This window comes from Lissotriton helveticus, chromosome 3_1 (genome assembly GCF_964261635.1).
Source record: "Lissotriton helveticus chromosome 3_1, aLisHel1.1, whole genome shotgun sequence".
NCBI lineage: Eukaryota > Metazoa > Chordata > Amphibia > Caudata > Salamandridae > Lissotriton > Lissotriton helveticus.
In genome coordinates, this window is record NC_136061.1 from 108,958,670 (window position 1) to 109,102,848 (window position 144,179).

Sequence of the window (144,179 nt, forward strand, 5' to 3'; positions counted from 1 at the left end):
CCAATCATTGGAATGAAGCGAAACACCAAATTTCTCAATTACGATATATGGTTTTGGAGACAATCCCGCAATGCCGCGACAGGGATCCTGTCAAACAAAGATTAAGAGCTGAGTACTTTTGGATAAAGAAATTGAACTCTACCCCTCCCATGGGTTTAAATGATCGGATTGAGTATTCATGTTTTCTGTAACTTCAGGAATTTATCATTGTCTCAGATCGTACACTGTGTCCCCTCATTATCTGCTGCATTAATTTTCATATTAATTTTCATATTGATTTATACATCTTTCACTTTGATAATGTTTATGTGTCTAATGTCATCGAAAAAATGTTTTTTGGTTCACCTATTGTCCACATAGTCGGTGCCACTGTATATTAGCACACAACAACATTGTTCGTTTTGAACACTTTATTGACAACGTACCCATTGCCATTTCTCGAGTGAAGCCATAGACCCCTATCACATGACACATACGTTTTTTGCGTAGTGCAGCGCGATTGGTAGATATTCCGGTCAGGTGACCTCCACCAGCTCAATGTTTACGGTTTTGCATTTGGCGCGTAAATTCAGTTTCCGAGCACCAGCTGCCCGTTGAGGAGTTGGGACTGAGCCTTTCCCAGTCCTTCGTAAGTTCACGCTGCTGCGTAACATTATGAGCTTGAGAGTATTTGCTTATAGCGTGCTCGAGTGATTGTTTTCAATTCAACATTCATGTGTAATGGCAATATTGATGGAACTTTTCGTGTTCTTTTCCGATGTGTTACACGTTAGGCACCTTGTATGCGTTTTATCATTTCTTGAATCATTTTTTGAATCAAAACTATAGTGCACGTTATTCCAACTGGTTTATGATATTTGTATATCAAATGCATGTGTATGACATAGCACATTATTCATTGTATCTGTTGTTGTTTACATGTCACATATTCTTGATTGAGTTAAGTGGAGCGTATATTCAGGTCCTGTCTCATTTCATTTTTTACAGACCCCTGATGAAGGGTCCTTCTTTAATGACCCGAAATGCATTGGGTATCGTTGGAAAATTGTGAAAGACTGTGAATTGTTTGCATCATAAGAAGACTATTATGCTTGCATATAACATTGAAGTTGAATGACAATTTGAAACTCATAATTCAAATGGAATTTACATGAAGAATTGAATAAATCCAAATTTCGCTAAGAAACCAGAGAGTTTCATGGTTTATTGTGCGCACATTTTTGTGGATAGGTGACCCTCTCCACATCATCATTAGTTTTCTAAAGGCACGGAGGGAGGACGTGCGACAAATGAAGCGCCAACTCAAACATTATTTATCTTAAACTACAGAATTTGTATCATATAGAGTGCACGGGGATAATATTAATTTCTCTTAACATCAGATTTTAAGTCACAGTTCTGAAAATGTCACTTTAAAAAAGTTGTAATTTTGCTGTCCTAAGTATTTGTGCCTTCTGTCATTATCCTTGGTCACATGACTGTGAATGACCTTGCTGTTGGGGTTTGTGTATTCCTTCCAGACAGGAACATTAAAGGGGATTAGGTGTGGTCATGATGGGCCAACCTAGCAGGATAGTTGGGGCAGAGCTGGACCCAGCCCCACTTACATTTCAAAGGGATTTCCCACCATGACACACAAATGAACCTGACACTAGTCGTTTGTTACCTCAGACATCTTGAAAACTTGACAATAGTATGGAAGAGCTTTTTAGAACAAGATGGGGGCTGTATAGGGAATACCGCCTATTCAAAGTCTGGCATCAGGTAAAAATACTGGACCTCCAGAGCCACTCTTCGGTACACTCCTGTACCTGTGGACATTACAAAAGATTGACTGCCTTGTTCCACAGAGTTCTGCCCTGCTACTTGATGCCTACCTTGATCCCCAAAGGATTGCTTTGCTTCTTGAGGCCTACCTGGTTCCCCAGAGGCGTACCCTGCTGCCTGCCTTGTTCCAGAGAGGACTACGAAGCTGATTGTGGCCTCACTTGACTCAAAAAGGGCTGCCCTGCTGAATGAGGTCTGCCCTGCTCTCCTAGAAGGAACACTGAACCTGCACCCTTCACCCCAGGCTACATGAGTGACACCAAGGATCAGTTGGCTGACATCTTGTCTGACCTACAGGAACACAACAAGCTCCAGCGTTCCCCCTACAGAGGGACCGGCCAGAACCTGGAACGGAACCGGTCTGAGCCCTGCTGGTCTCTGCTACAGTGATCCCCAGGAGGTGCCTCCTCAGGCCCCTTGGCTGAAATCAGAGTGCACTACTCTACAAGAAAAGATGAAATCCCGAAGTTTTGGGCTCTTTGCAACCGCAAAGTGGACTGTTCACATCAAGACTTTGCCGTCTGTGATGACCACCAATGCGAAGCTACGGTAAACCCAACTCTTTGTGCTACAGCGACCACCAGCGAAGACCAGTGAACCCAAGATCTGCACTTTGCGCTACACCAATGAAAGCCTGTGGTGACCACAATGAAAATCTCCAACAATAACCATCTGCGATGCCCAACTAGATATTCACATTACAGCAATGATCTATCCACAACGCCAGGCCTGCTCTTCACGCTACAGCAATGACCTTCCGCAACGCTTTTCTTTCTCCTTGCAGCCTCCGCAATGTGAATGGAAGTCTTCATGTCAGACTTTAAGAAAAGAACCTTTACAGCTGGACTAACCTGGTCCGTGTATCTGGCCCACACTTTTGCGGTCGGCCTGAACATGTGACTTTCCTTCTGTCTAGCTCAACCATATGACCATGATTGGCACTTTTTGCTTTTTGACACCATATCTACCTACAACTTTGAAAAGGCATATCTTCGGTTGCACAGATTGGATTCTTGTCATTCTTGTAGCATTGTATTTATTAGAATGTACTCTATTTGTCTAAATTGGTTTTGGATTGTTGGTGCTTTGTTTTCACTTATTGCTGGTTGTATTCTATAAAAATTCATTACACTTTGCCTCTAAGTTAAGCCTGACTACTTCATGCCAAACTACTAGAGGGTTAAGCACAGTTTAATTTAGGGACTTCTTGTGGTTCACGTTGTCAAGGATTGTGGTTGTTACCTGGGTGCGGCTTTCAACCCCTCAACCAATAACCCAATTTCTTACAATATTCTATCACGTGAGGTATCTATTGAAATCTCAGCAGTGACAGGGGCATCCCAACCCCCACAAAACCACAAATTGTGCAGACACACTTACTAATAAAACGATGATAAGCATGTGCCGTCTTCTAAGAAGGCTGGATGTGAAACAAACTTGGGTAAAATCAAGTAATGTTTCAGCCAGAGTTTTTATTTGGTACAGATATAGCAATCAAGCAAACATCTCTTTAGCTAACATTTATTCATCATAAGTCAGCTTTAAATTTAGTGAATTCAGATTTGCTGCAAGAGTCACTGCATGCAATAAGCATTCTTCAAACTCTGTAAGAGCTAGCACATGGGTGGGCAAAGCTGACCTTAGTTTCCTACCCTGCTAAGTGGATTTAATTATGCCTCATATCTTGTAATCCAATTGAACAGGAGATCCCTACCTGAACCCAGAACTATCTAATGTGTGGAATGTCAGGTTGGATGTAATACCAGTGGTTGTCGGAATTGATTTGTATTTGGTAGGGTGAGTTTAGAACCCAAGAAGTTGGTTTAGGGTTTGGGAAGTTGTCTTCTGAATGGAGGTCTTCTGGTATTTCACATTTCTCATGGTAGAAACTATATGAGATCACCTCTGCCAAAGGTCACCCTTCCAGAGAAAGAAATGAATTCATTCTTTGAAGGAATAACTATGGGAGTTAGTTTAGTATTTGTTTTTAGGTCTCGCCTATGCAGCGCGCATGAGCTGCTTAGGGAAAAAGACAGTTTGAAATCGCTTTGGCTTTTCAGCAAAAAACGTGCATGCGTTCCATTGCCATCAATGGCAACTAGTGCACGTGAGGCGTTCTACTTGCGGGAGCGCGCAACGGCATCGCTCCCGCAAGTAAATCGCGCAGCCCCCATCCCCCCCCTGCTGGCCAATGCTTGTGGCGTCACCTCTCACATTTTATTTTCATGGCCAATGCTTGTTTTTTATTCCACCCACCGATTGGTTCCATCTTCTAATAATTTGACCTGCTGCAACTAAACTGCAGTGCATTCATGGAGTGGTTTACCTGAGAACACCTCATTGGAAGTATTAAGTGCTATTCAATTGCAATTACAAAACCTTCATGAAAGTTCCAGTTCCAGTTTCACGGTGTCCGTCAGACCAGGGCCCCCTCCCCCTCTATCTGTTGCAGATGCGCCTTATTAGATCTGCCGCCTCATGCACACCCCTTCACTCTCACTCCACACCTCATTTCCAGACTCCGCGCCAAGCAGCATGTTGTTCCCTTGCTCTCTGCTTCGAGCATCCTCTGGGTAATTTCCTTGTCAAAACTTCCTGCAGATTGTGAGTTTCAGCGCTTTTCCAGCTCCCCTTCCCGCAAGATCACATCGCACAAAAAAACACTGAGTACATGCCAGCTTGCACTACCAGTACTGCCGCCCGACCCTCAGAAGATGCGGCAGAGCTCACGCTCTCCCTGCTGCGCAACCCCAGCTTCAACCTGCCGACACCTCACAGCCGCCGCCCTGTACCAGCACCCAGGACGCCCTGTGCCAGCGCCCAGGCTGTGCCCTGATTGGCAGCTAGCAGTACCGCATCCTAGGACCCAGAGGGGAACTGCCCAAGAGGGGAGCAGGATGGAAAAGAAATGGGTAGGTTGTAGTGGGAGACATCTATCGGATGCCATCCCAGTTGGTAAAGGCACAAGACAGGGTCTGCCCTTGCAGACATGCCAGCGTACAGTGGCAGAGGAGCAGCGGGCAAAGCATTAGGGTGTCTTATTACTGTTATCGAGCAAGGAAGCTGTCCTAGTAGAGGTGGCAAAAGAAGCTTGGCACAGAAGGACTGGCACACTATGCAGGAATCAAAACTGCACTGGGCAGAAACTGTACTTAACTGCAGCCTCCGTAGGTTACACAAGTGCTTCCTCCCAATCAAATACACTCATTAGGACTACGTCTCCCTGTGCATTATTTAGCAGTATCTTTAATATTCTATATTTTACTTTATTCTTCAGTAGGGCACTGAAAAGTTTATATCCCAGGAAGATTCTTGCAGGATGTCACCTGTAGAATGCCCTCTGCTCATATCACAGATTGGAAAACACCCATATACAACTCACTTGCAATTTACATTACTCGCACACCTCTAGAACCTTGATGGACACTCATGAAATCTCTGGAACTTGTTCACTGTGCTGGATTCTATTCAGAAAGCATAACAATTCAAATGTTGAGACAATTGAGGAATATTCAAACTACAATCACTATACTGCTTCCAGTGGATAAATGAAAAGGGAATACAAAATGTAGTTCCTCTAAAGCACAGTATGAATGCAATGTGAATACTGATGGCCCTAAACACAGTTGCCATTTAACCCAGACAGCACAGCTGTGGGCTTATATCCCTTATTGCTTCCGCTCAGAACCCTACTGTTGCTTCTACTACTGCTCTCAGTGACATCACCGGCTCTAACGGTGCTGTCTGCACCTGGAAAGGTTCAGAATAGATGTGATCCAGGTGGCTGCATCACTTTCAAACAGATGCAGAACAGAAACTTTTGTTTTCTGGCTTGAAAATCTGTACATAAGCATGTAGATCTTGCTTTTGTCGCTAACAAAAAACACTTTCCCGCTATCCCGGGGGGCAATAAATTAATAGAATGATCTGAACGGGTGCAAAGGTCACTGCATCAGATGGAAGATTCCATTCCTCACTGCATGTTATTTGAAGTTTGGGGATAGACCATGCTTTTAAAAGGACTCAGTCAAACTACAGTCTGTATTGTGTTAAAGCTCAGAATATGGCATATGCCAACAGGTCTCTCATTTGGGACCATATAAGTATTTAGTTATGCAGCACAATATCCTTACTGCAACAACATTAACTGTTGCATGGCTAAACACTTATAAGGTACAAGGTTTAGCCATGCAACAGTTGTTGTTGCACCAAGGATATTGTGCTGCATAACTAAATACTTATAAGGTCCCAAAAGCGAGATATATTGGCTATGCCAATGCTTGTTTAGGGTTCCTAATGATGGCAATCAAGTTCATAATTTAGGTGCCAGATCAGAGACCCCTGAGCCTTCTGAACAAGTCTGGAACTAAAAGAAATAGCTGACAGCTAGAGCAGTGTGAGGAAACAGACACAACATAATGTAAACTGTCTTGCTGCATATTATCCAAGTTTTTTAATGTGGTAGTTTCAACGTTTTCTGCAAAGTGAAAACTAGACTTGAACTTCCAGCAGACTCTCTTTGTCAAAGCTTATGTTCAGATGGTTAAATAAATGTAAATGTCGGAATTTGTAAAGCGCACAGCTACCTCCACCGGTGGTGTCCCGGTGCTGTCCGTATACCGCTTAGGAACCCTTCCTGGCTTTCCTGGGAAATGTCCACTCCTGGGCACCCCCCAGGTGCAGCCAGGCATCCCAGCGCTTTTGGGGCTGTTGTGGAGACTAAGCAAGCTATTGCCCAGAGTTGCAGCGTGGGACCCATGATCAGAACAGACACTGAGGCTAGAATATCCAGTCAGGGGAATTAATGAGCCGGAGACGAACCCTGGTCCCTGGCCAGAGCTCTGCATCAAGGTCTGCCTGCTCTAACCATTGAGCCACACTTCTCCACAAGTATGTTCAGATGGTTGGGAGTATATTTCTTCACTGCTTTCCCGAGCTAGGCTAAAATTGATACATATCTAAAATTGGACAGTAAGTTAGTTCTTTGGATATGACTTTTGAAATTACGCATATTTTTAGCAAATTATCTAATTTGCTTTGGTCTACTCTAGACGTGCATTGCTTGTCAAAAAAAATTATCTATCATGTGGTCTAGGTAATAATTAATCATAGTCAGTTGTTTGATGCTGGAGGATGGATCATCACTGCCAATAGGTGTGAAGAAGTCCCATGTGAGAGTAGTGTTGGGGGAAAGATAGTCACTAGAATTGACTCAGACTTGATGTTTCCTGTGAATGAGCTGATCATGGAAGTCAAATGGATAAGGTTGCTCACTTTTGGAGCATTACAGTTGGGATTGAGACGGTTGTTTATGCTGAAATATAGTATAGTGGAATGACATCTAGGAACAAGATAGGCATCAACTTTTTTAAGGAACATATCCAAATCTAGGATTTGACCCGGTTGGTAGGAGTATTTGATTGGTAGTAATAGTTGATTGGATGACCAGAATGTCAACATTTATGAAAAGTTATTAGAGAAAGTTGATTTCTATTGGACGGAAGAACTTAAAATCTAAAGGATCTGGTATAAAGAGGTCCTATTTTCTACCTTTGATGTGGGCCAGCAATAAGGTTTTTCTGATGTATCATGTGTAGTTGTATGAGTGTAGAACAATTTGAATGTGCCATTGCTCATCAAATGTTTCAAAGTCAGTGATTAGAACAGTTTTGCAGTTGTGTCATTGATGTCAGCACTGAAGATTGTGTATCCTTGATAAACAAAAGGCTGCACTGGGAATAAGCCAGTCTTCCATGATGCTGAGTAAATTGTGATCATGGGTAAGAACAAGGCTGACCATCTTAAGAGGAGGATGATGACAGGGGAACTTGACGTTATTTGGCATATACTTCCTTGGCGAATGTCTGCATGATTGATTTTAACCTGAGTTGGAAGTGCAGTGGATTTGAATATGATTGTGAGTATTGGAAAACATGGTGGAGGAATATTTGGTATGGGGACGTGAATGTTTAACCGCATCGCTGCGGCAGCTTTTCCCGCTGTACGCGGTAATTTTAAAAATACCGCGTTACATGATGAGCTCAGCTCGTCATGAGCGCACGGCAGGTTACGCTCACGACGAGCTGAGCTCGTCATCAGCCTGGAAGGGGTTAATGGCAAGAACAGGAAAACAAGGTTGAATGTAGATAAAAACATTGACAAATGGCTAGAAAGTGATGAGTAATGAGAAGGATTGTCGATTCTCAGAGGTTTCACTGAATAAAGAATCATGATTTTATTAACCCTTTGGCTGCGGGGGTTAATCCCCCGCTGTGCTGGGGGGCGCCCACAGCACCCCAGTGCTGATGACGAGCTCAGCCACGGTGCTCATGTGCCACACCTGTTTCCTTAGAACGCTCAGCACAGCGGGGGAATTATCCCCGTGTGTGAGCGTTCTAACGGCCATGCACACGAGCACCATGGCTGATGACGAGCTGAGCTCGTCATCCGCATGGGGGGGTCAATACAGAGAAGCTAGCATTAAGCATAAACCTGCACTTGCCACTTCCCAGCAGCAACTTTAAAGAAACTCAAATAGAACACTAACACCAAAATAATGGATTAGAACACTACAATCCAACATAAGCCTCCTCTCCGCTATCTTATTCGTTTTTTGCTCTGATGCATACCGACAATCCTCTTCTTATCCTTTAATTCCGACCTTGACCTTGACCTCTAATTCTCTGAATAAACTGCAAAACACATCACAATCCTAGTATTGCTGTAGACCTTAAAAACCTTTTCTTTTAACAAACAAGTATTTTTTTAAACAAAACATTAATTTCCTCAATCCTCCACACCTGGATATGTGGGAGGGATAATGCTAGCCTCCTTGTCTTTAATAAAATAACAATTCTCTATGCAGTGAAATGTCTGAGAATCTACATTTTAAGGTAAGACAGGAGGCTCACATTATGCATGCTCAAAGCTTTGGAACACCTTGTAAGAAACATGTTCCACAGGTCTAAAATAAAATTTCCTGAACACCTCTGTAAATTACTCCAAATGAGGATGATGGGTTAATAAGTATTTTATTCTGAAATTACACCAGCCGCAGGCAACAACGTCCAGCTCTATGCGGTATGTTGCAGCAGCTGTCTAGAAGCAGAGGTTGCATTCCAATCTGGAATGCAAAATGAACCATGACAGCCTGCATGATCCACTTACACATGAGCCATAAATATAATACATCGTCCCTCCCTTTTTTATTACACAAAAAAAACATTTAATACAAGATAGTACAATACAAGAAGAAAGAACATGGAAACAATCTTAGTTAAATGTATATATAAAGTAGCAAAAGGCCAAAAGAAAAACAACCAAAACAAAAGCAAAAAAATTAAACTGCATGGTTTGACATCCATGCAGGCTTTCTTCTGAATCTTTTGCCCTTCTCATCTCAAATTCTCACAATTGTCTTCCACACAACTGCTACCTACATCCTCATTCGAATCACCCAGTGTAGCATCCATGAGTATTTTCTTGCCCTTCTTATCCTCAAGGAGAGATAAAGTGTCACTCCAAATGTTATCATTAACACAAATAAGAGGTTTGACATGACTACTTTTATCCCCTATGAGGATATCAATGCGTTTGAGGTTCCAAACTTTACTATCGCTTAACTTTACAGTTTTTTTTCTAAACATTCATCACTTCAAAAGATTATAAAAAATTAATAGCTCCATGGTTTCTTGACCTTGACCAACATACCAACCTCAATTTTGGTGTCTACTTTAGAACCTCTCCCATGACCGTATATGGACTTGTACAAGTCATGAGTGTCCTTAATCTTGCATCTCACAGATTCCAAATTCATGTTCATACAAGAACTTTCCACCAACCATGCAGGATTCATTTTTGTCTCAGATACTTTGCCCATCATAATTTCAAAAGGGGTACATTCAGTCACATAATTAATAGTATTGTGATACATCCACACCGTTTTGTGTCTTTCTAATCACAATCATAATTATTCACCCGAGCAGATTGAACAGACCATTGAGTACCCTGTTAAAGCGCTCAATCATGCCATTCGCACTGGAATTATATAAGGACGTGGTGCGATGTTTCAAACCCAATCTATTAAAGTAATTATTTGCTTTGGGAGATAAAAACTGTACGCTGTTGTCTGTGATGATTTGGGTGGGAATCCCTTCCTCTGTGAAAATACTGTCTACAAAAAACAACACAGCATCAGTATCTACTTTGTCCACAATCTTGACAGCAGACAATCCAGAAAAAACATCGATGATTTAAATAAAATACTTAGACTCATTGCCACGAGGGCCCATAATATCTACAGTAATATATTCCCAGGCATTATTTGGAATACCAGGCACACTCATATTGGGTCTAAGTATCTTAAGGGACTTGTCTGCATTTGCACAAACAACAACATTTCCAAGAATACATTCAAACAGTATGTCCAAACCTTGCTACCAAAAAACATTTTCCACAAACTGCTTAGTCCTAACGATACATCCATGACCTTCATGACAGTGCATGATGATAGACTTCCTATCAGGGGCACAGCTTTATCACCTCTCCACAAAATGCCATTGATCAATGATAATTCATTTTGCACCTCCCCCAAACACTTTAAATCAGAACTTAACAAGCTGGTCCATCTATCTTCAATATAAGCAAGGACTTTTTCCACCATCTCTTCTTTAGTGTATGCTGCCAATCAAACTTGTTTCTTAATGAAAGGGAATGCCTACATCATACACTAAAGCAATATGAACATCCCAAATATTACCCTTATTCTCCTTCATATGAAGGGGAAGCCTTGATAAAAAAATCTGCATTCTCCTTACCAAGAACATAATATATTTTATAAATGAAGTCTTGCCATCTCATCGACGTTCTAGCTTTAATCATTCTGTCCATGGTGAGAAGTATAACTAAGGGCTTGTGATCGCTTTTCAAATCACACTGCTTACCCCAAATAAATTCCCTGAAGTGTTCTAGTGCCCACACGCAAGCTAATGTCTGTCTTTCTGTTACAGAAAATCTTTCCTCTGCCTCAGTATGTGCTCTGAAAGCATAGGCAATGATAGCCTTGCCACACCCTGCCTGCTTTTGGGATAAAACAGCCCCTAAACCTTTTGAACTTGTTTCTGTGGTGATCACACTATGAAGATTGGGATCAAATCCAGACAAAGTTGTGACTTCAGCAGTGGCACATTTGACATCCTCAAACTCTCTCCCACACTCTCTGCACCCATATAATCGCTCTTATTCTGAAGAAGTTGTCTAATTTGGAAGACTCTACAAGAAAAATTCTTATTGTACTTGCCGTCAAATTCTGTAAGCCCAAGAAATGATTTCACATCATCTTTACTTTTAGGAGCAGGTGCAAAGAGTATAGGATCAACTAATTCTGGTTTTGGTTTCATATCATCCACACACAACACATGACCCAAGTATGTTGCAGAATCTTAGCAAACTTGCATTTAGAACATTTCATGGTTAAACCCCCTGTGTCCACTATTTCCAAAACTTTTTCAAGAATCAGGTCATTTTCTTCCTTATCTTTCCTATAGATAAGTGTGTAGTCTTACCAAATAATGAATGCATTAGTCTTTGAAAGACAGCAGCAGGTGACGCGAGTCCGAAAGGCATTCTTATGTATTGGTAGCACCCTACAGGAGTGATAAATGCTGTATACTTTTTGCAATCCTCCTGTAGCACAATTTAGTGATACACTGCAGAGAGGTCTAAGGTTGAAAAATACGCCCTTTGCAGAAGAAAGCATCTCTGATGTGCAGGGTAATTGGAAACTGATCAATGAGGTTATTTTTATTAAGATATCTCAAGTCTTTGCATAATTGAATATTACCATTGGAGTGTCTGGCAATGACCAAAGGAGAAACCCAATTTAGAAAACTCTATTTTTTGGATGATGTCTCCTGCAACCAAAAGTTCACTGACAGAATATCATCCCAAAAATGATCGATGTACAAATCATCGAGTCAAAAATATTGGATACATAAATATTGACAGCCTATACTTAAAAAGGTAAGTAAAAAAATATCCCGCAAAAATATGTACAATAATATATTTGTATCAAATATTGATTTATAAATATATATAATTTAAAATATTGAAACAAACATATATTTAACACTAACAATAATTTATAAAAAATAAAATATATTTAAATGTATATTTTAACAAATACAACAAATAAACTTACTTTAAAAAATGTACACACATATATATGTAAACATACATATATTTAAAAATATAAATACATTTATATTTTAAATAATAATATATTTATGAAAATCGTAATTAATATATTATCAAAAATATATATGTACACATTTTAATATACCAAAAATATAAAATGTTAAAAAAGGAATGCAATCTCATTTAAATCAAAAATTAAACAACACACATTTTAAAAAAAGGAAAGCAATGTAATTTAAAATAAAAATTAAATAACACACATTTATTAATATGATTATTAATACAAAACATAATTACAATATAAAAATGTATTTCAAATTAAAATATATACATATATATTACCGACTACAATAAAATAAAACATGTTATACTAAATAAATATACAAATAATTACACCCCCTAAAACAACACAATAACAAAAATGTTGACACCACACAAAAATAAGATTTATTACTCTAACTACAATAAGGGGTCGATTACGATGCTGTCCAGAAAGGATCTGAATGGGATTCGGTATCTCAGAATCCGATTCAGAAACCTTTTTTCTCGACCGAATCGTACACACTTTCCAACGATTACGATGCCCGGAAACTGTTTGGGCAATTTCGGGTCTGCCTGACACTTAACGGCTGTCAGAGTTTGTCTTTTGGACCCATTACAGGCCCCCCTTCACCCGGAGGTGTCCGATTGGGGCCCGAGTGGGTACACAATGGACCCCTCTTTCCGACCTTTCACAATGTGGCAGGCACCATGAAGTCAATAAGAGTCCGACTGAATCGTATCTGGGAGCATCCTGATGCATCGTAACCGGTTGGTCGTACTTGCAGGACCCGATTCGTTCCGAAACAATTTCAAAACCGATTAAGTCTGAAGAGTTTCCTTACGAGATCATAATCAGCCCCTAAACGTAAAATTACATAAAATATAACATTACAGAAAACTACAATTTATTATTCCCACTACAATTAATAAAACAATACAAATTATATTTTACTAAAAAGAAATATTTAATATTCCCACTCCATTCACTGCAACAGTAGTGAAAGTGTTGGATTGCGAAGGGGTCAAATTTACTATTCCCACTCTAGTAGGTGCAAAAGTGGGGAATATGTTGGATTATGTTGGATTACAGAGGGGTAAAATTTACTATTCCCATTCCAATCACTTCAACAGTAGGATTGGGGAGGTGTTTTCCCAGTAATCCCACCCTCTTCTAAAACCATGACAGGTTCAGGGCTATTAGGATCAATTAATATACCAAGTTCACCTTTATCAAACCACCCTAAAACCGAGTGTTCTTTCTTAGTAATATGCAGTTCACCTACACTCTCACGGTACTTAAACCTAAAAACCAAATTGCGAAAACCAAACAAGTCTATCCTTTCTCCAGAATATCCTTCGGAAGAAATATCAGGTTCCTCAAGTTCAGAACCTAACTTTTCTGTGAATGTTGTTCTCCAAACACTCTCATTAGTAATGGAGTAAGGAGAATCTGCATAGATTTTTATGTCCACCCCAATAATGGCTATGCCACATATGTTTTTTTTTTTTACTACAGCATTATCAAGATTAGGGATGTTATTCTCTTCACTGTCTTTAATATTGAGAAAACGAATTTCATTAACCAATGTGTGAGAATCGCATGAATCCTCATCACTAAAACCACCGTCTTCAACACACTTCACTGTTTGTTTCAAGTTCCTCCTGCATATCTTCCCAAAATGTCATAACATGCCACATTTCGAACATTTCTGGTCCAAAGCATCAAAGCAGGGCATATCTTATTATTGGCAAAATGTGACCTACTATCACACCTAAAACATTTCAGACCCTCTTGTGTACGATCTTTATGTCTTTCTTTAGATTTTTCTTGTTGGTTGTTTTATGAACTGCTCCTTTACTAGTACCAACAATAACTTTGCATACACGTTCTTCATGCTTAGCTTCTAACTCAGATTGTAAGACTTTGGCACTCCAACTAGACATTTCTGCCTTTTTAACTAATGCCAAAATGTGCTGTAATTTGGAATCACCATTTATTCACAACGTCTGTTGGATAGAAGCATCTTTGATATGCATAACAATTTGATCTCTGATCAAAACTTCTTACAACAATCCAAACTCACAGTCTTGAGGTAAGGTTCTAAGAGCTGCTACATGATCATCAATGCTTTCCTAATGCTCCGGTTTCCAGTGATCATGTGTACCTCACTATACCAATGCAAATATTGGGAGAGAAAGGTCTGCCGAAATCTGCTATGGCACAATCAAAAGCATTCCCATAACCTCCCCCTCCAATTTCTTCAGTCATTTGTATAAAAGCTTTTAAACCTTCTGGATCAACACAATGCAGGAAAATGCGTTTTTTCTGCTACACTGAGATATTCCCTTGATCACCCATATCATTTAAGAAAAATGCTTTTCAATCAACCCACTTCATGCACGGCACTCATTCAGCCAGCTAAAAAGATTGAAGGGGTTTTAATGAGAAATTTTGAGCACACACGTTGAAGGTTTAGCTATAAAATAAAAAAGGTGGTTTACTGTGTGAGTAAGTCAAACAAAACAAAAAGAAAATGTAGAGAAACAGAAAGGAACTCAGCAATAGTGAGCAAAACAACTTGAAACAGAGGCACCATTAAGAGGGACTAGTTCACTGAGAGAATATAGCAATGCATGTGAGATAAGAAAAACACAGCAGAAGAGGTAAATTGAAGTTAAAACACTCTGCAGCCAGTGTCCACTCTTCACCTCCGTGTGACCAAACAGAAGCAGGACCTCCCTGAAAGGGAAAGGAAATTCAGCAATAGTTTGAAAAAAACGGAACTACAGGCACCATAAAGAGGGACTAGTACACTGAGAGAAAACAAGCAATGCATGTGAGACAACCCAAAAAAATGCAGCAGAAGTGGCAAACTGAAGTTAAAACACTTTGCAGTCGGTGTCCACTCTTCACCCTCTTGTGGCCAAACAGGAATTGGACTTCCCTGAAAAGTCCACAAATCACTTGTAGAGAAATCTACAAAAATCTACACAGCACGAAGACCTTACCAGAAATCCATCTTCACAGACAACTAAGTGTGTGTCCGCAAATAGTCCGTGTCACGATGTTGTCGGCAATTAGGTTGATGTACATGATGAAAATTAAATGGCGGCATGTAGGCGTGCATACACTAGGCCTTTATTCAGCAACTAAATTAATTGAACAAAGTCGGGATCCAAGATGGTGCCACTTAATGTGCGTATGCTGGGACGCTGACTCAACTTTGGTAAAGACTCACTAAAAATGAAGACACATAGCATGCCAGGGTAATGAGCATGTAAAGTAAGAGCGTCACACGAAGATCCTAACAAGCACAAGAAGCTGAAAAAGATAGAACGACAGCACAAAATGCGTAGGATAACCTACTGCCATCAGTGAATAAATAACAAACAAAACAAAATTGCCCAAAGGACACAACTCACGTCCAGAGAAAATCCAGTGAGCAGGGTGAACTGCCAAGAAGCTTCAGTATAAAGCCCTACAAATAAGCTACCTTTAACACCTCCAGCAGAAAGCGTGACTTGAAAAATACACATGCATAGTAGGGTCCATCGGGTGGTGTAACAGTTCTAATGTACTCCACTCGAGAATGATGGGGGATAAGTACTTTATTCTGAAATTACACCACCTGCAGGAAGCAACGTCCAACGTTATGTGGCTTGTCGCAGCAACTGTCTGGAAGGAGAGGTTGCATTCCAGTCTGGAATGCAAAATGCAACCATGACAGCCTGCACAAGCCACTAACATACAAGCCATAAACCTCTGCATTACTCCAGTAAGCCACCTTCAACATTTCTTCCAAACTTCCTCCAAACATAAATGCTTCGCTAACCATCAAACCTCTTACCGATTACGGTTTAAACTGTGATAAATTCACTCTAGCCTCCTTCATGACTTCTTTCACCCATCTTACTATAGTAGCTGTAGCCACTTCACTATGTAGTCTCTCATAACAAATCAATAACTGATTCGTACCATGACTCATATATACACTCATTCTAGATTTGTACTCTCTCAGACAGCGTACAAAATATAAATGTGAATTGCCAACAAAACTGGGAAAGAAATTCCAACATTGTGTTTGTTCTTTTCCAAATTTCAAAATAGCACTCCTACAGGTTGATAAAACCGTCTACTTACCTCCAAAGCCTTCACATCCAAAACCCTTTTGAAAGAGATCAACCCTAATAAATTTATGAGCTTCCAAGTTAGCACTTTCAGACTTAGTGGCCGATTCCGATCTCGTTAGAAAACTCTTCCGACCAAATCCGTTTAGAAATAGTTTCCGAACGAATCAGGTTCTGCAAGTATGACCGATCGATTACGATGCATCCTGGTGCTTCCGGATACGATTCGTTTGGACTCCGATTTACTTCAATTGGAGCCTTTGTTCCCAACGAGAACACAGGCTCCCATTAAAATAAAGTGGTGGTTGGGGAAAATATTGCACCCTGTGGTGGGAACCCCAAGGTGCCTGCCACATTTTGCATGGTTGGAAAGAGGAGCAGGGATGTGGTATTCCTATAGCCAGACACATTGATTGGGGTCAAGGGCAACAAGTTTTCATGTCTATTTTGTCCTTGGGACAAGTAGGCCTAACCCCCTGCCGTACAAACCCTTTGTCTGCCAGGTTGCAGTACCATGTTATAGATCAGGGAAGGGCACTTGTTAGAAATTGGGTCTTCTAGTTGGCAGAGGTAGGTACCCTTGTCCAAATAGGGACCATTGCTTCTAGTCAGGGTAAGGGAGATACACACTTTAGATAACCCCTGCTCACCCTCTGAGTAGCTTGGCATGAGCAGACCGACTTATCTCAAGGTAATGTGTAAAGTATTTATACTCAAAACACACAGTGATAACCCCACAAATGGACACCACAACCTTCTAGAAAAATAAAGTATCTTTATCTAAACTCAACAAGACCAAAACAACAAAAATCCAACATACATGTAATAAAAATGACTTTAAAAAGGTTTCAAATAACTTGGCCCTTAGAAAACTGTGAATGCGTGATTTCTCTCAAAGTACCTGTAGTTGCTACACAAAATTCACAAAACTCAACAGCTGCATAGATGGGAAGCATCAAAAAACAAAGAAATACTGAGACCATGGGAGGAGATGAAATAGTTCTGCTGCACACAGGAGAAGCGATGTGTTGAATCCTTTCAGTAAGGGGTCCGAGACAATTCTGCGGGTGATGTCTCGGGAAAACTTGCTGCACAGGTATGATACATGGAAATCCAGGATGCGGCAGCGATCAATGCGGCGCCGATGAGCTGCGCTGCATCAGTTTCTTCATCTGCAATACCTCGATTTATCAGTTCTTGCAGCTGCAACAGGTGCTACAACAGTTTCGGCAGCAGTGTGGTGATGCATGGAGTTTCTTCTTGCACAGCGGTGCTGCAAGAAGAGCGGTGCGTTGATTATCTTGTAGTTGCATTGTCTTTCCAGCTCTCAACAGCAGGAACAAACTCCAGAGGTCCACCACAAACACAGGCACCTCTTGGTAGGTCTGAACTCCCAGCAAGAAAGTTCTGTGGAGCTGGGGGTGAAGCCTGTGTGTCCCTGAGACTCCAGAACAGGAGTCAAGCTCTACTCAAGCCCTTGGAGATCCTACACAAGCAAGGGGACATAGCACACATCAAAGTCCTTGTCCTTTCCTTGGCCAAAACAGCTACTGCAGGCCAACCCCAAACAGCACACACCATAAAGACAGTACTCCTCCTCCAGTTTTTCCAGCTCTTCTCCTTGGCAAAGATTCCTCTTGATTCCAGAAGTAGTCTAAAGTTCAGGCGTTTTAGGTCTTATACGTATACCCCAAATTGTCTTTGTTCTCTTTGTGCAAGGGTCTCTGAGACCATTCCAAACCAGTTCTGTCTTCACTAGTGCAGCATGACCTCAGGGGTTGGAGACAGTATTGTGCAAGGGAGACAGGGCCTATTCAGGTGCCAGGAAATCTCCTCCCACTACTCGAAATTCAGCCAAGGTCTATTCAGCTCAGCTCTGAGTCATCCAGGAAGGGCCAGGCACACCTCAACCCCCTCAGTGGCTGTCTACAGTGAATGCACATCCCCATCCCCTGTCACTCCAAAACTAGACAGTCAATACACAAACAGGCAGAGGCACACAGAATGGTTAAACAAGAAAATGCAGACTTTCTAAAAGTAAAAATAACAACTGATGGACAGAATGCAGAAAAATGTCATACATTCACCTCAGTACAGAGCTCTGGGCCTAAATCCATTGTTTTTTTGCTCACCATGCCATTCCAGTTTGGACCCAGTCATATGCAAATCAGTCTTGACTCTGCACCCAATGGTAACAGTCCAGCCCAAACTGCCAGCCCAGGTCCTTCCTGGACTGGAAACAAGCATTCTAGGACCGGTTTTGGGCTTTCAGCCCTCATCAGACAGGATAGCTTGACTCCAGTAGCATGGAGAGCACGGGACCCACATCTGGGCATACTCCTCCCACTCGGGGAAACAAATGCAAAAAGAACAATTGATGCACAGAATGCAGAACAATGTCCTACATTCACCCCAGTACAGAGATCTGCTTCTAATTACATCGTTTTTTTGCTCAACGTGCCATTCCAGTTGGACCCAGCCGTATGCAAATCAGTCTTGACCCGGCGCCCAATGGGAACAGTCCAGCCCGAACTGCCAGGCCAGGTCCTCCCTGGATTGGAAGCATGCATTCTAGGACAGGTGTCGGGCTATCAGCCCTCATCAGCCACGATAGATTGACTCCAGTGGCATGGAGAGACGGGACCCATGTCTGAGCATACTCGTCCCACTCAGGTTGACAAATGCAAAAAGAACAATTGATGGACAGAATGCAGAACTATGTCATACATTCACCCCAGTACAGAGATCTGGGCCTAAATCCATCGTTTTATTGCTCACCATGCCATTCCAGTTTGGACCCTGCCATATGTATGTCAGTCTTGACCCTGCGCCAATGGTAAAAGTCCTGCCCAAACTGCCAAGCCATGTCCTCCCTGGACTGGAAACAGCATCCTAGTACCAGTGTCCGTCTTTCAGCCCTCATCAGCCAGGATAGCTTGACTCCTGTGGTATGGAGAGCTCGGGACCCAAATCTGGGCATACTCGTCCCACTCGGGGTGACAAATGCAAAAACAACAATTGATGGACAGAATGCGTAACTATGTCATACATTCACCCCAGTACAGAAATCTGGGCCTAAATCCATAGTTGTTTTGCTCACCATGCCATTCCAATTTGAACCCAGCCATCTGCAAATCAGTCTTGAACCTGAGAACAATGGGAACAGTCCAGCCTGAACTTCCAGACCAGGTCTTCCCTGGACTGGAAACAAGAATCCTAGGACGGGTTTCAGGCTTTCAGCCCTCATCAGCTAGGATAGCTTAACTCCAGTGGCATGGAGAGCAAGGAACCCACGTCTGGGCGTACCCGTCCATCTCAGGGTGACAACTGCAAAAAGAACAATTGATGGACAGAATGCAGAACAATGTCATACATTCACCCCAGTACAGAGATCTGGTCCTAATTACATCATTTTGTTGCTCACCTTGCCGTTCCAGTTCGGACCCAGTCATATGCAGATCAGTCTTGACCCTGCGCCCAATGGGAACAGTCCAGCCGGAACTGCCAGGCCAGGTCCTTCCTGGATTGGAAACACGCATCCTAGGACCGGTTTTGGGCTTTCAGCCCTCATCAGCCAGCACAGCTTGATTCCAGTGGCATGGAGACCACAGGACTCATGTCTGGTCATACTCGTCCCACTCAGGGTGACAAATGCAAAAACAGCAGTTGATGGACAGAATGCCGAACAATGTCATACATTCACCCCAGGCCTAAATCTATCGTTTTTTTGCTTACAATGACATTCTTGTTTGAACTCAGCCATACGCACATCAGTCTTGGCCCTGTGCTGGTTTGAAACCGGTCCCAGGATGCTTGTTTCCGGTCGAGGGAGGACCTGGACTGGCAGTTCGGTCTGGATTGTTTCCATGGGGCACAGGGTCAAGACTGATTTGCATATCGCTCGGTCCAAACTGGGGTGGTGTAGTTCGCAAAAGAACAATGGATTTAACCCAGATCTTTTGACTCAGGTAGAATGTTTGCATTGTCAGCATTCCTTCCATCATTTGTTTGCTGTAACACTTTTCGCCCTAAGTGAGATGAGTATGTCCAGACGTGGGATCTTTGCTCACTGTGCCACTGGATTCAAACTAGCCTGGCTGAAGAAGGGTGAAATACCCTGAAACCGGTCCCAGGATGCTTGTTTCTGGTCCACGGAAGACCTGGCCTGGCAGTTTGGTCTGGACTGTTCCCATAGGGATTTAAAAAGAATGAGAGAGACCCATTAAACCAACTAGGGGAGTAGGATACTACTAATAGGTAGAGATAGAGTTTTCCCTTGGTGAACAATTTATGCAAATACTCAATTATGAGGTTGTCAATACATGGGAAACATCACACAATACGTTGAGTCTTGCCTAGTTCTAAGTATCACCAGACAACATATAAAATGTAATATACCTTTATTTAAAAATACAATGGTGTATTGCAATTAAAAATTATGGACATAAAATTCATAACAACCTATCATCATATCTTAAAAACATGTATACTACCAATACATAGAAAAAAACAAATTGCCCTATGCAACTGAACATAAAGCAGTATACCAAATGTTATACCAAAGGACACACGTTTGTCCTGACCCTAAATGTAACAAAAACAGTAAACACAGAGAGACATAAAACATATAGTGCAATTTAGTCATCAAGTAACACATCAGGGTTTAGAAATTACAACCAGTCCTAGTAGCACATTCTTAGCTTTTCTACAGGATTAGTTTTGTCCCATTGATTGTGTTGAGTATAGTGTCAACGCTTTTCGATGGTTTAGGATTATTGTTCCATCTTTTTCAAGACAAAGATTCATCTCTCTTTGTAGGCACTGGTTGGTTGCCATGGGGCACAGGGTCAAGACTGATTTGCATATGGCCGGGTCCAAACTGGGGTGGCGTAGGGGGCAAAAGAACCATGGATTTATTCCAGACCTTTTGACTGGGGGAGAATGTTTGCATTGTCAGCATTCCATCCATCATTTGTTTGCTGTAACACTTTTCATCCTAAGTGGGATGGGAATGCCCAGACGTGGTTCCTTGCTCACTGTGCCACTGGATTCAAGCTAGCCTAGCTGAAGAAGGGTGACATACCTTGAAACCGGTCCCAGGATGTTTGTTTCCATTCCAGGGAGGATCTGGCCTGGCAGTTCGGTGTGGACTGATCCCATGGGGCACAGGGCCAAGATTGATTTGCATATGGCTGGGTCCAAACAGTGGTGGCATGGGCAAAAGTGTGATGGATTTAACCCTGATCTTTTGACTGGGGGAGAATGTTTGCATTGTCAGCATTCCGTCCATCATTTGTTTGTTGTAACACGTTTCGCCCTAAGTGGGATGGGTATGCCCAGATTTGGGTCCCTTGCTCACAGCGCCACTGGATTCAAGCTATCCTGGCTGAAGAAGGGCGACATACCCTAAAACCGGTCCCAGGATGCTTGTTTCTGTTGTAGGGAGGACCTGCCCTGGCAGTTCGGTCTGGACTGTTCCCATGGGACACAGGGTCAAGACTGATGTGCATATGGCTGGGTCCAAACTGGGGTGGCGTAGTGGGCAAAAGAACAAAGGATATAACCAAGATCTTTTGACTGGGAGAGAATGTTTGGATTGTCAGCATTCCGTCCATCATTTGTTTGCTGTAACACTTTTTGCGCTAAGCGGGATGGGTATGCCCAGACGTGTGTCCCTTGCTCACGGTGCCACTGGATTCAAGCTAGCCAGGCTGAAGAAGCGTGACATACCCTGAAACCGGTCCCATAATGCTTGTTTCCGGTCCAGGGAGCACCTGGCCTGGCAGGTCGATCTGGACTGTTCCCATGGGACACAGGGTCAAGACTGATGTGCATATGGGGGTCCAAACTGTGGTGGCGTAGTGGGTAAAAGAACGATGGATGCAGTGGATTTAAACAAGATCTTTTGACTGGAGTGAATGTTTGCATTGTCAGCACTCTGTTCATCATTTGTTTGCTGTAACACGAGGGGGGGCGAGAGCAAGCCGGAGGGGGAGAGAAACCATCTCAGGAATGATGTAGGTCAGCAGCCGTCAGGATTATTCATGCGTGAAGGCATCTGTTCCAAGGCGCAGAGAGACCTGTGCCTCTCATCCAGGAACTGATCTAAGAACTAAGAGTATGTGGCGGGAGCAAATTCTGTCATGCGGCAGAGTCAGATTTTTTTGCCAAACCCCATGCTCCCAGAGGAGCACGGACATAGCCCGCAAAATCTGCTGGCAGAGCAGAGTTCACCGCCCACCCCTAGTTTTAGGCTTGTGTCCTCTTAGCCAGTTATCTTCCTAGTCCTGCTCAAGTTCCACCCAGTAGGTTGAACTGTAGACAGTGCGGCTCTGATGCTATCTACGAATTTCTTACGCGTCTCAGAGTTGCGGTTCGGAAGGCTCTTCAGCGAGACAGGGTGACCGGAGGATAACGGGGTAGGTTGTGACAAGTCCGGACCTACTGATAGAGCGCGCAGGTCTACCGACTCGGTTTACCATACTCACCTGGGCCTATAAAACTACATAACTTGCATGTGAGTCTAACCAGGTAACCTGTGCGCTTTTACACTAATCAGTGATTTATGAATTTCATTTAGGACCTATAACCATTGACTTACCAATCCTTGTAGTCGGTACCTAAAGTCCTAAGGGATCAAGGGTGTTAGAATAATAGGAAAATAACATTTGCACTCATATTAATAACCACAAAATCGGGAAGTGTTTAAACTCTTTATCTAAAATTCTTTAAATGTCTTAATCCAAGCATTAGTCCTTACGCATTTGGCATTAGGGTGGGAAGAGAGAAAGAATCAGAACAATGACATACGCACATTGAATATTTACCTAGAATGGTGTGAAGAACTAACCCTGGCCACGGGTCAGTTTAAAGGACAGAACCTTGAAAGTGCAGGTACCATAAAGGCAGGCAGGTACAGATCAGAATCAGGACAGGTGAAGCCAAATTGGATCAGGACAGGAACATCAGAGGCTAAGACTAGCACCCGCAGTTAAAGTTGCAACGCCTGCGTTACTCCCTCTCTGCAGCTAACAGCCAGAACCCGGTAAGAGTTATCGATCTCTCCGACAAAGTGCTTCGCCAGCACTTCAGCTCTCAAACCCCGATCTGGGTTTCGAACCTTCTGACAGAGTGCTCTGCCAGCACCTCTGCTCTCGATCCCTATTGAGTGCGTTGGGTCAGTGACAGGTCAGCTATTCGGACAAGTCGGACAAATTAACTAGCTAAGCCTACCCTAGTTATACTATTTTCCAGGTCAGTGTACCACCCTCCAATGTTGCAAGTGTAAGGATCCTCAATTTTGATTCGACAAAAGAATGAGGAGAGGTCATCATACCATACCAAAATGAAACTTTTTGGAATGAATATTAATGTTTGCGTTCCCGCCCATCAATTTATTTTCCCATGTATGTTTTATTCCACCCGGCAATGAATGTTCCAAAAGTGGTTACATTTTAGTTCATTTGAGATTTTCTAGCTTCCTCCGTAGGGCCAAGAGGTAAGTTTCCCACAAGCATCTTCTAGCAAGTTGGCTCTTTGGCAGCATTTCAAAGGTCATTCTGCTTCATGGACTTTGTGATTCGTGCGCAGTCGCAATTTCTCCAAGATGAAGTTCAGCAATAGGCATCAGGCCCAAATTGATTTACATGCAAAAATAGAAAAGAAACAGTTTGAGAACCTGGAATAAATGAATGCACTGTATACCACTTATCTTTACTCTATTCCCATTATTTTATTTTAACTATTGCATTAGAAATTAGGCAGAACAAACAGCTTAGCAAAAGCAGCAATGCAAGCTTAATGCATGCTATAACACAGAGCAACCATCTTAGTTTCTAGTGCGCAGAAGCAAACTGCAGCAGCAAGACTGATGTGCATATGGGGGGTCCAAACTGTGGTGGCGTAGTGGGTAAAAGAACGATGGATGCGATGGATTTAAACAAGATCTTTTGACTGGTGTGAATGTTTGCATTGTCAGCACTCCGTCCATCATTTGTTTGCTATAACACGAGGAGGGGTGGCGAGAGCAAGCCGGAGGGGGAGGGAAACCATCTCAGGAATAATGTAGGTCCGCTGCCGTCAGGATTATTCGTGCGTGAAGGCATCTGCTCCAAGGCGCAGAGAGACCTGTGCCTCTCATCCAGGAACTGATCTAAGAACTAAGAGTGTGTAGCGGACCAAATTCTGTCATGCGGTAGAGACAGATTTTTTTGCCAAACTCCATGCTCCCAGAGGAGCACGGACATGGTAAAACTCCGCGAACTCTGCTGGCAGAGCAGAGTTCACCGCCCACCCCTAGTTTTAGGCTTGTGTCCTCTTAGCCAGTTATCTTCCTAGTCCTGCTCAAGTTCCATCCAGTAGGTTGAACTGTAGACAGTGCGGCTCTGATGCTATTTACGTATTTCTTACGCTTCTCAGAGTTGCCGTCCGGAAGGCTCTTCAGCGTGAGACAGGGTGACCGGAGGAGAACGGGGTAGGTTGTGACAGGTCCGGACCTTCTGATAGACCGCGCAGGAATCCTGACTCGGTTTACCATACTCACCTGGGCCTATAAAACAACATAACTTGCATGTGAGTCTAACCAGGTAACCTTTGCGCTTTTACTCTAATCAGTGATTTATGAATTTCATTTAGGACCTATAACCATTGACTTACCAATCCTTGTAGTCGGTACCTAAAGTCCTAAGGAATCAAGGGTGTTAGAATAATAGGAAAATAACATTTGCACTCATATTAATAACCACAAAATCGGGAAGTGTTTAAACTCTTTATCTAAAATTCTTTAAATGTCTTAATCCAAGCATTAAACAATAGACAGTTCTTAATTAGGAAGATAACGATTAGAATAAAATTATGTATAGATTTGATAGGGCAGTCTTTACGCCTTTGGCATTAGGGTGGGAAGAGAGAAAGAATCAGAACAATGACATACGCACATTGAATATTTACTTAGAATGGTGTGAAGAACTAACCCTGGCCACGGGTCAGTTTAAAGGACAGAACCCCGAAAGTGCAGGTACCATAAAGGCAGGACGGTACAGATCAGAATCAGGACAGGTGAAGCCAAATTGGATCAGGATAGGAACATCAGAGGCTAAGACTAGCACCCGCAGTTAAAGTTGCAACGCCTGCGTTACTCCCTCTCTGCAGCTAACAGCCAGAACCCGGTAAGAGTTATCGATCTCTCCGACAAAGTGCTTCGCCAGCACTTCAGGTCTCAAACCCCGATCTGGGTTTCGAACCATCTGACAGAGTGCTCCGCCAGCACCTCTGCTCTCGATCCCTATTGAGTGCGTTGGGTCAGTGACAGGTCAGCTATTCGGACAAGTCGGACAAATTAACTAGCTAAGCCTACCCTAGTTATACTATTTTCCAGGTCAGTGTACCACCCCCCACTGTTGCAAGTGTAAGAATCCCCAATTTTGATTCGACAAAAGAATGAGGAGAGGTAAATGTAAATGTAAATGTAAATGTATAGGCATTTATATAGCGCACTACTTACCCGTAGGGTCCCAAGGCGCTTCGACCGCTGCGAAACCCTTCCTGGCTTCCCTGAGAGATGGTCCCTTAATGGGTATCTCCAGGGTGAGACCAGGCATCCCCGGCGGTCTGGTGGGGCCGTTAGTGAAGATGAGGCAAGCTAATGCCCAGAGTTGCCGAGTGTGAACGCTGATCAGAGTGGGCACCGAGGCGAGAGAATTATCGAGTCCGCTGACCCTGGTCCAGAAACCTGCCGCGCCGGGAATCGAACCCTGGTCCCGGGCCGTCCTCTGCTCTCGGGTCTGCCGCCTCTAACCAGTGAGCCACACTACTTCACCAGAGGTCATCATACCATACTAAAATGAAACTTTTTGGAACGAATATTAATGTTTGCGTTCCCGCCCATCAATTTATTTTCCCATGTATGTTTTATTCCACCCAGCAATGAATGTTCCAAAATTGGTTACATTTTAGTCCATTTGAGATGTTCTAGCTTCCTCCGTAGGGTCAAGAGGTAAGTTTCCCACAAGCATCTTCCAGCAAGTTGGCTCTTTGGCAGCATTTCAAAGGTCATTCTGCTTCATGGACTTTGTGATTCGTGCGCAATCGCAATTTCTCCAAGATGAAGTTCAGCAATAGGCGTCATGCCCAAATTGATTTACATGTAAAAATAGAAAAGAAATAGTTTGGGAACACGGAATAAATGAATGCACTGTATACCACTTATCTCTACTCTATTCCCATTATTTTATTTTAACTATTGCATTAGAAATTAGGCAGAACAAACAGCTTAGCAAAAGCAGCAATGCAAGCTTCATGCATGCTGTATCACAGACCATCCATCTTAGTTTCTAGTGCGCAGAAGCAAAAGATTCCCTCCAAAGCAAAGAGTACGTCATGTCATGTGAGTTTCACAGACGCATGCACAGTAAGAAATCCCGCGTAGCAGCAGTCATATTATTGCAAGCGGATTAACATTAGTAAAAGCACATATGCAAGCTACACTTTGATGTCATGTAATGCAATATTAATAGGACAAACATGTTGATTAGTACATTAACGTTAAGCAAGTCGCATTACGTGCGAATCCTTGCTCCATCACTACTAGACCCAACTCCAGCCTCATCGTGGCCCTCCTTACATAGCGGGGATAGCTGGAGATTTATTTTTGTAGGCCATTGTTTGGAAGTTCATGAAGCAGGAGTTGTGCTTACCAGGGAAGGCTAAGTGGCCATAGTTCAGGGCAGGTACAAGCTTAGCTCAAAGGACATTTAATATTGGGTCAGCTGTTGGACATTGTAACTGGTAATTTAACTGTTTTAGACTGTGGATAACCCCAGACCCCTTGGTGCAAAGATGTTTGAGGTGTGTCCCTGGTTTGGCCCTTTCATTGAACCAGACCCCCAAGTAATTATAACTTATACAGGTGGATACTTTCTGGTCTCCTAATTGCCATTGTGCAAGTGTCTTATGGGGCTAGTTGCTAAACACCATCATTTGGTCTTTGCCTGATTCACCAACAGTTTATTGTCTAGCTTAAAGTGGTGGAGAGCATTAAGGGCACTCTGCAGGACGTTTTAAGTATGTTCATTGATGGCGATGTTGTCTGCATATTGCAAGGTGTGCAGCTGTGTTCTCCCCAATCTGGGGATGATTAAACTGGTACCTTCAAAAGATTTGGATAGATCGGTGGTATGCAGAATAACAAGTAACAGGGAAAGCTGGCAACGTTGTTTCAGGCCATTATTAGATGGAATTCTTTCCATGGTGGGCTAGTTTGTATCCTAACCCATGTGCCCTGATGCTGGGACATCACAGCTTTGAGGAGTTGAGTCAGGATCCCCAAGAATTTAATTTGTGCCATAATGAACCCGGTCGGGGAACAACCTTTGCAACGCAACTTTTAAAACGCACTACCATTACAACAAAACTTTTACAATGCAACATCCATTACAACGCATGCATTTACAACGCAACAATTACAACGCTACAACGCATACCATTACAACGCATAGCATTACAACACATAGTAACCCTACACTATCCAACACTTACCCTACTGTTGCACCCCCTGGAGTTAGAATAGTAATTTTTACCAGTACACTATCCAACACGTACCCTACTGTTGCACCCCCTGGAGTTAGAATAGTAATTTTTACCCCTACACTATCCAACACTTACCCTACTGTTGCACCCCCTGTAGTTGGAATAGTAATTATTACCCCTACACTATCCAATACTTACCTTACATGCAAAGTAATATTATGCGTTGTAATGGTATGCGTTGTAAAGGTAGTATGCGATGTAAGGGAATGCGTTGTAAAGGTAGTTTTTAAAAGTTTGTTGTAAATGCATGCATTGTAATGGAATGTGTTGTAAAGGATGTTGCGTTTTAAAAAATGCGTTGTAAAAGTATGCGTTGTAACGTCATACATCCACCCCGAGCTGCCGCCATCGCAGGCGTGCACCCTGGCCACGCCCTTCGAGGCCACGCCCCCTCCCGCCCAGTTAAAAGGCTGCTGAATATTAGCGCCTAACCTAGGAAAGGCTCACTCCTGAGGCTGGAAGCCGGGAGTCATAGCGTATTGCTTGTTTTTAAAAATTGAAATTTGAAATTGTCACTTGATTTATCTGTTTTTAAAGCGCACTTCACTGCAAGCACTTGGGGCAGAAGCCCGCAATTGTACTTACTCGCACAGCCAATCTGAACGCTGTTGCGAGCCGCCGAAAGCAAAAAACAAACCCGAGCTGCCGCCATCGCAGGCGTGCACCCTGGCCACGCCCCTTCGAGGCCACGCCCCCTCCCGCCCAGTTAAAAGGCTGCTGAATATTAGCGCCTAACCTAGGAAAGGCTCACTCCTGAGGCTGGAAGCCGGGAGTCATAGCGTATTGCTTGTTTTTAAAAATTGAAATTTGAAATTGTCACTTGATTTATCTGTTTTTAAAGCGCACTTCACTGCAAGCACTTGGGGCAGAAGCCCGCAATTGTACTTACTCGCACAGCCGATCTGAACGCTGTTGCGAGCCGCCGAAAGCAAAAAACAAACCCGAGCTGCCGCCATCGCAGGCGTGCACCCTGGCCACGCCCCTTCGAGGCCACGCCCCCTCCCGCCCAGTTAAAAGGCTGCTGAATATTAGCGCCTAACCTAGGAAAGGCTCACTCCTGAGGCTGCAAGCCGGGAGTCATAGCGTAATGCTTGTTTTTAAAAATTGAAATTTGAAATTGTCACTTGATTTATCTGTTTTTAAAGCGCACTTCACTGCAAGCACTTGGGGCGGAAGCCCGCAATTGTACTCACTCGCACACCCGATCTGAACGCTGTTGCGAGCTGCCGAAAGCAAAAAACAAACCCGAGCTGCCGCCATCGCAGGCGTGCACTCTGACCACGCCCCTTCGAGGGCACGCCCCCTCCCGCCCATTTAAAAGGCTGCTGAATATTAGCGCCTAACCTAGGAAAGGCTCACTCCTGAAGCTGGAAGCCGGGAGTCATAGCGTATTGCTTGTTTTTAAAAATTGAAATTTGAAATTGTCACTTGATTTATCTGTTTTTAACGCGCACTTCACTGCAAGCACTTGGGGCAGAAGCCCGCAATTGTACTTACTCACACAGCCGATCTGAACGCTGTTGCGAGCCGCCGAAAGCAAAAAACAAACCCGAGCTGCCGCCATCGCAGGCGTGCACCCTGGCCACGCCCCTTCGAGGCCACGCCCCTCCCGCCCTCGATAAAATGTGCATCTACCGGAAGCGCAGCGGACGAGCGCAGCGGGAGCGCCGTTTGCGCGCCAAAGGCGCACCTAAGGCAAGCCCGTCTGCGCCCGTCCGCGTCCGGCCGGGGACAGGGGCCACCCCCCTTGACCCTCCCCACAGAACACAATATAACTCTGCCACCCTTCTCACTTTGAGACCCCCCATTAAGGATACCTGCCTCCATCAATATCATCCCCTTAACCTTCCCACCCTCTGCCAATACTGTAATGCTGACCTAAAAACGACGCAACCCAAGCAGTCACAGTAAAACTTCACCCTATTGCTTTTAAACTGCAGGTCTATGCCGAAGCATAAAACAGAAATCTCACTCCTTCTAGAGGAAGGATCCCCTGATGTCCTCTTTTTAACCGAAACCTGGTTAACCCCCGACTGTGACCCAGACATAATTCAAGCCTTGCCATCGGGTTATCACATAGAACGCCGGGACCTCACTTGCGGGAAAGGAGGAGGCCTCGCCATAATTTACAAATCTATCTATCAATGCCATTGCACCTGCAATCCCATCCCGTATTGTGAAAGCTTGTCCTTCTGCCTCAAGCTCACTCCTAACGACTGCCTAACAGGCGAGCTAATTTACCGCCCTCCAGGCCCACTGAATACTTTTTCCTCTGCCTTACCTTCGCTCGCTGCAGATACTGCCATGTCTTCCTCGAATTTCACGCTGTTGGGCGACCTCAATATTCATTTTGATGTCAGCACCGGCTGCACCGCCAGTGAGCTTACCTCCAGTCTAGCCGCAATTCAACTACTACAACTGGTAAAAGGGCCTACCCACGACAAAGGTCACCTGCTCGATCCAGTTTTCACCAACTGTCCCACTCTAACAGTCAAATCCATCACTCCCTTACCTTGGACAGATCACTATTTAATCCTTCTTAACTGGGCCAAAAAAAACGCCACCCCGCCGCCCCCCCTACAACTCGGAAAATGAGAAATTGGTCAAAACTTCCGTCAGAAGCATGGTCTAGCCTTCTCCTTAACTCCAAACCTATCCTCTCCAAAAACCCGGAACAAAATAGTACTACCTTTAACAAATGGTTAGAGAGCTCCATCGATACCATTCTCCCCGCAAGGAAAACTAATTTAAAAAGAGCCAGAGAAACCGCTCCTTGGTACTCGGATAAACTCAGGGAGTCAAAACGACAGTGTAGGAAAATGGAGAGAAAGTGGCGCCTGGGATACGCCCTAACCGACAAAGAAAGGTATAGAGAAAGTATCAGAACCTACAAACTGGAAATAAAAGTCGCTCAATCTACCTACTACAATGAGAAAATCATGGCAGCCAGGTCTAAACCTAAAGAAATTTACCAGGTAGTAAAAACTCTTTCCAAAATTCCCCCACCTACAATCACAACCCCTGATTCCACATCCCGTTGTAATGAATTAGCCAAATTTTTCTTTCAAAAAATAAACAAAATATACTCTTCATTTACAAACCCCAACCCTGAAACTGTCCTACCACAATGCACAGACGCGACTGAACATCCTGTGCAAACTCACCTGAATAATTTCCCATTATTAGACCTGGAATCACTCAGACGCCTGACACTTCAGGTAAAATCTGGTTCCCCCCTTGACCCTGCACCCCCGAAGATGATGAATATGGTCAACCCTATTATTCTTCCCACTCTTCTGGATGTTCTTAATAGTTCAATCGCCTCAGGGGTGGTCCCCCCCCGCCTGGAAACAAGCCATGGTGAAAGCACTATTAAAAAAGCCGAATCTCAACCCAGCAGATCCTAATAACTACCGCCCTATTTCCCTGCTGCCATGGGCAGGAAAAATCCTGGCGAAGCATGTCAACCTCCATCTCACTAACTACCTTGAGGAGAACCTCCTATTGGACGTCTCCCAAACAGGGTTCCGCCCTAGACACGGCACCGAGACGGCGCTGCTGGCCGTCACAGAGGAAGTCAGGAAGATCTTGGATCGAGGAGGGACAGTGGCAGTGGTCCTCCTCGATCTAAGCGCAGCATTCGACATGGTATGCCACAAAACCCTACTAGCTCGACTCTCAGATCTCGGCATATCAGGAATCGCCCTAGACTGGCTGAGCTCGTTTCTCAGCAACAGATCTTTCCAGGTCTTTGATGGCGATTCTCACTCCAAAAACCTACCCCTAGACTGCGGGGTGCCTCAGGGCTCCTCCCTGAGCCCCACGCTGTTTAACGTGTACATGAGGCCACTGGCGGGTGTCGTCCAAAAATACGGGATCAAGATCATATCGTACGCAGACGACACCCAGCTGGTGGTCTCCCTGACACAGAAAGGCAGCATGCTCCCCCAACCCAATCTGGCAGCATGCATGGAGGAAGTCAAACGATGGATGACAAGGTCATCCTTAAAACTCAACGGTGATAAAACCGAAATTATGATCCTCGGCCCCTCTCCTCCTACCACCTATCACCAGCTGTGGCCCTCAAGCTTGGGACCAATGCCAATTCCCAAGGAAAACATAAAAAGCCTAGGAGTTTGGCTAGATAACCAACTCACACTAAACACTCAAGCAACCAAAACAGCTGCAACCTGTTTCGGGATTATCCGAATGCTGAAGAAAATCCTATCGCTACTACCCTTCGAGGCCAGGCAAGTGGTCATTCAGGGTCTAGTGCAATCCAGGCTGGACTTCAACAATGCTCTATACTTAGGAGCCCCAGAGTATGTGTTGGAAAAACTGCAAAGAACTCAGAACTGCGCCGCCCGCACTCTTCTACAGATCCCTCGGAGAGAGTCAGCCAAGGCAGGGATTAGATCTCTTCACTGGCTCCCAGTTAGAGAGAGAATAAAGTTCAAGGCGCTCTGCATATCACATCAAGCATTTTACAGAGCAAGCCCGGAAATCAACCATTCTCTTCTCTCCCCCTACTGCCCTGGAAAAATCCTGCGCTCCACGAACGCACTTCTTGCTGTAGTCCCAAGAATAAAAAGAGCCAGAGCAGGAGGCAGATCCTTTTCTCTGAACGCTGCCAAACTCTGGAATTCGCTCCCCTTCTCACTTAGAGCCACCCCCACCCTTCTACACTTCCGCAAAGAACTTAAAACACTCCTATTCAGAAACTAATTCCACCCTTGCCCCTCCCTTCCTCAGAATCTGTCCCTTTCCACTACCAGCGCTTGGACGCCTTCGGGCAGCAGACACGCTCTACAAAACCCCTTCACTTCACTTCACTTCACTTCACCTTCACCCCGGTCCACTCTATCAAATGCTGCACTATATTCATAAAACAACAGAATAAGGGGGTTGTTTGGCCTGTGTTGCTCGACTGGATAAGTAGGCCAAAGCTAGGATGTTATCAGTAGTTGAGCAGTCTGGTCTGAATCCTGTCTGGGAAAAGGTGAGGATGCTATTTGCAGCTGCCCAGGCTTCCAGTCCCCGCAGTAAGATTTGAGCAAAGGGTTTAGCATTGAGACACAGCAAAGCTATCAGTCGACAGTTGGCCGGGTTGGTGCGATCTCCTTTTTTGTACATTGGGTGGAGAATTCATCCTTTCCATGACAGCCGGTTTGAGGCTGTGAGAAGGGCATGATTGAAGAGAGGTGTGAATATCCCTGCCAAAAAAGTTTGGGCGGATTTAAAAGTAACTGTAGGAATCCCGTAGCGTCCTGTTGCCCCATTGTTTCTCATTTGCTTGACGGTGGGAATAACTGAGGCCTCTGATATGTAGGAGACTTGTATGACCGGGCGGGGAAGGGGCCCCGATAGGCTCAGTGTTCTTATTTCCCACAAGTCTGGGAAGTAGAGCTGCTTAACGTATTTGGCCCATAGACAGTCTGCTACACCAATCTGCCAATACACTGCCGTCAAGTCAAAGGCACTGAAGAACTTGGCATCCCCCAATGATTAATGAGCTCATCAGCTCTGCGCATAGCATGAACATACATCTTGGAGACTCAGTTGAGGCTCCTGTAATCCGCACAGAACCTAACTTCTGGGGCACTGCGCAGCAGGGCAGACTTGGGTACCAATACTGTGAGAAGTTGGCCTGATATATGATGCTCACTAGTTCTAGTGATCACCTTGTATCATGCCAAGCAACCGTTATGGTGGAGGTTGTAAAGTCAACCTTATAGACAAGCTATCCTAGAGGTAGCATGGACTAAGCAGTCTTAGGCTAAACTCTGTAAAGGCATGTGAAGCAAGCTGTTTTACCATACACAATCCCCTTGAATACCAAATGAAAGGACAGCACACAGATATATATTGAAAATATATATAGATTTATTTCTACAAATATCCCCTATACTCTTTATGAGCACAGAAGCAAATGCGTTAAAACAAAACACAGTTTAAATATACAAAAGTTGCACAAATATGGATGAGCCCTCGGGGCCACCTAAACCATATACTAAAATAATGGTATAAGAGCCACTATGGGGAAAGTGAAGAGGCCTAGGGCCTGGGGAATCGCTGGAGCTGTTCAGGACTAACAGTGATGAAGTCGGGAAAGGCCCGCGGGACTCGGGTGCAGTGCTCAAAGTGCACGCATACACCAATGCAATGTCAATGGTGCGTAAAAGTTACAAAGTTAGTGTTTAAGGAACCTTCCGATGGACCTACAAAGATAAAACTTTAGACACAGGCACTAGAGGTGTACACCAGTGTGGGAACACCGGCGTTGCTGAGTTACCTCACCCACAGGAAGCGGGTGCACAGGTGCGAAGTAGTGTCGGGCTTCGTCTCGCAGGTCGATGGTGCTTGGAGCTGAAGATGCTGCAGGCGGGTCGTCGTGAAGAGTTCCGGTGGATACAAGGGTGGATCTGAAGAGGTGAAGACCTGAAAGCAGAGCGGACAATGTTCAAAGTCACTAGCCAGTGACTACCGTGGAACCAGGATGGAACCAGGCGATGTCGGGTGCAAACAGGTGATGAAGTGAAGATTGTCTCTGCAGCCACGTGGACACGAAGAGGTCAAGGACGTCCAGGAGTCGATCACGTGCTCTCCCACAATGGCTCTCGCTGATGGCGGTGTTGGCAACTTGATTGAAGCAAACAGGCCTTGGCAAAAGCAAGTCACGCAGGAATCGATTCAAGTTTATCACTCGGACCAGCAAGGTCAGAGCGGGTGCTCCTTTTCAGGGGAGCAAGGGCCAGTCTGGAGCAACCAGACCAGGGGTGTAAGTCATGGTTTTCGTCGCCAAGGTGGCCACTAGCCGCGTGGCAATTGACCGGGATGGCGCGTCAAGTGGCAAAGTGCAAAAGGGCCCCACGCAGATTGTGGAGAAGCTGGGGGGCTGATCTTAGGTGCAAATGTTGCTCGGTGTTGGGGCTTCTCAAACCCCAAAGCACAGCATCGAGGGTGCCTTGGGTGCTGCGCAGTCAGCTCTTCGGGGGTCTTCCAAGATGTCCGGTCCCACGTCTCTCGGTGCCTCCACGGGTCTCTTCTTTTCAGGGACTGTGGATCGGGCTCTGAGATGTCTGGGAGTCTGGGTCTTGTCAGGCTCTGGGCTCGGGCTCCGGCAGGAGGTGGCGGCAAAGCAGACATTGAGTTGCTGGTTGGTGCCTGTATTCACAGGGTGGTCACTCCTTGGCCACAAGGGATATTCTCTTCAGTCTTCTGTGCAGCAGAATGTCGAAGTCCAAGTTTCTTCTGTATTTCAAGTCGAGTTCAGGATGATCTGCAGTCTAAGGACACAGCTCCTACTCTTATTCCAAATCTGGGGGCCGGATCACCTACTAGGTCCCTCCTCTGGGTGGGACCAGGAAGGGGGGTGGTTTTGTCCAGCTTCGCGCCAAGACTGGGGCTGGAAAACCCCAGCGCCAGTTTGAACTGGCATATGCACAGGGACATCTTGTGTGCCCCAGACATGTCTGATTCTATTCAGCCCTGTCCTATCCAATACACAAAATCCTGTCTGGGGTGGTGCTAGCACCTCCCAAGGCAGGAAACCCTTTGTCCAAGCTGCCCTCGCTGGAAGGACTCCCAGCAGCAGGAGGTCAGACTTGTGTCTGTGGTGGCAGCATCCATTTTGTGATGCTGAGGCTCTGTTTAACTTTAACCGGGGTTCAGGTTAGGTAGATGTCGTATCCCTCTAGAAGGGTGGAATGCTACCCCCGTCACTAGAACTGGCGAGGGGGTAGTATTCCAATTCGTATGACACCTTACTCGACATGTTTTGATAAAGCCAAACCGAAGATAGCATTTAACCGCGAGGATTATAATGCACTTGAGAGTATATGGTATGGCAGTATCATGGAACAGCTAAAGGACATGGTTCCAAAAGCTGCAGACAGGCTCAGCTCATGCCAGAGCACCATCTCACATATTTCCAAGCACTCTGCCTCCAGGATTGATGAGGCCTTCCATAGGAGTGGCTGATAGGAACATATGTGTCCATTTTAGGTTAGGCATAGGCATACTACACCTAGGTAAGGGGTGGTTACACCGACTTACCCCAGCTGAGTGATCAGCCAGTTGTGCCAAATATGGAGGCCAGGCCAGGGGTGGCACAATACGTGCTGCAGCCCCTGGTAGGCCTTGGAAGCACCTATGCCCTGGGTACCTGGGTACACTGTTACAGGGGCCAATAAGGTGAACCAGTTCCAATTTCGTAATGCACCTAAAGTACATTGGCAATAATTTAGAGAGAGAACAGCAGGCTGTGGGTCTGATTAGCAGGCCCACAGCCACATTAAGTCATAAACCAGTGAAGCAAAAAGCAAAAATTTGGGGTGACCATAGGATAGCAGACCCTACTCTCCTACAAATACCACTGGCCTAGACTCGGGACTACAGGAGGGCTCAACCACCCCCAAATCCAACATCTTGATACCTCAATCTTGCTTTCCTTGTTGTCCCATGTCTATCTCCTGGCTATACCAATCAGTGAACCCTGGAGTAAGTGAGAAAAGAGAGGCACACTTCCCCAACAAGAGGCAAACGTTTCTCATGTAGGGGAGAGTACAAGTTCTTCCACTTACCCATCTTCCTTCATGGAAGACACTTGGAGGCACTTCTGAAGCACAGGAATGTGACATATTTACAATAATATGTCTCATTCCTGTGCACTCCCCTGCACTGGCGTACAAACTGCAGCCATGCACTGGCGCAGGCATCCTTGCACCAGGATGCAAGGATGCCTGTATCATGGCACCTTCCTGCACAAAAATAATCACTACAAGCATTTCCTCTTTCAACGCATGCAGTAGAATGCTATGAAAGTGGAAAAAACGAGGAGAAATGAAAACATTTCTCCTCATTTCTCCTCATTGCGCCTCGCTCCGCCTCCCCTGGGGAGGCGGAGTATTGACACGCATTTCCAGATTTACGATTCTGGAAATGTGTCTCGTTTCATGGGTGTTGCGTGGGAACACCCACAGAAACACCCATGGAAGGCCCCTTCCACGCAAAGTGCTGGGTGTGAAGGGGCCATATTTACAAGGAGAGAAAAAGTCACGCAGGGTGGCTTTTCCTCTCCTTTTAAATATGGAGAAGTGAAATGCACCTCTAGTACGTTACAAAATGTGATGTACTGGTGGTGCAGGAGGCTTGTAAATCTGCCCCTAGGTCTGGGAGGGGTTCACTCTCCTCCTCCTCACCATCATCTGCCAACAAGAGCATAGTCACTTCAGACCTCTCAAAGTTGCACTTGAGGCAGGTTACATACAGGATCCTCAGGGATTCCTGGATGTCTTCAGCTACACCAGGTAGGTGACCATCACTTTCCATTCCTTAACCTCATAGGGCCCGGCACACTGTCTTTGAAGCTCCTGGTTTCGACTGTCACTAACTCAAGTATTTGATAAAATGTCAAAATCCTTCAAGAACACTAAAAATATTTGAGCGTCATTCTCCACCAAGGTATTAAACATTTTGTTTGCTTTTTTATAATTTGACTGTTACAATCTCGTTCTGATTTTCTGATTTCTAAGGAATTAATGGCTAGGCAGCTTTTTTGAGAATCTGAAGCTCCAATTTCTTTTTTTTTCTGGTTTTTCTGATTGTTAATAAATCAGTTACTGCAGACTTTACATCTAGCCAATGCCAGAACTTGGGAACACCAGCGCTTTGTGAAAACATTAACCTAAGGAAAGGTCCGTTGTCTGAAAATCCTCTAAGAAAAACCACCCTCAGAAATACCTGTGAGGTAGTCTTTTCACTGGAAAAACATTTATTCTACTTTTGTGGCGCATCATCCTGCATCAGTTACCTTCACTCTACATCTAGATGCATTCAATTGGTGTTAGGGACCTGCCTAAAATGAAGTGGGTAATAATCATTCTTGAGCTGCAAAATGTTTGGTAGGATAAATTAAGGTGAAAGTAATATAGAGAAACAAAAGTGTGAGTGAGGAGGGAAAAGAGTCTGAAAATTGATGGCCTTAAGACCATTCAATGCTCTTGAATTAAGTTATGGAGAATAGTTAATTATCCTTAACTTTTTCATAAAACTACTCAAGGGATTTTGTGGCAGGTTTATGCCACAATTCATCACTACATTCAATCATCTTGAACCTTCCCTTCATTAATGTTGAATGCAGTTTAAAATCCCTCATGAAATTATTGAGGAAATCCAGATTTGTTGCTGAGACTGTGGTCAATGGAGCACTACTGTCCAGTGTATGTGCTCTAATCCATACAACATGTAGGAACTGCAAATCCCTGGTTGGTTTATTTACCTCTTCTATATAGTCACAGTTATTGGTGCAGCCGTAAACCAACTGCATGAACAGTTAAATGTCACCTGTAAACTGCAACACATATTGTGCCATCCACTAGTGTGACAAAATAAAACATGGAATCAGGTCTACGCATGTATCCTGATGGGTGCAGTGTAAAACTTACAGTGTGATCTGTAAAACTAACCATTTTTAACTGAAAGAAATACCCCTTTAAATATTAGTAAGTCAACCCTAAGTAAGTCTTGTATCACACAAGGTAATGCCCATGGGGCCTCATTTATGAAAAGTGACGCATCGCTGCGTGAAAATAGCGATGCGTCACTTTTCACTGCGCTCTCCTTGCGACACCAATGATGCGTCATATTTACAGTATGACGCATCATTGCGCAAGAAGTTACAGATACGTCAGTATTTCTGACGTATCTGTATGGCACAAAAGTGACGCATTGCTGGAGTGTGTCACAAAAGTGACGCAACTCCATCAATGTATCCTTTCACATGGGGCAAGCCCCATGTGAAAGGGCCTGTGTCAGTCTTACGCCTGCTGTGAGGCAGGCGTAAGAAATTGACGCATTTGTGTCCTAGAAGTGGCGCAGTGAAATCTCGTAGATTTCACTGCGTCATTTCTACGACCCTTTCTTGCGTCAAAGCGCCCCCTTGCATACATTATACCTGGTGCAGGTATAATGTGGCGCAGGGGGTTACAAAGTGACGCATCTACCTAGATGCGTCACTTTGTGAATATAGTGCAACAAGGCACATTTTTTACGCTGCTGGTGTGTCACAAAAAGTGACGCACCAGCGGCGTAAAAGTGACGCAAGGGCTCATAAATGAGCCCCATGGTATTTAAAAGTGATACATATAGACTATTAATGTTTCCATGCGACTACCATGCAAAAGCCATTCAAGCTATTTTCACTGTAGCAGGCCTAACAATCATAAGTAGAAAACCAGAGTGCAGATTTAAATACTAATACGGCATTCTGGGAATGGGATAATCTATTCTAGACAAATAAATAAACAACTATTTTTACTAGTTATTAAGAATCCAATTCAGTGATGAAGTCCAATTTTGATCATATAGTAAGGAAAAGTATATTTTAGAAATGTTACCTTTATTTGCCTAAAGTGCCAAACAGGTAAATAATGAGTATAAGCCTCGGCTGAACACATTGAAAAGTTAAAGTTAATCCAGCAGTCGATCCCAACTGAAGAAATCCAACCTAAGGTAGGAATCCCTTGGTTCGAATTAACCATAGGTAAGCTGGCGGACTCCCTAAAAAAGGTATTCAAGACAAAAAAGAAAGGATTGGGTAGCGACGTTGTTTAATAAAAATAGGAAGCCCTGGTTTGACGAAGAGTGCAGGGTAGCCAAGGCACAGATAAGACAGAAGGAGAGAAGACTAAGGGCCACGTTTAAGGTGGACCTATATCAGGCACTTCAGCAACTAAGATTAAAATATAAAATATTAACTCGAAACAAAAGAAGGATGTATAAAGATAAGTGTTGGGAAAATATGCCGGTAATAATTGAATCTAAAGATATGAGAGGGTTTTGGAAATTACTACAAGAAAGTATGGATAGAAATACAGGACCCTTCGTGTGTATGGTCCATGAAGATGACTGGGTAGGCTACTTGGGAGAAATCTATGGAAAATGGCAGGTACAAGTAGAGCAAATAACCCAAAACTGGCCACAGGTAAGGGATGACATAAAGGAATACTTTACCTCAAGATATATAACTGAAATTATAGCTAGTATGAAGCTTACCCGTGCTGCAGGCCCAGATAACCTCCCGGCAGTGATAATTAAAACGAGACCGGAATGGTGGGCGGAGCTATTTGCTAAAATGTTCCTAGTTATTTTGGAAACAGGAATTGTACCTGAAAGCTGGAAGGGTGCAATTATAAGGCCAATATATAAAAAAGGTGATCACAAAATCCCCACAAATTATAGGCTGATAAACCTTTTAGATATAGGGGAAAAAGTATTCGCAAAAAGTATATTGAATGCCTTAAAAGACTGGGCAGAAAATCAGATTATCCTCTCGGAACAGGGAGGGTTTAAAGCTGGCCATTCCTCAATCGATCATTGCTTTGCCCTTTGGGCTATAGCACGGAAGTCGATGGAAAGGCGGGGAAGACTATTCTGTTGTTTTGTAGACTTCCGTGCGGCCTTTGACCTGGTGGATAGAGAGCTGTTGTGGGAGGCCTTAATTAGTTATGGAATTCTAAATGACCTACTGCGGCTGATACAATTGCACCACACTAAAAACTGGGCCCAGATAATGTTAGATATAGATGGCAGTCTATCCGGGAAAATAGAAATTGGAAATGGGCTATGGCAGGGATGTGTATTGGCCCCCCTGCTGTTTTCCTTGATTTTAGCAGACCTGCCATTAATCTTGGGTAATGCCATTGGGGCAAGCGCGAAATTAAATGGCAAGCAGATCGAATGCTTACTTTATGCGGACGATCTGGTGATCATGAATCAGACTGAGGCGGGCCTGCAAAGGAAATTGAATTTATTTAATGTCTATTGTTCCAGGAAAAAATATGGACAAGACCAAAACCCTGAGCAAAAAACTGGGTTCTCTTGGAGGATAGGGGCAGAGAAAGTGGAATCAGTTACTGAGTATAGATACTTGGGGCTATGGTTCGACAAAAGTCTGAAATGGAATACCCACCTAGAGGCGTCAAAAGTAAGAACCTCTGAATCGATCAGCGGCCTGAAATTGTTTAACAAAGCTTATGGTGCAATGACCGACTGACCAGTGCTAAAAGCATATTCGGCTATTATACCCCCGCAATTTTTGTATGGCGTTGAACTGTTATTTTTAAGTGGCAAGAAAAACTGGGATGTCGAGGAAGGTAAAAACCTAAAAAAGCAATTTAGTCTCCCCATGTCAGCAATAGTTCCGGCCATAAGACTGGAATTTGGCTTGACTTCATGGTGTATTCAAGTCGGTATGGCCCTATTATGCTTCTGGCAACGCTTAGATATAGGTGTAAACACTAAAATATCTCAACCGTGTAAAAATGAAATACAGAACAGCAAACTAAAATGGGCAAGGGAGATCAGGGGGATAATAATAAAGCTATGTAATAAGATGGGAGTTAATATATGCCCCACTGTTCAGGTGGCTAATACAGACAAGAAGACACTCAGCTTGATGGGGATGGAGTTATCCAATGCTCAGGATCAAAATTACCTTGTAAATAAAATCTTGATACGTTTTATGGCTGCTACATGGAAAAATAATCAATGCTTCCCATATATTGATAAGATACCGGACTGTCAATTACGAAAGGAAGTTCTGAGGGTAAGAATTAGGGTAAACCCTTGTTATATGAACAATCTGGTAAAGTGTGTTATGATAAATAAGATGGGAGGCTGTACTTACTCCGTGGGTACTCAATGTGATCTGCCGCATATTTTATTCGATTGCCTGAAGTTCCTGGACTTACGTATTATGTTTTTAAAACCAATATTTATGAAATATAAGATTAAAACTAGGACCCAGGCTGTGATACTGATGACCGAAATGGCCTATTTAGATATTGCTGTGGCTATGGGGGAAATTTATGCAAATAGTGAAGGCTGTTTTATACCTTTTTAATGAATTTTAGCCAATTCTCAAGCAATTTGGGTAATAGTGGGGATTTTAGGTTGAATCTGTGTTTAGGATGTATTTATCTGTGCTAATGAAATGTTCTTTTAAGACAAATTTTTATCAATGATATGTATTGTTTGTGGATCAATGGTCTGAATAAACATGAAATGAACTGAAACTGAGTATAAGCCTCTGACGGTAAAAAACGTTTACCAAAAAACTTTTTCCCCGCAGGGAATCACAACGCTGTTGTTACAACGACCGCGTTGTGATTCTACATATCATTACTCCGCAAGTCGGAACAACGACTTGCGGAGGGGGGGAGGTGTTGGATTTAAAATCCAACACCTTGGGGGGCGTGGCTAGGTCGCAAGGCGGAATGGCTGCTTAATCTTGCAGCTCCGCTGGCCGAGCCGTAATAGCTGATAAATATCCGTGATCTGCACGCTGCTACTTGGGCCTACCAGTTGGAGGAGATAGCTGGGGCACCCCGCTCTGGTCCGTGACCAAAAACCGAGCTGCGAGACGAGAGTAAGAGGAGTGGCGGCATCGGACGTCCCGACATCGCGGTGCGGCCTGCACCTCCGGACGAGACCGGGGCCTTGCGTAGCGGCCCTGGCGGCGCCTAACATCTTGGGCACGGAGCTGCGCGACATTGTGGATGCCGGAGCTGTGGTGGTTGTTGCCCGCAGGGACACACTGTCGACTGGCTGCAGAGGGGATCCCCACTCGAAGGCGACGAGACACAGCAGTGCGGAGGAATAGCGACGGCAGTGTGGGTTGCCGTGAGGAAGCTGTGCTGTGCGGTGAGGAGCCGCCTGGATTGTGCCAGATAAGTGCTGCGAAGCTGGCTGCTCTTATTTAGGTCAAATAACGACGAGGGAAGTAGCGTTTGGGACTAATAGTCGAGGGCCCTGCACGTAAAAATATTGGTGAGTGCGGCTGTATGCGGGGGAGCTCCCTCGTCTGACTCTGAGAGAGCGATCGGCAGTCGCCATTTTGCATCACCGACAACACTGTGAGATGCTTGGGCATATGTCGCAGGAATTTGTGACATGTGCAGACTGGAAGAACACTGAATTGGAGGAATGCTGATGGTGGCAGTTACACAGGAAGGTCCATATGCCCGTGGTTCCGCACTGGTCTAATCGCGCAGTCCTGGATTGGCTCACCGGGGTCTATCACAGCAACTTTACATGCGCTGTCAGGGCGGCAGGCATGGTAGCAGATCTGGAATGAGAATCCCACGACAGATATTGGTGTGAACTGCGGGTGTGAGGCAGCCTCCCCTGCTGGGTCATTTATATGTATGGCTAGGCACGCAGGTTCTGGGATTGTGGTCATCCTCTCCTGTGTTCGAGGTGTGTGCTGGACTGATATCGCACTGCTGGAAGCTGCATATCTACTTTTATAGCGGCGGACTGTATAACTAACAAGCTGCTCAACGCACAGTCCGCTCCTCGGGTGGTTAGCCCGGGGAGACCTCTTGATATAGGGGTAGTGTATGCGGCCAGGCTGGAGAGAGCAAATTTACTGTCACGACGGACCTTTGGAGCTACAGACTGGTGGGTCAAGAGCGACGGGTGTATCTCCTCAGTGGTGAGGTGCCCCACTGGTCGTGGCTGAAGATACTTGGGGCACACACGAGGCAGAACTAGTCTAGTAGGACGGAGCCACGACAGACCGCAGTGCCTCAGGGTGCGGTGCACTCACAAATCAAGGCTCATCGCGACAGCGCACTGGAGTGAATGATCGCTGGCAGCCCAAGGCTGATGCATACCTGAGGTTTCCTGTGGCGGCCGTACTGTGATTATAATCGAACGGCTGAACCCGTGTGGGGAGCCTCGAAGGATTGTAGTTGGGCCTGCCTACCGGGAGTGCGACATTTGGTGGTGCAGAGATGGGGAAACCGGAAACGAGACATCCAAAAATCACGTTCGACAAGAAAAGAAACAAAACACATGAATCAGACGCGGTGGAAAGCGGAATGCTGGACGAAAGGGCCCAGAGTCTGTCCGGCGGCGGATATCAAAGCCATGTTCCAGGAGCTGAAAACAAGCCTGCAGGGCATTGACTCCAAGATGGATACTTTAGCTGATCGGATGGACAGAATCACTGAACGGATGGACAAGCAGGAAGGCAGAGTAAGTGTACTGGAAACGAGGGTGACGGAGACAGAGGAAGGCCAAACTGACATTGAGAAGAAAGTGAAAGGCATGGACAAAGTGTTGGCCCTGATTCAACAGAAGAATGAGGATTTGGAGGTGAGATCGAGTTGCAATAACATATATAATATGGAACAATACATAGAGGCTATGTTGAAAGAATTGTTCAGGCCAGCCTTTCTCCTATGTTCCTTATTGAGCGAGCTCACAGGACACTGTTGCCCAGGCCCAAGCCTTGTGCTCCTGCGAGACCAATTCTGGCGCGAGTGCTTAACTATAGGGATCGAGATACGATATTGCGCCTCGCAAGAGAAAAGGCAACCATACAATATCGAGGCAATGATATCGCTCTGTATACGGACTTTACCCTGCAGGTGCAGGCTGCCCGAACAGGATTCATCCCAGCGAAAAAGATATTCCAGCAAACTGGTACAAAATATGCCTTAATATATCCAGCCAAGTTGCAGGTTCAGGGTCCTGATAGGCCTACCTTCTTTGTAGATGCTAAGGCAGCGTTAAACTAGGCAAAACAGTTGGTAAAGGAGTAGCGGCAACAGAAAGCTTCCGAGGAAGAACGAACGGCGGACAGATTAAGTGACTTTAAATGATGTGCAGGCTATGGCGCAGATTGGTAAAGTACCCGGTCGAAGGAGGTGGAGGTGGATGGCATGACCCGACAGATATAGGTAAGATGTGCAACATGTCCGTGTGTCGGGGTGCCCATAATATTCTGGATCTTTGGGGACAGGAAGCGATTCCATAGATCAGATGATTAACCGGAGGGCCCTTGAGGGGCAAGTGGCATTTTTAGCTCGGCCACCCTGTCACAAGTACAGGCCAGTATAGCGGCCACCCTGCACGCCTCAAGGGATGATTCCCACGGTATTGGCGTTGTTTTTGCTGTATGTTTTGAGGTGTGTAGCAGGAGGGGGTATACACAATCAGTTGGGGGGGTTGGTGTGGGGGGGACGGGTGTTGATGTTCTTCTTGCACTTGTAAACAGGAATGGGGGTTGGGAAGGGTATACACAACCTGATTGGGGGGTTGGAGCGGGTGGGGGGAGATTTCGTAAATTATTGTAGAGTTTATGCCTATTATGTTCTAAACTAGAATCGCTGACGATTCACTGTTCAAGTGTGCTAGCGCGTCCTGATACTCTGGGTCGGTTAGCTATGTGCTCTGACAATGTCCAACTTATTGTATTTATGAGAGATCGACAGTTTTTGACTGCAGACGCTAGACTGTTTGTGGTTGAATATGTATTAATATGAAGGCCATTGTGAAGACCATTACATGTCTCTCCTGGAATATTAGGGTGTTGAATGACTGCAGAAAGGCAAGGTTGGTTCACTCATATCTGTTGCGTAAGGGGGTGGATATATGTTTGCTACAAGAAACGCATTTAGCGGCCGCAAATACGAATATGCTTAAACATAACAGATGGGGTGTGGTGGTAGAAGCTCCATACTCAAACTATGCTAGAGGTGTGGCTGTACTAATCCGTAGAGGTTTGCAGTGGAAAACGCATACCTCGGTTATAGACCCGGAGGGTAGATTTATATTATTATTAGGCACACTGTGTAACGCCCAGGTGTTGATTGTGATTGTTTATGGTCCGAATGTGGATTGCCCCTCCTTTTTTCAGAATGTATGGCATAAAATTCAGTCGAGTGGCTATGCGGCGGTGTTGTGGGGTGGAGATTTTAATGTGATATTATCTCCATCAGTTGACAGGCAGGGTGTGACTCGTGATCACCACCCTAGAGCAGCAGAGGTTTTGGGAGATGTTATATCGGAAGTTGGTGGAGTCGTGGAGAGCCCTGCATCCAGAGGCGCGGGTGGGCACTTGTGTGACAGCTCATAGAAATGCATGGTCAAGGATTGATTATTGGTTACTGTCTAAGGATTTGCACTCCCAGGTGGTAGATTCGGATCATCTCCCACGGTCGTTCTCCGACCACTCACCTGTGCGAATCCTGCTCTCCATACCACCGCAATATGTGCAGCCCTTCAGCTGGAGGTTCCCCTCTAGGGCATTACTTGGATCGGGTATTCAGGGAAGAACTTCAGGAGAACCTAGTCGAGTTCTTTGAATTGAATGAAGGGTCAGTGGACTCGCCTGGCATGCTATGGGAAGCCTTTAAAGTAGTGACAAGGGGCAGCTGTATGGCGCTCAAAACGGTTGTGCTCAGGTCCATAAGGGACACTCTAGACAACATTGAGAAGGATCTTAGAAGATTGGAGAATGCGTGTGTTGAGCTTCCCTCTCCTTCCACACAGGCTGAGTTCAGAGCAAAGCTCACATATTTCAGGAGGAAGCGGAGAGAGAGACTGCCTTTCTTAATAAATATGCGCAGGCTAGGCGATATGGGGAGGGAGATCGTGCTGGGAAAACACTGGTGGCACTATTGCGCGCGCCCAGAGGAGCGGATTACATTACTGAACTACAAGGGAAGGACGGAGTGACAGCCAGAACACCGCAGGACATACTTCACACAATGACTGACTTCTGTAGCTCACTCTACACGTCTCAGGCGACACCGGGGGAGGCAGATATAACAGACTATTTGGACACCATCGCCTTGGCATGGTTTAATGATGGTGCGAGGCAATATATGGACCTTCCGATTACAGTGGAGGATGTCAGGGGTGTCATAGCAGGCATGCCGGCTGATAAGGCCCCTGGGTGGGACGGCCTCACAGCGGCCTTTTATAAAGAATACGTCGATATAGTCGCACTGCGACTGCACCGAGTATATCTAGAGGCAATGGAGACAGGAATCTTACCGCCCACACTCAGGGAGGCCATGATTATAACCCTCTTAAAGCCTAATAAAGATCTGACTAGCCCCGAATCCTACCGCCCACTGTCATTAATTAATCTGGATGCCAAGATTTATGCGAAGCTCTTGGCAGATAGACTGAAGCCCATGTTGCCACAAATAGCATTGTCGGATCAATCTGGTTTTGTACCAGGGTGGTCCACGTCTCACAATCTCAGAGTGTTATTCGGCCTGTTGCACTATTTAGATCCACGGGTGCACACTGTTGCTGCGTTATAGGACGCCACTAAGGCTTTTGATTCTCTCGAGTGGAAGTTTTTATTCGCCTTATTCACTCGTATGGGATTTAGCCCCTTATTTATACAACAAATTCGACTGTTGTATACTGCCCCTACGGCACGGGTGATGGATATGGACAGATATCGAGACCAATTAATATTACGAGGGGATACGAGGGGACCAAGGCAGGGATGCCCTCTATCGCCGCGATCACAAAAATGGTAATTTTGCCTAAGTTACTATATCTGTTTGTTAACATCCCTTTACCACTAAATGGTCACTTTTTTAAACGTTTGTGGACTGCAATCTTGGAATTGGTCTGGGTGGGTAGGCAGCCCAGGGTGTCGTGGAACCTTCTGACGCTTCCATTTAGTCAGGGTGGACTTGCGGCACCTGACTTAGAGCTTTACGCCTCTAGTGCACAGGCTCAATACTTGCACTATTGGCACCATCCAATCCCTTTCCAGCCGCATGTGGCCATTGAAATAGACGTAGCTGCACCCACCCCGCTCAATGTCACGGTTTATCACCCGTATAAAAGATCACCATCGTATATAAACATGGTTGAAGCTGTACGATGGGCGTGGTTGAAACTAGCTAAAAGATCTGCTCTATCGGAGCTCTTTGCACCGTCGATGCCTCTAGGGGGGAACCACTATTGGGACCACTCACAGACAGAGCGGTGACGGGAAGAGCACACAAAAGAGGCCTAAAGACGGCTGGCGACATTTACCCGGACAATAGTTTTTTGACATTGCAAAAGATGTGTGACCCGGATACCTCTTCTGCCTCTGACATGTTAATATATTATCAATTGAGAGCGGCATGTAAGGCTCGATATTCAGAATTTCAGGGGGCACCGGCCGCAATGCCTGCATTGGAGGTGCTATTGTCTAATGAATCTCCTCGTAAACTGATTACGCGTATCTATAGCATTACGCAGAACACTTCACCGGTAATAACGAGTTCGTCCAGGTCTGAGTGGGAAAGAGAAGCCAATATAGTAATCATTGATAAGCAATGGACGTTTTGCTGCTCACAGCTCGAAAACCTTTCACCAAACTACAGGTTGAGGTTATTACACTTTAACTATTTGCATAGAACTGATCGCACACCTAAACAACTTTGTCGAATGGGACTCCAGAATGACGCAAATTGTTGGAGATGTGGGGAAATGGAAGCAACCTTTTTTCATTTGACTTGGGAATGTGAGCAGATAGAGAAGTATTGGGTGGAGGTGATACGACACATAGGGCACATTATTGAATCAGAATTGCAGGTAGATCCGCTTATGGCATTATTGTTATGGGAATACCTAGCGGTTCATGTAAACTGGCAGCTCTCTTGCTGCTGCTGGCCAAGCGTCAGATTGCGTTGCACTGGAAAAGGGTGGCCCCACCAACGGTTGCCGGTTGGATACATTCGGCTGTTTATTGTAAAGACCAATTGACATCTTATTGGGAACTTATGCCTAGTGAGTCCAGACCTGTGGATATCTGGGAACCCTTGGTGGGTTGGCTGGGGCGAGCTGGCTTGGAGCTGTGTGGATGCTGAATGGTGGTAAGGGTTGGAGGACGGTGAGAGAGTTGCAGATATTTATGGGGCAGGGGCATGCTTAGAGGTAGGTTTGAACACAAGGTAGTATGTGTGGGGGAGGATATGGTGTGCGCTAGCAGAGACTGGGACATGCTGGACATTTCATCATGAGTCAAAGTCACACGGGTAAGGTGCCTGGTAGGCTAGTTGGGGGGATTGGGGTTGTAGATAATGTTATAGAATTGTATAGGATCAATATTATTTTATAAAAATATGTGTATCACACAAAGCATTGGTACAACTGTCGTAACTTACATGCTCGCCGCCGGAACGATTGTGTTGTAGGCACTATGGCTGTGTAATAACAAACTAAATAAGTATAGATTTAAATTGCTGCCGGCCTCCGGGTTGTAGGCTTAAAGCAGTATACATTGTGTGACCAACAATAAAGGTTTTTAAAAATTCAAAAAAAAAAATCCAACACCTTCCCTAGTGTCTGCACAGACTAGAGTTGGAATAATAAATTATACTATTCCAACATCCAGCGCCCCCCCACCCCCTACCTCCGCAAGTCGTTGTTCCGACTTGCGGTGTAATGGTATGCAGAATCACAACGCGGTCTTTTTCACAACCGCGTAGTAATTCCATGCGGGGAAAAAGACTGCGGGATAACGACTTACATTTTCCTTTGATAGATCCCAACCTGTGCTCACACTGGGGAATAGGAGTAGAAGAGTTGTGAAATACCTCCTAGGAGCATAATATAGGCTGACCTTAATGGGAAGAGAAGATTCCAGTGAACATCGCAGAATATTGACAATGCAGGCTTTGTCATCCTGTTGACACCACACTGTCAGATTCTGCTTGACAGGTCTGTTGAGCCACATGTAACAATTGGGGCACACTTGAAAAGTAGAAAATAGGATGTCAAGATCTTTCTTGCATATCTTCTCTCTGGTTGCTAGAGGACCCTGCGTTGTCCTAATAGATGTCTGTCTCCAAGTTTGTGATGGGCCTCTCCAGTCAGATGTAGTTTGGTTCTAGTGGCACAGTGAGCAAGGGACCCATTTTTTGGCATACTCTTAGCCACTTAAGACATTACATCAAATACACAAAAGGTGGCAGGAGGAATGTTTACAAAAAGGCTAACCACCGGCAATCAATTGGGGCAGCATTCCAACTCGTGAATTCTTTTGCCCACCATGCCGCCTCAGATTGGACGGAGCCACTTGCTCCAGTAGGAACTGCTCCAGTAGGAACAGTACAGCCTGTAATGCCAAACCAGGCTCTCTCTGAACCAGAACACAAGCAACCCAAGCCCTGGTTGAGCATGATTTGACCTCTTTATTTTTATTTATTTATATGATTTGGAACGTGCATGGCTACATAAAAAACATATGCCAGCACCTACCTCCTCACTAAACCAAAAACAGCTAGCATTTCCAAAGAGTCAAAGGTTAGCTGTTATTAGAGGTGGGAGCATCCATATTTTAAGCAATTTGCAAAAAACTGTGACCAATTTAAAAACTCTCAGTGTTTGTGGCAAGATGTTTCACATCTTTGGTCCCAGATACGCAAATGCCTGGCTACCATGTTGGGTTCTCTTTATTCTAGGAAACACTGCCAGCTCCTGATGGCTAGAGTGGAGTGAGTGTTTGGGAGTATACCAAGACATGAGAAGTCTCAGATACATGGGCTCTGTGTTGGATAAGCACTTATGAATACAATATAAGACCTTGAATTTAACCCAATGTTCTATTGGCAGCCAGTAAAGAGTATGTAACATGCTGGCCGAAGAGGTGAATCTGGGTAGGTGAAGGAGAAAATATGCTGCTGCATTTTGTATGGTCTGTAGCCATGTGAGCAGAGATTTTGCAACATGACCCTAGTCCATAGTCCAGTCTGGAGATTACCAGAGCCTGAGCTACAGTTCTTCGAGCAGGGAGCGGGAGGCATACCAAACTTTTCCTTATCCATTGAAGCATACAAAAGAATTTGCAGCCACTTAAAAAATCTGTTGGTTCATATACAACTTGTCATCAAGCCATACCCCTGATTTTTTACCACATGAACTGGAAAGGGGTTGATACCCATAGTTGATCCCCATAGATGAGGACACTATAGGTGGGGGGTTTTGCCCACAAGCAGAACCTCTGCCTTGTCCCCATTAAGTTTCAGTGAGATCATATTCATCCATGATGAAACTTGGCAAGAAAGGTGTTGAGGGATTTGTTGCAAACAGAAGTTTGATAGAGTCGAGGGAATTTCTAGACAGATATCAGAGTTTAATCACAGCACAGAAAATGAGTGGACAAGCCACCATCTCACCAAGCTCCAACTGTCTGACCCAGAACGCTGCACAGAACATCAGAACATAATACATAGTTAGAATTCCAAGTAAGAGACACAAAGGAAAGACCAACTCATAAATGAGATAAACATATCTACAACACATCTCCCTCCCTTGAGTCCCAAAGGTAAATACAAAGATAAATAAATTGTTTAGCAAACATAATCACCCAAATAGGCAGGTGGATGTCGGGAGCAAGAACTCCTCACACTTGACCTCACATTTGTAGTAATAGCATAGTCATTGCTGGTAACATTTTCATGGGTAGGGAAGGAAATAGCTTGGGGATTCTCACAACCATAACTAGAAGCATCACCACTACCCACCTCCCTCCTTGCACCAGACTGTAAACATTCATTAGAGGCAATTTGAGTTGAGAGCATATAACCATTATTGCTCAAATTGGGTTTAGGAATTGAGTTTCCAGAAACATCGGAATGTCTTCGATATAAAGCAACCCTGCGGAAGTTCCATTTCTCCCCATTTTCAAGAACAACAAAGTCGGGAAACACTTGTTTGACACAAAAAGGACCCCGAAACTTCTTGAGACCTTTAGAAAATCTACCGGCTTTAACTTTGACAAGATCCCCCACACCAATTGGCAAAGAAACATCATTACAGGGAGCTTGAGAGGACGGTTTCACACCAAGATTAGTTAACCACGAAGGGATCAATTTCGTGACAGGTGGACGTCCTCGCATCAACTCAAAAGGGGATTTATCACCCTGTTTGTGAGGAGTAGACCGATAGGCCCATACGAGTTCTTGAACTCTCTCATCCGAAAAACATCCAAACTCACAAGACATCTGAATAACACTCTTCACAAGCCTATTTCTCTTTCTTTTTTTTTTTTTTTCCCGCTGTGAATTTCGATCAGCTTGGTAGATACTCCATAGGTTCCTCTTCGCCAAAATGTTGCAAACAGAAGTTTGATAGGGTCGAGGGAATTTCTAGACAGATATCAGAGTTTAATCACAGCACAGAAAACGAGTGGACAAGCCACCATCTCACCAAGCTCCAACTGTCTGACCCAGAACGCTGCACAGAACATCAGAACATAATACATAGTTAGAATTCCAAGTAGGAGACACAAAGGAAAGACCAACTCATAAATGAGATAAACATATCTACAACAGGATTCTGCCTTGTGGTTATCGTTAGATAATAGGGATACCACGTTTTGAGTATCATCTGCATACGAAAACAATGTAAGCCCATGAAATTCTAGAATCTTAGCTAAAAGTCTTTAATAGAGATTGAAGAGTATTGAGCTTAGAGTGCAGCCCTGCGGCACCCTGGAAACGAAATGGTGTGATTTGGACTTGTATTGGGTGTGTGCATCTGGAAGGTGAGGTCCTGTAGGAAGGAGCACAGCCAAGCCAAAGCTGTGCCCTACAGATCCATTTATCCAAGTCTGGAAATTGGAATGTAGTAGGTCAGTGTATGAAATGAGGTACTGAGATGCAGAAGGATCAGTGCCATAGCACCACCCATATCTACCTGACAAGGCAGGTATTTAGTGACACCAAGGAGGGCTGATTCAGTACTGTGACTAGTCCTGAAGCCTGATTGCGAAGGGTGCAATAAACCATTTTGTTTGGTGTAAGATAAGAGCTGCAAGTTGACGTGTTTCTCCAACGCCTTGGCCAATGTAGGCAGGAGCTAAATAGGCCTATATTTTGACCATATAAGAGGGCGAAGATGTGTTTTTTTTAATAAAGGTGTGACTAAGAATAGCTTTCATGCTAAGGGAATAGTGCCTTCTATCAAAGAAACACACAAAAGTTGAATCAGTTGTTCCATTACTGGCATTGCAAGCTTACCCAATATGGAGGAGCGTAGGGGTCAAGCAAAAAACCTGATGTAGTAGCTGCAAGCAGAGAGATAAATGATTTCACATCTAGAGGGTAGAAAATAGTCAAGGCACATGTTGTGCTTGAAGAACCTCAGAAGGACCAACCAAAAAAGTGCCAGAAAGAGTGGTCTGGACTTCTTTTTTTCTTTTACCTGCAATTTCATTGCATTGAGCTAGTGAAAGAGGAGTAGTTGGGGCAGTGATAGCCTGGTCAGAGATATTCTTAACTATCCTCAAAAAAGTTTTAGGGCAGTTTTTGGCCGCAGTCATTTTATCTGAGTAAAATGTGGCTCTAACAGTACTACATTTTTTTCTGATAATCGTTTAGAGCAAGCCTGTTTCCTAGCTTATCCTCGTTGCTGTAAGTTTTCCGCCATTCTGTTTCCATGCCTTACACAATTTCTTGGTGCAGTGAGTCATTGCACCTTGGAGCAGGGGGAAGAATTTGATGATCTTTCTTAGTAATAGTGAGAACTAACACATCGAGTGAGGTTCTGAGCTGGAAGTCTAAGGTGTGCAGGTCAGATTCTACTAAATGACTCAGTTTGGGACTATTAACTTCAAGTAGAGAGTTAAGAACAGGGGGGCATATTATCAAGGTATTTATCTCCGCTTTTTTGGCTTTAAAAGCCAAGAAAGCGGAGATAAAACTATCTCCCTATTACCTAGCTGTCGCTAACACCAGTTAGCGACAGCTAGTAAGAGATAGCGACCATCTTGGGCCCCGCTTTGCATGTCAGAGATATTTATCACTAATGACATGCAAAGTGGGCGTGCCAGGATGTTAGCAACTGGAAACAGTCGCTAACATCGCTATCTCCTATTACCAACTTTTGGAGATATTCGCGCTAAGCGCGAATATCTCCAAAAGCTAACACCTGCCCTGAGCAGTTCTTAGCCATGTTATCCAATGGGAGGTGGATAACATGGCTAAGAGCATTAGCTCGGTAATGCATGAATATCGCTGACTTTACAGCGATATTTATGCATTTCGGCCGATTTTTATCGCGTAGGAGATAATCCTTGATAATAGCAAGGCTCCTAAGCGATAAAAATCGCCGCAACACGGCAATAAAATTATTGCCGCTAAGCCAACATAGCGATAATTATCGCTAGTTGTTGGTAATATGCCCCAGGGTCCTTAAGTCTCCACCAGCTCCTACCAGAAGATGTAATCTGAGTCTCTCTCTCATTCGGACCCCTGGTTGAACGGATGGAAGAATGGGAGTGCGAAATGATCATACAATGACATAGGAATATGCTGGTCAGTCTATATACTACTAATGTTGGTGAATATTGGATCCAATATATGGGCAGCCACATGAGTGGGGGATTTTGTGATGAGTTGGACATTAACATCGGCAAAGTCCTCTATAACAGAGTAAGCCATACTGCCACCTTGTCAAAAGGGATGTTAAGGTCAACCAGAATGGTGAAATTAAAAAAAATATAAGGATAGGCGATGTGAGAGCTTCCAAATGTCGCTTGATATCAGGGACACAGTGGCCCATCTCTGGCCATAACCTTGGCCACTTCGGGCATTACATCAAACATGGGAGGAACAATGTTAATACTTCTTACTACCGGTAATCACACAGGGGAGCATTCCAAACCATTATCTTCCCTCCACCATGCCACCTCAGATTAGTCCAAGCTTTATGCAAATCATTCTTGGATCTGTCAACAAGCACAAGGTACAGTCCAGCCCGAACTGCCTAGCCCGGTCCTCTCTGAATTGGCACACAAGCAACCCAAGATTGGTTTCAACCTGGTTGGTCCGCTTCAGTCTATTGTCACTTGGCTTCAGTGGCATCGTGTGCAAAGGACACATGACTGGAGATGCCCTTTGCCAGTTAATGCCTTACATCAAATACATAAAAGTTAACGGGAGGAATGCTAGAAATATGGCAATCCCTTAGGGTAACTTTGCAAGCCAACATTCTTTTGCCCACTATGCCACTACAGATTAGATCTAGCCATATGCAATGAAATGCTTCGCCTCTAGTGGTCAAGGGTATGCCCAGACGTGGGTCATTTAGAGAGCAAGAAAGGATGTGGCGTAACATAACTTAAGAGGCCCTCCTGCAAAGTACAAGATCCCCCCCCCCAGACAAATCCAGTCTGGGTCTCTGATGCCAGTGGCCCGCCACCCGTGCACAGTGCTGGAAGGTGCTCCATGGAGCTCGAGGTCCTACCACCCGCACAGTGGGCTAATGTTACGCCACTGTGAGTGGCGACCAAGCTTGCAATTTACCCAATACAGAACATGTAGTGGGAGATTTGCAAGAAAGTGACTCATCTGTACAGATGTATCACTTTCCCTGCGCCACACTGAGAAACCCTTGCACCACCATGGATGCACTGTATTTACAATACAGCGTACCATGGTGCAAGGATTGACAGATGTGTCCGAAATTCTGATGCATCTGTTGGGGCAAAAGCCATGCATTGCTGGAGTCGTGCCACAAGCATGACACAACTCCAGCAATGTATATTGAGGCCTATACCCACTACACTGCGTCACTCCTTATGCCTGCTTTAAGCAGGCATAAGGTTTTGAAACAGTGGCGTCCTAGAAGTGACGCAGTGAAATCTTGTAGATTTCACTGTGTCACTTTTACGAGGCTTTCCTGCATGTGAACACCCACCTTGCATACATTATACCTGACGCAGGGTTTTACAACGTGACGCATCTCCATATATGTGTCACGTATTAATTGGACGCTTTTTTAACGCTGCTGCGGTGGCGCAAATGTGTCTAAAGGGGCTTGTAAATCTGCCACGTAATATTTTGCATAGTTAGAAAGCTGACTTATTTCACTCTGCAGGCAGTCTAGGCTCTCGCTTCATTCAGATGCCAAAGTGAAGCATTAGGTTTAACACTGTAAAACATTTGTTAAACCCGTATTGAGACACATGAGGTTAGCGTGCTATGCATATAAAAAATGCATGCTATTTAAACAGCTTTTTTTAATACTGCCTTTTTAAAACCAACTCTTCCCGCGATGGTGAGGGCTGCTGCTTTTTATTGTCAGGAACACGTGGTTTAGAACTTTAGGGATTTTGTGTCTTTGCTCTATAATGACGCTAAACTAATGTATTTGTAAGTTAACATGACAAACGACGGTATTCGTTAGAGGAGACATGCGCCAGAATGTGTTTATCGCTCGAGGGCAGAAGGACACTTCATTGCAGCGCGAACAATTCCCAGCAACAAGTGTGAGGTAAAGTGGCGCGTGGGTGTCTGTGAAAGATGACATATGATTCTAAGGGGCATATTATCAAAGGGGTTTATCTCCGCTTTTTTGGCTTTAAAAGCCAAGAAAGCGGAGATAAAATTATCTCCCTATTACCTAGCTGTCGCTAACACCAGTTAACGACAGCTAGTAGGAGATAGCGACCATCTTGGGCCCCACTTTGCATGTCAGTGATATTTATAATTAATGACATGCAAAGTGGGCGTGCCAAGATGTTAGCGACTGGAAACAGTCGCTAACATCGCTATCTCCTATTACCAACTTTTGGAGATATTCGCGCTTAGCGCGAATATCTCCAAAAGCTAACACCTGCCCTGAGCAGTTCTTAGCCATGTTATTCAATGGGACGTGGATAACATGGCTAAGAGCATTAGCTCGGTAATGCATGAATATCGCTGACTTTTCAGCGATATTCATGCATTGCGGCCTTTTTTTATCGCATTTGCGATAAACCTTGGTAATACCAAGGTTTATCTGCTATAAAAATCGCCGCAGCTCAGCAGTAAAATTTTGTCTCTAACCAAGCAATAGCGATAATTATCGCTTTTGCTTGGTAATGTGCCCCTAAATTCTTTAAATCGTTTACCATTTTCCAGTAGGTGACGTTCACTCTGCTATCTCTGCAGGGTGGATTTTGATGAGACCATTTGAAACGTATTTAACAAATCTTTGAGCAAAACAAGCCAAAAAGCCTAGCTTTCATTCTGAGACATGACTAAAATGTTAAAAAGTGTGCTGCAATGTTAAAATAAACCAAAAAAGCATCACTTTGGTTATGCAACGCATTTATGTTACAGGTCAATTGTACGAAGTAATCAGGCTGTTAGAAAACATAGGGGCATATTACCAAGCAATAGCGATAATTATCGCTATTGCTTGGTTAGAGATAAAAATTTACCGCAAAGCTGCGGCGATTTTTATCGAAAATAAACCTTGGTATTACCAAGGTTTATCGCAAATGCGATAAAAACCGCCGCAAAGCATGAATATCGCTGAAAAGTCAGCGATATTCATGCATTACCGAGCTAATGCTCTTAGCCATGTTATCCACCTCCCATTGGATAACATGGCTAAGAACTGCTCAGGGCAGGTGTTAGCTTTTGGAGATATTCTCGCTTAGCGCGAATATCTCCATAGGTTGGTAATAGGAGATAGCGATGTTAGCGACTCTTTCCAGTCGCTAACATCTTGGCACGCCCACTTTGCATGTCATTAGTGATAAATATCACTGACATGCAAAGTGGTGCCCAAGATGGTCCCTATCTCCTACTAGCTGTCGCTAACTGGTGTTAGCGACAGCTAGGTAATAGGGAGATAATTTTATCTCCGCTTTCTTGGCTTTTTCTTAAGGCCAAAAAAGCGGAGATAAACCCCCTTGATAATATGCCCCATAATTCGATGCACTAATTCTGCAACTTGGAAGAATCACCGACGACTTTAAATTTTACGACATAAACTTGCACAAGGTAGATTTTTGAACATCTGCGGTGCGCTGTTGAACCGGAATTTTGGCTCTTTGAATTTTGGGTGTTCTTTCCCGCATTATGTTTACTAACAGACTGATTACTCGTACAATTGACCTGTAACAGTGTCATTTCAGCTATCGCACAGAACACTGGTAAGCGCGACATTTGCTTCAAGCCATCCTTGGCCTAGTGCACTGTAACAGTGAACAATATTTTTGGGTGACAACGAAACTCCACATATTCCTTTTTTATCTTTTTTAGACATTCCCGATTTTCTCACGTTACCTGCTTTAGCCCGGCCGGGTAGGAATTATCACCGGCTGAGCAGTGAGATTCTAAGTGCTTCTAGAGTTTTTTTTATCATTTCGCTCTTTTTCTTTTCAGATACAATGGGACTTACTCACCCTTTTGTCCTTTGTGCTCTCTTACACTTTATCTACACTCATCTCTTTGCTATATAATCTTCCCTATCATCGATTACTTCTTCAAATCTTCTATTCTATCCTCAATTGTTTAATAGTGGTATTACACTTCACGGCCATATCCTCTTTTTTACCCTTGCGCTCAATATGCTCTCTTATCTCTTTGTTTTCCTCACAGAAAATACGGATACATTCACTGTTCTACAGGTACTATCTTATTCCCACTGTCTGATCCCCTGATATTCTCCATTTCTGGAGTGCTATCTGTTCACTAACCACACTATTCACTACCTAAAATCTTTATCCTTATGACTTAGTTATGATTGAATTCCGGAGTACCCTTAATTATAACATCATCCTTTTAAATATCCTCCCCGTTTGAATTGAACACTCGATTTCACTTTCTAGAGAGATCACTCTCGCACTCATGCGATGTTGCATGTTTCACGTGAGGTTGGTTGGGTTTCCACGTGTGCAATAATCACCCTAACCAGCGATGCACAGGGCTCATGTTGTAAAGCCCATTTCATCCATTGCTTAATACTACAATATTTATATCATGTGTATTCATTGTATCAATTCCCCAAACCTGAAGAAGTCGCGGAGCAAAACTCCTTAGTGCGACGAAACACGTGTCGGCTGGCTTGTTCTACTTGCATTTATTGTTGAAAAAAAGAATTAAAGAAGCAAACTACATACTTACATTACTTCAAGATTATTCCTTCCATCTGGACAATATTTTTGTTTCTCCCAACAACTGTATTTACATTGAATTGATTCTCTCTTATGTGTGCCTAGGCGTTTGCTTTTTGTTTGTTCTGTGTTGGGTTTCCCACACTAATTTAAGGGGTTATAGGGCTTATCCCCTTGCCTAGCTTGCACCTTACTAATTTTGTTTTGTAAGTCTATAATATTTAGCGTATAATAGCTGAGCGCCTTAACTAATCCCTGACTGAAAACCCTCCTTTAAGTGGACTTGGTCATCAATATAGCTGCACTGTCAAGCCAGACCTGAAAATGGATGTGAAAAGAAATCTGCATTTTGACAAATGGTTTATATTCACCCATCTTCGTCCTGCAGGTCTAAGAATGTTTATAGGCCTGTGCTAATGCTTAGTTAAAAAAAAAACATTAATGTGTTTCTTACGAGTCAACCGGTGGCATGCCAAAGCCAATGCTACCTAAACTTTATTCCGCCACTCTGCCGGTCTTTTTATCTCATACTTGAAGAATCTTTCTCATAACTGCTTTTTTCCTTTGTTGTTGTGTCCTGCTGAACACGTTCTAGTGTCTCAGCAGGCACTGGTCTTTCCAGCCACTCACTCGAGGTCTGGACACACATGCACCTGACACCCATCCATCACAGGCGTCACGAGTGACGTGAGTCTGTTAATAAAAGGGCCCGGGTGCACATGTTCATGGCCAGTTCCAGTACCTAAGTATGCTGTGTCTGAGTGGTCATTTACACAGCATGTGGGCCTAAGGCCCAAGACATAACAATGGCGACGAGGCAGGTCTGCCCTGCGTGCCCAGAGCAAGGCATTCCATCTTCCCTCATGGGGAGGATCGGGCTCGGCACCACGATGCAGCCATCTATCTTCAAAGAAGGACGAACGGAGAATGGCCGTCTCCTACTCCATGGGCTCCAGTCGAATCAGGAGGGGAAAGCACTCCCCACGAGAGCACCTTTCCCCCTGCTATGCCTGCAATATGCCCCCGAAGCTGCGCCAAGGTGGTCACTTTCGCAACCAAGAGGCACTGTGACCCGTAACAGGCGGCGTAATTATGTCGGCATCTAGGTGTGATTCTGCCTCCCCGAAAACTGATGTCATGAATGGCGTTGAGCTGCGCAGAAATACGGTTTCAATAACTGGTTAACTATGTATTGGTTGTTGCTGCCAAAGTTTGTACTTCCGGCGATCAGCGGACCCTCTCCGCAGCAGGATCGGGCACAAAAGCAGAAGACATGCCGAGTGGCGCTTGGAAAGAGAAGAAAGACAGCTGTGCAGACTCGAGCCTTTTCGGATGTCCGAAGTTCCGTTACTGTGCTGCAGCTTTGGAGCGGGACAGTCTAATATCGCCAGAGGAAACCGTATTTTTAAAGGAAAATAGCAAACTTCAACATCGTCCCAAGTGTTCTGTTAAATTCCAGTTGCATCTTGAAGGGCTTACATGTATACACAAGAAATGCAACTTTGTTTTCATCACCCGAGTGTATTCCTTTTCTTGCTCTGAGGTTAGTTTTTGTGATTGCACTGCGACCACCAGCAGGCGGCCATCGTACCATTGTAGAGAAGTAACAGAGGGAGCAGCCGACACTCAAGAGGGACTAATCTGCGAGCACCGGCAGGCGGCCATCTTACCACTACAGAGGTAACAGTGAACTGAGGGAGCAGCCGACACTAAAGAGGGACTGCATTGCAACCACCGGCAGGCAGCCATCTTACCACTACAGAGAGGTAACAGAGAACAGAGGGAGCAGCCGACACTGAAGAGGGACTAATCTGCGAACCACGTCAGGCGGCCATCTTACCACTACAGAGACGAGGGAGCAGCCGACACTAAAGAGGGACAAATAACATTAATCCTCGGGAAGAAAATACATTGACAATGAGTAATTTCCTAGTTAGCACGAAGGAAAGTTTAAATTCTGTTAAGGACGGATAGGTGAGGACTATGCATATCCTTTCTTCATTTATTAAACAGCAGGCCCAGGACCTGGATGCCTGATCCTAAGATGGCGGCCTTTGCCACCAGGCAGTGCATAGAACAGAAAGAGGAATGCTCCTTCAAATCTTTGATGGCCATCTTTGATTGGTGCTTCCTCTTCCTCTTTTAGAAACTGAAGAGGTATGCACTCATGATTCAATGCTGCTTCTCCCTTGTACCTTTCTTCCTGTTTCTTGCCGTGCTGGGTATCTACCTTTGCTCCTGCTTTAACCTCACTCCTATTGGTTTTATTCTCACTGACTTCCGGAATTTGCGCACACCCTCTTATTTTACCTCTTTGCGCCTTCACTACCCTAGTGGCACCCCTTTTTCTGTCCACCACACCACGTCTTCACCTCATCTCCTTATCATGGCTTCTAGTCGAATTAAGTCTGGAATCAACTGCTTCAAAGTAATTTATCCCCCTCATATGTCCAAAGTAATAGGTAAACAGTTCAAACATAACACCATTGAACAATTTCCAGATTCCCTCTTTGTTGACCAATTCCATAATGGGCGCCTAGGGAAGATTAAAAATGACTTCCTTTTGTTCACTAATGACATCCCTTCCTGGTCCTCCAGCTTCTCCAATTCCCTCAACGTATCCTCCTCCTCTTCTTTCCTGCATGGGAAGCGGTTAAAAATTTCTCCCTCCGCTAGCTTTAATGGCTTTCTCACGATTACACTCTATAACAATGGCACTGTCATGATCCAAGCTTCTGACTCCTCTCTCTCTCTCTTCGACCACATCTTCCACTCCCTTCGCCCCACCCCTGCGACTACTATCTCTCTAGATTCTTCCTCTTCTTCTTCCTCTAACTTGTCTCCGTTCTCCCTTTCTCCCCCCTTAACCCCCACACATTCATTCAGACCGCTCTCCCAGGAGTCACAGGTCGACCCTTTTTCCCCCCTTCTCTCGTTTCCTCCCCTCCCATTCTGCCACCTTCCCAACTGGACCTCCCCCGTACCTCAACTGCTTACACCCCACTTCACCTCTACATCCTGCATATCCCCACTATTCCACTGCCTTCTCCCACCCCCCAACACCCCTATTCCTTCCCATTTCCCCCCTTTTTAATCCACCTTCCGTACAATCTGAATTACCGATCAACTCGCCTTACCCTCCCCCTCCCTCCCCTCTGCTCCTCACCCCTCTCCGCTATTCCCCTTTCCTCATACCCCCAATTCTGTCCTCACTTCCCCCATCTCTCTACAACCTTCTCTCTCCCTTCCCATGCCACACATCCCTGCCTCCCCTATTGGTAACCCCATCTTCTTCCCTCCCACCGTTCTCACACCCCATCCCTCCTCATCCTACATTCCCCCCTATGCTTCCCAACCCTGTTTCCCCACTTGGTAATTCCTCCCTCTTCCCTCCCTTTGACTTCTCAGTCCTTCACTCCTCCCAAAACTTTCATTTTGCTCGACCCCCCCTACTCGGCCTGGTGCCTTCACCCCTACATTACCCATGATACCTGGCCTGCACCCTCTCTTTTCTCCCCACTCATGTGGCTTCCCATTGACCTCCCTCCCTCCTCTCCCTGTTCGTCCCCTTCTCCTCTCACCTCACCGTATCCATGGCCTTCCCATTACCCCACTCCTTCTCACCTTCTCCTTCAGCCTTCCATGTCTACTTCTCAACTTTCTCCTCCTAGGTAAGATCTCTATTCTTCACCTCTGCTCAACACCAGTAAAAATATCTCAGTAACTCCATTTACTCCTTTCCACCCCCTTCTTTCCCCCCTCAGACCCGTACAGCACATATCTCTCCCCAGTCCCCCACAGCCCACTGCCTTTCTTTGCATACTTTACTACCTCCTCCACCTTTGACCCTCACACCCCAACACTCTCCCCGGTCCCCCACTTCCTCCTATCCTCCTTTGCCTAGGCCACTCTCTCCCTTAACCATTGAGCCACCCTTCACTCCGTGCTCAGCACACCTGTCGCTGGAAACTAAACTTGATTACCTCATCTCATCCATTTCCCATCTTGACGCGTCCATTTCACTCCTATGTGCTAAGATATCCCCCTCCCCGAACAACCTCCCGAGGAGTTCCTTGCTCCCATGCCCCAATAGAGCCAACCAAAATCTGTCCTCCTCAGACATTACCAACCTGTTGGCTGCATTCAAGACCATCAATGTCAATTCCCCTACACTCGCCTCTCCTAACAACTCTACTCAATTTGCCATTCAGACCATCTCTTCTGTCAGAACTTACCAGCCTCCCCCTCAAGGGGCACCTTCATTCAAGAATCTAATACCTATCCCCCTCATCAGTCCAGACTCTCACATCACCAAAACAGTTGCGTCAGAGCTACACTGTATGCTCCATAACTGCAGATCTGCTACCAAACACAAACTGGAAATCTCCGACACCATCACTCACCACAATCTCGACATGCTCTTTCTCACTGAGACCTGGTTTAACACCTTGGGAGCTTGTAAACATACCTCCCCAGTGCTGCGCTGTCCATTATCCAGTGCTGAACTGGACGTCCAGCGGTCGCACGCAGCACTGGGGAGGTAGTGCCCGTGACGACCGTTGGCCGACGGCAGCACCTAAAGGGTTAATGACTCCTGTCACACTTCATTTGATATTTTGTTACCTACTGACTACTCTATTCTCAGAAACGACAGACCAGTCAAGATCGGAGGAGGTGTCGCGATCATCTTCAGAAACACCCTCTAAATTCCAAATCAAAGCCTTGCCCACCACCCTCTTTCGCATCTTTGAATGCCTCTCCCTAGAATTCCAAGTTCATCATGGCACACCCTTCAGGTTCCATACCATCTACCACCCGCCTGGTAAATGCTCCTCCTTCATTGAGGAATTCTTCGACTTCATTAGTGACCAATATTCACAGAGTGAGAAGCAGGTCTTCCTAGGTGATCTCAATCTCCACTGGGGCTCTGTGGAAGAGGCCAACAAGCTTGCAACCTTTCTCTAAGCTAAAGATCTTGTACAACACTGCTCGGAAATTACACATGCCAAGGGCTCAATTCTAGACCTTGTGATTTCCAAATCAGACCAGATTACCACTGCTTCACCCATCCGTGTTGACTGGTCTGACCATTTCCTCATTCCCTTCTGTTTTCACCTCTCTCACATTTTAACTCTTGGCCAACCCAAAAGAGCCTCTACGTGGTTCCGCAACACAAAAAACATTGATCTTGAGACTCTATGTGATTCTGCTATGCAGTCTCTTCCTAGTCTAGACCCCAATACGGATGTCAACGATCTCACTCCCCTTTGCCTCTCAATCCTTGCAGTTGAAATCGACAAGGTTGCTCCACTCCAAAGCAAAAGGAAAAGACCCACCCCATCAGCTCCTTGGTTCAACAAAGCTCTCTATGACGAAAGGAAAAACCTTAGAATCTTGGAGAAGCGCTGGAGACAATCTCCATCCACCCCAAACCTCTCTCTTTTATGTTCAGCAAGATCCATATACCACAAGCACATCTTCCAGGAAAAAACATCACATTTCAGATCCCTCCTCCATTCAGCTAAAAACAGACCAAAAAAACTTTTCGACCTCATCAAAAACCCTAAATGTTCTTCCCAAACCATCAAGCCTGAGGAAGCTTCTAAGAAAGCAACTGAGTTCGCTATATTCTTCGATCAAAAGGTAAAATCTCTGGTGGAACAGGTCAACCACCCCACCCCCATCGAGGAGCGAAAATCCGTAGTCATTTGGCAGAACTTTGCCGCCATCTCAGAGGTTGATCTCCTCAAATGCATCCGCAAAACTAAAAACCCTCCGACCCCATTTCCAGTGGCATCGCCATTGATTTCTATACTAACACTCTCTCCTACTGGACCAGGCTAGTCAATCTCTTCCTCAGTCAAGGATCCCTCCCAATTGTCCTCAAAACAGGACAGGTTACCCCCCTTCTAAAAAAACCTCTGCAGATGCAAATGACCTCAATAACTTCCGCCCCATCACTAATCTACCTTTTCTTTCAAGGATCACAGAAAAATGTGTTGCAAACCAACTCTCCCAACACATTATGCACAATATTCTCCTCAACATGTTCCAGTGGGGCTTTATTCAAAACTGCAGCACAGAAACAACCCTGCTGCAAGTGATCGATGATGCGCTGCATATTCTCGACTCGGGGGAATCGTGCCTTCTGATTCTTCTTGACCTCTCTGCAGCTTTTGACACTGTTAATCACAACACCCTCCTTAACATTCTTCAACAGAGAATGGACGTGGAAGGCACAGTACTCAAATGGTTTGCCTCTTTCCTCTCGGAATTGCAAACAGTCTCTCGTCTCCACTGGTGGTTGGTCAAGGTGTCCCTCAAGGTTCTATCCTTGCTCCCACTCTGTTCAATCTCTATCTGGAACCATTAGGGAACCTTTTAAGCAAATTTAGAATCCTCTACCATCTCTATGCGGATGACACCTAAATCTACCTCAAGGTGTCTTCCTCTCATGATCTCTCACTACTCAGCTCTACTCTCAATACTATTCACAACTGGATGTTAGTTCACCAACTCATTCTCAATCCCTCCAAAACAGAATTCCTCCTCTTATCTAGCTCTCTCTCTCCGCCTCCTGTTCAATCCTGGATGGATCAATCGAATCTACTCAACAGTAAACCCATCATTGTGGACTGCGCTAAATCCTTAGGTGTCATACTTGACAAAAGGCTCAACCTAATCTCACACATCAACTCCATGGCCAAGAGTGCATGTTATCAACTGCACCTTTTATGGGGTATTCGTCGGTTCTTCCCGGAGAAGGACCTAAAAACCTTGGTCCAATCACCAGTTCTCTCTAGACTGGATTATTGTAATTCTCTTCTGACTGGCCTTCCCAAATCTCACCTCTCCCCCCTCAAATCCATCCTCCATTCAGCAGCTCGCTTCATTACAGGGCCCAAACGTAGTGACCACATCACTCCTATCCTGTCTTCTCTCCGATGGCTTCCCATCGAGGCTAGAGCTATCTACAAAACAGCGCGCATCACTCACAAAGCTTTACACTGTTCATCCCCTCGCTATCTGGCGAATAAACTCAAACTGTCTGAAGGCTCAAGACCTTCTCGGAATGCGTAAAAGTTACTTCTTGAACCCTCCTCCTTCAAAAGGGAAAAATTGTTGGCACAATCGTTCTCAGGTAATGCGGTGAGAATCTGGAACTCGCTTCCTCCTTCGCTCCGTGCCATCACCTCCATCCAGATCTTCAAAGCGGACCTCAAATCTCTTTTATTCCAAAAACACTTTCAGAACTAATTCCCTCCTTCTCAGACCCCACCAGGAAGTTCTTTAGTCATTGTAAATTTGTCACAAATATTTTTATTTTTGTTTGTACATATTGTGCTTCTGCGTTTGATATTGTGTTCCTTTTGTCTGCGTTGTTTTGATTCTATGGCCTGCTATTGTTCGCCAGGAAGTTCTTTAGTCATTGTATAATTTGTCATATTTATTCTTATTTTTGCTTGTACAATTCATGCTGTGCTTGAGATTGTGTGCCTTTTGCCTGCATTGCTCCAATTCTATGGCCTGCTATTTTTGTTTGTTTTATTCCTACAACAGTTCTCTCATGTAACGTAACTGGTTCTATTGTACAGTGCTCTGACACCTTCGGGTAAAGTCCGAGCTTTATAAAAATGCATTAAATAAAATAAATTTTTTAAAAAACGCTGAACTACTCCGACTCACTCCCTCTTACCCTTTGCAGCCTGAGGCGTCGACCGGTTGACGAAGTGCCATAGCCTGTGAACACTCCGTCGGACCATGTTCACTGGTCTGGCTCCTGCAGCACTCGTGCTGGTGTGAAGAGAGGGACTCACCCTGTGGTAGCCCAGAAGAGTGCAGGAAAGAAGAGCCTTAGTGAGCCCCGCTGCCTGATAATGCTTGTGGTCCCCCGAGCTCGAGACTGGAACCGCGCACCACAGCACCTACCTTATGAGCCCCTGAGGGTGAAGTGATAGCGACGCACCAGCAATGTGGTGAGCAGGTCCTCACCCCCTCATACCGGTTGTCGAGAGGCTGCCTTGCTCACCGCCTGCTGCCCGAGGTGCCACTAAAGAAACCCAGCACCAGGTTCTCCCAACAGCCCTCAAGGCCTGAAAGTGCAGGAGAGACTGCGGCGGTCTGGGGTGAGAAGATCCCAGTGCAGCGCCACCTAGCACTGCCATGCCTGAACTGCACCCTGAGCAACAAGGACACGGACGTCCGAGCAAACTGCCTGGCTGTCGTGAAGCAGCTAAGGCTACCCAATCGGGTTCCATACTGCACTGCCCGCAATAGCCTGCCAGAGAGAGGAGTGTGGGTCAGCCTGGACCCGCAGCTAAAAAGGTCTGCCACGGCATGAGCAGAAGCGTGCCCCCTGAAGCCCGCAATTATTGTGGGCCTGCAGCACTAGCAAAGGCTGTTGTGGCCGCATTAAAGACTGAGGTGCCACCTTGTGGTCAATGGGCCCCACTGCTTAATGCCCAGTAGGAGCAGCAGCAGTAGGTGGGCAGGTTAGGAGCGTCACCTCAAGAAGGCCAGCAGTGCCTGCGACCACGCCTCCAGTTTTGCACTACTCCCTATGAACTCAGCTGCAACCCGGGGCATCTCTACACCACTACCCCTTGCTCAATGAGAACTAAGGCTGTGAAGCACAGTCAAGATAGGTGCTAACTGCACCCTGTGCCCCATGGAAGAATTGGCCCTTATGTAGACAGATATCTGTTACTGTCTCTTCTTGCACTGTTCTATTTTTTAATTAGGAGGCGTGTCTGGTCCGCAGAATAAAGTATTTAGAAGGAGGACATTCCATCCTATTTTAAATCACTTCTTGTCTGTTGCACTATTTTTCTTTACTTTACCATCAAAAGATCAGTCATCATGGACGGTTCGTGCATCTGGTGGACCAAATCCTGAAACAACAATAAGGTGCGAAGCTGAGTGTCCCACTGATCAGGGGACCAGCCTCATTTGCACATGGGTTTGGCCAAATGATAGGACTGATCATTGAGTCTAATTTGATGGAAACCCTTTACAATTTGCTGTGGATTAATCAGCCATTTACGAATAATCGATGATGTATCGGTCTCCTCTATGCATGCAGTGTGAGCCTTTTTTACTCGTTTATTCTTATTAATACGTTATGTGTGTGTGATAAAGATATTTTGAGATCTTGTTGACTCAGTATCGACAGTGTAGCCTCGTAATTTGGCTGTTAGACCCCCTGTATTTCGTGTGTTATACATTCAGTTGTTGCTGGGGATAAAATCAGGTGTGGGTCTTTAAAATATATATCCCTTGGACCCTATTTTAATGGTTTTGTTTAACCCCATGGAAGAAGGCCAACCCAGCAGGAATCCGATCCTCAACTAGTAAGGGGTGTACCTGGAAAGGAGTGGAAGAGCCCAACGCCACTGACCCATAGACAAAAGAAACCAAGGATGTAACTTAGCACCCAGCTGCTTTATAAACACTGCCTCCAGTTGCACAATTGACAAAGAAGAGAAATGCTGTGCTGCACCTCACCCACCGCCTGCTGCAGCAGCACTACACACCAACTTGGGTCTACTGACACTGTGCCCCTACCTGTACTGTGCTGCTTTTAGGCCACCCAGTAAGAGACTGCCAAGAAAGCACTACCCACCCCCTGTGGGCTGGCCACCCTTTTGAGTGGCAGAAACTGTGATTCCCCCCACAGGTTGAGGACCCCCAGGAAACAAGGTGCCGCCAGGTTGAAACCCCCCATCAAGGAACCCGCAGGAAGTTCAAAGCTGCCCAGCCAAGAGATGTCTGTCAAAGTAATGGACCTTAAGACAGCCAATTTCGAAGCAGCAAAGCCCAAGGAGGCCGCGAACCCACAGGAAGTCTGTGAAGACCGTGAACATGGTGTGCAGACCCCAGTAGCTGTCTGGGGCCACCACAAGCGAAGAAACTGCACCACACGCCCCTGGTGGTGAACTGCCACCACCGCAAGAAAGACGAGAAAGCACGGCGAGCACCAGAAGAGGTCACCGCTAAGGACCAAGAGCGCACAATCCGAGGTGCGCCGACGCAGGCACCCAAAAGCTGACAACACGGACAAGCGCCCAGGAGAGAGAGACATCTCCACAAACAAGCACTGCTGAAGACAGAAGGGAGATCATGCGCATCTCCACCATGCCAACGAAGCCCTACAGTGGGCCAAAGACAGCACAGAGTCTCCACCCTCACACTGCCTCAAGACAGAGTCGGCAGTGGGCCAGACAGGCAAACGGAGAGTTGCACACTCCACGTGGCGAACTGCCACCGCAACATGTGCTCCAGCGACAGGCAACATGTGGCCAGACGCCACATCACGCAGCAAGGAAAGAGTATGTCACTCGAAGTGACTAAGCATGCCTGGGCAGGGACAGGCAAAATGATAGTGCAGGTTCAAGGCACAAACGCTATGCCCTCAAGCGAAGAAGGTAACTGCCATCCTGACACCACAAAAAGAAGAAGAAGAGAGAAGAGCAACTGGAGGTCTCACCTGCAAAGCCCAGAGAACATTGAAGTTTCTAGGCCCTGTTGGTGCATGCTACCTCACCAGGAGGAAGAGTCGAAAAGAAGAGTGACAATCCTATCACCATGAAGAACTAAACGAACACAGGTGCGCCAGGGAGAACAATAGTATACGCACAAGGGCTCGTAGCACCACAAGCCTAGAGCACACTCGGAGACACCAGACAGCCACCAATGAGGACCGACGTCCCTGGAGACAGCCTCATGGGAGAACCAAACATAAGCTGCAGCAAGCACGAACTGCGTCTCTCCCCAATGATTCCCAGTGCGACCATCCATCCCCGAGTGTCGACAGTCTAACTCGGACAGCATCCCTGCTCTTGACTGCAGATCCCAGAGGTGAAGTAACAGCCTCAGCAAGGCAGAGACATGTAGCTGCAAAGTCCCTCCAGAAACCTCCTCTCCTGGAAGATTGTCATCATCTGTCGTCTAGGTCCAATGGCAATCACATCATCATTGCCATGTGCATGACACCGCACTCAGCAGGAAACGTGGAAGTGTGACCGGAGGGTCTACGCTAAGAATCGGACAACCAACCAAGTTCAGGAGGGGAAGTCATGAGTTGCCGGGCCGGACATAGAAAAGAACCCGAGCTGCTAATGGAGCGCATCCCAACACACCAACAGCAAGTGAAGGGGGTGACAACCAGAGAATGACCTGACAACCACCCAGCGGGAGACCGAAAGTAAGCCACAAGCATGCACATACAGAGTCTCATGCCTCTCGTTTCTCAGCGTGTGCATCACGCCACTGTCACCAACATACTAGTAGCCCAGGACGTTCAAGTGCACGGATGTAACTGCCTCCCCAAAGGAAATGGAGGCCCCTGTTCACCCCCACTTTAGGTGACTGACTCAAGAACAAAGGCCTGCAACCATCACGGCAAGTAGTCACCAAGGGTTGTCAAGCTTCACCACATGATTAGCAATGCCATCACGCCAGTCCTAGTCCAATGGACTGGAGTCTTACACTGTTGCCACACCAGCCGAAAAGAAGAACCAGATGCTACCTGCTAACCTGGCTTACACCTGAACTGCGGCTGCAAGAGCATGTCTTGACCAAGACTCATCCACCCCTGAGGTTTGTGCGAGTGACTGGGTGCTGGCTCCTCGGTGGTCTTGCAGCTGCTCCATGTCAGCACACACAGCCCCAGCGCAACCCACAAGCAGTCCTGTGGCAAACGACAAAGGGCCTCCCCAGGCTGGAGAGCTGGTTGAGACATTGCCCCACTGATGGGTTACCGGATACAGCAAAGTAGTCTACCAGATAATTCAGTCGATCCAGCAAAACACCTGCATGAACATTCACCATGGACTCCAACCATGCTCTTGACACACCCTGTTTTAATGAACTGTTAGACCCCTACCACAGACCATCCTCAACTTCAGCAGAGTGGAGCAACGCCGGACCTAAAGACATGTTCTCACCGGTATGCTTCTGGGATGCAGCTGAGGTCTCCAAGCAAGCGTTCGTGTCCTGAACCATTCAGGTTAAATTATGAGTGCCAGTAGAGATCGTCCTGCTGCAGTCAGAGTCACCAGCCCCTGTCTGCTGTCTTCCTGCTGCCTGACACGAGAAGCTGATGGGCCCTGTGGTGAATAGTTAATTGTTGTTTACCCGTACAGGTTGGACTAGTGTTTGTTTTGACTTCTTTAAAATTTGAGAGCAATGTTGTGTCTTGCTGGACATGTTCTAGTGTCTCAGCAGGCACTGGTCTTTACAGCCAGTCCCTTGAGGGCTGGAAACACATGCACCTGACACCCATCCATCACAGGCGTCACAAGTGATGTGAGCCTGTTGATAAAAGGGCCCGGCTGCACGTGCTCGTGGTCAGTTCCAGTACCCAAGTATGCCGTGTCTGTGTGGTCATTTACACAGCATGTGGGCCTAAGGCCCAAGACACAACATTTGTCACTATTTTCTAATAGTTCTCATGTATATTTTTTCCGCATTGTCTGTCTTTTTCACTGTTCTGTGTCAAAGCTTATGATGAAAATATGTTCTGGTCCTCAAAAGTGAGCATCAGTACTTGCAACTACTTCCACACTCTCTGTAGTAACATTTGTTGCAAAAGTCCTCAAACATGCCCTCAGCATTGTCTTGGTATTTACACCATGGGGAATATTTACATGATCATTCCGCCACAGGAGCATCACTTTTTGCGACACTCCAGTGGTGCAATGCCCTGCTCCATATTTACACAGTAGCGTTAAGCCACTTTCCGTCGCTTAACGCCACTTTGTAAATAGCGTACTATTTCATGCAGGTATCTGCATGAAAGGCCCATGCAATAGATGTTGCAGTGAGCGCTCCACCGCAACACCCATTTCTTTTTGATGCTGCCCCTGATTTACAAGGAAGTGTAAATCTGAGGCAGCGACAAAAACTAACCACAATGAAAAGCAGGCAATAGAGTGGCGCCACAAGAAGAAATACTTATATTTCTCCTCATTTTTGCTGTTTCTATGTGTCCTGCTATCTGCAGCACATATAGAAGGAGCAAATCACCTTTAGTGATTGTTTTTGTGCAGGAAGGTGTCCCTTCAAACAATCAAGCAGTCCCTTCCTGCACATAAACAATCATACTTACAACGCAGGCACCTTTGCACCACAGCATGAGGGTGTCTGTGTTGGAAATAGGCAGCTTATTTTAGCACCAGCACAAGGGAAAACACAGGGGTGCGCAGTATTATTATGAATATGACGCATCCTTGAATATTTTAAATGATGCAGCGTGGCGCTACTAAATTATTTGCTGTGCAGCACTGCACGATTTCTTTGTAATTATGCCCTCATATTAGGGGATTATCGCTAAAAATGGGGACTCATATGGTTAGACTTTTTTGAATTTATTTGCATGAATTATGGTTTGGTTTGCAATCGTGATTACTAATCACACTTGGCTAATTGTAGTTGCTAGTGCTGTTCCAAGAGCGAGTGCTGTTTGCAGTCGTAGATCATGGGATGGTACTGAAAGCAGAAGTAAAAAAAAAAATATATATATATATATATGTATATATATATATCCGTACAAAAGCCCCCAAGCTTTTAGAGACGCACTCCACAAGGAAAGCTTCACTAAGCTCTTTATTCACCAGGTAGCGTTTTCAACTTGATAGTTCCATGTCCCTGACGCGTTTCAAATATACTAATATAATAAAGAGAGAGCCCAAACCTTTGAGCCGGGTAATCTCAGGAACCACAGCACCAATCACAACACCCAATACAGCGTTGGAAAGGGCAGTTGCAGCAAAAGGACATAGGCTATGCAGACGCCAACCATAAACATTAAAAAGGTAAAAGAACTGTGCCAGCAAAGTAGTCACTTGTGGGCGTGTCTGCGTTGTGCTGTGGGCGTGTGCTGGGGGCGCGACAAACGCTGGGGGCGTGTGGTACGTTCCGCCCTTCATGCCATGTCTCATATCGTGTGCTGTGGGAGTGTGCTGGGGGCGTGGGCGTGTGCGGGACGCGGGATTACGGAAAAAAAGAGAGCGTTGTACCCAATATTTCATAGTTTTTTCTTCGCAGGTTCGCGGTACAGTCCAGCTCCGGGGGTCCACCCTACTCCCTTTAAATACCCCTGCACCCCATAATCATAACCCACCCTTACTCCTTAAAATACCCCAACACTCTTAAACACTAACCCATCTTAACCCTATAAATATACCCTGTACCCCAAAACCCAAACCTATCCCTAAACCCTAAAAATACCCCTGTACCCCAAAACCCAAACCTAGCCCTGAACCCTTTAAATACCCCTGTAACTCAAAACCCAAACCTACCGCTGAACCCTAAAAATACCCCTGTACCCCAAAACTCAAACCTAGCCCTGAACCCTAAAAATACCCCTGTACCCCAAAACCCAAACCTACCCCTGAACCCTAAAATACCCCTGTAACCCAAAACCCAAACCTAGCCCTGAACCCTCAAAATACCCCTGTACCCCATAATCATAACCCACCCTTACACCTTAAAATACCCCAACACCCTTAAACACTAACCTATCTTAACCCTATAAATATACCATGTACCCCAAAACCCAAACCTATCCCTAAACCCTAAAAATACGCCTGCACCCCAAAACCAAAACCCAAACCTAGCCCTGAACCCTATAAATACCCCTGTACCCCAAAACCCAAACCTACCCCTGAACCCTAAAATACCCCTGTACCCCAAAACCCAAACCTACCCTGAACCCTCAAAATACCCATGTACCCCAAATCCCAAACCTACCCTGAACCCTAAAAATACCCCTGTACCCCAAAAACCCAAACCTAGCCCTGAACCATAAAAATAACCCTGTACCCCAAAACCCAAACCTACCCCTGAACACTAAAATAATCCTGTACCCCAAAACCCAAACCTAGCCCTGAAACCTAAAAATACCCCTTTACCCCAAAACCCAAACTTAGCCCTGAACCCTTAAAATACCCCTGTGCCCCAAAACCCAAACCTACCCCAGATCCCTAAAAATACCCCTATACCCCAAAACCCAAACCTAGCCCTGAACCCTAAAAATACCCCTGTACCCCAAACCCATACCTATCCCTAAACCCTAAAACTACCCCTGTACCCCATAACCCAAAACTATATCTGAACCCTTAAAATACCCAAACACCCCAAAACATATACCTCAGTACCCCAAAACATATACCCCTATACCCATTGTGTGTATATTCTTATTCATTACTATCTCTTTAAGTAAAATACTGTAGTCGCATGCCGGTACATGAGACATGTTTACCTTTGAGAATGTTCTATATTCCAAAGCTGGTTAGCTAGTGTTTTAACTGTTATAGCAGAGTACAGCATGGACTAAGATACTGATGGATGTCATTCGTGCTGCTAATAAACTACAACTTAATTTATCCTGATTTTGACTGGATTATTGCAACAAAATTGGCGACGAAGGAAATCACCACTTGCAGCACGGATTTATTTAAGTGGTGTTGAGAACCCATTGTGCAATTTTCTTCAATTTTTCTTCTAACTGAGAAAACCTTCTGGTATGTACTATATATTTTATAAGCAATTTTATTGTGCCAGCGGCTGTATCTAATTTAAGTGCTTTGATAGCACCTGCGGAAGTAATTTTTCTTCATTTTAACAGTTTTCTTTCAATTCATCAAAAACTTAACTTCAGAGAAAACGGAGTACTTCATTCATTTATAATTGCTATTGTTATTATTCCTGATTTTTCCTGTTTTACAGATACGTTAATTCAAAATTAGAAACATTTATCGATATTCAATGCCATCTTGTTTTGTTTTAAAAGATCGAGGCTCGCGTCTTACGTGATCCTGGAATCCTTGTGCGCAGCTCGTGAAATCCTTGCGCGCAGCTCTCAGTGATGTCAGCAAAGCTAAAAATAATGCGCATGCGTTAAAACGTCCATCACGCACTACGCAAAACGTAAGGCGGCCATTTTACTGTTACTATAGTTACACAGCAAAACTTCACGAAAACACGGAGACATCGTTTTGAACTACGAAACTTCACGGAAACACATAAACACCTTTGTAAACTTCGTTAATCTCATTTATTTTCCACATATTACTCCAGTATCCAACAGAAGTAAGCATTTTATTTAATTTTCAACATTTATGTCCATCAAACATTACTTGTTATTTCTCTGTTTCACATTGATATTACTGTCATAATTTTTATTCAAACAAAAACGAAAACGCATTTATTGTTGATTTTGGAATTGACAATTCATCGTATTTACAAGCAAGATGCAATTTGATCCTCCCACTAAATTTTTACAAACAAAAGGTGATCCACCCATGCCTTGGTCAAGGTGGAAAGAAGAGCTCATAAATTACATGAAAGCCATTGATGGTGAGAGGATGGGTGCGGAAAGAAAAAAAAGTGTACTTCTTCATTGTCTGGGCTCAGAAGGACAAGAAATTTTCAGATCTTTGCCTCAAATTACTTCTTCACATAATGGGGGTGGAGATAATTTAAATCCTTACACTGAGGCTCTTGCTAGACTTGAAAAAAGATTTAAACCTAATATCAGTATTGCACTCAAACGTTTCAATTTCTATACCAGAAAACAAAAAGAAGATGAATCTTTTGAAGATTTTTTGACTTCCTTTAGATCATTAAGTCTTCATTGTAACTTTGGAACCATCACAGATGAAATGATACGAGATCAGATCATTGTTCATACCAAGTGTAAAAAAACTCAGGATAAACTATGGGTTATGGGTGATCCGAATTTAACCGAAACCATTGCTGTAGCTAAAGCACAAGAACAATCTCATTTATGGATGAATACAGTAAAAAGCAACACCGAGAAGAAACAAATTGATGAAGAAGTTTGTGTTGTGAAACATAAACAAGGGATTAAACAAGATTCTTCCTTCAATAAGACAAAACAAATTTTCCCTCAGAGATCTTTCAATCAGAATTTTCAAGAAATGTGTTTCAGATGTCGCAATAAATCTCACATTGCTTCCTTTTCAGGTTGTCCAGCTTTAAAAAGAGAATGCAATGTTTGCAAAAGAATTGGGCATTTTAGTAATATGTGCAGGGACAGACGTACTCCAATACAAAATAAACAACCTGTATCTATTATTTCTGAACAATCTGTAAGTAACTGTAGGAATGGTGAATCTATTAATGAATCTAGCTGTGAATCTGGTTTTGTGGTTTCAATTTTAAATAACCAATTAGATTTACAACGTAATTCACCAAAATGTGTTTTTACAATTTGTGAAGTTGATTTATTACTCATGGTAGATTCAGGATCACCATGGACCATAATCACTCAAGAATATTACAAAAGTACGTTTTCTTATTCTACAAAGTTAGGCAAGATTAATGAGTCTGATATTGCTGCTGTAAATTTTTCTGGTACCAAAATGGATATGATTGGATTTTTCAATGTTGAAATTCAGTTTAAGCACAGGAAAGCTTCTATTAAGTTATACATTTCTGTTAAAGGCATACATATTTTAGGATGGTTTGACCAATGGAAGTTAGGTATTATATTGAATCCCAGGGCAAAAGAACCAGTGTCTTTGTGTGATGATAGCCTTATGAACACAATTTCTGTAGTGGAACTATCCGACAAACCCATATTAAACAGTAAGGGATATGACCTTATCAAGCACTTTAACACGGTGTTTTGTGAAAAACTAGGGAAACTCAAGAATTTTTCACATAATATTGTTTTAAAGAGAGATCATACACCGATTATTCAAAAACTTAGAGGAGTTCCCATCAATGTAAGAGAAGAACTCAAGACCATGTTAGATGATTTATTGAAAGAGGGAATTATTGAACCGATAGAATCATCAGAGTGGGTTTCTCCTATAGTTTTAGTAAGAAAACCGGACCAAAAGTTAAGATTGTGTGTGGACCTAAGAGCGTTAAATTCCAACATTGTTATTGATTGCCATCCTTTACCGAATATAAATGAGTTAGTATCAATTTTTGATGGTGCAAAAATGTTCTCTACATTAGACTTAAGATCTGCTTACCATCAGATCGAATTAACAAAAGAATCTAGAATCTTACGGCATTCATAACACCTCAGGGTCTTTTTCAATATGTACGCATGCCTTTTGGACTTGCGTCTGCTGCATCTGTTTTTCAGAGAGTCATGTTTCATATATTCAGAGATGTAGATACATATGTAAAAAAATTTCAGGACGATATATTGGTGTTCTCAAAAAATACTAATGAACATGAACATCATTTACAAGAAGTATGTAAGAGACTACAGAATAATGGTCTAACAGTGAAAGCACATAAGTGCAAACTATTTCAAGAATCAGTAGAATACTTGGGGCATACCTTATCAGGTAAAGGAGTTTTTCCCAAAAAATCCAATGTGGAAGCTATCTCTAAAGCTCCAGCTCCAGAAAACAAGGATCAATTGTTATCTTTTGCTGGTATGTGCGAATACTACAGCAAGTTTGTAGAAAATTTTGGCAATAAGATGGAACCTTTAAGAAAATTATTAAGACAAGGTGTAGAATACATTTGGTCTGACATACAACAACAAGCATTTGATGAAGTTAAAAGAGACATTGTTAGGGCTCCCAACTTAAAACCTTTTAGAATTAACAAAGAGTGTATCATCACCGTTGATGCCAGCCTATATGGTTTGGGTGGAGTATTATCTCAAAGAGAAGGCAACGAAGAATGGAATGTAGTATTTGTGTCAAGAACACTGAATGAGTGTGAGTGTAAGTATTCCGTGATAGAAAATGAATTGTTAGCGTGCGTTTGGGCCATTGAACACTATAGACTTTATATTTGGGGATCCAAATTTACCCTAAGAACGGATCACAAGCCTTTAGTCAATATTTTATCAGTGGGAGGGGGGTGGAATTCCACAGCCAGAATTGCAAGACTAACTTCTAGGTTACAAGAAAATAATTTTGTCACGGTATATGTACCCGGAAAGAAGAATGTCACGGCAGATTGTTTGTCACGTTTGCCATGCAAGGTGGAAGATGTCAATGTAGTTAAGGAGTGTAATTTTGTTTTAGCTACTCAGGATGTGTTACAAGGGAAATTCAAAAACATTAATGAAACTGATTGGCATGAATGTGTTAGGAAAGATTCTAGGTGGGAAGATTTAGTGAATTATATTCAGAATGGTTGGCCAAATAGAAACATTATCAAGTCAGAATTGATACCATTTTACAATGTGTTGGATGAATTGGAATTAGATTGTGGTTTCATCTTCAAATCTGGCAAATGTATACCACCAGAAGGCATGCAGGACATCATTTTACGAATTGCACATGACACACATCCTGGTATTTCATCCATGAAACGGTTGGTACGATCTGTGTTTTGGTGGCCAGGTATTGACAGGTTTGTTGATAGGACGGTTAGGGAATGTCAAGAGTGTGTGTGTGAAGAAAGGATGCTAAAAGTATATACTCCACCACTCAAAATAGTTAAATGGCCTTCAGAGCCGTGGCAAAAAATTGCTTTTGATATATCGGGTCCTTTCAATATATTACCTGAGTCTTCGCGTTACGCCTTAGTGATAGTAGATTATCATTCCAAGTGGCCTGAGGTGAAGTTTGTTCCTAAGGCCACCACTGAGGCTGTCATTAATTTCTTCAAAGAAGTATTTACTAGAGAAGGGTGTCCTTCTGTTATGGTGTCAGACAATGGTGTTCAATTGACATCTAGTGAAATGGCCAATTTCCTTAAGAATTGTAACATTGTTCACAGATTAACTTCATTATACGAACCGCATGAGAATGGCCAAGTTGAGAGGTTTAATCGTGTTTGAAGAATTTTGTGGTGGAATCAGTCAAATATGGAACATATTGGATAAGTTCTCTGAGAGAGAAGTTGTGGACTTATCGCATCACACCTCACACTGTCACAGAAGTAAGTCCTTTGAAGTTGTTCAAAGGTCGTGATCCAGCATCTAGAATACTACCATGGTGGTTGAAGGAGAAATGCAATCAGTTGGCAGTAGACAAGGTTAATATAGAGGATGTTGCCAGACGTGTAGAGAATAAACAAGTTAGGACTAAGGAGTGGTATGGCAGGAAATGGAACACAAGATCTCAAGATTTTCAAGTGGGAGAGTGGGTGGGAATATGTAAACCAGGTTTGTTATCCAAAGGTTCCAATAAGTTTAGTGGCCCCATTCAAGTCAAAAAAGTATTCTTTAATAGTGTCATGACACAGGATGGCAAATTTTGGAATATCAAAAAATTAGCAAAATGTACTGTCATGAGTGATAAGAGAAACCAATTCAACAAACGTAGTGAATTATTTGGAGATGATTCCATTGCTCATAGAGTGAAAGATACCAAACGTGTAATCAATATTCCTAAAAGATATGTCAATTAATTTTACGTGTCAAAACTTTATTTCATGTTTTAAGATATATCACTTAAATTTTGCTTAAGTTTCATTTACCTATTTGTGTTTATTTTGTAATAAGGGAGATGTGTTATATTCTTATTCATTACTATCTCTTTAAGTAAAATACTGTAGTCGCATGCCGGTGCATGAGACATGTTTACCTTTGAGAATGTTCTATATTCCAAAGCTGGTTAGCTAGTGTTTTAACTGTTATAGCAGAGTACAGCATGGACTAAGATACTGATGGATGTCATTCGTGCTGCTAATAAACTACAACTTTATTTATCCTGATTTTGACTGGATTATTGCAACACCATACCTATCCCTAAACCCTAAAACTACCCCTGTACCCCATAAACCAAAACTATATCTGAACCCTTAAAATACCCAAACACCCCAAAACATATACCTCAGTACCCCAAAACATATACCCCTATACCAATACTTACCTTATCCAAACATTTAAAAAAAAACATGCTTTTACCATTCATGCATTGACAACGAATTTCGTTGTAAATGTATGTGTGGTAAAGCATATAAAATGTAATGCCATGCGTTATAATGGCATTGCGGAGTCATGGTACTTTCATATTGAAAGTATGCGGAGTGATGGTATGCGGAAAGAAAGTTGCGGAATAATGGGTGTTTACTTTAGAGCTGGGGAACCATGTTCGAATCTCGGCATTAGCTCAACATCCTGTGATTCCAGGCAAATCGCTTTGTCTCCCCGTGCCTACCACAAATGAATGTGTTCTTCTGTAATGTAAATTGTGCTCATGCCATTTTGTCGAGTTCGCGCTATATAATATTGCAAGGAAAAATAAAGTAGGGAAACTCGAGTTCACACACTACTGAACGTGCACTCTTAAGTGCATCAGCAGTGCACTGTGAATCGGAGCATTTCACCTGCCTGTCACAGCTAAGAAATGCTATCAAACGGAATCCTACAAAACAATATACTACTGGCCGGCAGCAATTCATACCCGGACAACGTCGGGACGGGCTGCTAGTATATTACCTACTGGCGGTCGCCAGTAGGTATATATAGTTAGGATTTTTTTCCTATGGGATTTTTGAAAATTCTATGTTGAATAACTTTGGCGTTTGAGGACAGAATTGGCTGAAATTTTCTGGAAAATGGAACATTTTGTTTCTGAGCAGCCCCTGAAAATTTGGGGGGTTTCGTCAAGCGAGGGCCAAGAAAAAAGGGGGGTCCCAAAACGTGTTTTTAACATTGAGTTTTCCATAGGGCGGTTGGACTCACTTTTAGCTCGATCGGCTGAATGGATTTCCACGAAACTTGGCAAAATTGTAGGGACTGGTAGCCCGATGTGCCTTTGCTATGTCTCAAGATATATGCTCCAGTGGTTTTTACGAAAATTAACTTTGAAAAATATATATTGGGCTACATTGGGCTATATATATGTTGGAGCCCAAATGTAGCCCAATGTAGCCCAATGAAGCCCAATGAAGCCCAATGTAGCCCAAAGATGGCCGCCAGAGACAAAAAAAAACAAATGTAGCCAAATATCAGCCAGATGTAGCCCAACTATAGCCCAGTGACAGAATGTCCCAGAGTGTTTTAAAGAACAACTAGAACGCTAACAGTCTTACTTATGACAAAAGTATGGCACACCTGAAGTCATCTTGATTGGAATAAAGTGGTAACACTTAATACATTTAATTTGAAAAGGAACAAAGTAAGGGGTTTCATTTTGCCATAGAAATGTTATATATATATATATATATATATATATATATATTCACTGAAAAAACCATAGGTTATAGACCATATATAGTTAGGAATTAGCATTTACAAAACCTTGAAAATTCACTGAAAAAACCATAGGTTATAGACCATATATAGTTAGGGATTAGCATTTACAAAACCTTATTTTACTCACACAAAACCATTGAAATTCCATATATAGTTAGTTGTACTAACTATATATCGCGCACCCGCAATCCACTGCTGATCATGTCACATATTACATCATTCATGACATGGTCAGTGACATCACTGATGACATCACTGATGACATCTCAAATGACATCACTGATGACATCACTGATGACATCTCAATGACATGACTGATGACATCACTGATGACATCTCAAATGACATCACTGATGACATCTCAAATGTCTTACATATTGAAGAATGAGTGGATGTATAAGTGTCTGGATGAAGGATTTAGTAGGTGTGTGACTGACTGTATGAGTGAGTGATTAAATGTGTGTCACTGAGTGCATGGGTTAGTGAGTAAACTGTCTTAATTTGTGCATCATTATGTCTGTTGTTCTGTAAACTGCTGCATGTGTTGATCAGTAGCTATATGAGTAAGTATATGGGTTATTGATTGGTTGCCCAAGTATTTGTATGGGAGACTGAGTGTGTGTGTGGGTGGCTGGGAGGTGTATGACTCTGTGCATAGATGTGTAAGCAGTTGATTCACTAGATATATGGATTCAAAAGTGCATGTGGAAACAGGTGTATGGGCGGTTGACTGAGTGCATTGGTGAGTGAATGGATATCTGAGTGCTACATGTCAAAGTAAGAACATATGTAAAACACAGTACATGTGAGAGTTGACATATATAAATAACTGTGCATAAGAGCCCGTGAATGTGTGAGTGGCTGTATTGATCATTGTGAACTTGTATCAGGGATTGTAAAAGAGAGTAAATATGTGTTAGTATATGTTTGAATAAGTAAGGTATGTATAACTGTATAGTTGAGGAAATGGAGGTGTAATTGATTCTTTGCATGACTGAGTAGGTGTGTGAGTAACTCCATGGATGAGTGACAGTCTGTGAGTGTCTGTTTACACTGAGTGTATCTAAGGTTATTTTAGAGTCTGAAGAAGTTCATCGTATTATCACATGAATGATGTCATCAGTGATGTCATCAGTAATGTCAAATGAGATGTCATCAGTGATGTCATCAGTCATGTCATTGAGATGTCATCAGTGATGTCATCAGTGATGTCATTTGAGATGTCATCAGTGATGTCATCAGTGATGTCACTGACCATGTCATGAATGATGTAATATGTGACATGATCAGCAGTGGATTGCGGGTGCGCGATATATAGTTAGTACAACTAACTATATATGGAATTTCAATGGTTTTGTGTGAGTAAAATAAGGTTTTGTAAATGCTAATCCCTAACTATATATGGTCTATAACCTATGGTTTTTTCAGTGAATTTTCAAGGTTTTGTAAATGCTAATTCCTAACTATATATGGTCTATAACCTATGGTTTTTTCAGTGAATTTCAATGGTTTTTTAATAGCAAATATCAAAACCTTTACAATGTATTCTTCTTTAAATCGAAAAATATTTTTTACATGTTTTTAATACAATTTTTTTAAAATTATTTTTATGTTTCGCTCCCGGTACGCGAACCGGTTAGCTTCCCGTTAGCTCAATTCGGAGCCGCGACCCGGTCCGCGAACCGGTAAACGTTCCGTTTGCGCAACTGTCGCGTTAGAAAACAACATCGTGACGCGTCGCGTCAGCATGACGTTTCGCGTTCTCGCGTGATACGTCATATGACGTGCTACGTTAGCGTACCCGGAAGCGCAGCGGTACGCGAACCGGAAGCGATCCGCGGCGCGGCGCCGACCGCGTAACGTAAACACAGCAGGTCATGTGACTCGGTAATAACACTTTTCATTGGTTCATTTCACTTTTGGTTTCCTAATGATGTAATACTAGGTCATGTGATCTAAAATGAACACTTTTCATTGGTTTAGAACTTTTGCTTTTCCCAAATGATGAAAACCCCTCCTTCTTTCCTCACTCTGACTTTCATCTTGGTGAGAGAAAGACCCTTTATTTACATTGTGACATGGCTTCATTAGTAGCTTCAGCTGGTTCTAACCCACCACCTCCACCAAATCCAAAGAAGAGAGGACCACCTGCTGAAGTAATTTTACAACAAGAAGAGGAAGAACAGGAAGAGGAGGAAGAGCCAAGGTTTTTGCCAGAGGAGCCCAGGAGGTATAATCGAAAAGAGAACTACATTTGGCAATTCTATAAATTTCCTGAGGGGCAAAAAAAAGTAAATGCACGCTACGTGTTTTGCCGTATATGCGGTGATACACTGTCAAGGGGAACTGAAAAAAAGTACAGTTACGGCAATTACACTATGCATCGGCATATGAGTAGGTGGCATCCTAATAATTATAGTGCTGCCCAGCTACGTGATGAGCAACAAAATCCCCTTCCGATGGCAAGAAGATCGGTTGTTCCAGAGGTGTCGGGACCAGAGGCGAGGGAGATGATCCCAAACATTCAAATGTTGTTTGGGCACGTGAAGCAAGTGTGCGTGCACTGCGGCGATTTCATTTGCTACAGGGAAAGTAGCATCATTTTGATTATGAGAGCTATTCAGAATCATGTTAATGTTTGTCCGAAATGCCCCAAAAAATAAATTCTTTTTTTTTTGTTGCTCCTGTTGAGCCCTTTACAATGGATCGTTTTTGTTTCCCCCCCCCAAAAAAACCAAAAAATATATAAAAACGTTCAGAAAATACAAAAAAAGTAAAAAAAAATTCAAAAAATACAAAAAAAAATATAAAACAACAAAAACATTAAAAAAAAAGTTCTTTTCAGAACTACCTCCCCGTTATAAAAAAATTGGTAGAATATTTGGAACTCTGCCAACCTCTATTTCTCTTAGTTCGCTCCCCGGAGCGCTACCCGGTACGCGAACCGGAAGCTAACCAAAAAAATTATTTTTTTAAAAAAAGAACAGTAAGTATAAGGGAAGGAAACAGACAGTTATGTGAAAAGAAAGACAGCTCTAGGGAGTAAACAAGAGATACTGTTACCCACAATCCACTGCTGATGATGTCACATATTACATCATTCATGACATGGTCAGTAACATCATCAGCAGTGGATTGCGGGTAACAGTATCCTTAGTTTACTCCCTTTAGCTGTCTTTCTTTTAACATAACTGTCTGTTTCCTTCCCTTATAGTTACTGTTCTTTTTTAAAAAAAAATTTTTTGATCAGTCAGAAACAGTGACATTAATAGAAACAGAGAGAGTGAACAAGAGTGAAGAACTATGGTCCTCCTCAGCCACCCTCAGAAAACCAAGGGGGTCAAGATACATCTACCGTGCCCCCTTCTACCCATTCTGAACATTATTTGCCCTCCATCTTGTATCTTGATTCGACCGAAACACAAAATGGTGGACTCCCGTAACGCTGCTGGTTTGCGAACCGGGCCACTTCCCGGGAAGCGGTCCAAAAAAAAAGGTGGGAAAGTAATTCACAGACACTAAGAGTAATAGAGACGGAGTGAGTGAACAAGACTGAGGAACTATGAGAAGAGAGGGACTGAGAAAAAGAGTGGAAGGAGTTGAGTAAGTAGGTAATAGAGAAAGGAATGAGGAAAGTAGCAAAGGCAGGAAACTGAGGGTTAAAGAAGTGAAGCAGTGGAACTAATAGTAGGTGAATGTGATAGAAATGTAACGAAAAGAGTACAAAATATTTACCTTATAATTGCCGTTAAATTACTCACTTTTTGTTTTTATACTTTCAATCTGTGAAAGAGAGAACCAACATTTGAAAAATATTAAAACATGTATTTAAAAATTACAAAAGACAAGGGAAAAGATTGAAGGACAAATAGTTTTTCAACAACTTTGACACTGACAGAAGCTTCTGCTTCTCCAGGCCCCCTACACAGTCCTAAAGATATACATTTTAAACTAACAGTATCTTGATACAGATGAAGTGAGGCCTATCTTAAAACATGGTGCATCTTTTGCATTGCTCTTGTTTCAGAAAAGTGTCGCTTCAGGATGCCAATAACATGTCTCCTATCCAGAGGTTTGTTTGAGGTGAGGCCTACTCAGAGTTCAAGATGAGATTTACACTTGTTGAAGTGTACAGAGGAGATAATATCTGTGAAAGTCTACCAATGAAGTGAGTCATGTCCACTGCACTCTTCAACAAAGTACAAACCTCCTATGTTTCCCTGGACAGACCTAAACTTGATCTGCACTATGTGATTCGTAATGATAGGAAACACAGGTGATGTAATTGAAATACGTACAATTTATTTTGCTCATTTCTCAATCACATCACTTGCGTTTCCTTTGCTTAGGTATCTCATTGTGCAGATGTAGTCTAGCATATGAAAGAATACGCAGAAGTGCAGCACTGTATGCAACACCTTTGACACTTACAGAAGCCTCACCTTCTCCATGCCTCCTACACAGTTCTACATGTACATCATAAATGCAAACAGTACAGAATTAATTATACATGTTAAATGGTTTATTTTTGCTGTTCTCAGAATGTATCAAAATTCACTAAAAACAGTGACTTAAAGGTATTCATCATATAACAGCGGGGAAAAAAACACAATCAAAATGATTGTGTTTAAAAAACCCATACAACATCAGAAATCAGAATTCAGAACTCCTTAAAGTTAACTTACTTTCCATGACGTCCAAGGATGTCCTATGAACAGCTTACACTCTTTTGTGCTGTTATTACTTTCAGCCCGCCACTTTCTGAAAGAAAATCTCCATCGTTTTTAAAAACACGTTACATCGAATAAATGACTTCTTGCTCTCTACCACAAGTTTCCTCAAGGCCAAATCTGGTCAGAGCCATTTATAACTCTTGGATTTCTTGTAAGCCAATCCCGTCATTTGGAATTTCCGCAACTTTCAGAATTAAAATGTTGAAGATCATTTTCACAATCCTGGAATAGTAATATCTTCCCCTTCTTGCTCAGTCATGTTCTACATTTCCTATGACACTGATACTGCTTACTATGAAGCAGACTTACACTACCTCTATGACTACTACAATTATTTAATTCTCTACATCACTTTTAATCACAAAGCAATGTAAAACAGTAGACAGCATTGCAGACTTACATTCCCTCTACTCCATGTTTTGATTGGCTGCTTCAATTAGCTTATAAAAAGAAACAGTTTTTCTGAACTCATTCAAAGTGCACATATTTCTCCATGACGTCCAGTCCTATGGTTAGAAGTTATGTCTCTGAACTACACTTATCCTCAAGGCCAAATTGTGTAGGAGCCATTAGAACTTCTTGAAATTCCACAGAGCACATCCCGAGATTATTTCCCTAAAATTTTGGTTTTAAAAACACCAGGTAAGAGTTTTTAAGGTCATACGGCACTTTTTTTTTGAAAATTAAAACAGAATCATTGCAGAATGACCAGCCATTTCTAGACTTTAAATAAGCTGTGTAATGTCCTGATGTTATTGAAGGGCCGTCATGATATATAATTGCTGCAGTTACAAAAGTCCTTCCTGATATTGACAACTGCGAAGCTACAAAATTTTTAATTAAAGTTGTCAATTTTGTTCCATCAGGCCTACATCGTTGGAACATTAAAATGACGTACTGGCCATATGTTCGTATAAATAATGTGGACATCATTTCAGATTTACATTGGCTACACTCCATGTTGTGATCAGCTGCTTTTACTAGCTTATTAAAGGAGACTGATTTACTGTCTGGCAAAGTTAAATATATAAATCTTTCTGAGTCTACACTAGTAGTACTTGATACCATACAGTTCTCGCAGTCATGCTGCCATTGATAAGAAAGCCCAAACAGCTGATCTACATCTACACCTTCAGCATGTAATACATCAAGCATGTACATTAAAAACTCCTGACAATCTTGCTGAATATTTTGAGAGAATTGTGTTTGGCCTGAACATCTGTCTAACAGATTTCGAATTTCAGACACACTTTCTATGTTTCTTCTATCAGTGCTACATTTCTCTAACACAGAATTTAACAAACTGCAAAATCTTTGATCAGAATTGACCACAATCTCTTCTTTTACATTTTCTAGAGAAAACAAAACATTAACCACTACATTAGCATAGCAGTTGACACCAGAACTGTTTTCAAACTGAAAACCAACAACATCTTCAACAGAATCCTTTTTGTTTCTGCTTGTAATTTTAGGTTCATTGACTTTTTGTCTTTTTGCTACAACCTCCCCAGTATTGTTCTCATTTCTTCGTTTCCGGCCTACCACACGTTTCTCAAACAAAGGATACTGAGGCAAATGTGGCGCATACTCTCTTCTTAACCTATTGTATTCCTTAACACAATCTAGATCCGCACAAATGTTTGTGACATCACACTCAATCAAGTACAATCCTGATAAAGTTCTAACTCGTGACAATGCCACATATGCCATACCCTCCTTGAACACAGAACTGCCAATATTCACCAATGCACTGTCTACACTTAAACCTTGTGATTTATGGATTGTCACCGCATATGCCAAGCAAACAGGAAACTGCTTACGGCGAACATATAAGTCTTTTACAAGCAAAAATCTAGCAGAACAACGACCAATTAGCTGTACTTCCTCAATGCCATCAAATTTAATTTTTAAAAATTCAATTCCATCTCTATTTCTGTATTTCACAAAATCAACAACATTACCCATTGATCCATTTACCAGACCTCTTTCAACATGTAAATTCCTTCTTAAAATTATACGGCAGTTCAAGCACACATTCAGAGTCTTTTCAAAACCTGCAGTTTTAGATATACTCTTCTCTAATGAATCCAATTTTGTTTTCAGATTCTCATACAAAATAATTGTTGATCCTATATGCTCTACTCTATCAATAGCTTCCAGTTTCACAATCTCTTGCTTTTCTAAATGCAACATTTTGTTGTTAAATTTGGCACATTCTGCAAGAGTTGGCATCAAACATATTCCAGATTTCTTCTCAGTAATTTCTGAAAAATATTCTCAGGCACAACATCTTGTTCTGGATATAAATTTGACAGTAATCGTGCATGTAAAGCTTCTTTCCAATGCTCGGTCACTTTTCCAATTCTAACATCTTGTAGAATAGTCTTGTAAACTTCATCCTTCGCCTGACGCATATTTTCATGCAGTTCAGCATAATTGAAGTTTAACCATATATTGACGTTGCCAATGCTGCCTAGGCACTTCCTGGTATCTTCATGCGTGAGCATTTTGAACACAGGTTGCCCTTTCACTGGTGTCAGCTGCAAAAGATCTCCGAAAACAATGATGTGTTTGCCACCAAATAACACATCATACTCTGTTTTGAGAACTTCTTGCATCCTCAAATGCACAAAGGCAAGCATGACATTGGAAACCATGCTTACTTCGTCAATGATAAGAAGTTTCATTTTCCTCAAGATTCTTGAAACTTCAAAACAAGCATCTCCAGATAGCTTGTGATATTGTAATTTGTTGTCATGCTCCACTGGCAGCATCAGTAAACGATGTAAAGTAATCCCTTTAATATTATGTGCTGCCAGTCCAGTTGGAGCAGTGACAACACAAGACAGCGATGACTCTGTCCTTTCCTGCAAATAGCATGAAATTGCTTTAATGAGGAAACTTTTTCCAGTTCCCGCTTCTCCACTCACGTACAGTCGGACAGGCTTCAACGACGTACATGAGCACTCTTTCTTATCATGACTTAATCCATGATCAATTTGCATGGTAACTTCGTCATATATTTTCCTCTGCTCAACGTTGAGTTGTCTTTCCAACTCTTCTAAGTTAACCGCATCCTCCTGAGCATGTGCCATGGCTCTTTCCACTTCATTCATAGCAGTGGCAGCTTCATTTTCGATAACAGGTCCTCCTAGTGGATCCTGACTCAATGAAGCAGAACTCTGACTGTCCTGAGAACTGTCTCTGGCAATCTCGGCTGCAATTGTTGCTTCCTGCTCAATTTCCGCATTCAACATTTCTACATATTTGGGAAAAGCAGGACATTCTATGGTCTCCTTGGCGGCATTGAAAGAGTCTTCGTAACAGAGGAAATCTCCAAGCAGTTCCTCTTCTGCACGCCAAGGCTTGAAAAGTTGCAAAAGTGCTAAATAGAAAAACTCCTTTTTTTCAGGAGATTCGCCACTCAATTTTCGATGGTTTACCAAGTGGCATTTTCTTTGCTTGACCAGACATCCCTCACTTCCTATTACAGCATACACTCCTTTCTCAGTATCTTCTTTGATGTTCCTCTTGAATATGTAATTTTGCAGAACCTCATACAGACAAACATTCTCGAGGTCACTGCTTCGATTTGGATAATATGTATCCAACATGTTTGTCTTCAAAATGTCGGTACTGTTTGGCTCCTTTTCCGCCAAATACTCAATTTCCCGCACAGGTTTGAGAACTCGATTACGCGTTGCAGCAAGACCAAGACTCGCCCAAACGATACTCCTGGACTTGGCATAGAGACTTGCTGAAGACAACCGGTCAGAACATTCGTACGCTCCGATTTCTCGATGCGACAACATCTTCAGACTGAAACTGTACAACTTCTTGCTGAGGCTCTTTTCATGGGAAATGTCCTCCCACATATCCTTCAATTCTGTCTTCTCTTTTTTGGTGATGTAAGACGTCACATACCGAGCCACAGCCATACAGTTATCAGCCACAAACTGTATATCCATGTTAGCATTCCACATGGACAAAATCACCGGGTTGTAGTCGTTGATGTACTTGGACTCTTCGTTCCTCTTCAAATTGTAAGTGTTTTTAGGTGATTTCTTCATGACATTGTGTCGCAGCGAAGACATCAAACTGTTTACTCTTCCTTTAGAAATCACCGGTCGTGGAAAGCCGAAACGACATTTAGTGTAGAACTTGTCTTTGTTTCGGAATTTACGACGGCAGTACTTTCCACATCGATGGCTTTGGAAACGCAGAACTTTTTCTCTTAGGCTTTTCTTCTCCTTTGCGTTTGGAACAGCACACGTAGAATACTGTTGGATGAAACTCATCACTGAGTCTTCTGGATCCGTTCCAAATTTAGGTGCATCCTTGATCCACAGCAACATATGTATATGAGGAGCACCTCTTGCTTGGTACTCTTTTCTCCAGAAGAAATCCAACACCTCTCCAAGAGGTGGATTCTTCTTATTCATGATGAAAGACATCATAGCTTCAAATCTATGATTGAAGTACCTACATACATTGACTGGATCCAAAGAGCACAGTTCTCCGGGTGTCTTGAATTCGATGTTATCTACGTTAGCATTTGCCTCTCGTAGAAATTCAAGTAAGTCTTCCCAGCCATACTCGGCACAGCTCAGAGTGAGAAACCATGTGGGAGTACCTAAGTTCCTCAGCATACATTTTAAATCACCATGACGACGGTACCAGTACTCATTAGTACCACGCTGACACGCCATGAGATTAATCAGGTGAGAATCCAAAATACTATCTTGGACATTGACTTTATCCATAAAGTCACTTGCCGAGATGTTTTGCATGTGTATACCACTTTTCAAGATGTGGTTCACTGCATATGACAGTCCAGACAGATCGCTTTCAAACAGGAGATGAAACAAATAAGGAATGCATTGTCGAAGCCTAGCATCTCCTGCATACAATCGCAAAGTCCGGTATTCAGAAGCAGGAATTTGATGAGGTCGCTCATCATATCTTCCTCCCTGACCTGTTGGAAAAAGCTGTGGGAAACACCGAGCTTCCAAACTTTCCTCCCAAACACTAATGGGACTCCCTTTGGCTTGTTTCATTTGAAACAACTCAATAGCATTCCCCATGACTTCCTTGGAATGCAAAGGATGAACACTATAATGTTCATATATTTCTTCACTAGTAGAGGGTTCTACTTTCTCAATTTGACCAGCACACAAATCGCTATCCTCTTCCTCACTTACTTCCTCTTCTGCAACATATACATTCTTATAGTATTTATTATTTTTTTTCAAATACAATGTTGCCTTTTTAACTTTCCTAACATCTACTAAATCTTGCCATATTTTCTTATTCTTTGTCGGAAACCCATTAACTAAGATAACCAGAGGTTCCTCTTCCACTTTTTCTACTCCAATTGTGTTAATGTTTTTCTTCAAATCTAGAGGCAAATAAACAACTCTTCCCTTTAATCCTCTCTGTAAATCTGATGGAGGCAATTTCCCTGTCTTTGGCTCCATTCTTACAATAGCCTGAAAGGGATGGATACTTTGAATCAAAATAGATTCATAAGTATTTAAATCCTTCAATTCAGAAGGAATCTCAACCAATTCCAGATTATTATGAACTGCTCTAGCAGGCATCTGGTTTTGATTTAATTTGCAAGAACAATAAGTACACACACGTTGATCCAATCCCAAATCAAAACAATTTTCTCCCATCAAGTATGTTGCAAAATCCTTCCATTCACTATTATTTTCCCTTTCACTTTTTGCATATAAATCCACTAACTTAGTCTGATTCTTATAATAAGTGCGTCGACAACACACACAAGTGAAATTAGGCCTCTCACTTGATTTCACCTCAAACGTCGCAATTTCCCTCTGGAAATTATCTGTACTGGAAACCTGTACACTATCTTCCACATGACCCTCTTCTTCTTGCTCAATTTCAACATTCTCCTCTTTACTTCCAAAGTAACAAAACTCAATTTCTTCACATATATTCTTCACATCTATTTCAGAACCATGCAAAAGAGCAGCGCATAATTGTTTAAGCATAATTGCTGGACTCTTAGCATAATACAACATTCTAACTAATTTCCTCACTTTGTTATGATGCACTGCTAGCATCCTGAAATGATGAAAAACACTCTGGCATACTCTCCTGGAAAGACAAGCCAGTGAATGACCATGCAAACCTGTCACTTCTCTTACTCTGCAAGGATCTAATTCTTGCAACAACATCATTTTCTGCTTCAAACTTTTCTTATTAAATGACCGTACAAAATCACAAAGCAAATTGATGGAATCCTGTCGCACACTGCAAATACTACTACACTTCCAGGTGTACACAGGACCCTTAGCACGTCTTCCTAAAACCTCATTACCTAACACCTCTTCTGCCTCTGTTGTCACAAGTTTTTCTTTTTCAACTGGACAACCATCTTTCACTTCATAAGCACGACCACTGGTGTCAACTGCATGCACCAAATCATTATCCTGGAAATAACTCTCCTCATTAAAAAATGCCTCACAGCTTGAACTATGCATCCATTCTCCAGAAAAAACTTCACAAAAATTACTACGATTAACTATTCTCTTCCATCTACTATTTCTTTTGAAATCAAAAATTGCCTTGTTTAGCTTCCTAATTCTATTGATTATCAAAATAAATAACTTACGTTTAATTTCAAATGCCTGATCAATAATTTTCTCAACTTTTTTTTTTTGTCTTATAAAAAACCAGTTTCTGTTGACCTTTCTTAATATTTTTTAACAAATTGCCAATTATCCTGTTCCGGAACATTCGTTTACGAATCTCCCTAAACTGTTGTTTCCTTCTACTATCATGCACAGAGTTATCTCTTGCTCTAGCAGTAACATTTTTCATTGGCCTTTCCTTTCCATTTGATTTCCTTCTCGTTTTATGGACTGAAACATTTTCTGTAGTAATATTTTTTTTACTACACATATTTCTTATAAATTGTTTTGTGCTCTTACCCGGTGCTTTCTTCGTGACTTGACAAATCTTTTTGTTAGAGGACTGCTGCGTATTTTTTTTCACCTGCTGTCTTTGACGTTTTGCAGCCTTTATCTGTCTTTCTATTGTAGGCATGGTGAAATCTTGAAATGATCTGCAGTTGAATCTGTGGAAAAATATAATAAAAAATGTTATTAACCATTATTACCAAACAGTAAATCAGTAACAGTGATCAAAAACTTAACACACTACTTGACATTTTAATTAGAAGATTTTTTAGTCGTTGGCAAATTTACAATACAGAAATACCAGAAAAGAAATGACATTTATATTTATGTTACCTATGCTATTTTATATGTGAATCTGATCTAATTTTATGAGCATATTTTAATATTTTATTGAAGACACTACACATAACCTGCTTTTGAAGGTGTCTTTATTTTTAAATTAAACGGTTTACCTTTTTACTTTTTATTAATTATACATTTTAAAAATAAATGTTTATATTTCCAAAGGCTCAAGCAGGTCAGCTTCCCATCCTATATCATATAATTCGGACAAATCTGCATCCTCATCACGCTCTTCTTCATCCTCAGGATTTAAATCATTCAAGGGATCAACATCCACTGATGTTTCAATTACAAGTTCAATGATGAGGTCAAAATCAACTGATTGCAGATTGTCGCTCATGTTGAGGTTGTCTTTATCTTTAAAGAAAGATAACAACAATGAGATGTTGCAGAGTAAGAGACAAATCTCACAGATTATAATAGTAAAATTGTTTAACAAGAGTAACATTTTGCAGCTATTATTTAGCCATGTCCAGCGATGCTGAGCAGGTGAAGCCTATGTCTAATTTTTCACTGAACAGGACTCATCTCTTCTTAACCTTGGATAAGCCTCACCGACTCTGTGTCCCCTGCACATACTTAAATGTAAAGGGGCAGATTTATGTTAAATGGCACATCCCCAGGCATGCACCAGTTAACGTGCACCACTGCTCTGCCACCCATGGTGTGCCGCATTTACAATCAGATAGGAGAAACCTGCGTCAAAACCCTGCGCCTGCTTGAAGCAGGCATAGGTCTTGACGCAACATTGTGGAGATGGTGCACCCCTGAGCCTTGCTGGAGCTGCATCGCACTTGCGATACAACTCCAGCAATGCGCCACCTTAACGGCACAGATGCGTCAAGCATCTGTGCCGTTTTTGCCCCATGCTGCGCCGCATTGTAAATGCAGCACACCATGGGTGGCGGAACAGCGGCGCAAGATGACTGGCACATCCCTGGTGATGCGCCAGTCATCATAAATCTATCCCTAAGCTTCTTATCTTGTTAGAGATGAACTGCCATATGTATCATCAAAATATTTTGCATTTCCTAAATAGCGAATTTTAAGGAATAAATAGCGATTCTTTACCATTCCTAATTTGCGATGAGCAAATTGCTAATTGCAAGTTACCCATTCATTTCCATGGGCTAGGAGGCTCATAGGAATGAAGGTTTAATTTGCGATTAGCAATTTGCTCATCACAAATTAGGAATTTTTCCAAGGGTGCAGGGGTGTCTCAAGAACACCCTGCTGCACCCCTGAAAAAGAAATTTGGGGGCATATGGCACACATACATGCCCTAAGGGCATGTGTTGGCGTCATATGGGACCTTTTGTTTTTTTTAAAAAAAGCTTTTTGAAAAGAATTCACAAATTACCACCAATTTACCACAATAGTTTCCAAATCCTTAATGTCATTTTTTACATATTTTTTGTTTGATACATTGCATTTAAGTAGTCACAAAATTTGCAAATCCTTCAGTGCAATTGCAAAATAAGGAATAGCAAATTTTGCTACTCCTTATTTTGCATCAAACTTGTTTGATACATACCATTTGTCTAATTAACATTCACAAAGGCCAAAATTCGTAGAATTTTGATCTTTGCGAATGCTAATTAGCTTGATACATATGGCCCCAAGTGAGGCCTGTCTTACGACATGGTGCATCTTTTGCATCACTGCTGCATCGGTTTCATGTGGTACGTTTTTTTTACACCATGACATATCTGCCTAAATGCATCAATTTGTAATGTTGTCGCCTCATAGCAAATCTTTTGCACCACCGCTGCATCATAAAAGTGACGCACAGTGGCACAAAAGAGGCATACACCTATCATAAATCTGTCCCTAGCATTTTAAATGATTAATCCAGGATGACGATAAAGTGTGGCCTATCCAGAGGTTTGTTTAAGGTGAGGCCTACTCAGGATTGCAGATTAAAGTTACGCTTGATGAAGAATACAGAGGAGATAATACATGTAAAGGCCTACCAATGAAGTAAGTAATGTGCACTTTATTGCGCCAGTCATCATAAATGTATCCCTAAGCTTCTTATCTTGTTACAGATGAACCACCATATGTACCATCAAACTATTTTGCATTTCCTAAATAGCAAATTTTAAGGAATAAATAGCAATTCTTTACCATTCATAATTTGCAATGAGCAAATTGCTAATTGCAAATTAGCACCGCCGTTGCATCATAAAAGTGACGCACAGTGGCACAAAAGAGGCATACACCTATCATAAATCTGTCCCTACCATTTTAAATGATTAATCCAGGATGACAATAAGGTGTGGCCTATCCAAAGGTTTGTTTAAGTTGAGGCCTACTCAGGATTGCAGATTAAAGTTACGCTTGATGAAGAATACAGAGGAGATAATACATGTAAAGGCCTACCAATGAAGTAAGTAATGTCCACTTTATTGCGCCAGTCATCATAAATGTATCCCTAAGCTTCTTATCTTGTTAGAGATGAACCACCATATGTACCATCAAACTATTTTGCATTTCCTAAATAGCAAATTTTAAGGAATAAATAGCAATTTTTTACTATTCCTAATTTGCAATGAGCAAATTGCTAATTGCAAATTACCCATTCATTTCCATGGGCTAGGAGGCTCATAGGAATGAAGGTTGCAATTTGCGATTAGCAATTAGCTCATCACAAAATAGGAATTTTTTCAAGCGTGCAGGGGTATCTCAAGAACACCCTGCTGCACCCCTGAAAAATAAATTTGGGGGCATATGGCACACCTACATGCCCTAAGGGCATGTATGGGCGTCATATGGGACCTTTTGTTTTTTGGAAAAAAATGCTTTTTGAAAAGAATTCGCAATTTACCACAAACTAGAAGTTGGTGGTAGTTTCCAAATCCTTAATATCATTTTTTACATATTTTTTGTTTGATACATTGCATTTAAGGAATCGCAAATTTTGAATTAAGGACATTTTAAGTCATTTCCCCATGTGCAGTGTTTTCAAATTATGATTTGAAAATCGTTTTTGGGGAAAAGTAATGGTTTGCAAATTTATGACAAGGACATAATGGTGTATGCTTCTCTATAAGGCATTTCAGTGTCTCTGATGTCATTTTTCCCATATTACATTATAAGACCTTTCCCCATGGAGCACATTCCTTGTAAATATGCTCCCACCTGTGCATGGCGAATTTAGATTTTGACTGTTTGAGTCACATAGCCATGTTAAAAGTGACCCAAAAAAATTGCAAACGTTTTAAAAAAACACATTCATGTGTCTTAAGGACATTTTAAGTCATTTCCCCATGGACAATGTTTTCTAAGTGGCGCAAAAGAGGCATACACCTATCATAAATCTGTCCCTATCATTTTAAATGATTAATTCAGGATAACAATAAGATGTGGCCTATCCAGAGGTTTGTTTAAAGTGAGGCCTACTCAGGATTGCAGATTAAAGTTACGCTTGATGAAGAATACAGAGGAGATAATACATGTAAAGCTCTACCAATGAAGTAAGTGATTTCTACTTCATTGCGCCAGTCATCATAAATGTATCCCTAAGCTTCTTATCTTGTTAGACATCAACCGCCATATGTATCATATAACTATTTTGCATTTCCAAAAAAGCGAATTTTAAGGAATAAATAGCGATTCTTTACCATTCCAAATTTGCGATGAGAAAATTGCTAATTGCAAATTACCCATTCATTTCCATGGGCTAGGAGGCTCATATAAATGAAGGTGCAATTTGCGATTAACAATTTGCTCATCACAAATTAGGAATTTTTCCAAAGCTGCAGGGGTGTCTCAATAACACCCTGCTGCACCCCTGAAAAAGAAATTTGGGGGCATATGGCGCACATAAATTTTAACAACATTCCTTTACCTCAAAAACGATTTTCAAATCATAATTTCAAAACACTACACATGGGAAAATTACTTAAAATGTCCTTAAGGCACATAAAAGCGTTTTTTGATTGCCTTTCCTGCATGGTTGGGTCACTTTTAACATGGCTATGTAACACAAACATTCAAAATCTAAATTTTCCATGCACATGTGGGAGCATATTTACAAGCAATTTGCGCCACAGAGAAAGGTCTTACACTAAAATGAGAAAAATAACATCAGGGACAGTCAATTGCCTTATAAAGAAGCATACACCATTATGTCCTTGTCATGAATTTAAAAACAATTCCTTTTCCCCAAAAACGATTTTCAAATCATAATTTCAAAACACTGCACATAGGAAAATGACTTAAAATGTCATTAAGACACATGAAAGCGTTTTTTGATTGCCTTTCCAGCATGGTTGGGTCACTTTTAACATGGCTATGTAACACAAACATTTAAAATCTAAATTTACCATGCACAGGTGGGAGCATATTTACAAGCAATTTGCGCCACAGAGAAAAGTCTTACATTAAAATGGGAAAAATAACATCAGGGACAGTCAATTGCCTTATAAAGAAGCATACACCATTATGTCCTTGTCATAAATTTAAAAACAATTCCTTTACCTCAAAAACGATTTTCAATTCATAATTTCAAAACACTGCACATGGGAAAATTACTTAAAATGTCCTTAAGACACATAAAAGCGTTTTTTGATTGCCTTTCCTGCATGGTTGGGTCACTTTTAACATGGCTATGTAACACAAACATTCAAAATCTAAATTTTCCATGCACAGGTGGGAGCATATTTACAAGCAATTTGCGCCACATAATTCATAATTTTCTCCTTAAAGCACACTATTCTCTATCTAAATTAAAGAAATATTTTCTCACCTTAGCAAATACTTTGAGTTTGAAAACAGTCTCAGAAACACACCAATTTGTCTTCAGCAGAGCAAAAGGTATGCACTCCAGAGTCTGCAGCTATCAAAAGCACAGAAATGCTGTAATTCTTCACACATATCTCTCATGTCACCCAATCAAAACTCTTCCCTCACTTTTTTTCAAATGAAAACCCTTCCCCCCTCTGCCATTTCATGCCTTTTCTGCATGGCAACCACCTCTTGGAAGGCCTCTGTTGTTTGCAAGTTCACACAACAATGTTGCAATTGAACTCTGAACTCTCAGTGCACCTGCATATCCAGTGCATTCTTTCATTTAATGATTTTTTATTGACCACTCAAAATACATCTTTCAAAGAACACATCTGTGCACCCTAACTTTCTGTTTTCAGCAATCAAAATCCACCAATCACTGTTACTGCTTCATGAACACAGAAACTCCACAGTTTTTTTCATTTTAAACTCTCATTTTTTCAACTGCCATTTCATTGCCACACTTCATCTGACTGCAGGAGAACCTTCTCTCACCATGTTTTCTGTCTGGATTGTTGGACATAGTTATATTCACTGGGCTCAAAGGTACGTTGAAAACAGGAAATTACCTAACCTCAATTTACAAGATGTGGAAATTAAGTGGTTTGGCCACAGAGGATTAAAATGTCACCAATTGATACCATTGGTGAAAACCTTTATGCATTTGCCCAAACCTGACCTGTTAATTGTGCACTGTGGAGGTAATGACTTGGGCACTTTGACTGGTGTAGGTCTGGAAATGCTTTTAAAGGACACCTTTGAGCAATTAATGGCACTTTTTCCTCAGACTGCCTTGGTATATTCAAATATATGCCAAAGACAGAAATGGAGGTGGTCAAACCAATTTTGTCCACAAATTGAGAAGTCGAGGAAGCATGTAAACAAATCTGTTTCAGCTTACATGAGAGACCATGGAATGGGCTCCCTGTACAACAATAACTTGCGTTACTACATGCAAGATATCTACAGAGGAGATGGAGTTCACTTCTCAGATGAGGGCAACAGAATTTTCACTCTGAATTTAAAAATGTGCATTGGTACCTACTTATAAGTACCTAAATGTACCATAAACCCAAAAGCTCTTCTCAGAGCTACCCTACATCTAATCACTCACAATTATTATTTTACTCTAACATTTTTCACTAATTTTCAACAAAGTACGCTCCCTGGGGCGCTACCCGGTACGCGAACCGGGAGCTAACCTCGCGAAATTTTTTTAAAAAATGGTTTTTTTTCGCACATATAAGCCTCCTCAGCCACCCTCACAAAACCTAGGGGGTCAAGATAACTCTACCGTGCCCCCTTCTATCCATTCTGAACATTATTTGCCCTCCATCTTGTATCTTAATTCGACGAAACACAAAATGGTGGACTCCCGTAACGCTTAAGGTTCGCGAACCGGGGCGCTCAACAGTTCGCGTACCGGGTCGCTCCCTGGGAAGCGCACCATCAAAAAAGGTGGGAAAGTAGTTCACAGAAAATCTACTGGAGACAATTTCACCAAATATAGATCAGCTCATACTACATACCAATCCCTACCATTTTCACAAATTTGATTGGAATTCCATTTAACCATTTAACCTGTAGACCTCTCTAAATACCCTGAGGTAAATTACTTCTCAAAACACATCTGAAGTGTTGGAATTGACAACCAATGAAAATGTTACTTTCATTTTCTACTTTTTTTACCTGACATTTGATTGGTTATGTACCTGAATATATATAAAGAAAGAGAGAGAAACACAGCCATTTTGACTACTACTTCCTGAATTACATTGCAAGATCATTTTCACTCACAACTTAAACTTCTTTTTAGAAGGTGAGATATTATTTTATAAATTTGAAAACATTTTCAGATAGTTATATACTATCCCTCTGTAAGAGTTAGACATTGAGAAAGGCTTCTTTATTATAATTATGGATTGATTTAGGTTTCTGTGGTATAATTATGAATTTACTTAGGCTTCTTCACAGGCACTTTTTAATAGTACTACTTCACGCCTGAAACCATACAGTGCCCATAGATTACTTCTCTGTTATAAACTCACAAGTACCTGTCTGAACTTAAACCCAACAGTGCCCTATCTCTACTGATATATTTATTTTTTATGCAAATTACAGCAAGAAAATGGAAGGAGAGCAGAATATTTCCTTCGAAATTGTTCTGGAGAACAACACAGAAAAAGATATTGAGGACAATGATGACTCAGATTTCATGGATGAATCACGGGACCATGAATTAGTTCAATGTGTAGAATCTGTGGATCATTTACTTCATTATGATGACGGTCAAATGTGGGAAGTTATGTTCACTCAACAAGAGGACACATCTGACAGTCAAATGTTAGACATTCTATTAAATTTTGAAAAACAATCCGAAAAATAAAATTATATGTAATATTAAAAAATTATTTGAGTCTTTAATCATTTTTATATGTAATTCATAAACTAGTGAAATGTTAGAAATTTTATTAAATGTTGAAACACAATCACAATAATAAATAATTGCTTAAAAAATAAAAAAATTAAAAAATAATCAACAAAACCAACAATCAATTAACATACAGTATTTGAAAAGTCTATCATTCATTTTTCATTATAGTACGCTGCCTAGAACGCTTCCCGGTTCGCGGACCGGGCGCTAACCACGAAAAAAAACAACAAAAAAAATATTATTTTTTTTGCCCCGCGGGGCCCTTTTAAAGCCTCCACATTAAACCTAGGGGATCAGGGAGGATCTACTATGCCCCCTTATGGTTATTTCCACCTTTGTTTTGGCCTCCTCTTGTCTCTCAATCCTCCCGAGAGACAAGATGGCGGCCGCTCCGGACTGTTTAGAATGTTGACAGACACCGGAGAGCCAATCAGCTTCGCTACGCGAAGTTCCGTTACGCGTAAGGTCCGCGAACCGGGGCGCTGCCCGGTCCGCTGTTACAGATATATATCTTTTTTTAAACGTTAATTTCTCAAAATCCACTGGAGCACATATATTGAGACCTACAAAAGGCACATCGGGCTACCAGTCCCTACAATTTTGCCAAGTTTCGTGCAAATCCATTCAGCCGTTCGGGCTAAAAGTGAGGCCAACCGCCCTATGGAAAACTCAATGTTAAAAACACGTTTTGGGACCCCCCTTTTTTCTCGGCCCCCCCTGGACGAACCCCCCCCAAATTTTCAGAGGCTGCTCAGAAACAAAATGTTCCATTTTCCAGAAAATTTCAGCCAATTCCGTCCACAAACGCCAAAGTTATTAGACATAGAATTTTCAAAAATCCCATAGGGAAAAAATCCTAACTATATATACCTACTGGCGACCGCCAGTAGGTAATATATATATATATATATATATATATATATATAATATAATATATATATATATATTATATATATAATATAATATATATATATAATATATATATATATATTACCTACTGGCGGTCGCCAGTAGGTATATATAGTTAGGATTTTTTTCCTATGGGATTTTTGAAAATTCTATGTTGAATAACTTTGGCGTTTGAGGACGGAATTGGCTGAAATTTTCTGGAAAATGGAACATTTTGTTTCTGAGCAGCCTCTGAAAATTATATATAATATATATATATATATTACCTACTGGCGGTCGCCAGTAGGTATATATAGTTAGGATTTTTTTCCTATGGGATTTTTGAAAATTCTATGTTGAATAACTTTGGCGTTTGAGGACGGAATTGGCTGAAACTTTCTGGAAAATGGAACATTTTGTTTCTGAGCAGCCCCTGAAAATTTGGGGGGTTTTTGTCAAGCGGGGGACGAGAAAAAAGGGGGGTCCCAAAACGTGTTTTTAACATTGAGTTTTCCATAGGGCGGTTGGACTCACTTTTAGCTCGAACGGCTGAATGGATTTCCACGAAACTTGGCAAAATTGTAGGGACTGGTAGCCCGATGTGCCTTTGCTATGTCTCAAGATATATGCTCCAGTGGTTTTTACGAAAATGTACTTTGAAAAATATATATTGGGCTACATTGGGCTATATATATGTTGGAGCCCAAATGTAGCCCAATGTAGCCCAATGAAGCCCAATGAAGCCCAATGTAGCCCAAAGATGGCCGCCAGAGACAAAAAAAAACAAATGTAGCCCAAATATCAGCCAGATGTAGCCCAACTATAGCCCAGTGACAGAATGTCCCAGAGTGTTTTAAAGAACAACTAGAACGCAAACAGTCTTACTTATGACAAAAGTATGGCACACCTGAAGTCATCTTGATTGGAATAAAGTGGTAACACTTAATACATTTAATTTGAAAAGGAACAAAATAAGGGGTTTCATTTTGCCATAGAAATGTTATATATATATATATATATATATATATATATATATATATATTAATATATATATATATATATATATATATATATATATATATATTCACTGAAAAAACCATAGGTTATAGACCATATATAGTTAGGAATTAGCATTTACAAAACCTTGAAAATTCACTGAAAAAACCATAGGTTATAAACCATATATAGTTAGGAATTACCATTTAAAAAACCTTACTTTACTCACACAAAACCATTGAAATTCCATATATAGTTAGTTGTACTAACTATATATCGCGCACCCGCAATCCACTGCTGATCATGTCACATATTACATCATTCATGACATGGTCAGTGACATCACTGATGACATCACTGATGACATCTCAAATGACATCACTGATGACATCACTGATGACATCTCAAATGACATCACTGATGACATCACTGATGACAACATCCAGTGACTGTATGTTTCTGTAAAGTTAAAATATGTCTTACATATTGAAGAATGAGTGGATGTAGAAGTGTCTGAACAAAGGATTTAGTAGGTGCATGACTGACTGTATGAGTGAGTGATTAAATGTGTCTCACTGAGTGCATGGGTTAGTGACTAAACTGTCTTAATTTGTGCATCATTATGTCTGTTGTTCTGTAAACTGCTGCATGTGTTGATCAGTAGCTATATGATTAACTATATGGGTTATTGATTGGTTGCCCAAGTATTTGTATGGGAGAATGAGAGTGTGTATGGGTGGCTGGGAGGTGTATGACTCTCTGCATAGATGTATGGGTTCAAAAGTGCATGTGGAAACAGCTGTATGGGCGGTTGACTGTGTGCATGACTGTATTGGTGAGTGAATAGATATCTCAGTGCTACATGTCAAAGTAAGTACATATGTAAAATACAGTACATGTGAGAGTTGACATATATAAATAACTGTGCATAAGAGCCAGTGAATGTGTGAGTGGCTGTATGGATCATTGTGAACTTGTATCCAGGATTGTATAAGTGAGTAAATATGTTTTAGTATATGTTTGAATAAGTAAGGTGTGTTTAACTGTATAGTTAAGGAAATGGAGGTGTGATTGATTGTTTGCATGACTGACTAGGTGTGTGTGTAACTTCATGGATGAGTGACAATCTGTGAGTCTGTGTTTACACTGAGTGTATCTAAGGTTATATTAGAGTCTGAAGAGGTTCATCGTATTATCACATGAATGATGTCATCAGTGATGTGATCAGTAATGTCAAATGAGATGTCATCAGTGATGTCATTTGAGATGTCATCAGTGATGTCATCAGTGATGTCATTTGAGATGTCATCAATGATGTAATCAGTGATGTCACTGACCATGTCATGAATGATGTAATATGTGACATGATCAGCAGTGGATTGCGGGTGCGCGATATATAGTTAGTACAACTAACTATATATGGAATTTCAATGGTTTTGTGTGAGTAAAGTAAGGTTTTTTAAATGCTAATTCCTAACTATATATGGTTTATAACCTATGGTTTTTTCAGTGAATATATATATATATATATATGTAGCTGTACAAAATATCATTTTTTTTATATTTAAAAAATAATGTTAAATAAATTAAATAACAAAATTAACTTATTAAATTCTTTAGATGTAATGTACATTTTTAACAAATATAATAAATAAATGTAATTTAAAATTTCTAATGTACATATATAAAATGTAATATATCAATGTATTTTTACTGTAAAACACTTAATAAACTAATAACTGTAATTTATTTTAAAATATTATAAATATATAAAAATTAACAACAACAAATATATATATACATACACCTACAGCATACAATCAAATTGAAAAAGCATTATATTATAAATTAAATTATAAAAATATTTAATAATTTTGAAACTTACATTTAGCACTCCCGAAGATTGTCGTATCGTACCTGTGCGAGACGCTTCCTTCCGAGCCTGCGCACTGGAATCCATACAAGGTATTGCATCCCTCCCCATACAGACCAGATTCATCATAACACGCCCGCTGCATGCAGGGACTCAGGAGTGATGCATCACTTGTTTTTCAAAGCTGCAGCTTCCACTTGGAACTTTTGTTCCATCTACAGGTACTTTGGGCTAAAAGTGACGCAACTGTGGATTTTTTTGACGCAAACCCTATTTGTCGTTTTGGTCTTGTGTAGTTTAGATTAAGATACTCTATTTTTCTAAACTGGTGTGGAGTCCATTTGTGGTGTTTTCACTGTGTTACTGTGAGTGTTGGTACAAATACTTTACACATTGCCTGTGAAAAGCCTGTCTGCTCGTGCCAAGCTACCAAGGAGGTGAGCAGGGGTTATCTAAACAGTGTATTCCCCTTACCCTGACCAGCAGGAAGGGTCCCTATTTGGACATTGGTACCTACCTCTGTCTCTATTAAAGCTAGACCAAACACCCCAGTGAGAATTGACAATCTAACTTTCTTTGTTAAATCAGACCTCAGCAGGGCTACCATGGATAAAAAATGGGGGCTACGCAAAATGATTGATTCCTTCAAGTCTCATGGAGCAACGGTTTATCTTCAAGAACCCGCCCGTCTCAAAGTTATGAAGTCCGGACATACATATTTTTTTCATGATGTTCAAAAGGCGGAAGAATATCTTTCCAAAATGAATTCTTAAATCAGAGAAAGGGCGGGGAAAAGTAAACCAGACTTTTATGGATGATTATGGACACTAAGAATTTACAAAAAGGTTTTTTTCTTTTTTTTTTTTTAGAGCTGATTGGTGAAATTGATACTCTTAAAAGGGCTATAGGTGCTTTATTTCTTCTTTGTGTATGAAAATAATACTGAGGGATGGGGTTCTAGGAGAATCCTTTCTGACTGGCTGCCCCTCTACCGGCAGCAGAAGATAGAGGGAGGCTTCTGGGTAGGTACAGGGTTCCGGGTAGGTACAGGGGGGAGGGAACCAACTGTCCCTAGTGGGTGGTCAGGGAGGGAGAAAAGGGGGGGGGAAACTATTGCAAGAGAGAAAAATTTGTAAAAAAATATAACAAGATTTTTGAACTTAATATATGGAGAAGAATTAGGGAGACCATTATAATTTATGTCTTCTCTTAGATGTTTGGTTTGGAACGTTGCCGGTCTTAATAATAAATGTAAAAGAAAACTGGTACAAGAAGAAATTAATATGTACAAACCACATATGGTATTCCTCTCAGAAACTCACATTAGATACAGTGACCGCAAATTATTACCACAAATGGGCTATGATCTTGTTGTCTGTTCAACTATAGATGCAACCAACCGGGGAGTTGCTATTTTGAAACAGAAATGGTTAAAATTAAATGTTACCAAAACTATTAGTGATACTAAAGGCAGGTGGGCAATAGCTCAACTACAATTTAATCAAAAATACTATGGGCCCCATTAGGATGACGGGCGGACATTGTCCGCCCGCCACCCTATTGGAGAACGGGACCGCCCGCCATAAGGGCGGGGGTCCCGTGGGGGGAATTAGGATGTGCCCGCCACAGTGGCGGGCACATCCTGTAGTTTTACCATTGTGACGGGCGGTGCACTCTGCACCGCCCGCCACAATGCAAAAAATGCTTTTACGCATTTGCATATGCAAAGCGGCAGGCACCGCGCTGTGCCTGCCGCTTTGCATGTGCAAATGTGGGGCGGTACCTTAGGTACCCCCCATGTGCCCCCCGACAGTGGCGCCAACCTGGGGGCCCTGCAGGGGGCCCCCGCAGCAATGTCCGCATGCCTTTCCGTGGCGGCATTGCCGCCGCGGAAAGGCCCACACATTTCGCCATCATAATATGGCTGGCGGTGTCCATTGGACTCCGCCACCATATTAATCTATTACCGCCGCGGTCGCAAGGCGACCGCGGCGGTAAAGCGGCGGACGGTATTTCCGTCCGCCATTGTCCCCTCCGCCATCCTAATCAGGCGGAGGGGAAAACGAGAGGGGTTGCCGGGCGGATTGCCTCCGCCTGGGTGGCGGTGGCCACCGCCACCCTGGCGGAGGCAATCCGCCCGATATCCTAATGGAGCCCTATGTATTTTGTATTATTTATGGCCCAAATGTTGATATACCCAAATTGTATGAATACTTGACTGTTGAACTACTTGATTGGGATGGGGAACTGGTGTTAATGGGGGATTTTAATTGCGCTATGAACTATACTATAGATTCTACAAGTAAATGCACTAGAAATAGGATGAGGAAAGTGAGATATGCCATAGAGGAACTAGCTAGGATACACAATTTGAAAGACGTTTGGCGCACTAAATATCCTACAATTCCCGGCTTCACCCACTTCTCTGCCCCACACCAAACTTTCTCTAGGATTGATTTGGTATGGACAACTGATAATATTCTAACTGATTGCGAAATAGAAATTTGTCCCAAAGTTACCTCCGATCATAATCCGATACTGTTTGAATTCAAAATCTTGGATACTAAACAAACTACTCGCCAATTCACATTCCCTAGATACTTACTTACGGATCCTAAATTCATTCTGGGTCTGAAGAACCACATACTAGAATATATATCATTAAATATTAATTCCACTGCGGTTAACTATGTATGGGACTCCTGTAAATGCAGTATCAGAGGTTATACACAACAATATATATTCCGGGACAACGCAGACAAGAGAAGAGTTGAAAAATTAGCAACTTCCTAAATTTTAGCGGTCAAACAACAACTTGCAGATGCTATTACACAAGGTAACACTAATATAGAAGAGATAAAACTAACACTCATCTCATTAGGAGCAATCTTGAAGAAAACTCTTAGAGAAAAATATAGCTCCAAAATACATAAATACAAATTAACACAATATGAAGGGGGAGATAGAATTGGAAAAATTTTGGCTTATAAAGTAGCCGATAAAAAGGCCAAAACCACTATAAAAATAATAAAAGGGTTGGATTCCAAAAAATATCAAAAACCAGAACAGATCTTAGAACAATTCGCTAAATACTACTGCTATCTATATACTCCAGAGAATACACCCACACTAGAAACAATAGAATCCTATCTAGAAATTCACAGACCTGCAAGAATAGATTTGGAAAAAAACAAAATACTCGATACTAAAATCACAATGGAAGAAATAAAAAAGGCTATATATTCACTACCTTTAGGAAAGGCCGCAGGCGAAGACAATTTACCTTTGGAGATCTATAAGATCTGCGAACAAGAATTACTCCCTCTGTTTTATCAGGTGATAGATTCTATAGCTGAAACAGGTAGTGCCCCCATTTCTTGGCGTATCGCAAAAATTATTTTCTTTTTGAAAAAAAAAAACACCGGAAGAACAGGGATCATACCGACCAATTTCATTAATCAATACTGACACAAAGATCTTCGCCAAAATACTTTCCAACCGGCTAGCCCCTATAATGCCCTATCTGGTTAACTACCAACAACATGGATTCGTGGTAGGGAGAGACACTACTGCTCATATCAACACCGCAATAACTGCTTTTGATGTTGCGGCGGTTACTCACACCCCACTCGGAATGGTTATGCTAGATGCTGAGAAAGCTTTCGACCGAGTGGGGTTGGAGTATTTATGGGCAACATTAAGATCATTTGGTATACAGGGACAATACTTGAGATGGATACAATCCCTATATGAAACACCAACAGCTATAGTAAGCTATCTAGGTAATAACTCAGACAGTTTCTCGATAAAAAGGGGTACTAGACAGGGGTGCCCTCTCTCACCCCTGCTCTTTGCTTTAGCCTTAGAACCATTCCTAAATGCTCTTACGATCCAAGACCGTATTATTCCAATAGAACATGAAGGCAATACTTTAAAAATTACAGCTTTTGCTGATGACATTGCCATCTTTACCACCGAATTGGTACAAGCTATACCTAATATAATTAAGGAAGCTAGTGATTTTGGTGATATATCGGGTTATCGCTTAAATGTTAATAAAACTCAAGTGATAGCGAATTATAAACCACTTCAACCGATAATAGGCTTATGCCCTGACGCTACTTATCTAGGGGTGAAACTCACTTCGAACATTGATAAAATCATCTCATTAAATTATGAGCCCCTACTAAAGGATATTACATCCACTCTCAAAAATTGACATAAAATACCTCTTAGTTTGATCGGACGCATTAATACAATTAAAATGAAAATAGTACCAAAAATACTTTATCTGTTTAGATCTATCCCGCTACAACTGAATAAATCCTACATTAAGAGGATAGAAAGCATTTGTAGCAACTATATATGGGGATACAAAAAAGCCCGCAGGTCAATGACGGCACTGAAACTATCTATTGAAAAAGGAGGATTAAACTTCCCAGAACTAAAAGTTTACTTTTTTGCTACTTTTATCTCACGTATACGCAGCCTCTTGTCCAAAGAAACTCCTCTGTTCTATCACCAATTTGTGTTAGGGCCACAAAGCAACCAATTCTTATTTCGGGTCCATGACCCAAATTACTACAAAAGAGTTAAATTCAAGACTGTTAGAGCCCTCAAAAGAATCTGGGATCAAATTATAGACACGAATAAAATTCCCTTTTATAACGCTGAACTACCAATATGGGGGAACCCGGGGTTACCAAACATCTTCTCTGATGGCGCCAGCGCTCAATGGCTAGATCATGGTATTAAATCTTTAGGAGATTTTTATGGGCCAGAAGGTCTTCTAAGCTTCAATACATTAAAAACACTATATAAGATTAAAGATACCATGTATTTTAAATACATACAGCTACAAGATTTTTTAATTAACAAAAACAAAATTATGAGCGTTGAGCAATCAGAGATTCTTCAATGTATTTATTCGAATCTCACTAAATCTCTTATCAGCAAAAGCTATACTCTGTTGAATAAAGGCCATGTTGGTGATTGTGGGAAGATAGCAGACAAATGGACTAATAGACTGGGAATTAATATCAACTCCAACCAGATCACCAGCTCATTTAAACAAATTAATCGAGTTGTCCACTCTTCAAATTTAAGGCTACAATTCTACAGGACAGTCACCCAATTATACTATACACCACAGAGAATCTCAAATTGGACATTTGGCAAATCCTCTAATGAACGTACCAAATGTCCAAAATGTAATAAAGAAGCCGCTGCTATTGAACATATGCTTTATCAATGTCTGAAACTTTCAGATTTTTGGGCAGGAATAACAGAGGTTCTTAATAAAAAACAAATAACTTTTCCGGCCATATCTGCCCACCTAATCTTACTTGATATACAAGATAACAATAGTAACTTCAAGGATTTAATAACAATTATTTTTTCTTGCGCGAGATTGGCCATCGCGCGAACCTGGATATCAAAAGAACCCCCAACTGTTATGGATTGGTGGTATCTAATGCACGAAATCTATACAATGGAGCTATCACTGGCTAAACTAAGAGGCCCAAAAGCACTAGAACGAAGGGAAAAAATATGGGGATCATTTATAAACTAAATGTATGATTCTATTGCGTTACCGGCACGCTCCCTTTTTTTTTTTTTCTTCTCTCCTATATACATTGAATACTATATGTACAGTTTCTTTTTTCTTTCATATATGTATGCATAATTAATGCGATTTCAGTATTGTAAATAAATATTCTCTCTTGCAATCAATAAAAATGGTTTAAAAAAATAAATAAAAAAAAGGTACCTACCTCTGCCAACTAGAGACCCCCAGTTCTAACACTGTTCAACACTCTCTGGGCCAGCAGTGTTTTCTTGTGAGAAATAACATATAATTTTTTTTAGGAGTGGTGAAACTATATGTATTGTTTTAACTTGTATATAGTAAGATAACATGCCCTATAATGCATTGTTGTGCATCCAAAAAAGGGAGATTCAAATATTTTGAGAGTAAATATTACTAATAAGCTCTTTTAAGGATTAGACTGAGTGTAAAATTAAAATAGGCGTCTATTTGTTACACATGATTTCATGAACATTCCATTATAGGGGTTGTACTTCTCATTTTGTAGATATTGTTATTGAATCCTTGAAAAGATAATTTACATTCATGTTAAAAAATACATATTTTTTTAAATCTAAGGTGCTGCATTAAAATGTGTTTGATGTTGGAAGATTTAATGTGTCGATGTCTGTCACTCCCGCCACTGTTTCTGGTGCAGAAGTACTTTCGATCATCTACTCAATCGGATTTGCAGGGGGATAAAGGAAGAACCACTTCCAGTACACCTAGCAAACACTGTGCAATTTTTTTTTTTATGTATGACCATAAATCATACCGACGCTTACGGATTTCATTATTGATGTGCTTGGTGACACCAACAGCATTAATACTTTTCTTGTATTGACAATTTGACACCCACATTTTCGTTTTGGATGCCTCTGGAACAGTCAAAGATGTTTTCCCCCAAATTGTTATCATTGTTGGAGACACATTCATCTTCCAAAATCTCAAATTCCACATCAGAATACTTCTGTTTTCATTTGCACCCTCCATCATCCTTGCCTTCCTCCTAGCAGGATATTATAGCAACTCTCAAATGCTCTCCTCCTCCACAGAGATGTGCGTCATGAAAGTGATAACTGAGCAATAACAGACAAACAACTCACTTATTGGTTTCTGTTTATGAAGCCATCAACTTAAATCTGTTCAACATTTGGAATTAGGGATTCTCTATTTGTGACTACTTCTGAATTGCAAATATAGTATCAATTGCCCACATGCATCATGCTGTTTTGCTTTCGCAAACGGTGCGAATCGCAAAATTCGTCCGTTTGCGAATGCAAAAACCTTTTTTGGGATGCATCATTTTTTTTTCATTTTTCGCAATTTCAGAAATCAAAATTTTTTGCGATTTCTTAAATTGCTAAAGCATTAAATAAATCACAAATTTTGTGATTTCTTAAATGCTATGCATGATTTTTTTTAAATTGCGAATTCACAATTAGGAAGGGGAAAATTACCATGAAGTACACCTTCATGGTAATTTGCGAAAAGTTTTAAAAATGCACAAAAGTTCATTTTTTTTTTAAACAGTTTTTATTGCAATAGGTATGGTATAGACAGCTGGTGATTGCCTACAACCCTGGGGCCGGCAGCGTATAATAGCCACGGAAACACAGAATAGGACACAGCCCGCATGCCGACTTCCCGGAGGCTCGGCGGCAAGTACAGGTCAAGACGTGATGATAAGACCAGGGACGCGATCGTAAGGCAGTATAATCAACTGTTCAGTATTGTCTATTATAAAATCAACAGCAACCACATAAGTGAAACATGAAAATAAAATAAAAATGAAACGAGAAAAAAGCAGAGTCAAATAATAGTCACACTTGTATTATCAAATAGGAAGGGACATCACAGTAAGGACACAGCAATAATTAATGTCGAATCCTTCCCACCGGTCCAGCACGTGACACAGCCAATTCAGCAGACGGAGAATCACACAGTTCGCCTCTGTATACATTCCAGTGCCCCCACTTCCTGTCCCACACCTTAGGGCAACCCCGTATCTTGTATACAGTCTTCTCCGCTATCATGCATCGATCCATCTCAGCCACCCATCCCACCACTAAGGGTCTATCTCGGGAACCCCACTTCATTGCAATGGAGCGTTTGGCTAGCAGAAAACCCAGAGTCGCCCATTGTAGTTCCTGAACATTAAGGTCGTTGGCACCCCAGACAGAAAGGACACATGGTCTCGGCAGTGGTGGCAATGGTTTACCCAAAGAGTCGCTCATTTTCGTGAGAACGCGGCCCCAGAACTCCTGTATTCTTGGACAGTCCCACAGTATGTGAAAGAAGGTGCCAGGTAAGTTACAGCCTCGCAGGCACAAGGGGTCAGGGCGCCGTCCAATTTTCGCCAAAGTAAGAGCAGACATGTAAGCCCTATGCAACACCTTCAGCTGTATCAGGCGAAACCTATGGCAGATAGCCGCTTGTCTAGGGGACATGAGGGCCGAACGCCACTCTTCCTCATCGAAGGGGCCCAGGTCAGCTTCCCATTTGACTTGCAGTGACGGGAAAGAGTTGGGAAGGTTATTACACAGTTTTCGATAAGTGTAGGAGATAGCCTTCTCAGGGAGCGGTTCTGATAACAACCTGTCTTCTAGGGGAGGAATAAGAGGAATCGAAGAGAGGTCTGGAATGGCGGACCGAATGGCATGAGAAATTTGCAGATAACGAAAGAATTCAGTGGATGCCAAGGAGTACTTGGTCTGGAGAGCCTTAAAAGACAGAATAGAACCTTTGTGAACCAGATCCCCCACCTCAGAAATCCCTATCATGTCCCAGTTGCTGAATCCCTGGGAAAAGCAGAGGGATCCCAAGCGTTGTGACGACCACAAGGGGGTAGCTTTAGTGAGCGTGTCAGCCCACCCTAGATTCTTATTGGCTTTGTGCCACAGTGCAACTGTGTGGGCCATAGGGCCGACGTATCTATGTTTAGCGGGCTTGCTATAGAGGGCTCCCAGGTAGCCCTCCCGTCCAGTTTGGATTCTATCAAGGAGGAAGGCCGGATTAAGGGGTGAGCCGTGTATCCAATGGTTGACGGACACCAACTGTGACGCCCAATAGTAGAGGCGGAGGTTGGGCAGGGCAATGCCTCCGTCGTACCAGCCTTGAAAAAGTTTAGACAGGGCAATCCGAGCTGCACCACCGTCCCACAGTAGAAGACGAAGCTCTCCCTCCACCATGCGAAAATAAGAGTCTGGGATCAAGAAGGGACAGTTTTGCAGGGCATAGAGTAAGCGCGGAAGAGCTAGCATTTTAAACAGAGCCGTTCTGCCCGGAAGAGACAGCGGGAGGGATCGCCAATGTGCAACGTCGCTGCGGAGTCTGCGTAGGGGGCCTAGTAAATTTCGGTCATGAAATACCTTCGGGTCAGGTGTGGCATAAATACCAAGATATTGAAAGCCATCAGTGGCTATCGCGATGGAGAACCCCTGGGGCAGTCGAGGAGGGGGGCCATGCAACATATATAGCGTGGATTTAGTCCAGTTAATGGAATAACCCGAATATTTACCAAAATTAGTGAGGACATGAAACAGGCTGTTGATGGAAGACCGCGGTGAGGATACATAAATCAAGATGTCATCGGCATAAAGGGAGATTTTGTCCACCACTTCATCCTTCCACTGGAGACCCCTGATGGAGACGTCTGTGCGGACCCAGTGCGCGAGGGGCTCGAGGGTAAGAGCGAAGAGTAACGGGGATAGAGGGCAGCCCTGTCTGGTGCCCCTATGGAGACGAAACCGGCGCGAAGTGTGGTCGTTGACCCTAACCTGGGCAAAGAGGTCTGTGTATAAAAGCTGTACCAAGCTGACAAATTGGGGCCCAAAGCCAAAGCGGGTTAGGACCTCGAAGAGGTAGGGCCATTCGATCGAATCAAACGCCATTGTAGCGTCAAGGGATAAAATGGCCGCATCCTGTTGGATAACTGATTGACGACTCATGACATTATTGACTCTACGCAGGTTCAATACTGTGTTGCGGCCTGAAAGAAAACCAGATTGATCATCATGGATGAGGGAGGGGAGCACTAGAAGTAGACGAGTAGCCAACATCTTAGCCAGGACCTTCGCCTCTGCGCTAATCAAGGAGATAGGTCGATAAGATCCGCAACAATCGGGCGGTTTATTCGGTTTGAGGAGTACAACAATGGAGGCCAGCCGCTGAGCCATTGGGAGGACACCATCGTCTTGACTTCGTAGAAACATATTTCTTAGATGTGGGGTAATCTCTCCGGCCATGCCTTTGAGGAATTCGATTGGGACTCCATCTGGGCCCATAGCTTTGCCGGAGTTAACGGCAAATAGTGCCGACGTAAGTTTTTCCACTGTAACGTCAGCGTCCAATGCTGCCCTATCTTCTTCAGAAATAAGCGGAAGACGCATCTCCGCCAGGAGTTGTCTAGATTCTTCTGGTGTGTAGGAGGGACCCACAGTATACACCTTCTCCAAGTGGTCCGCAAAAGCCTTCGCAATATCTTGCGGGTCATTAACTCAAAAGTTCATTTTTGAAACTTATATTTTACACACACACATGCCCTTGGGACATGTGTGTGAGTAAAATGTACTTATGTGACATTTCAGGGGTGCAGGGGGGTCCTTTGGACCCCCCTGCACCCTTGAAATTGCATTCTCATTTTGCGATTCCTTAATTGCGAATTTGCAAAATGAGAATGCCTTCCCATTGATTCCTATGAGCCTCTAGGCCCATAGGAATCAATGTAATGCGATTCCTTAATTGCGATCCACAATTCAAGAATCGCAAATAAAGAAAATTAATGAATCGCAAAAACTTTTGCGATTTCTTGATGCATAGGATTTTGCAATTCCTAAATTGCGATTCCATAATTTTCGCAATTTAGGAATCGCAAATTCCTACAATGATGCATGTGGGTGACTGTTTTGAATTTGCGAAACAGGAGAAATCACAATTTCAGAAAATAAACTTTTGGAACGTTTCATTTACCGATTTTATATTTGCCATTTTTGTATCGCTAAAAACAAATCAGTAAATTATAAGTGTGGGCAGAATATTCCGTTCTGCCTGAGAAACTGGCAGAAATGTAGCCACTTCGCATTACTCTGCAAAGCGGAGTTTTGATCAAATTCCATCAATCGTGCGTGGCACAATTTGTCTTCTGCGAGGGTTCAGAATATGCAAGCTGACGTGTGATAGAGATTTGGTGTTCCCGAGTGTGATTTCCTAACACTGGTGGTCGCGGCGTTAACGAGCGGTCACAGTCAGAGGGTTGCTGTTTGAGTAGATTTTCTACTCGAGTGCAGCAAAATCTACTGAAAGGTGCACACACTTGCACAATGCATGGTGTCGTTTGCACTGATTTTCAGTGCTGCTCGAGCACAATCAGCGGGAGCAAATAATTGTTTGCCCTTTGGCATTATTCTACAGAATATCCTCCATGGATTAAAACTCTACTAGTTCCGTTCACCCCAATGTTTTGCCTTCAATATTCTCTTCCACAATATTTTGAAATGATATTTGAATCTAATTATATTTTTGCAACAATATTTAGGTCATGCAAAAGTATCTGACTAAAATCAAGGTGTTCTTGGTATGATTGTTTAGTAAAGTATTTCAGTGAAACTTCTTTGGGGCAAGATCACTTATGTATCAGTCTGAATTTTCCTTCTGTCTTCTTTGGCAAAATGCCTAAAGGCAGGGTGAAATTATTGAAAGGTATGTTCTGAAAAGATATGTAACCCTTTCTTCATCTACCCCTTTCAATCCTATCAGTGTCTGACATCTTTCTTAGGTGCCAACTCATGTACACATATAAATACTTACAATGATAGACAGAGGGCAGTAGTGCAGATACAGTGTCCGTCATACTCTCCTCCTCTCAGAAATGCGTAAAAAAGTGGACAGACACTTCTATAACTTTGTAAAGGGTTTGCAGGTTAAATTGAGGTTGTGTAAAGTCATTACACTGTGAATGTCGTTTTCAGATGGTCATAGTTTTCTCCGTTTCCTGCCACATGTAACAAGGCCACCCGCACATGTGGCAAACTATTTTTATCAAGAAATGTGTGAGGATGGTATGACTCTTGTCATATGGTAAAAGTTCTGGGGTTTTCAATCCCATAAATATTTGAGTTTTTCTACACATACTTTGGCATCTGCAAGGCATTCTTTATAATCACTCATGCTTGAATGCACACAAGCCTAATCACCCTGTCTTTCTGTGGGGTTTCACAATTTATAAATGTATGGAGTTGGTAAGTGTTACTGGTTACCAGCTGGCCTTGGACGCAAATAGTGCCAACAATCCTTATAGAAAGTTACCCTAACAAAAACATTTCATTGTCTCTAATGTGTGGATTCTTAGTTACACCGATTGAAAACCTATGCTGCCTGATACCCCACACTCAGGAAAGCAAGGCCAGCACTTGTGTAGATCAAGCCTTAACAGAGATTTCTTCCTCCATGAAAAAGATTGAAGGTGATTGCCATGTTCTGGAAAATGATTATGGAAACTCTAACATATGCTATGCTCAATGTGTTGTATTAACTAGTCTGTCAGAATTAGTGAGGTCAGGGACTCAGCAATATAATTATTAGGATCTGTAGATATTAACGATGTATGCCTTCAACCCGAAGATAGAAACCATAAACCACCATTTTGCTTTCATTGCTTTCCAAATTACCCAAATACACTGCATCATGCTTATTACCTTAAGGCACCCATACCTATAGGAAATGCATATATGTCTGATACCACCTCACCCTGGAGACCCAGAAAAACATGAATGATGCAGGGATAGTTCCTACTTGAGGGAGACGGAAGGGAATTACTATTTTTTTTAAAAAGCTTACTGAAAACGTAAAAAGTGTCATGTTTGAATCCTGGCAAAGCTCGCATTGATAGATTCCTTTTGTTAAACAGAATTGGAAATATATAGGGACACATGTAAAAACATTTGCAATAGCGATTATGTAATTGCGATTTTCAGCAAATCACAATTAGGTAATCTCTATTCCTAATGTATGAAACACCAAGATTTTCATTTAGTGATTTCTAGAGGATCGCAAATTGACCTACCACATTAATATTAATAAGGTAGGTCGCAATTTGCACCCCCCTAGGAATTGCTAAACTTACGGGGGAGGTGGCCTGTTGAGGTCAGCAGACCACCATGTCCATAATTGCTTTTCAATAAATCAATCTCAAAGGGAAACAAGTTACATTTAAAAAAGAAAAAATGAAAAGTTTTCTTTTCAATTTTTAAGAGCAGGCAGTGGTCCGTGGAAGCACTGCCTGCTCTCAAAAAACATTTTGCCATCATTCCCATAGGGGAAGGGATACCTTCCCATTTGCAAATGTTTTGTGATTGTATTCACTTAACAAAACATTCATACATACTGTTATGATTCGGTATCTGGAAGGGACACCCTAAACATGCCCCTTCCAAATAAAGAATAGGGTACGAGTCGCAAAACAGGGTTTGATACATGGGAAAAGCATTTTTTGTGTTCGCAAACTGCTTCTGTGAATCAGCATGTTTGCGAACATAAAATTGCTTGATACATGTTGCCCATAGTTTTTATACTTTCATGTAAAGTCCTCAACCTGATTTCTGATAAAATGAGTCATTGACATGAGCTTCAACTTCTGATATCCATCTTCCACAGGGGGTGAGATAATGCTCAATTGGGAACCCCCACTTGGCATCGCCACTGCTGCAAAAACTTACATAATGCAACTGATATAGCTGGGTGAGGGGAAGGGGTTTGGGAAAGAATTCTGTGGGGAAGATCTGCAAGACAAAGAACAGATAGCTACTGACTGCATCATCCAAACCATTCATACTGCTTACTAATCAAGTCTTATCCCTTCCCTACCTTTAGGGATCAACCAGGCATGATTCTTCTTACCTCTGCACCAGACATAGGAGGGATTATTATAATAAGAATAATAAGTCCTGTTTGTAAGGTGCAAACATATCACCATTAGGGTTTTATGGTTCGAGGGGCTGTCGAGGAGATTAAGTGATGTATTGCCCAGAGTCACATGATGCTGATCTGTGCTGCTACTGCCGGCGATCGAACCGTGAGCTCCACTCTCCGGAGTCAGTCGCTCTGGCCGCTGCCCCACACCATTCCATTTTCATTCACTGCAAGAATCTAGGATTTCTAGTTAGCTGAAAAAAATTTCATTACAATGAACATTAATTCAGATTAAGCATTTAAAGGAATGTTCATATGCAAAATACAATCAGACATTTACTCTCTGGTCTATATTGGACTTGACACATCACATTATAACATACCCTTTGCAGTCTTTGAGCATCTATCCAATTCTTTTTTGTTAATTTCCAAAAGCCAACGAATCTTTAGAGAGTGTTTGTTAGATTATTCTCAAGAGTAGTCTGGAGTTCAAATTCAATCTTTTTGTACAAACACAATCCCTTTAGCCTGTCAGTCTGTATTCATAAATAATTCTGTACTTAAGCAAATAATGTTAGAGTACTGCACACTACCAAGAAGCTAAAGCTTACCTTGACACATGGAGATATTTCCAGCAACCAAAAGAGGGTGAGAACAAATGCTGAGAAGACAGGAGGACTCCTTGAAGAAGATTTCTGTATTTTCAATGGCATCAAAGAGACATTTGGAACAGCAGATGTAGACAGTTAACTCAAATAAAGTTACGGAAAGAGTTAACAGATACACTTCACACATGATGCCACATAAACAGGCTCTGTGAACACTTTACACATTATACCATATAATAATGTTCTGTTAGTGAAACAGCGTTATATTGATACAAATGATGTCAATATACACCATGATATATGTATGTATAATGGCAAACTTGCATCTCTGTTGTTGAATTTCCCTGATATGACCTCTCCCTCAACCCCAAGTTAGAAATATGTGGTCAGGCAGGTCCTGCGACCTAGCAACTGATTGAAAGATCACAGGTGATGGGACAGGTAACCCTTGAACAAATGCTCAAACAGGAAAACCCAGAATGATCCCACAAATCGGCAGTGACGCTACAAGGGTCCCAGGAAGTTTGCACCAAATAAAACACATTTGGCAAAAGGGCCGTGCATTCCTAAAAACACCATGCAATCCGGTGCCACACTAAGTCAGGAACACACAGCCAATAAGAACACAGCATGCATACTACACGCAGTGATCTCACATTACCCATACCAGACATCTGGACACGTACCCACTGGCCCCACATTGTATCTTTGCGAAGTCAAGGTCCACCTGTGCTTTTTATCAAAAGACCAGATTTATTGCCCTGTGACTAGGCCCTGATTTCTGTCTCCAAAGGAATTTCTACATTTAGTGGACAGGGACTCCATCAGGGTAACGGAGTAATATTTAACCCTGGGTGGTGAACTCCGCTTCACTCGCGGAGTTTGTGGAGTTTTCCACACTCATGTTACGAGGAACTCGTGGAGATTTCCTCGCTCGCGTTCATCAACGTCAAGTTGGCGACCATAAGCAAGGAAAATCAACCTTCCGGCAAGATTTTTCCTCGTTCACGATCTTCAACATCAAGTTGTCGAGCGCGAGCAATGAAAATCAACAACCCGTGAGTTTTCTCAACGCGTGTGTACAGGTTTTTAATTACGAGTTGTTGTGTATGCTAGCGACAGCTCATGTTGAGAAACTGCCCGTTCGCGTTGAGAAAGCTGCTGCTCGAGTAAAGATCTACTTGAGCGGCAGGAAAGGAAAACAGGGACTGCTTGCGCTTTACATGGTGCCGTTCGCAATGATTGCACAGTGCGGACAACCATCCGGCACTGTGAATTCAACGCGAACAGTGTTTGTCTATTGTACTCTGACGCTTGCGGAGCTCTGCTTAGTGTGGCAGAGTTTGTTTTGTACTTACGCGAACCCTGCCCAGAGTTAGTAATATTCTCGGTTGCTCTGTCCATCAAGATTTAATCAAGCGGTTACTCTCTTATTGATACCAGAGTCATTACATATCATTAATAACATATCCTTGCTTAGTCCTTGAACATGGATCTGACACTTTTTCCTAAATTTCCAAAAGTCAAGGAATTGTTTTTGTTAGATCAGTGTCACAAGTACTGTAGAGTACATAGTTCATCTTTTTGTTAACTGCAAAAATGTCCCTTTTAGTTTGATGGCCCGTCCTCGCGAAACACTACACAATGAATAATTAATATCAAAGTATTGCTTTTGGCTTACTAACAATCCCATAAAGGGATCAGAGCACCATGAAAACGGAAAAAAAAACCTATTTCATTATTCATTGTAAAACACATTGTACTATGAAGAATGAACACTTTAATATTCAATGTATTTATAACAACAAGAACAATCTATTTCTCAGCACATCTTAAACAACCACACTGAATAATATAAAAGCAGCAACAAGACACGTTATAACGAGATCAAGATGAACATTTTCAGCATTGCTAAAATGTTGTTTCAAATATCATCTAGAACCTAACAACCTACCAACTACTTCTATGTGTTACACTATGAGAGCATGAAAGGCAGAGAAACCTTCAGTCTAGAGTTTCTAAGGGTGAAGAGACGCATTGCATATCTTGTTGACAGTAAAGGGTGTTGTTTATCATTGAAGCAATAATGACAGTGTTCCCCATGAATGGCAAACACCCACTACGGTAGCAGTTAGTCGGTCTTTCTCTGGGACTGGGCTTTATCAGCTGCAGGGGAGATGTAGGATCCTTGAAGTGTGTAGTATGCTGGCAGCAGGTGACACCGCCGTCTCTGGAAGAATCTCAGGTGACAATCACAGCAAAGGTCAGGTGACAATCTTTATTTCCTAAATGTTATCTGAGATTGGAATTTCTGACATAAGTTTAGGATTGTCTGACATAGATTATGTGTATCAATGGATGTGTTTCAGACATCTCCTTGGAACATATAAAGAAAACAGATGTCAATTCAGACCACATTATTTTTATATATATCTGTATGTGTTCACATTAAACCTTGACATAATGAGGAGAAGACATTTGACTAAGACGAATGTCTCCTTAGATGTTGTATCTTTGTCACTAATCAAAGAACTTAATGACATCACAGTTCCTAGAAAGCTATGGTCTGACCCCAACTGCATTAAAAGGCAGACAACAATGATTCTGCAGAAACCAGGGAATATGGTGGTGTCCGTTGTCTGAGCTAAGGAAGACGGTGGTCTCCATAAGCTACGACTAAGACTGGCCTAACTAATGGACTTTAAGTCAACTCTTCAGGGATTTACGTATGTCCTTTTGTGAAAGTGTATTAAAAAAGTATAATAGCTCCACATTTTCCATTGTTTCTTCAGGTTACAATGCGATTTTGATGCAGGGTGTACATGAAGACACAGCCCTGAATTTGTCAAATATATGTAGTTTGTATTGGTTATCAAAGAGACCAAAGTAGTAGAAGTGCTTAAAGTACCTCATGCTCACTTTATTTTAAGAAAAGAAACAACTTTGCATGAAGGTGCTTAAAATCCAAAACAGCTGGGGGCAGATTTATGTTAACTGGCGCATCCCCAGGGATGCGTCAGTTAACATGCGCCACAGTGCGCCACAGCTCCGCCACCCATGGTGCGCCGCATTTATGATGCGGCGCACCATGAGGCAAAAACGGCACAGATGCGTGACGCATCTGTGCCGTAAAGGTGACGCATTGCTGGAGTTGCGTCGCAAGCGCGACGCAGCTCCAGCAAGGCTCGGGGGTGCCCCATCTCCACAATGCTGCGTCAAGACCTACGCCTGCTTCAAGCAGGCGCAGGCTTTTGACGCAGCATTGGCCTGAAAGTGACTGAGTGAAATCTTATAGATTTCACTCAGCCACTTTTGCGAGGCGCACCTGCCCCGGAACGCCCACCCTGCGCCGGAACGCCCACAAGCGGCGCAGGGCTTTACAACGTGACGCATCTGCCTAGATGCGTCACGTTGTAAATCGTTCGTAGGGATGCGCCACGTTTACGCCGCCTTGCGTGACGCAACAGCGGCGTAAACGTGGCGCAAGTGCCTCATAAATCTGCCCCTTAGGCTATAAGAGAAAAATATTATTACATTCATTGTCACTTCGAAAGCAGGCAACAAAGACTGAATAGCTGCACGTTCTGCGGCAATGTCATGTCCTATAACAAGTAAGGCAAGAGATTGGATCTGTGCGTAAAACATTTCCCACTGTATGTCAAAAAGTGTCTTGATACATGTGCAATTATGATGGATTCATTTGCTCTGTGCAGGGTATATCTCGTTTTAAGTTTCAAACATGGTCTAATTGAAAACATCTTTCTCCATTTTCTTTTCCTCAAATCAATATATTGAAGTTAGAATCTGCTTCGCTTGGTCTATTTTTAGAGTCCTTCCAATCTAGATAGTGTCTGTTTCTTTTGGCTACTGATAGCTGAGTAGTTAAACATATGTAGAAGCTTTTAAGGATGTTTGGGAGGGTGTTAGGTTACTGCTAAGTGTTGCCATGGTGATTAATTAGGACGGTGAGATGAATCTGGTGGGAGTACGGACTGCTCATTAGCCTTCTGTTTGAAGGTCATTAGCAAAAGTGGAGCTCATTGAAAGTATGCAAATGTAATCTCAAAGATAGACTTCTGTATAGGTGCACACATATAGGCTCATCTGGTAACGTCCTCTATTTACTAATTGGACTTAAGTGAGGTGAGGGAGGCTGTTGATGAACACATGCGCTGGCAGCTGTCTCCAACATATGTATCCTCCAGCCAGGCTCTGGTAATGAAGAGGAAAGTGGCCACCTTCGACTCAGGTAACACAGAACATTAGGTAAGGCAGCCTGCAAGGACATCACACATAATTACATATTACTGCTCTTCGTAAAGAAACTCACAGCTCCCATAAATTCAAAATCACATGTGACACCATTTTCCAGCTGCGATATTTAGCCAACACCATCTTGCTTTCTAGGGCTTGTAGTTTCAATGTCTCCATCACACATGCAGGCAAAGAAAGCATCACTGGCTGAACCCTTGGGATGGGTGAGCGGCAGGAAGGCCGGCAAGCTCAAGGAGAGAGCAGAATTATGGCCGAAATCGTGGTCTTTGATGCCATAAACTAAATAAATAGAATGCAAGTAAATATTAGTATATGTCAACCACTGAGGATAGAATACTGGAAATTAAACTGGAAAAAACAAAAAGGCAAACATTTTAACGATTTTGCTGATAAAAGGAAGACAGTAACTGAATTGGCTCACTCTCACTATTAAGAGCAAATCTATACATGCATTTCCAAACATTAAAACACATGGAATCTTCACAATTATACGGTCACAAAGCTGTGGTCCGCTGCACTCTCTATCACCCATCTACTGAAGGGTAATATTAATCTTTTTCATTTACTTTCCTTCACGAAAGCTAAAACCTTTATTTCAATCATAGGAGTCTGGGCTGAACCCAGGAATATCTGCACAAACATTATTCATTTTAAGACGGCACCAGCAGTAGGTGTCCCTAAAAATCGTCGGAATCCTCCTAGATCTTCCCCCACACCTCCTACTACCCAACTGATGCATCTCAATTCATAAAGACACACTCCCTACCACTTCTTATACTCTCCCAATCCTTAGACTCTTCGTCACCAGCTCGTCTGCCTTCTCCTGCCTATAACAGAAATGTGGTTTTCAATCTGATCTCTTACCTCTACCTAAGTGCAGATTACTCTTCTATTCAACTACCAGTTTGCTTCGTTGGGATACCATGCTTCCCACCACCAGGTGTAGAGTGACAGTTGTGTTCTTGCAGGAATGGGGGGGAACACAAACAAGCACTGGCAAAGCCAGTAGTTCTCACTTATTCGAATGCTATAGGCTTTGCCAATGTCTTTTAGCTATGTTAACTGCCGGTAAGAGAGGCTGCAGAGGCTTCGTGTGTTACCTGCTATTTAAAAAAAAAAAACTTTTAAGCACTATTTCTTGTTGGAGTAAGCGCTTTTCAGCGCTTTGCTTTGTTATGCACTGTTGATTTTAAAAACGCATACTCACCCTTTCTGATCGCCGCTCTGGCGCAACGTGTGTAATTGATCGCCACCTATTGGCGCAACGTCCTTACTAGCATCTGTATTTTGATCTACGCTCCTGGCACCGATCCGCCACGGCTTGTGCCGTTTGCAGCGGCGGTGGCCACACGAGCGCACTTTGACTTCCGCCCTACATCCCCACTTCCGCCCTGCTCCCCAACTGGCAGGTTAGCGGTGTAGTGGTTGGAATAGGAGGCACTATTTAAATCCAGCACTGTTGCTAGTTCGGAGCTAACTGCCGGTAAGAGAGGCTGCAGAGGCTTCGTGTGTTACCTGCTATTTTAAAAAAAAAACTTTTAAGCACTATTTCTTGTTGGAGTAAGCGCTTTTCAGCGCTTTGCTTTGTTATGCACTGTTGATTTTAAAAACGCATACTCACCCTTTCTGATCGCCGCTCTGGCGCAACGTGTGTAATTGATCGCCACCTATTGGCGCAACGTCCTTACTAGCATCTGTATTTTGATCTACGCTCCTGGCACCGATCCGCCACGGCTTGTGCCGTTTGCAGCGGCGGTGGCCACACGAGCGCACTTTGACTTCCGCCCTACATCCCCACTTCCGCCCTGCTCCCCAACTGGCAGGTTAGCGGTGTAGTGGTTGGAATAGGAGGCACTATTTAAATCCAGCACTGTTGCTAGTTCGGAGCTAACTGCCGGTAAGAGAGGCTGCAGAGGCTTCGTGTGTTACCTGCTATTTTAAAAAAAAAAACTTTTAAGCACTATTTCTTGTTGGAGTAAGCGCTTTTCAGCGCTTTGCTTTGTTATGCACTGTTGATTTTAAAAACGCATACTCACCCTTTCTGATCGCCGCTCTGGCGCAACGTGTGTAATTGATCGCCACCTATTGGCGCAACGTCCTTACTAGTATCTGTATTTTGATCTACGCTCCTGGCACCGATCCGCCATGGCTTGTGCCGTTTGCAGCGGCGGTGGCCACACGAGCGCACTTTGACTTCCGCCCTACATCCCCACTTCCGCCCTGCTCCCCAACTGGCAGGTTAGCGGTGTAGTGGTTATCTTTCTGGGTGTATATAATGCCACAATGGCGGAAGCGCAGCGGACGAGCGCAGCGGGAGCGCCGACTTCGCGCCGAAGTCGTGCCAAAGTCCTGCCCGTCTGCGCCCGTCCGCGCCAGCACGTGCCCAGGGCTCAGCTCCCCTGCACAGACCCCTATCTCCTATTCACGCTCCGCTTTACTGTATTTGCGAGAACCACTGTGCCCCTCACATACCGTGCTGAATTGTAATAATGCTCCCATATCTTGTTCCCATTGCTCTTTGGCTCTAGACTCTCTAGACTCATGTATAGACAGCATGTCATCCACTTTTTGGAATTTCTCCTCCCCTACGTGCACCTTACCATCCACCTTGCACAATCCCTCACCTGCTCTGAGCTTCATCAGTATTAACTGTCGGTCTCTCTCAAAACATAAGAGAGATATTTTCGACCTCTTGGAGACAGCGAATCCTGCTGCCATGTTTGTCACCGAAACTTGGCTAAATGATAGCTCTGGCCCCGATATCGCCATGGCTCTTCCCAACGACTACACCTATGTGGGACGAAATCGAGCACTTAAAGACGGCGGGGGAATTGCTATCATCTTCAAGAGAGCATTCTCTTGTAAATGGGAAGATTTAGATTTTCCAGACTGTGAAGCTGGCCTATTTAAATTAACTCTTTCTCCTCAGTTCACCGTAACTGGCACCCTGATTTACCGCCCGCCAGGTTCAGCTAGCTGCTGGGCCGCTTCATTTCCTGATCTCATCGCCCCTTTCTTAGCACAATCTACCAACTTCACCATTGTTGGGGATTTGAATATCCATTTTAATTCTGTTTCTTGTGCCATTGCGAAACGACTTATTCAGGATCTTGAAGCCTTGGATCTGCACCTCTTTAACTCCGACCCTACTCATAAGGCCGGTAATCTTCTAGATCCTATCATCTCCAACTTGATTGGCATTTCCTATCAATCCTCTATCCCTGTCCTCTGGTCTGATCATTTTATTGTTAATTTCTCGATCAAAACGTGTGAAGCTGTTCCGTTTAGGCCTGACCCCCCTCACAAAGCTAGCAGGAACTGGAAGCGCTTAGATCTAAACAAATTAAACTCTCTTCTTGTCAGTTCCAAACCCTCGGTTTCCAACTTGACTATCAAAGAGTTACCGGTGGTTACATCATGGCTAACTACTGCTTTAGACTCATGTCTCCCTACACAAAAAAACAAATCTCAAATTCATTACCCCCCGGCACCCTGGTTTAATGATTCCCTCCGTTCTGAAAAATCTAACTGCAAAAAATTGGAACGAATTTGGCGGTCAAATTATAACCCTGAGCATAAAGCAAATTATAGGTCAGCTCTTAAAATCTATCATGCGGCATGTGATACCGCTAGAGCTAACTTTGCCAACAGTACCATACTCACAGCTCAAAATAGACCTAAGGCCTTGTTTAAAATAGTCAAGGAGCTCTCAGGTGCGTCCTCTGTTCCCAAGGATCCCTGCCTAGACACGGCCCAGTGTAACGCTCTAGCCGACTTCTTTTGTGTAAAAATTGATAAAATCTATGCGAATTTCAACTCAACTCACGTTGCTCTTACCCCGTGCAACTTCCCTTCGGCTATTACCCCTTGCTCGTTGCTTACTACCACCCCACTTCACGCTTGGGATCTTATTTCCCCCGTGCTTCTAAAAAAGTATCTTCAGGACATCAAATCTGGTTCCCCCCTTGACCCTTTGCCCCCTCAAGTTCTGAACTCCCTTGACCCAGCCCCACTCCACATTATTTTGGACGTCCTGAACGCTTCCCTCACAGAAGCAATTGTCCCAAATGAATGGAAGCACGCAATGGTGGTACCATTACTAAAAAAGGCTAACGCAGACCCCAATAATCCTTCCAATTTTCGCCCTATTTCTTTGCTTCCTTGCTTTTCCAAGATTTTGGAGAAGCATGTTAATTCTTTGTTGTCTTCCTTTGTTGAATCCACCAATTTTCTTCATGGTTCTCAATCCGGGTTCAGGGCTGGTTTTTCCACGGAAACAACTCTCCTTGGTGTGTCAGAAACCATCAGACGCCAAGTGGATAATGGTGAGACGGTGGCACTCATTCTGCTTGACTTGAGTGCCGCTTTTGACACCGTCTCCCATTCCATCTTATTATCCACCCTGGAGGCAGTTGGTGTCGGTGGTACCGCCCTGGCCTGGATTGCCAATTTTCTTTTGGAGCGCACTTTTCAAGTTTTTTCCTCCACATCTGTCTCATCTACTCTCCCTTCCCCTCACGGTGTCCCTCAGGGGTCTATTCTTAGTCCCCTCTTTTTCAACCTGTACGTGAGGCCGCTTGCTTTCCTGGCGGAACAAGCTGGCCTCACAATTTATTCCTACGCTGATGACACTCAAGTCATCTACTCTCTCTCCGCCAATAAAAATCTCCCCTCTTCCTCTCTGCAAGTTGGATTGAAACACATATCGGACTGGATGTTGAAGCACAAACTAAAATTGAACGGGGATAAAACAGAGCTGCTCCTGTTTGGCCCAGACACTTCTCTCTGGGGCCCACACCATTGGCCTCCAGAGATGGGTCCTCTTCCCGTTCAATCTGTGTCTGCCCGCAATCTTGGTGTAACCTTCGACAACCAACTCACTTTCAAACAACACGCTGTGAAAGTCTCAGCCACCTGTACTACCATCATCAGGTGGCTGAGAAAGATCACCTGGATGTTACCTGCGGACACCTTGAGGACCGTAGTCCAGGCTCTTGTCATCTCACGCCTGGACTATGGGAACATCCTGCTCCTAGGTGCTGCCAAAGAGGTAATCAGGAAGTACCAGGTGGTACAGAATATGGCTGTCCGCTTGATCTGTCACCTTCCTGCCCGATCCTCGGTCGCTCACCATATGCGGAATCTGCACTGGTTGCGGATTGAAAGCAGAGTTAACTTCAAAGCACTCTGTTATATGCACAAAATTATGACTGGTAGAGCCCCTTGCTATCTCTCTGCTCTGGTGCAGCAATACATCCCCCCCCGCACACTTAGGTCTTCGACGCAGAATAAATTTAAGATTCCGCGCATCAACAGAGCCAAGATGGGAGGACGTTCGTTTTCCCTGTTAGCCCCATCTTTATGGAATTCTCTTCCTCAATCTTTGCGCACTGAATTGTGTTTTCTGAAATTCCGTAAGGGAATAAAAACTTGGCTTTTTAACAACTAATTTGATTTTATGATTCTCCCTTCCTTTCTCCGTTCAGTTTGCTCTAGCGCCGGGAAACCTCCGGGTAGCTGTGCGCTCAACAAATGCAATTATAAATAAATAAATAAATAAATAAATGTTGTGCAGCAGCATGGCTATAGGTAAATTAGACAACAAGCACTATGATGTGGCTAATGCTTGCTGCTGCATATCATTGTTTGCCAGCCTCATGTTTTCCAAAACATACCATACAAAAATACATACACAAAGGAGCTCCCAATCAACACTCTTTCGCCATTGGTCTGTTGACATGACACTCAAATTATACTCCACACCACCCCAGCCAGCAGAAGGCATAAATTAATAGACCATCCCACTCCAGCCATCCTGTGCATGTACACACACACCTATGATATAGTGCCTCAAAAATAGAAATTGTTATGCACTTGCCCTTCCCAATGACTGATAGTCCCTTTGTATAGTATCATTACATCAACTATTTTCATAACTCTCAAGACATTTATTGTAAATTACAATGTTCATTCCTCACTATAAACCAAATTTAGTGTATTTGGGGTTTCCCTAGCTAGCTGTAATTGTAAATGTAATTTGTACTTGCAAAGCACTAATACCCAGGGGTGTCATGGCGCTGTAACGCATACTGCTGTGGAACCCTTCCTGGCTTTTCCCTGAGAAATGTCCACTCCTGGGCACCCCCAAGGTGAAGCCAGGCATCCCAGCGCTGTTGGGGCCATTGTGGAGTGTGGAGATTAAGCAAGCTATTGCCCAGAGTTGCAGAGTGGGACCCATGATTAGAATAGGCACCGAGGCGAGAATTAAGAGGTCCGGGGAGATTGAGCCCAAGACCCTTCGAGGCGGGAATTGAACCCTGGTCCCGGGCCAGACCTCTGCATCAGGGTCTGCCGCTCTAACCATTGAGCCACACTTCTCCACAGCTGCATCACTTTGTGGAAAAGACTGGACTACAAGACCAACGGATGACCAAGAGAAGGAGGGGATTTGGGGTGAGAGCTATTAAGCACAACGCTGCATCCCCCAATGCAGATTTCTCTGACGGGCTGCATCATCTTGTGTAGAGGGCGGGACTAGAAGGCCCAAGATTCCCCAGCCCAGGAGCTGACCAGGATGAGAGGGGCTGTAGGGGAGTGCAATAAACCACGCTGAGGCATCCCGCAACATTGTTTTTTCTGATTAGCTGCATCCCTTTGTTGAGAGTGCTGGACCAGAAGGCCCAGGATCCCCTAGCCCAACAGTTGACCGGGAGTAGGAGCAGCTGTGGGGGGAGAGTTATTAAGTGTGACCCGTGCATGGGGTCCGCCCAGGCAGTACCTTGGCAAATACCAGGTCAAGAGCGGGCCTGTCTGCGTCCTCAAAGGTTTGTGTGTAGGCTTTTGGTGGGAAAGCCTTGTTGTTTGCCTGTTCCTCATCTTTTGAATCAATTCTTTGCCATGAATAAGAAGCTAACCAAACATTTGGTAGCAAAAGACAGATGCTCCAAAGACACCATCACAAGTTATCGTCCTAATGCACTGGGCATCTTAAATTCTGAGATTGAAAGTGTACAATTAAAAATAGAGTCAGTAAAGTTCCATGTCATCCAGGGGGTGCAAGGGCATTGATTGATGGCGAGAGAGGGAGATCTGCGAGCTCTCAGAATCACAAGCCCTCAAAAACGTGTGTGATCGATGAAGAAGATTGCAGCATCAATAACATTAGCATTGTTACCAGTCTGCACAGTGTGATTAGTGCCTCACCACCAGCCAAAAAGAGGACTCAACATAAGAGGGGCAACATTTCAGATAAAGCAAACTGTTTTAATGAGAGTGACCAGGCTAATAATTGTCCATGGCTCCGGGGTTTAATGTAGAAGTGTCAATTGATGGTTCAAACATTATTACTAATGTTCAGGGCGAGGCAAGTAGCAGCATTGATGTATTTCAAAATGATCTACACTTTTTAACTTGGGATGTTGCAGGCTTAGGGGACAAAGTGAATAATGAGGTCTGGGTGGCCGTGGTTTTGAGGTTTAGTGTCATTTGTATACAAGACAACTGTATTAGAGGACTTTACGGTGGATGGGTTTCGAACTTAAAACACACCTGCTCATCCATCAACAATGTGAAGGGCTAAAGGCAGGCTGGCCATTCTTGTCTCGGTTCTCCTATTATTAGAGGTATTGTATTATGGTGAAACTTAGAATCTCCATATTTTCTATTACTTCGTTTAAGTCTGGATTCCACTCATGTACTTTTAATTGCAAATTATTATAACAAAATAAATAAATAAAAATAAAAATGAAAATAAATAACAACATTTTTAATACACATCAGGCTGAGCCTCTAAATGAGCTGTAGATACAGATAGGAAACAACATTTTCTCTAGCAATAATATATGTTAATTTATATTGGCTGAAGACTTAACGTACACTTAGGTCAGAAAATGGCCAAGAAAGTCTATGGATTGGAGGTCATTTGAGGGCATTGTCATTTTCATTTTGTACATTTCCAGTATGAAGACGCCCAGAACAATCTCATCATGAGACTACATTTGCACTTGGTAGTCGATGTAGGAAGTTCAATCCCATGCAATATGGCACCAACCTTTTTTGCCAGGGGGTCCTCATCTATTATAGATCATATCTTTATTCTAGAAATGTACTATTTTATACTTGTGAATGCAGGGTTGGACACTCAGTGGTTCATTACGATGCAGTTCGGACCGCAACCAAAGACTTGTCAGTTGCAGTTTGAACCACATCTCTTGTGGTGGTCCGACCGATGCATTAAGAAGCATGCGGTCAGAGGCAGCAGTTGGAGGAACCGACCAACATAATCTGAAGGGCTCATGAAGCCCATCTGTTGGTCAGAAACAACGCATAATCCCTTAAGGACGGCGTTTCCGTTGTTGGGATTATGATGTTGGTTTCCGACAGCCTTCTCATGTCTCTCTTTCAGACATTGAAAAGTAGTCAGAAAGCAACTTTGGGTGCCCGCTTAATATGGCCTTGGGGGGCACCTATGGTGCCCTCCTTAACATCCCTGCACCGTGTGGCAGGCACCGTATGGTGACTGCCACACGTTGCATGGATGTTGAAAAACTTAAATTTTTCAGAGGGAGCTTGTGCTATGGTAGGTTTGACCACCCCATTTGAGCAACCATTGGAAAATGGAAGTTTATGACTGCACCATGCGTGGCCGCATCCAAATTGCTGAGTCTGAGATGCCTACCTGAGGTCGTGGTTTGCAATCCGCATGGATGTCGGTCAGAGGCAACCCCGACCGGCATCGTAATTCGAACATTAGTGTGGAATTTTCATAAATTGTTATCAGTGGGAATAACCCATCCCCTTATTGAGCCAACTCACTTCCAAAAAGGAGGAAATACGATGAGCTATAAAAGGAATTGGTTTCCTTTAAAATGGTCTAGGATTCAGCCTGAAAGGGCCTTAACTGATTTGGTGGGACTCAGACTACCTGATTGTGAGGTGTGCCTGCAAGATCACTCCTATTCTCTCAGAATACTGCATGCTTTGAGAATATATGCAGAACAACCGTTCATCTGCGTACAAAAATAAACATAGCCAACCTTCCCCAACCAGGAGGCTGGCTTGATAAAAATGTATTTATATAGAAAAACAGTGGTTCCTATGGCATATGATTTTATATAACTTAATATTTATATCTATATTAAGTTATATAAAATCATATGCCATAGGAACCACTGTTTTTCTATATAAACGCACTGCCCTTGTTCCGCTGTGAGTAGGGTTTCCCTTGTTTTTCCATTTCGCGTTGATAAAAATGTAGGCAGGCCCAAGATAATCTATGCATCTCTGTAAATCTACCCCTAAACTGACAGGCATATTGCACAAAGCAAGATCAGTATACAAGAAATGACCTAAAAGAAAGAAAAGAGACTTTGAGGTAATAACTTTGGATAACCTTGTAAATGTTAGTGTAACTAATTGTAACAATTTATTCTAGAAGGGCATCCATTCTCCTTTTGTGTAGGATACCACAGTTCCAACTCTTAGTTCAATGATGATGGAAGCACAGTCGATAACAAGCTTTTCTACAATTTTTAATGAGGAAAATTTCAAACAAGACATTGCACTGGAAGGGGTCCAGCAGATGACCCAGTTTGGGTGTAGCATGAATGATATGGAGTTAGCACTGAGGAAGAGTCCTCTAGCTAAGGTAGCAGGTCCAGATTGCATTCCCTTAGATATATAAAAAGGCAACTTAGATCTATGGGTACTGCAGTTAACTAATGTTTGGGCTTCATGGACCAGAGCAGTGCCTTTAACTGTGTGTATCACCCTAAACTCTGGAATATCATGCACTCTCTGAAAGTGGATAGTTCTATAATTATTTTGTTAAATCAATTATACCATCATGTTTCTGGTCAGGTACGCTTTGGCCCGAATGGAGAATGCTTAAAGCAATTTGAGATCAGAAGGGGTGGGGTCAGACTGGTATGTGTTCTGGAACCTTTCTTATTTATCATATATATCAATGGTCTGGAAAGTGCCCTACTACAAACTTATATTGGCGTGTCCAAGATAGGCATCCACAAAATACCAACTCTACTGTATGCAGATGATGCTGTTCTTCTTACAAGAACTCCATGGGCCCTTCAGAAGCTGCTGGATGCTTTTGTATGTTTTATGGAGAAACTCCATTTAAAAGTGAATATATCTGAAACGTTCATCATTGTGTGTGGAAAGGGAACTCCCAAATCAATGGTGCCATAATACCCAAAGTTTACACTTTTGTCGTCCGACAGCTTGGGTAAGTGGAAACATCCTTTTTTAACTTTGAAAGATAAAGGTTATTAGTATTTGAGGTACGATAATACATGAATGTATAATCATATAACACAATATGATTAAAAAGATAACCTTAAAATAACTGTGAATAAGTAATAAGAAAAAAAGGGAAGATAAAAGAGCAAAAATCCAGTAAATAGTTATATAGTTACAATATTATTGGTGATAAATAAGAAACAAAATATACATTAATATCTGTATGTATAATATTTACACATAACAAGAAGGGAAAATTATGGAGGGTTAGATACCTCTTAAATCCGAAGATCATGTGCATTGGCCGTTTATGCTGAAATGTCCATGAAAGTTGTTACAGGCAGCGAAGGGATATCTCTTTTAATAGCAAGCGGTAATAGATTATCATAAACTTTATCAAACCTATAGCAAACACTATACCACCAAGCCTGAAAAGATATACTGGAAGCATCTTTCCATGACTTGGAGACCTGCTAAAATGCAACTGTGAAAAGCACATCAAAAATGACAATCCTGCCATGGTGAGAAAACCACTCTTCTGAGAGGCTACCTAAAAATACATTTGTGATACTAAAAGGAAATTGTGTGTTGAAAATAGTGTTTATTTGCGTTCAGACTTCCAACCAAGATTAATGAGTAAAAGAGCGTTCAAATAGCATGTGTTTGAGGTAAGATTATGAGACATTGCAAGACCAACAGGAGGAAGAGATAGCAGGATTTATTTTGTATGAAGTGGCCTGAGTCATCAATAGCCTATTATAAATAAAAAATATGGTTTAAATAGTATTAGCTGTTCCACAACTTCATCCGAATCTTATTCCATAAGGGGATTGAGAAGGAAGTTTTCAAATCTTGTTCCCGTCGTAATTCTACATCAGTTTTGTCCTAAGCATCTGAAGGATCTGTGGTTATATGGTGAAGGTGGGACGCTGAAGGAAAGGATAACAGAGAAGTGACAAATTGGGAACTAGGGTTAATGAAGATAGTATCAATAGGAAGTTGCTCACAGGCTGAGAGAATAGCAGATATTAATGAGAGGTATATAGTGGAGTGCAAAGCAGGAACAGAGAAACGTTGTTGAGCTTGTTCAAAAGAAAGGCAAGAATCATGATAAAAAAGTTGATAGACTCATTTTAGACCTTTTGTGTGCCAGAATTTCCCAAAAATTGTTTTATTACTAATTTTAACATATTTATTATGCCAGATTGAGGAAAGTAAGAATTTTCCTTTAGTTGAATTATGGAGGGTAAAAATAGGGCATAGAAGCATTTAAGTATTTTTTTGCATATCAAGGGACAAAGAAAGATGTTTCTGAGTAAAGCTTAATAATTCTCTGAGAGAGAAAGGATGAAGGAATTAGCGCTGAATATCAACTCAAAGGGGGGAAGTATTAGACTCATCCTTGTTTAATAAAAAGGAGGCCTGTTGGAGAAAGAAAGCAGTATGGTATGAACGCAAATACACATAAGTTTACCTCACCCAAATGTTTGCGTTGTTTGAGTTTTTGAAGGGACATGCTCGATTGTTTATGATGCCATAAGAAGCTGGTTAGGATGGAATAGCATAAATAACGGGACCCCCTTTATTGATACTTTCAGGACCAGGGAAAAGAGAGCAAAGTAGCAACGCAACATATAAGAGATTCCCCCGTGGTCATTATTTACTTTATCATGGGATTAGTCTCATCAAATTATTCCATTAGCCTTCTAATTCACATAGGTACACCACAATCCACAATTTTCATTTTATAGTTTTATTTGTTTTTATTTTTTCTGTAATGTATAAAAAATATATTTTTTTTCCCTTTTTTTCCCCCAATTTTAGTTCATTTCTTCCATATACATCAGTAACATGATTGATGGTACAGATTTAATTAATTTATAAAAAGTGCATTGCATCATATCAAAAAACATTTGTAACATCTACCTAGCTCAGAGAGTTACATAATACGAAACATCACCCTGATATATACTCATAAATCACCAGTCACACTTGCTCAATCATACAAATTCACACTTATACTACTATCAGTCTTCTCCCAATCAAAAACAGATCCTACAATTGAGGTAACACAGTTGTTGCTCGTGTATAGTTATACGCCAGGTCTATGCGCGTTTCGGTGGAGTAAGACCACCTTCCTCAGGACCAGGGTACAAAGTTTTATATCTTCCTCTCTGTGTATATACAGGGTACCTAGTCTTTGTTGTATGGTGAGGGTATCTGCATATCTTTATACCAATAGGGAAACTTTTCCACTGTTGAAAGCAATTATGTGGTTAGTTACATCCTTAGGTTTATTAAAAAGCCTCAATGCGAAGTATTATTTAGCTCAGTCTATTTTGTCTGGCAAGACGTCTCCTGGTAGGGCTCTCGTCGTAATAATCCCTTATGTTTAAATAGGGATTTCCGAATACTTTAATCTTCTTTTATGTTTACAGCGCGGGGCCCACTTTGTATTTCTTTTGAACGTATCACTCTTTCAGTAATTCAACCTGTTTTCTCCGATGGTGTCGAGGCATACGGTCGTCTTGCCACGTCTCTAGGTTGCTGGTTAGGATGGAATAAATCTTTTTAAAATAAACACAGGGAATGTTTATAGGAATATTGGATAAGAAAAAAAGGATTATTTGAACTAACACCATCTTTGTGGTGTCCAATCTAACCCACCAAGATAAGAAAAGGGGGCTCCTTTGGGATGGGAGTGAAGTAATAGTGGTAAGAAGGTGTTTCATATTAGTAGAAACCGTTTCCTTAATTGAAATACTAAGCCAATTCAGGCATATAAAGATTGCAGAAAAAATTGTGAATTAAGTTAGAGTATCCTAATTTTTATGAACAAGAGGGTTAGTAGCCAACAGGATAGAATCTACTTTGATGTGTTTATTTTTTTTAATTTTAAGATAATTCCCAAGAGGTTTTTCAGATCTATTCTGTCCTCCATAATATTTAGCACCGGATTTACATAACTATGAATAAGCAAATTCTGTTGTGTTCCTATTAAAAGTAATATTTGTCTTTTATTAGTTTAGTTTTGGAGTTATTGTATACATGTTCTAATTGCTCAATATGATTCATAGTTTGAAATAGTTTTTTAGAAGCTAACTTTTTCCTATGTACCACAAAGGAAATGATTAAATCTCTGGAAGCTGCTTTAAAAGTATCCCAACTAGTCAGGTGTTTTTTCATTATCATTAAAGAAATGAGTTGCAAATTGTTCAAAAAGATGAGGAGAACAGTATTGTAGGATCTTGACCTCTTAATCCCAGGGGTATATAGAAGGAGGTCTAAATCCAATGTAATGGGTACGTGGTCTAAGATTAACATGAAACCAAATTTGGATTGTGTAATGTGTTGTACTAGAGGCTGAGAAACAAACAAATAATCGGTTCTAGATTGAGATACATGAGCAGGAGAGAAAAAGGTATATTTTTGTAGAGTAGGATTACAAATCCGCCAGGCATCAATCAGTGCTCTTTGCTGTAACGTGAAGGTAAATTGTGAGTAAATGGATGATGGAACAAACTTGGAAGTGGAATTGTGATCAATAAAGGCCAACCTTTTTATCTAACTGCATGAGAGCATAAACATTTCAAATCGTAATGAATATTAATAGTGAGGGAAACAACAATCAATCTGCTAATAGAGTCTGACTCTTGAGAAATACATTGAATGTCTAAAGATTTCTATGCATAGCACAGCCACTCACTTCCTTTTCCCTCTACCTGGTGAATAAAAAACATGTCCACCCTTTGTTTTTTAGGTTTAAAAAGGTCTGATTCGGCTACATGAGTTTCCTTCAACAAAACAATATCACCCCTTAGTCTAGATAGGTGTGTTAATACTCTTTGACATTTTATAGGGAAATCCAAACATTTAATATTCCAGGATAATATTCTTAAAGCCATCTAAGGTGTAATGAAAATTGTACATCATATTGTATATACTGATTACAATGAAAAATCAAATATACAAATACTAAGATGAAACTTTAAAAAACATGATGAGAAAATATGCGAGAATAATACAAGTAGAATGCAGATAGAGAAAGAAAGCGAAGGATAAATAGATAAACAAAGGATAGAGAAAAGACAGAACTACCTATAAACAAAAGAGAATGAGAAAAGGGAACATACCTATATAACAGATACATAATTGAGGGCGGGAGCCACATAAGGAGGATGACACAACAGAACTCCAAAGCAGTCGACACTGGAGGGAGAGCCAAACCACACAATGCAATAACAACGAACATCTTCTAGATACACGGAACATGCCAAGGGCAGAGGAAGAAATAAATATATAAAAAATTAATTGGTAGGCATACTATATACCAGATTATAACTGTTAAGTAATAGAAACAATAATCCAGCACATCACGTATAATGTAAAGAACAAAATTCAGGAAGATCAAGTAATATTAAATCTTGAAGTATCCAGCGTCTGTCCTCTTCAGCGATCAATAACGTTATGCAAAAAAGAAGTATCCTCATAAGTGGTGGTTTTATTGTTAAAAGTCACTTTCAATAAACAGGGATGTTAAATACCAAAATCTGACATTTAGAGAGCAAAGAGCTGGTCGCATATCGAGAAACTTCTTCTGCCTTTCTGCTGTAGATTTGGCAAAGTGTTGCTCAAAGAGCAAATTGGATCTAGACTGCAAGATTTGAACTTTGGCCTCAGCTGCTTTAATAACTTTGAGCAATTCAAGGTATTCTAGAAAATAAATTATTGCTCTTCTAGGTTTATGCAATGACAAGTTTAAGTGTCAACATGAGCAAGTCTGTGGGCTGTTTGTATGTTTAAAAGAGACATGGATGGCAAACCTAAGACTTTAGAAAGGAAAAATTGGAAGAATGACGTTGGGTCTGAACCTTCCATTCATTTAATCAGACCATATGAGTTTGGATTATTCCTTCCATTTCCATTCTCTATATATTCAGCATAGTTTTTTAAAGATGCTCCCTCAGATTGAAACAATCAGATAGACAACGCACACTCTTCAAGAACCTCAACTCTCTGTTTCACCTGAGTAATTCTGGGGCATATTATCAAGACAGGCGATACAATTATCGCAGTTTTAGCGGCAGAAAACTGCCACTAAAATGGCAATAATGGGCTTGATAATATGCTCTATGGAATTCCAATTGAAGCACATGTTAAATGTGAAGGACATCTAACATGGGCTTCAATTGGAATTCCATAGAGCATATTATCAAGCCCATTATCGCCGTTTTAGTGGCAGTTTTCTGCCACTAAAACGGCGATAATTTTATGCCCCCCTGTTCTCCACATGTGTACACTTATCATCATTTGCTTGAAGTTGTCTATTGGTATACTCCATGCATAATTTGAGCACCCTTACTTTGTAATAGAGCAGTTCCATTGATTTTATAGTGGGAGATTTTATCGGATTAGAAATGGTTTGTTATTAGAAGAGGAGTGAGGACCCATCAAACTAGAAGAAGAGGAGGCAGGATCTTGACAGACACCCCCATTATCCTCCCTATCCCAGACAATGAATTGGAGGTAGAGATTTTGGTAAAAGTATTGGCAACTGGTGTTTTATTGGCGGTGAAATCAAGATTCCTGGTCCTACACATATAGCTCATCGCATTAATTCAGCAACAGGAATCAGCAGAAATAGACATTTCATGTAAGTGTTCAAAATTCCACCATTCTATATAAAATTGCTTTGGTGGAATAAGTAATGCTACTACAAGGCACCTGTGACCTTTTTATTTCAGTCTTCAGCAACACCAGCAGTTGAGAGGCAGAAAACAAGCATACATCATTCTATGAGGAAAATGGCTTGACCTTTTCTTCAGCACCCATGAAAACCCCCTCTCAGAAAGTCAATGAAACTGCAGGGAAACCTCCCTGCTACAAACCTGCAGGCTAGGAATATGGTCCTCTCAAATTGTTGCTGCAGCTGATAGGAAAATGCAATCTCTGAAAGCTCACCAGCCCGTACTCCTGCCACGACCGCAATGAACCTCACAGAGTGGCGGCCGCCCCGAATCAGCACAAAGCCACACTCCCCAACTGGATGCATCCTAGAGTTTGCAGAGAATAGCTAATAAAAAAAGAGTGTTGAAGGTGTTTCTAGTTTTGCTACAAAATTAGGTGTTAAGCTAATTAAGAAAATGTGTACAATTTTACAGAAGTTCATGTGTTTCGTCGGCAAAATATGTAGCTGGTATCTGGGGATACATAAGTCCTCATATCCTTCAGATAACTGAAAATTGCTTTATTAAGAGGTTTATATCTGTTCTCAAAACTACTGCTTATACTATTTTTCATATAGAACTGACTCTACCATACCTGGTTGATATCATCAAAATACGCCCTCTTCTCCTGTGGTAAGCTGTCTGGAACATACTTGGACAAAAGATAAATAGGGTAATAATTAAAGATTGTCTAGCACGTGATAATGTCATGTAGATCACCTGGTTGGTTAAAAAATAAAATAAGAACTTATTTGGAGTCGGAGAGAGTGCAAATTGAGTATGCCAATGTTACTGTGGTTTATCATGATCTGCTGGTTATAAATCCAAAAATACAACCTTATCTTTTAGTACTCACCAACTCATATGACCGTTTTTTTCTTGTCCAGGTTTCACCTTAATTCAATACATGACTTGATAGCTTTTCCGATAATGGTTCCCTGGTCAAAAGATCCCAGAATTTGTCCTTCCAAGGGTATTTCCTTGTAAAGCTGTTTGCACTTTATTTTCTTTTGTAAATTTTAATAAAACCCACTATTCATCAGTGTGAAGCCCCTGATACAGAATTCTGGCCAATGTAGTCCTGCCTTGAATGTTTTACAACAATTAGAATCATTAATTATAGGTGTGGCACTGATTGAACTTTGTTAAGCAATCCCTCTGATTAAGGACATTGATGCACATTGATATTCAAAAATGTCTGATAAGACAACTCTATGATTTTTTTTAAATTGGTTTACATTTAATGTATATTTAATATTGCATTTTTAGTTTGAGCTGAATGCATGTGTGAAACAGTTGTCGATATTAGTGTGGTTAATGTTTTGTTTTCTTGTGAGATGACCTTTTATATGCTCTTATGGTTGTCTCACTTAACTGGTATGCTTATTTATTTGACTGGAAATGAGCACAAGTCATTAGAGTACCTAAAAGTTATACACAGATTTTTAGGTTGAAACTACACCCCCCCAGGTTTGTGATTGACTTTTCAACCACTTGAGAAAGCCTTCTAGTAACTACTTGTGGAACTACATCACCCCTATTGGAATGTTGTACCACCACTGTCAGTATGCAGAAAATACACCTCACAACTCAAAGACAAAGCTTACACTCACCAGAACATAAACAGCCACATAAGATATCTAAGTGCACATGTAATAACCAGTGAATAAACATTCCTATATACTGTTGGGTGTGATCATAAACATAAAGAAAAGAGTAATGTATTGAGACCTGTAATGTTGAGTGTTTATTAGAAATCAGCATTAGAAAATAAATAATCCTATGGAAAACAAGCACCAATGACTAAAATAGCAAGGATGTGTTTGCAAATTTCCTAAATAATATCCAAGGATCAGAGAGTTTATAATTATCAAAACAGCAGCATATCATACAGTACAAAATATTTAAGTGACCTTCGTGCCACCAGTTCAAGGGTTTGAGAGATAAATATAGAGAAAATAATTGATACAGCAAACACAAGGAGATGATGGACGGAGCGCTGAAACATTTCAGACACTCACCCCAGTCATAGATCTGGGTTGAATCCATCATCGTTCTTTGGCTCACTTCGAAAATAATTTATTTGCCATAAAATACCATCACACCATATGTAAAGGACTAAGGGGCATATTACCAAGCAATAGCGATAATTATCGCTATTGCTTGGTTAGAGACGAAATTTTACCGCTGAGCTGCGGCGATTTTTATCGCAGATAAACCTTGGTATTACCAAGGTTTATCGCAAATGCGATAAAAAACGGCCGCAATGCATGAATATCGCTGAAAAGTCAGCGATATTCATGTATTACCAAGCTAATGCTCTTAGCCATGTTATCCACCTCCCATTGGATTTAATTTAATTTAAAAGAATTTATAAAGCGTGCGTATGCCAAGCGGCTTCATGGCACTGGTGAACACTAAAACCAGGAACAGGGGAGCAGGAAAATTTTTAGGCAGGGAAAGCTTTCAAGAAGAGATAGGTTTTGAGTGATTTTCGGAACTCCATGTAGGAGGCAGCTGAGCGTAAGGCCAGCGGGAAGGAATTCCAGAAGGAAGGGGCCAGGACAGAGAATTTCAGGCCCCCCATCCGACTCTTCTTGAATCGGGGAACTGTCAGAAGGCACATATAAGAGGAGCGCAGCTCCCTAGTGGGATGGTAAGCTTGAATTGCCGAGGAAATATAGGCAGGCGCCGTTGCTGCTCGGGCTTGAAAGGTGGTGCAACCTAATTTGAATAAAGCCCGCTCCTTGATCGGCAGCCAGTGAAGGGACCTCAGCAAGAGTGAGGAGTGGTGGAACTTGGGCAGCCCGAAAATCAACCGGGCCGCCTGGTTCTGAACTGACTGAAGGCGCTGGAGGGCACAGGCGGGAACACCGTTATACACGATGTTCCCATAGTCTAGCCGAGAGAGAACCATCGCCATCAGAATCAGTTTAAGAGCAGGGACAGAAAAAAAGCAGGAGATTTTCCAAATAGTTCGGAGCATAAAAAAACAAGAAGACACGACAGAACTAATCTGGGGATGAAGGGTGAGTTGATGATTGATGGTGATGCCAAGGGTTTTGACAGAGGGGGAGGGTGAAGGGGGGGAACCTAGGGACGGGGGCCAAAAGGTGGGGGACCAGGGACTGCCACAACAGCCGGTCAAAACGAACTCAGTTTTATCCGGGTTGAGTTTCAGATGGTTATGATTCATCCAATCCTGGATAAACAGCATGACCGACTGGAAAGAATGGACACCGGATTGGGAAGGGGAAAGGTTGAAGATCAGCTGGAGGTCATCGGCATAGTTATACACCGTGACCTCCATCTGTTGCAGGGCAAACACAAGAGGGAAGATGTACAAATTAAATAGTAAGGGAGAGAGGGAGGACCCTTGAGGGACCCCACACAGAACTGCTCGCGGGGGAGCCGAAAAATCGGCTAGATGGACCGCCTGAGTGTAGCCGTTAAGGAAAGACCTAATCCAGGCCAGAACCGAGCCCCCCATACCTGCCGCCCTGACACGGGATAATAAGATGGAGTGATCGACCGTGTCAAAGGCTGCGGATAGGTCGAGGAGGACGAGGGCCTGGGGAGTGTTGGTGTCTAGTCCTTCCCTAAGCTGGTCCATGACCGAAATTACCACCTTCTCGGTCGAGTGTCGGGGACGGAAGCCAGACTGGATAACATGGCTAAGAACTGCTCAGGGCAGGTATTAGCTTTTGGAGATATTCGCGCTTAGCGCGAATATCTCCAAAAGTTGGTAATAGGAGATAGCGATGTTAGCGACTGTTTCCAGCCGCTAACATCTTGGCACGCCCACTTTGCATGTCATTAGTGATAAATATCACTGACATGCAAAGTGGGGCCCAAGATGGTCGCTATCTCCTACTAGCTGTCGCTAACTGGTGTTAGCGACAGCTAGGTAATAGGGAGATAATTTTATCTCCGCTTTCTTGGCTTTTAAAGCCAAAAAAGCGGAGATAATCCCCCTTGATAATATGCCCCTAAATCACTCACATGAAGAAAATATCAGCATGTGCACCCTACATAACTGATTAACCTTAATATTATTGAAAAAATCACTTGAAAAAATGTAATATTCTATGACAGAACATTTTGTTAGGTGGATCATAAAGAGATTCTAATACTGCTGAGGCAGAAAGGATGAATAGCTGTAAACATATTGGTCTGAGCCGGCTCCTCCACTATGGTGAAGGAGCGTCTACCCACTGCTTTTGAGCAGTGTAAAGGAAAGGAAATATAAAATGATAATTATTTAGAGTTATTGACATTTTATGTTTCCCTTGCAGGCGGGCATCATACCAGGGTGCTCAAAATCAATCTCAATGCTGCATTGCACCATTGTGATTTGTCAGGGGAGCCTTACTGTTCTTCCTGGCTTCTTGTCCCACGAGGAGAGCAGGAGCAAGGAGCAGAGATGTGGGACCCAGCGGCAAGGTAAGGGCATAATATTTGTTTTCAATTATGCAACCCCCAGGACCCTCTCGCCTGCCCTTGTCCCGCCATCCGCAAGTAATGCCAGCCACCACTGATATTAGTCTGGGCCATTTCAGTCGACATAATAACAAAGCTGGATGAATAAATTAACATTTTGAGGACCATTATTGCACAGGTTTAAGATCAAGGATGAACTGTACAATTTCCCCAAAAGGGGATTTAAAGGGAGCATGCCCTGCCTCAACAGTAACCAAAAATGGTGCACTACATGAGTCAAGTTCCATGAGTTATAATCCTGCACTTTATTTGTCAGGCAGGAATCAATAGCCGGATGGTTACCCTTCTTTAGAGTTCAAGCTTCCCTATCCCTGGGGAAACTTAGAGAGCAAGTGGCCTGTTTCAAAATAACTTTTAGTTAGTACGATGATAAAGTAAAACGTGATGACTGTTCTGATTGCAACAAATCTATTGTAATCATAATATTTTTCATAGGTTAAAGACTTTCCTTTTAAACCTTCTCAAATGAATTTTCTCAGCCAGAACCTAATTTACCATAATTACTCCCTACCAAACCCATAGCCCAATGCATTACCCCCACGAGGCCCAATGCCCAGGTACCTCTCAATCCAAATTCCACACAACGTTTCCTCCCATGCATGCACATAATTTTACTTTTAGATACATTGATCTTCAGGTGGTGAGCCCCAGAAACTTTTTGGAGAGCCTGCAGATAACTCTTTAAACCCTTACTTAACTTTTCGTTGTAATTTACTCATGCACGTAAATCTCTCGTGTACTTAACCAGTGTCACTCACCTGAGTCTCGTTTATTGTCTCTGACCCACTTCACGGAATGTTATGCTTAACATGTGATATTGTCCATTCGGATACGCCCATCTAGCATGTATAAAGTTCTACGTAATACTGAATAATGCCAATATATGTTTTTCTCTGCCTCGGATATCACTATGTTACCCACTATTCCCCTTGCCAACACAACCTGGAACCCGCCTGTTACATAGCACCTGTGATTTACATGTTATGCCAGATGATTTTCCACTCCTCATTACTTGTAGTCCTCATTTGCTATCTATTGTACGTCGTTTTGCTACCATTTTATACAACGTTTTCAGTCGACCTTTCATGAGGCACTCATGTTCGGCACCTTTTGATCACGTTAATACACTTCACCTTTGTTCACTTTTGCGACGATGGTTTGCTCTCTTGGCTTCTTTTAGGTTATCCTGCTACAGTATTCTGTCATATCTGAGTCTTCCCATTCTCTGACTATTATCAAACTATACCAGCCCGTGATTTTAAACACAACCTTGTGCACTTCACTCATATGTTGGGACGTAATGTTTCTTGATGTCATTTCACATTATGTTTTTGCGCACCATAGGTTCTCCACATCCACTTAGCATTTCTCTCACTCTCACACGAAGTCACCCATTCAATTATTGATGAAATATTTAGTTTATCCCCCTTTTAATTTTATTTTCTTCTTTTCTTGTCTCGCTTTGTGTCCTTCCTTGCTCTCATGAGTCACATCTCCTTCACGGTGTGATGAAACACATGTCGGCTGACTATTATTTTCTGTACTGACCAACAATTGACTTATAAACATTCTTCACCTACATGAATGAACCTTTGTGCTTGACGTGTTCTCAGATGTCCACCAGAGTTAAATAAAGTTACTACCAAAAATACATTACTAGAGTCTTTAAAACATTCATATCTCCATT